General features: G+C 31.8%; 9 protein-coding genes and 1 non-coding gene across 20 annotated transcripts; 7 read left to right on the top strand and 3 right to left on the bottom strand.

Annotated features, from left to right (window-relative positions):
• Nucleotides 1-10,488: 10,488 nt before the first annotated feature.
• LOC113863193 (NF-kappa-B-activating protein-like) lies at nucleotides 10,489-15,597 on the top strand. The gene is made up of 2 exons (XM_027496671.1): nucleotides 10,489-11,984; nucleotides 15,048-15,597. The coding sequence occupies exon 1, from the start codon at nucleotides 10,544-10,546 to the stop codon at nucleotides 11,969-11,971; it is 1,428 nt and encodes a 475-aa protein (XP_027352472.1). The 5' UTR covers nucleotides 10,489-10,543; the 3' UTR covers nucleotides 11,972-11,984; nucleotides 15,048-15,597.
• Nucleotides 15,598-21,494: 5,897 nt separating this feature from the next.
• LOC113864061 lies at nucleotides 21,495-21,601 on the bottom strand. Its single transcript, XR_003504666.1, has one exon. It is a non-coding gene; the product is annotated as a small nucleolar RNA R71 (small nucleolar RNA).
• A 7,748-nt stretch (nucleotides 21,602-29,349) lies between these two features.
• On the top strand, nucleotides 29,350-30,337 carry LOC113862338. The gene is made up of 3 exons (XM_027495428.1): nucleotides 29,350-29,886; nucleotides 30,049-30,144; nucleotides 30,209-30,337. Exons 1-3 carry the CDS (start codon nucleotides 29,350-29,352, stop codon nucleotides 30,335-30,337), a joined length of 762 nt encoding a protein of 253 aa, XP_027351229.1.
• A 5,168-nt stretch (nucleotides 30,338-35,505) lies between these two features.
• LOC113862584 (WAT1-related protein At4g15540-like) lies at nucleotides 35,506-45,325 on the top strand. Its single transcript, XM_027495663.1, has 7 exons — nucleotides 35,506-35,731; nucleotides 35,852-35,917; nucleotides 36,029-36,142; nucleotides 43,938-44,181; nucleotides 44,501-44,659; nucleotides 44,739-44,890; nucleotides 45,027-45,325. Exons 1-7 carry the CDS (start codon nucleotides 35,538-35,540, stop codon nucleotides 45,172-45,174), a joined length of 1,077 nt encoding a protein of 358 aa, XP_027351464.1. The 5' UTR covers nucleotides 35,506-35,537; the 3' UTR covers nucleotides 45,175-45,325.
• Nucleotides 45,326-49,935: 4,610 nt separating this feature from the next.
• On the bottom strand, nucleotides 49,936-52,985 carry LOC113862583 (WAT1-related protein At3g28050-like). Its single transcript, XM_027495662.1, has 7 exons — nucleotides 52,573-52,985; nucleotides 52,405-52,470; nucleotides 52,128-52,241; nucleotides 51,018-51,261; nucleotides 50,775-50,933; nucleotides 50,542-50,693; nucleotides 49,936-50,202 (listed from the first exon to the last, which is right to left on the bottom strand). The coding sequence occupies exons 1-7, from the start codon at nucleotides 52,761-52,763 to the stop codon at nucleotides 50,031-50,033; spliced, it is 1,098 nt and encodes a 365-aa protein (XP_027351463.1). The 5' UTR covers nucleotides 52,764-52,985; the 3' UTR covers nucleotides 49,936-50,030.
• Nucleotides 52,986-67,185: 14,200 nt separating this feature from the next.
• On the top strand, nucleotides 67,186-87,671 carry LOC113861984 (GPI ethanolamine phosphate transferase 1). 9 transcript variants are annotated; one of them, XR_003504400.1, is made up of 19 exons: nucleotides 67,269-67,607; nucleotides 67,690-67,881; nucleotides 67,971-68,126; nucleotides 68,869-69,162; nucleotides 71,417-71,634; nucleotides 71,744-71,818; nucleotides 71,951-72,017; nucleotides 72,371-72,693; nucleotides 73,195-73,281; nucleotides 73,511-73,698; nucleotides 74,523-74,664; nucleotides 74,760-74,868; nucleotides 76,636-76,738; nucleotides 76,840-77,029; nucleotides 85,108-85,206; nucleotides 85,291-85,349; nucleotides 85,913-86,018; nucleotides 86,808-87,248; nucleotides 87,345-87,671. XR_003504400.1 is itself a non-coding variant. In XM_027495126.1 (19 exons), exons 1-19 carry the CDS (start codon nucleotides 67,394-67,396, stop codon nucleotides 86,970-86,972), a joined length of 2,856 nt encoding a protein of 951 aa, XP_027350927.1. In that variant the 5' UTR covers nucleotides 67,349-67,393; the 3' UTR covers nucleotides 86,973-87,351. The 9 variants fall into 9 exon arrangements, 6 of the variants coding, with proteins under 6 accessions (XP_027350925.1, XP_027350926.1, XP_027350927.1 ...); XR_003504399.1 differs by having other exon boundaries at nucleotides 73,195-73,428; XM_027495126.1 differs by lacking the exon at nucleotides 73,195-73,281 and adding exons at nucleotides 68,523-68,558; nucleotides 73,309-73,428 and having other exon boundaries at nucleotides 67,349-67,607; nucleotides 86,808-87,351.
• On the top strand, nucleotides 82,215-83,582 carry LOC113861986. 2 transcript variants are annotated; one of them, XM_027495130.1, is made up of 3 exons: nucleotides 82,215-82,660; nucleotides 82,749-83,348; nucleotides 83,497-83,558. In XM_027495130.1, exons 1-3 carry the CDS (start codon nucleotides 82,294-82,296, stop codon nucleotides 83,520-83,522), a joined length of 993 nt encoding a protein of 330 aa, XP_027350931.1. In that variant the 5' UTR covers nucleotides 82,215-82,293; the 3' UTR covers nucleotides 83,523-83,558. The 2 variants fall into 2 exon arrangements, with proteins under 2 accessions (XP_027350931.1, XP_027350930.1); XM_027495129.1 differs by having other exon boundaries at nucleotides 82,749-83,582.
• A 4,450-nt stretch (nucleotides 87,672-92,121) lies between the features above and the next one.
• Nucleotides 92,122-93,440, top strand: LOC113862337 (uncharacterized mitochondrial protein AtMg00810-like). The gene is made up of 2 exons (XM_027495426.1): nucleotides 92,122-92,296; nucleotides 92,530-93,440. Exons 1-2 carry the CDS (start codon nucleotides 92,122-92,124, stop codon nucleotides 93,438-93,440), a joined length of 1,086 nt encoding a protein of 361 aa, XP_027351227.1.
• A 1,096-nt stretch (nucleotides 93,441-94,536) lies between these two features.
• LOC113861404 (UPF0051 protein ABCI8, chloroplastic) lies at nucleotides 94,537-96,882 on the top strand. The gene is made up of 2 exons (XM_027494206.1): nucleotides 94,537-96,046; nucleotides 96,342-96,882. Exons 1-2 carry the CDS (start codon nucleotides 94,652-94,654, stop codon nucleotides 96,558-96,560), a joined length of 1,614 nt encoding a protein of 537 aa, XP_027350007.1. The 5' UTR covers nucleotides 94,537-94,651; the 3' UTR covers nucleotides 96,561-96,882.
• Nucleotides 96,883-103,699: 6,817 nt separating this feature from the next.
• On the bottom strand, nucleotides 103,700-113,518 carry LOC113862981 (protein CREG1). Of its 2 annotated transcripts, none has more exons than XM_027496326.1 (6): nucleotides 113,272-113,518; nucleotides 112,799-112,834; nucleotides 112,478-112,679; nucleotides 104,705-104,783; nucleotides 104,439-104,556; nucleotides 103,700-104,218 (listed from the first exon to the last, which is right to left on the bottom strand). In XM_027496326.1, the coding sequence occupies exons 1-6, from the start codon at nucleotides 113,433-113,435 to the stop codon at nucleotides 104,194-104,196; spliced, it is 624 nt and encodes a 207-aa protein (XP_027352127.1). In that variant the 5' UTR covers nucleotides 113,436-113,518; the 3' UTR covers nucleotides 103,700-104,193. The 2 variants fall into 2 exon arrangements, with proteins under 2 accessions (XP_027352127.1, XP_027352128.1); XM_027496327.1 differs by having other exon boundaries at nucleotides 113,305-113,518.
• Between the last annotated feature and the right edge of the window lie 9,615 nt (nucleotides 113,519-123,133).

Genomic DNA, 123,133 nt, shown 5'->3' with positions numbered 1-123,133 from the left:
TATCTCGTTTAAACGAGACATCATGAAGTTTTCATAATATCAAAATTTTTTATATAAAAGAATAATAACAAATAAAACAAATACACAGTAATAAAAATGAGGATGTTAAACCATCACTTTCTATTCCACATCCATCATCTACCAAGTGGTAGACTACGAAGCATTGAGTAAGGCATCATGAAGAAATTTTGCAACTCTTTTTCTAATTTTTCTTTTAAGAACATGTTCTGATTTCTTTTTGTTAATATTAATGAATCCAATTTTGATATTGTAAATTGATTATGGATCTGGATTTTAAGATTTTGAATGTGTTAAACATTTAATTCTATCATTAATGCAATTCTTGAATTAGTTATTTAATTGAATTGAACCTAGAGGATTTTCATCAATGAAAGTTGAGTTAATTCATGATCTTGTGATCTCTTAATTTCTAATGCCTAATGCAATGTTTGATTGATTTACACCTAAGGAATTAGTGTAGTTAATTAAATATTAGGATCAATGAGTCAAGGAATTGAACTTTGATTAATCTAATGAAATTGATCATTAATCAATTAAGGAACTTAGAGTTTATATCTTATTCAGTTTTGCAAATTGATAAAGAGGTGAAATCAGTCCTAACTTTATTCACATATCATCTTATTTATGAACTTTACACTCTATTTTGCTATTACTTTCTAATTTTACTGCATTTTATTGCTTTAATTCTTCAAATGCATTAGAAACTACAAATTTTGTTTAGCTTAAATAGTTATTAATTTGTAATGTGGTAATTGAAAGAACTAATCCCTAAGGATGATACTTAGGACTCAAACGAATTCTGAATTTTATAACTTACAAGTACACTAGTACACTTACTAATTAGTGCTCTTTGAGCATGTGACATTTCCATCCCTATCATTCACCACCCCTCCTTAAATGCCTCCAATGGCAAAATTTGGTCTCCAAACACCACAAGATGTACCATGTAACAACCATAAATATTTGAAGGACACATTAAGTATAATAGATTCTTAGTAATTTTTTAATGAGTAAAATATACATACTTAAGGCAATTTGCAAGTTTATAAGTTATTTTTCATTATTCATTGTGGTTCAATGTAATTATATTAATTTTGATATCTTTTGTACTGTTATGTTGTTATTATTTTGAAATATTTAATCATTTCTAATTTAATTGATTGAAAAATGTTAATCGTGATATGTATTATAGTGATCTAATTTGAAATTGTGGAATATCAATTGTATTTTGGATGCTGAAATGTTCCTAATTATTTCTGAGTTATTGATTATAGTTTATCAGGGGTAAGGAATTTTGTAATAATGTAAAATTATTAAAAAATCTTATAACGATTTTTGAAACTTTAAAGAGTAGTCAAAACGAAGACATTGTAAACTGGTCTAGGGGCATCATGATAAGTCATGTAACATCTTTGCTATAATTCAAATAAATCTCTTTAATAATATATAATATTTTGAAACAAATTTGATAAAATTCGTAAAGAGTTTGAATAGCTTAAAAAATGGTACAAATATATGAATATATTTGATAAAGATCAATAAATTTTAAAACTTTTCCTATATAAAAGTTTTATTTATTGTGAAGTAAAGATTCATTTTAAAAATAAAAATGTGTTTCCTTAACTTAAATTTATAAATAGAATGAAGACAAAAATTTTGCATTATATCTATTTCAAGTTCATGATAAAACAATCTATTTTTTTAATGATATAAATTTCTAACTAAAATTGGGTATGAATTAAAATTCAAACGGTTAATTATTAAAAATTATACATAAACATTGAATCATCATTTTCAATAGAATTCATCAAAATATCATAAGTTCTAAATAAAAACTCAACTAATATAATTACATTCCTCAAAATAACAAATCCTAACAGAGCAGTTCTTTTCCATACAATCCATTACGAGTATGAACCTAAACTAGATCAACCTTATTTATCTCTTCATTTTCATTACTTGAAAAATATTATTAAGGGTGAGTATCTTTCGCTCCACTAACTTTCATTTAATTAAAACAGTTCAATTAATATATTAAAAAAATTATTACCTCATATAACATGCATCACAATGGAGATGATATAAAAAAATATTCTATTTCAACAAAGAACATTTACACACACAATTTATCACTTAATTGAATTCATTTGTTTCTCCTTTATTCAACATAATTAGTTTCTTACTTAATCAACACAATTATTCAATATCTAAGCTCATGCCACTTTATTCATTTCAATTTTGTATCATTCACCGAATAAGAACACTCTAGATACTCATAGGCCCCTAAATCGCTGCCAACATACTTTCTTAGTTACGATAGACTTACGCTGCTATGGATAGTCGCCATCAGCCACAAAAAACAAATACAACGTGTGTTTTATTTGGCATTCATAGCAAAGGTATAGTCAGAAGATCAAACAAGAAATGAGTGTGAGGCCTATGAATACTTTCGCTATCAATCGTGTACACATAAGCTATTAGCATTCATTACCCTTATTTCCCCAGCTTTCCAAATCACCTCCAAACTGTATACCCTCAGTGTATCTTTGAACTATTCATATGGAAACTCAACAATGGCACACCAACATCATATTGCTCAATGTAGTATAACATATGTGTTATAATATCACTCGTCGATCGATGTATTACAACACACCTGTCATAATCACACTAATCGATATTTTTATGACACATATATCAGTTACTCCATTCTCTTTTTGTTACACTTTCTCGGCATTTTTCTCATGATTCATATTTATTTGCATTTCAGCATTTCATATTATACACAATTTATCATCATTTCTCTTTCCATTTTTACCACATAAACAACTTAAATTTACATGTACATCAATTCACATCAGTCCTTTATTCATTAATTCTCACTAATAAAACTCTTTTTATCATTCGAGGACGATCAAGTACTTTTTAATAACATGAATTCATCAATCAATATACATCAATTTATCTGACAAAGTCTCCATTCATTGTCATATATCATTATGAATCAATTAATCATATATCCTTAACCGTTCATGACAGTTCAAATCTCATTCAAGCACATATTGGTAAAACAAGAAACATATCATCACACAATCCAATATAATGCGTCGAAGGTTGGACACTTCCAAACTCAAATCAGTCGTATATTTCATAAATATTTTGCTAAAGATCACACTCTCTCGATCCTAATAAAATTATCTAACCTAAGCTTTAGCATCTTGTAACATATATTATTCAAAGTCATAATCCAACATTAACTATACATACATATTAATATAAAAAATCATAAACTTTCTTATCTAGGTATTTCTAAAAATGGATCATGGAGTTTTCATATTCAAAATCCCCTTTTAACAACGAGATCTTAATAAACATTAGGGTTATACTATTTAAAGCAAGAATATTAAGGTTTTATAAGCCAAGACACAAAGTAGGAGTTAGGGTTTGGGATCAACTTTCCTTACTTAGAAATGGATCTTTCACAACCAAAAGGATGAGAGCTAATGTCTCTAAGACTAAGATTTCCTTATGATTAAGAAGGAAGTGCAACGTTTTGAAGGAGATGTTGTCCAAAGACCAAGTTTCTCTTATATATTACGAAGTAGAATACTTTAAAGAAAGGAGAAAAAAGAGAAATAAAAGTGAGATTCAAAGATTGAGCTCTAAAAAACTTACTCAAGATCAAGAGGAAAGGAAATTTGGGCTTGGATTCGGGAGTAGTTTGGAGTTTGAGAGGGGTTTTCTCTGAGGAAAGAAAGTAGGGAAACAGGGAAAGAAGCGGTTGAGAGGTTCCTTGGCTCACAATACAAGTTTTAGAGTAAAAATCTCTTAAATACCATTTAAAACTCACGAATTCTCGCTTAAGCGATGCCATTCTCACTTGAGTGAGAAAACTAGACAAAAATTACTACTTTTCTGCTGATATTTTTGCTCGAGCAAGGGTATTTTCACTTGAGCCAAAACACGGTAAAGTGCTACCCATTTTTGTCGCAAATTTTCACCTGAGCAAGAGATTTTCCACTTAAGCGAGAATACAGTTGAAAAAACCTGATCTATTCTAGCTTGAGCAAAAAAAAATTCATTTAAGCTAAAAGAAATATTCTCCTGAGCCAAAAGGAATATTCTTATTTTTAAAGGAATTTTTTTTAGAATTTTTTTTTTAAAAAACCTTCCATTTTGAAAATAAGAAAAATGCAAATGAAAATTAGGGTGTTGCAAGTCCTCTTCCTATTACAAGTGCTACAACAACCTTTATCAAGTCTGAACAATTATCGACCACCAAATTCACTAGTATGCAATATTCATCCATTCTCAATGTGGAATATAATCCTCAAGTACTCTAAATACTCAAATATAGGAAATAAAAAATGTGGTAATAACCCTTGCAAGTTCCCCAACAACATAAAAAGAGAATAAGAGAGATAGAACCTCTTCTTGTGTTGTTATGTGGGTTTTTCTTTACATATTTGCATAAGCAAATTTTTACAAATTTTCTTTGTTATTTTGTAAGATTTATTTAAGTGAATTTAAATTTGCAAATTTCACCAGGATTGTCATGTTTGTATTAAAATCAAAGAGGATTTAAATCCTTCTTCCACACAACCTAAGACTTATTTTTTGTAAAAATAAGATGGTGTAAAAATTATACATGACAATAAGTCAACATGTGTGATGTACAACTTTATTTTAAAAAGTTATGATAAATTGAATTTAAAAAATTAATTTTTTTATTTAAATAAAAATTAACTAAGATAAAGTATCTTACGTATGAATAATATTTTAAGAGATGTGAATGGTATTCTATCTATTTTTAAGTAAAAATTATTTTGATTATCCAACAAAGGATCAATTTGCTTTTCTAAATACTTTAGTTCTTTAAATGCTTTAATTCATAAAATTTAAAGTAAATAAGAGCTAAATTCATGCGTACCTACTATTAAAAACTTTTATTATAATTTTATTAAAATTTTATGATTTACATTATTTGAACTTAATAAAAAATGTGAAACATTATATTAATTTATATACTAAGAGCTTTTATATTTATGAATATATTATTTGTATCATAATCTTTTATTTTAATAAATTTATATATTTTAGATTTTTTATAAAAAAATAAGATTTAATTAAGTTTTTTATTTTTACAAAATTTATTTCTTTTAAATTTAATCTCTTAAATTTTTTATTAAAAATATAGTTCTTAGCTTTTAACCTATTAAAAATTAATTTATATGATTAAATAAATTTTATTAAATAATAAATTGAATAACATAAGTCTAACATTTTTGTTAAAAATTAGAAAATATTATACAAACTGAGCACTCATGAAAGGGAGTCGTCGTTAAAGTTTAACAGATAAAACATTAAAAAATAGCTTAAAAATAAACATTTCCAAACCAAATTTTAGTTTTTGTTATTGTGTAAGGAATAAATTATTTATAAAAAGTACTATTTTATTTTTAAAAAATCATTTTGATATTTTATTTTTCTAATGAAACATAAAAAAAGTAATTATTACAATTTTTTAAATAAAAAAATTTAAAATTATTTTTTTAATTCTTTTCAAGTTTAAAATTGGATAAAGAAAGTATCTAAAAAAGTTTGGGGTTTTAGAAATTAAAAAAAATTAAAAAAAATTGAACTTGATGGGTGAGGATCCTTTTCCTAATTATCTCTTTGGATGCATTGAAACAATTAAAGTCACATAATTCTTTTTAAAGTTGGGTTTTGGTAAGTTTAAAAAATATTTGTTTATACTTGCTTTCAGAAAAATAATTTTATTTTTTAAAATGTTTAGTTCTTAAAAATTTATGTACTTTTGAGAAAGGTAATTTTTTACTAATGAAAGATTTTTTATTTTAAAAATATTAATTTTATTTCAATTGGGATGAAATTATTATTTAAAAATAAATTTACTCTTATATAGAATTTAAGATAAAACATCACTACTCAATAAACATTTATAATTCAAATGACATTAAAGATAGATCATCACTCTGTTAATGTTAGTTGACCGATCCATGAATTTAAAATTTTTTTTAATGTATATTTTTTAATTTTTTAAAAAAATTATTTTATTATTTTATTTATACATTATAAAAATATTATTTACAAATAAACCCACATAACAATAACAATAATAATAATATCAACACACAACTTCATTACTCATATCCAGATTTTAGTTTATTTTATTTTCATTGATTGACAAGGATAAAAAATAAAAATATGATAAAAAAAACTAAAATAATTATTATTCTTTATTTTTTATTGATAAAAAAGGAAAGAATAAAAAAGAGATAAAAAGTAACTAAAAAATTATTATTCTTTAATTTTTTATGATTTATCTGAAGATTAGATTATTGATTTGTATAAAAAAAATGAAAAGTAACTAAATAATTATTCTTTTTAAAAAAAAGTAATTAAAATTTATTATTTTTTATTCTTTAGAGTTTATCACAAGATTAGATTTTTAGTTTGTAAAGAGGGAAAAAAAAGAATAAAAAGTAACTATTTTTTAAAAAAAATTTAAGGTTTGTCACAAAATTAGAGTTTTGATTTGTAAAAAAAGAAAGAATAAAAAGGAATAAAAGTAACTAAAAAGTTATTATTCTTTGATTTTTTTAGGCTTTATCATAAGATTATATTTTTGGTTTGTAAAAAAAAAAATTAAAAGTAATTAAAATATTATTATTATTATTTATTATTTAAACTTTATCAAAATATCATATTTTTGTTTTGTAAAAAAAGAAAGAATAAAAGAAGGAACAGAAGGTAATGATCAATATCATAGTTGTTTAATAATAAGTAATTTAAATGCAATAAACTAGAAGACAAACTTAGATCATTATCTTAAGAATTTCAGTTACAAACGATAAAAATGAATGTAATAAATAAATTAAAATACACACACACACACACACATATATATATATATATATATAATAAATCAAAAGCAATAAGCATATGATTTCTACTACACAAAACATGTTTAGTTTTTAAATAAATCTCAATTCAGTTCATGAGTTCAAATTAAAGAACACGTGTTTAATCCAAATTTCTTGAATGATTGTTGAACACACGTCTTTGATCAATTCGATACAACTCTTCTTAATTCGATCTCATAAGTCTAAATTATACGAATGAACATTTCAAGATCGCACGAGTAATGAATTCAAAATATGTGAATTATCTAAAATTGTATCAATATGATCTGAGATCAAATTAAAATAAGTTTGAATTAAAAATATTTTTTGAGGATATCTATTTTACTGGAAAGATGGACAAGATATCTTGATCATAGTGTCATCTTGATACCATTCGGAACAGTAAAGAAAATTTAAAAGAAGCAAAAAAATAATAATAAATTAGATCTATGTCCAATAGACCATAATTACCAAAAAAAAAAACATATTTTGTTTGGTTAAACCCGTAATTCTATATGAAATAGTAAACAGTATCAATTTAGTAAAACTTTTTCTCTAAGATAGGTTCCAAGAAAGAAAGAAATGATCTAGAACTTAAAGTTATTAATTATATTCTTTCTAGAAATGGAAAATCAATTCCAGGAATTTCTAATACAAGGATTCAATTAGTTTGAACTTGTTTAGTCTTGAATTGGGATCAAGACAAAACAAGTTCTTCTATTGAAAATGACCTTAGCGAGAATCCCTTGACAGCCTGAGCGAGTCCTGTGGCTTGGCGAGAAATAGATTCTCGCTTGAACAAGAATTCACTTATTGCACCCTTAAGAAAGAAGATTCAGCTCGAGAAAAAAGGAGTCCCAAAATTAATGACCTGATTGAAGAAGTGCAAAAAAGTGGAGGTTTGGGAAGCGATGAAGATCATTGGGAACCATTTTCAAACATTTTTCCTGTCTTTTCTTTATTGTAATGTACACTATGGGTGGTTAAACACTATTAGCATTAGTATAAAAAACACTTTCTACAACATGATTCTACATCGGTTCTTTCTGAAACAATGTAAAAAAAGATGCGATAGTAATTTTGAAGTTTATGTTAACTTTTATACATCGGTTATCAATCGTATCTAAATCTAACCGATGTAGAAAAAAATGTGGTGGTATTTTTTAACTTTATGCAAACATTTTTATATTGGTTGTCAAAAACAACCAATGTAGAAAGTCTTGCAGTTTTGCAATTTTTCGCATTTATAGTTGTAAACTTTGAATGGGCATAACTTTTAACACAAGACTTAAATTTATTCAAATTATATGTCTATTTCATATCACTATTTTTTCAAAATTTCAATGTTTTCCCCTTTTTTTTTATTTTTTACTGTTTTTTCAATTTCTTAAAATTCTAAAACTTTTTACATCGTTAAATAAATAACTGATGTTAAAGGTATTTTCTACATCGATTTCAAAAATGACCAAAAAGTATTTTCTACATTGGTTATTTTTTATAACTAATGTAAAATCAATTCAAATTTATTCAAATATGCGCCAGTGAAAGCGCTAGTGAAATAAATTATGAAGCTTCTATTAGCTAAAAACATACATGGACAATGAACACAACAATGATTTTTCAGGTACATCAATGGTTTTATTTTCTTCATTTTCTGTATTTTCTTCATCATTAAACAATTTGATGAACACTACATATTCTTTATGTATAAATTCAAACAAAGATGAACACGACAAAAACGCAATGAACACGAAGAAAACGATGAACACAATGAACATTGACATTTATGGATTTTAATTTAATTTAAACAGTGTTTTAAATCTTTAGAAAAATATTGATAACATGACAAACGCGAACATTAAAATTGTTAGAGAAGAGAAACATTGACACCATTGACGAAGATGAACATAAACTAGAACAACATTTTCTACATTAGTTATTATGAACAATCAACGTAGAAAGCGCACTTTTACATCAGTTATTATGAACAACCAATATAGAAAGTAACACTTTTTACTTCGGTTATTATGAACAAACGAAGATGTGAACTTTCTACATCGCCTGTATCTACATTGGTTGTAAAACTGATGTAAAAAGCTTTTTTTAACTAATGTAAAAAAGCTTTTTTTTTCACTAGTGTAAGATTATATGTAATCTTCATACTTTGAATACCTTGGTATTTTTAATATATTTGTTCATTTCCATAAGTTATGATAATTTCATTATATTAGTAATGTTTGATTCTACCTTAAGAGGAATAATTCATAATTTGGAAATTTAGGGTGAGTTAGAAAACTATCTTGAAACCCTATTTGAATGAAACTCAAGCAATGTGTTGGAACCCTAGGAATATATTTCAATGTGTTGTATGTTAAATAGCTCTTGATTGTAATATTGGAGTTTTTGTTGAATAGATAAGGAATTGTTATTCATAGAAATACTCTTAGAAACATGGGTGCGAGAAATTAACACAAGAGAATATAAAGAGAGTGCATCTATACCTATAAAACATGTTTAATGTATGTAATTGCCAAAGTATGAGGAGAATAATTTAATGAAATCTAATCCCTAATCTAATCATATTAGTTTAATTCACTTTTCATTTGTGTCTTGTATTTACTTTTCATGAACTCAAATAACCAAAAATCAACTAAAAATTACTTGTACATTAGTGAATACTTATAAATTTGTTTTAATTAGGATAATAGAAATTGCATAAGTATCTGACAATCTCTGTGGATGCAACAAGTCGACAACCTTTTATTCATCCATTATATCAAAATTAAGCTTGGTACGCTTGTCAAAATTTTAACATAAAATTATTCATATTTTAAATATACATTCTGCAAAAAAACATGATAAAAGATTTTATTTTTTTTTAACTTTGTTGAAAATGACTTGATGGTTAACATTTGTTCTTGTTAAATAATGAAAAAAAATACATAACAAAGATATATAAGCAATAAAAAATTAATGAATCATGAATGTTATACATCGTACAAAAAAATAAATTAATGTCATATATAATCACTTATAAAGAAAAATATGCTTATATAATTTTATATAAATAGTATAATAATACAAAAATTTAATACATAGTTGTAAAATAAAGTTTAATCATAAATAAAAATTCACATAGATAGCATAATTAATCAAAATTTACATAGAGTCAAGTGAGTGCTTAAGTACCCATTTTTGCACTTATTCTCGTTAAAATTTATAGATATTTTTTTATATTCATATCCATACTCGTTTAGCACGTATATAAATTTTATGAGTACCTATCAAATACTTTACTTTTGTCATTCCTAAGTCAGAGTCTTTCCTTCATCCCTAATTCTCTTATGTGGCTAGTGAATTATTCTTAACTTTGTTCAATTGCAATATTTGAAGTCACTTATTAGGAGCATTCTATATTAACTGTATCATTCGAGTAAAATGCATTATAAATATAATTTTATACTAATAAAATAAAAAAATCAGTTTTATGATGATAATATATAAAATTTGTACGCACTGTGTTTAAATTAAATTCAAATTCTATATATCTAATAATTAACCGTGCGACCCCCCCGCCGAAATTGTTCCATTTCGCGATGGGAAGACCATCATCCACCATCGAAGTCCCTCGTGATCACCCGACTCCTGACTCCGATGACTATCGCCGCCGTCGAAGCCCTAGCTACGACTCATACGACCACCATACCGACCGCCTCCGCCGCCGCCATTCGGAATCGCCGGAACACAGAAACCCTAGACACGCTAACGGAACTCCGAAAGACAACGCTCTGCCAAAGAAATTCGGTCGCCGAAACGGTGCGTATCTGGACTGCGACCGCGGGGTTTGGCGGCGCTCCGATTCCGAGTCCGACGAGGAGTTGAAAGGTTTGAGCTACGAGGAATATAGAAGGCTCAAGAGGCAGAGGATGAGGAAATCGCTGAAGCACTGTATTTGGAACGTTACGCCTAGTCCTCCTAGGCACGAGAACGATGATCTGGAAGATGATAACAAAGCTGATGAAATTTTTTTGGGAGACAATGGCGCTGGGAAGAGCGATAAGGAGGTTAAAGCAAGAGGAAAGTCGGAATCTGAATCTGATTCTGGTTCAGAATCCGAGAAATCTGTTAGTAGTGAATCAGATGATTCGCGTTCAAGGAAGAAGAGAAGAAAGAGTTCTGGTGGTTCTTCGAGGAAATCGTACAGCGATAGCGAATCGGAAGATGAAGAAGATCGTAGTCCAAGAAAGGGTAGGAGTAGTAATAGAAGGAAAAAGAAACGGAACAAGACGAAGAGAAGGTATAGCGATTCAGATGAGAGTGAAGAGAGGGAGAGCGATGGTGACTCTGGTAGTAGTGGAAGAAAGGGGAAGAAACGCTCTTCTTCTTCAAGGTCTCAATCAAAACGTAGCAGAAGGAGCAGAAGAACGAAGAGAAGATCGGAGACGGAAAGTGAGAGTTCGTATTCGGAGGAGGATAATGGTTCTGGTTCAGGTGATGCTATGAGTACAGCAATAGTTGATGAGGTGAAGAAGACGGAGATCAATGCGGAGGCTCTGAAGTTAAAGGAGTTGTTTGAGTCACAGAAAAAACCCGCTTTGGATAATGAACCCTCGGTTGGGCCAATGCCCTTGCCCAGAGCTGAGGGGCACATTAGCTATGGTGGAGCGCTTAGACCCGGTGAAGGTGATGCTATTGCACAGTACGTTCAACAAGGGAAGCGTATTCCGCGTAGAGGTGAAGTGGGTCTTTCTGCGGAGGAGATTCAGAAGTTTGAGAGCCTTGGTTATGTGATGAGTGGTAGTAGGCATCAGAGGATGAATGCCATTCGTATTAGGAAAGAAAACCAGGTTTATAGTGCTGAGGATAAGCGTGCTTTGGCTATGTTTAACTATGAAGAGAAGGCCAAAAGGGAGCATAAGGTTATGGCTGATCTGCAGCGCCTCGTGCAGCGCCACATTGGCCAGGATGTTGGTCCAACTCATGATCCTTTTGCTGCAAAAGCCTCTGACGGTGCTGATGCATGATCCTAATATTGATGTATGTTTAGCTTGTTTTCTTACCTTTTATTTATAGTTGCACTCTGCATTTTTGTTCTGCTGGCTATATTTTTGCTTTTCTATGGGATTTGTTCTGCTGATGCTATATTGTTATTGCTTCCTTGTGTCTTCTTTGTCAATCTCAATCTATGTATCAGGATGAAGCCTTGCATGGCATAAGCCTACATGACCCTGCGGTCTCAAAGTTTGTTCATAAGGCCTAGGTTTAAGGAAGTAAGATAGGATCCTAAGGTTGGTATGATTGACATTCAGAAAATAATTAAGTGGGATTTTAGATATTAGTTATTGAAATTCTTAAGAAGCTATAAATATCAAGGCCATAGATATCACAAAAATAAATCAAGTTTTTGATGTTAGAAGGATGAGTATTAGATAATGCTGGAAGAGTTCAAAAGACATAGCATTTTAGTCTGTGCCTGTGAACTGCAATACTTGTGAAGAGCTACTCAAAATGAGAGAATGGGGAAAAACTGTGAATGTAGGAGAAGACTTGCTTGAAAACTTTAAAAAACTCAAAATACCCATTAATTCAGTTTGAATTCCTATGTTTAGCATGGTCACAACCAATTTCATCATAAAATCTCTTGAGACTGGCCTCATTTTTGTTCACTCTTTCCTTCCAATCTTTGGCTTTCTTCCTTTATGCACAAAGATTATCCATTAAAGATGTCAATACACTTGAATTGATATACTTCTTTACTAGTTTTAATACAAGACTTAGCTTTCATGCCCTATGGACAAATATATGTATTTTTCTACCACTTTTCACTTGACTAAGGTAATTTTAGTAAAGAAAAAGTTAGATGGGAATGCTTCTAAAGAGTCCACCAAATGTGGACTCATTAGTACTATGGTTTCATACTTCCTATAACTTGTCACAGTGAGACAAAGAGGACTATGGTTGGATGATTCTTCATGATTTTGTTTTCCTTATTGTGGTAGAAGAGATATGTGATAGGAGACTAACTGAATATTTTAATGTAATTTGTTTCTAAAGATAATATCCTATAAGTTTTAGAGTAAACCCACAAATAAGTGCCTCAAATAGTAGTAGTCATGCATATTGGTCCCTTGCTTATTTCAATTGTATTGTTAGTCCCTCAAATAGTAAACCGTCATACAGTTAGAGCCCTCGTGTTAACTAATTGATTTTGCATTATTGGCGCTGCTCTCATCTCCGATGCTCCCTCCTCCTCCCAATCATGGTGTTCCTAGCTGCCCTTACCACCTTGTGCTCCCCCTGCTCTACCTCCTATACCACTGTCCTGCTCCAAAGTTCCCACCACCTTTCCCTCCCCTCCTCCTCTCTCCCTGTCTCTCTTTCTCTCTCTCTCTCTCTGAATCAAGACATTGGGATCACTATTGTAACTCTCTTCCCTTCTTCAATGGCAGTTCATGACTGGTTCATGGGTTCATGTCTAAGGAAGGAGACCCCTATGGTTCATAATTGGTTTGTGTTTTGTTTGTTGTGGGGGTGACTGACATTCAATTCGTGGTGGAGGGGTTGAGGAAGATGACGAGAATGAGTTTGGCATGCGATTTGCGAGTTCTTAGCAATTGCGGGTTGAGGAGGATGATGGGATTGTCTTTGGCCTGCAATTTGTGAGCTCTTAGGAGGATGAGGTTCCTATGTTTTGGGTCTTGATGATGGTTTTGGAGGATGGCGGAAAGTGAGAGGAAGTTCTCGGACAAAACTGTGGGTCACCGTAAGTGCTGAGTTACAATGGCATGATTCCAAGAAGAGGGGTAAAGAGAGAGAGTGGTGGTGGGGGATTTGGGAGTGTCAACTGCTGTGAGCAGTGTGGTTTTGAGTAAACGGGTAAAGAGAGAGATAGTTGGTGGGGGCTTTGGGGGTGCCAACTACTGTGAAGGCTGTGGCTTTAAGGAGAGGGGAAGAAAGAGGGAGTGGAGGAGGTTTGAAACAACATCATATTAGCATCTACATGTTACTTACGACAAAAGTTAAGGTTTTTTTGGTGTCTGTTAACATCAAGGATTTAATTGCCTGACAACTTATCATATGAGAAACTAACGGAACAATTTAAATAAGGGACTAACATGCATGACTATCTGAGAGACTAATTTGTGAATTTAGAGACTAATTTGTGAGTTTACTCTAAGTTTTAAGTTACACTTTCCATAAGCAAATCTCTTAGTTGTTTACAGAAATAAAAAAAAAAAAAAAAAAAAAAAGTGACTTTGAACTTTTGATTGCCTTCCATTTGAACTTATAAGCATGCCCAAGCATCCATTTACTCCTTTTTCAAATGTACTGATTGCTGACGTGGCTATACTTATTATTTTATGGGTGTGAACCATCTGTAATGATATGAAGGTTTTTTATGTACTTGTTATCAGATTGTCTTTGTTATCACACTGTTTTGATGTTTTAAAGCTATAAGCCAGTGTCTCCAATGATTATCTCTTCTTAAAGATCCTTTGATGCATCATGTTACTCTGAAAAATTATAAGGCACCAGAGAATGTTTAAATTAAATAATGAACCCAGTCAGATGAATGTATAAGATGAATGTATAGAAATGAAAGATGTTTTTGGGAGAAGTAATGGGAGTATTTAGGAAAGGGTTGATATAATCTTAATTTTTTCATCAATGGTTGTTCCTCACCTTTCTTCCTTATAAGGAATTGGAAAATCAACGAGACACGCTCTAGTGTCTCCTATGTTTTAGGCCAGGTTGGTTTCTATCATGGATAGCCACATTATATTGTTCAGGGAACTCTTGTTGTTCTGCTGCATTAAGTTTAATTGGTTGCTTATAAAAACATCCTCCATTATATTCAGAGGAAGTTGCCATTTTAAGCTTGTAATAAAAATATTTACATAAAAGATTCTTAATATGCTTGATAAGATGATCAAACTATAATATTGTGTTTTACATGCAAGACACTTAGTTTCCTTCTTTTACTGAATTCAGACTATTTGACAAAATTGAACTGCTTTTGCCTTCTTTTCTGTACTAATACTAGTATTGGTTATTGCTGGCACATTTTCTTGGGACACTTGTTCCTTGTGTTGATTATAGAGCTCTGATTTTCATCCCTCATGGTTTTAGTCTCCCAAGTCATACCCATGCGACTGACTGCATGCGAATAATATTTATAGAGAATGACTGTGGTCCTGCAAGAAAAATACGTTTGTCTCTTGACTCTGAGTTTTGATAAGACCTACTATTCAACTTAAAATACGATCATTGATTTTTCATTTTGTAAGATTTTGAAGCTTTTAAGTCCAGCCAGACATGACTTAATTGAGGTTGATCCAGCCCCTTCATAGTTAATGAATACTGCTTTTGGAAGAGCTAGTCATTATTCTGATTGGTCATCGGTGGCTTCTCTTTATTCTTATGGACATTCACTTTTATGATATTTTGTGCTGATGTGTATATAGTATAGATGAATACAAATTGTTAGTCCTTGCTGCTGATTTAAAGAGGTGAACTCCTGCATATAGATGTTGGTATTTTGTATACTTTTGTAGTTGTAAACTTGTAAGGCGTTATTAAGATTATTCAATATACTTGTTGGATTGTCCTGCTGAAATTAAGTTGTCCATTGTCTATGAAAGAGATATATAGTTCAAATAACATGGTGTTATGTTACGCCTTTAATGATCATCTGCCTCATAAGTTTGTCCTCTTTTTCTTGGTGCCTCAAATTATAAATAATACTTAAAAAAGGATGTGTATTAATTTTAAAATTGTAATATATTAATAAAAATGGGTTTAAACAAGAAACGAAACCAGTTTAAGTCTCGAGTTTAAACAAGTTCAAGTTTAGACAAAGCAATTGTGTTAAATACTTGAAGGAAGAGTTTTATTATCTATGATAGTCATACCTGGCTCATTGACTTCAATGGAAGATACATGTGATGCAGACCAAAAACAAGAAAAGAAAACAAAGACCTCATTAGAGATTTGAATTAAGAGTGGTCGGCTTGGTTTGCTGAATTGGTTGTGCTTCACGACGTGCATGTATTATGTTCTCCAATTGACAAATGATGAGCGGGATCCTATGTGTGCCAAGATATAGTGTCCTATGATATGATTGTAACTGAACATTTGTTTGCTTTTCCATTATTAAGATAAATCGTTGAGACACGAGAATTTCTTCTGGCTCAAGAAATGCCATTATTTTTTATTTGTATTTTGTAGTGAACTATATATTATACGGTATATAAGTGGTGTTGAGAGATTTAAAGCAGGGATGTCTACATACGTAAATATAAATGTAGGACAGGATTAGAGGTGTACCACATTTGCCAGGTTATGAAGAAAATGAAGGGGATAAAAATGCACGTTCAAAAGATTTCGACTAAAGAGAAGGAAATAAAACATGAAAACAGTAGGGCCAGTGAACAACTTCAAATCAAACGGTTACAAACAGTGTAGGATGAAAGGCAATGATGGCTTAATAAGGAGTGTTTCAAATCTGAAAAAGAGAAAGAAACAGAAAGAAACTCAAATGACAATCCAAAGAAGATGCTTCGGCCGAAGAACTATCAAGGATGCAACCTTTGGCTGCCTCGTTAAACTATCTATCAACCATTTTATCATCTAATTTCAAATTATTAATAATTCGCTGGAAAACATTACTGTAAACACCCAAAAAGGTCATTAAGTTTCTTACTAGGTAGTGATTAGGCTATATTTGGATGTTTCAATTTAGAGGGGAGGAAAAGGGAGAGAATATTGGGGTTTAACTCTTGTCTGAAAAGTTATTTAATTAGGAGAGAAAGTGTCAAGGAAATTTTTTTAAAATTTTTTGAATGTTAGTTTTTTTTTTAATTTATTTGTTTTGAGGATTTTTTTTTTCTTTCGTTCTTTTGTATTCTTTTACGATTAAGATCTTTTTTTTAAATATTATTTTTTAAAGTGAAATTTTTTTAAAAAATTATAAAAAGTAAAAATATTAATTTTTAGAAATAAAAAAATATTTATTTTTTTATTTTTTTTAAAAATATGAATAAAAGATATAAAAAATAATCATATCATTTATATGATTAAATTTCTGTCATTTTTACTTTTTAATATTAAACATCTATATAGAGTTTAATTTCTTTTTCCGCCCATTTCTAACCCTTTTTTTTATCTTCAAATTTTTTTCTTCTTCTTTACTTTCAAATATCTAAAATAAAATCTTATAGAATTAGTAATGAGATGTGTATATATTTTATGAAAATAAAACATTAGGCATGATATTATTGTATTAATATGTGACTTGCTTTAATGAATTTGAAGGAATTTAAAATTTTAAAAAATGAAGTAATGTTTGTTAATAATTGAAAAAAAAATAGAAATTGTGAAAATGATGAGAAACAAACTAAATATATTTTGTTACTCATTATATCTAACTTTTATTTATTTTGATAAATAACTGAATGGTTGCCTTTTACAACTACTTGGCAAATTGACGATAAAGGATAGTCTTAAGTTCTACAAGTCAATTATAAAAAGAAATAATAATTACATTAGTTGGAACAGTTCCTTTATAACCAATGATTTAAAAGAAGTTGTTAACATTAATTATAAAGGTTATAGATTATTAAATATATTTTATTAAATAGTTTTAATTAATTTAAAAGATAAAGATTAAATATTTTTTACATTTTTAATACAATAAATATTTTTTTTATAATATTTTCAAGAGTGGTGTTGATAAAATCTACCGTTTGTTAACAAAGTACATTTTAATAAGTTCATAATTGTTGTATACACACATTTATTTTAAAGAAAAAATTTAAGGGATCGGGATAAGTGGCAGCCTCCCTCAATTTTTTTTAAATTTACATCGAATTTTCTATATTCTTAAATAATAAATTTGAATATTTATTCTTGAAAGAATTTTTTCAGTTTTCTCTCGAAGTTTCTTACTTTGATAAATGATTTAACATTTAAATTACATATGCTTTAATATTATGTTAAAAATCTCAGCCCCATAAATACAAAAAAAAATTATTATGTTAAAAAAGGCTTAATCTAAATATTTTGAAAAATAAATTATGGAAAGAGAATTGTTGAAGAATATAAAACATTAGTATTAATAATAAAAACTTTTTATATTTGTAAAGTTAAAGTTTTTTGTTTTAATTTATTTTGGTGAATGATTCCTATACTGCTTAAAAGAAGGGGGAAAAAAAAAAAAAGTGCATTTTTGTTTAGAAACATGACCAACAACTTAAAACGCAAACTCAAAATTGAGGAAATTGATTGCTTAAGTGACAAAATTTGTTTAAACTAAAAGACATTCGCTTAAGCACGTCTAAATAAATTTAATTAAACTAAAGCGAAAACGAAACAAAGAGCTCTAAATGAAAAATCTATGTTTCACTTAAGCAAAATCTTATATGCTTAAGCGAAATAAATTTCTCTTAAACTAACTCAGAAAAAATGAAGCAAATATATTTCACTTAAGCAAATAACACAGAAGATGTGATTATTATATAGAAATAAATAGAATGGAAGATAACATATTGAATTCTTTGAAATATAAAGAAATATTTTAGATAAATTGACCTTTCTATTAATCAAAGTACCATCTTATAGGCATAGTTTAAGTGTTCAAAATCATAAAGTACAAGTGTAATCAATTATGTTTGAAATAGAAAACAACAAATGTGATTAATAAAACATAAAAAATAAATAATGTATATAGCATGGTCCAATAGAAAATTTAGGCGCCTGGAGTGATCATATCTAGCATATATTTATAACAAGTCCAATTTATTTAAATAACTAGAAAATGATAAAAATTATAAAAATAAAGCATATGAAAAGTGTTTAGAAATTCAAATAAAACTATAAATGTAAGTATAAAATATGTTATATCAAATTCTCCCACACTTAAGACTTTGTCCTTCATGGATAATTACAAAATCAACCATAGGGAATAAAAAACAAACTAAGCTATGTATAAAGCTAATCATGTTCAAAGTTTAGATGGAAGAATGTGGCCCGAATAACTTGGATATCACGCTTGAATTTGGAAGAGGTTCAGACTCCAAGAGAATTTTCTTTGAGAGGGGAAAGTGATTTGGTGATAAGTGAATGTTTTTTGCGTTGAGGTTCCTTAAATACTCCTCCAAATCTGTGCGCTCTCGCTTGAGCGAGCTCTACTCTCACCTGAGCGAAAGGCATTCTCGCCTATGCTAGCGCCATCTTGCCTGAGCGAGAGGGATTCTCACTTGGGTGAGAATGGGTCTTGAGAGTTTCCTATTTTTCTTGTCACTCCTTGCCTGAGTGAGGTCACTTCTCGCTTGAGCGAGTGATAGATGATGTTGAGTCGCTATCAAAATAATTAAGTTTCTCTAAAAGTTTTGCGTTCTAGAGTTCAAACTAGGTCGATTCATAGAAACACATATTTAGTTAAATTCTACTTTAGGTTCTTTATTAATGCGAATAAAGTTTAGGGGTTTAAAAACTTTAAATCAATTAAATTAAATTACGAACACAATTAACTTCAATAAAAACAGATTAAGAATTATCAATCCACAGAACCTCAAATGCATGTAATTCCAATTATCACAGTATCTAAAGATTTTAATCTGAATTTGAACGATTACCCAATCCAATTATTAATTCAATCAAATAACCTAATTAAACCAGATCACGAATTAAAGCAAATCATCATTTAACTTAATCCAAATTAAATATTAAATCAAAGTATCAATCGAATTCTAATTTGAATTCTAACCATAGAAAAGTTAATTATAATCGCAATATACAAATGTGAGATTAGAGAAAAAAAAGAAGAAGAAACTCAGAGCAATTGGCCCAAAACTCAAATTGAATTTACATCATTTGAATTCTGCAGATTGAATGAGATATTTAGCCTTCTATCGAAGCACTTAACCCAACGAGAATGAGAGGAAGATGAGAGAATTCGAGAAAAGGTAAAAACAAGAATTCTTATTAAAGGCCAAATCTCAAAAACTCAAAATGTCTAATTTGCACACACACCCTAGTTTAAAGCCTCACTAGTTTATTTATAAGTTCTGATTAGTGTAAACTAAATTGCCAAAATTAGGCCCTCTTTTGGAGCTTCGAGCGACCGTACTTGAAGACTGAGAACTCATCTTATTCTAGTTTGGTTTTCTTTATGACTTCGTTTATGATTGTTTTAGTTGTTTCCTTTAGCATAAGTAACTAAGTCTAAAGCTAAGGCTATGAGAACTCTTGTTCATGAAATTATGAAATTTTGATGTTCGAATCTAAATTTGATTTCCGTTCGTGATTAACTTTTATCCTATTGCGCATAATTATACAATCCTAATTAATTATATCGTTAGGCGACCGTACCTTGATTAGTTAATGGATATATAGGATAAAACGAGACAAAGGATTAGGTGGACCAAACCAATCTTTCCCTTCCAATCGTTATTAAATTAACAAGTTCATAGGTGCTTTAAGCTTTCTTAAATTAATATCTTGCATGACTATTGAAAATGTTAGTTTAGATAAAAGAATATTAATATTACATGACCATTGGGTATTAATAATAATTGTATGAATATTTGGTAATCACAATAAAATTAAATTTAGAGTTAAGCAAAAAAATAACATAAAGGATTGAATGAGAAAACTCAAATGCCCTAGGTTCCTCTCCGATAACTTCAACCAAAATGTGCATTGTATTCTAAGTTTATAATTGATTTGATAATTAAATTCTTATTTTTAATTCATCTCATATCCTTTCTCCTTAAACAATTAAATTAGAAAATTCTTAGTAATTGGAAAACAATCCTTGTGGGACAATATTTCAAAAACTTTTTCTAGGACCCTTTATTACTTCTCAACGGGTACACTTATCCTCCGAACAAGTTTTTTGCGTCGTTGCCAGGGATTTCTTTATCAATTTTAAGAAAATCTTGAATTTAATTGATTTGAACAATTTGTGTTTTACTTTATTTTAATTTTGTTTTATTTATTTTCAAAAAAATTATCTTTGTTTATTTTATTTATTTTTGTTTTTATTTTATTTTATTTTTATTTTATTTAGTGTATGCTCACTCATTCTAAGTGCTCTATAGTTTGTTTATTTGATCCAGAGATTGAGAGAACAATGCGTAGACAAAGGAAAGAAGTGAGAGAGCAAAGAATAGCAGAGATAAGAAGATCAATTCAAGATTATATGACACCTACTGCTAAAGGCACTCTTGGAAGCATCGCGGCTCCTAATGTAGAGGCCAACAATTTTGAATTGAAAACAGCACCCATACTATGGTCCATAACTCTATACAGTTTGAGGCATGCCTAACGAAGATCCCAATCTTCATCTGGCAAAGTTTCTCTGATTGATTGATACCATCAAATACAACAGAATCTCTAACGATGTCATTCGACTCTGTCTTTTCCCCTTTTCATATTTGAAAAGGTGAACGCATGGTTTGTCTTACTCCCAACAATTCGATTACAACTTCAGAGGATCTCACTCAACAATTATTGGGAAAATACTTTGCCCCATCAAGGTCCTCTAAGCTTATGGCAAAGATATGTTGTTTCCAATAATATGAAGTACAATTCTTGTTTGAGGCATGGGAGTGATTTCGAGAGCTTTTGAAGAGGTGTCTTCATCATGATTTTTTAACATAGAGACAAGTGCAAATATTTTATAGTGGCCTATCAATCACCACCAGGGCTACAATCGATGCTGCAGCAGGAGGGTATCTCATAAGAAAAGATCCAAATCTTATATATAAGCTAATAGATGAGATGACATCTACTAGCTTTTAGTGGCACACCGTTAACTCTTATGACATTAAGAGAAAAGAGACCGCCCCAATCTATCAAGTAGAGAGCAGCAGCCCACTAATAAACCAAATGACAGCCCTTGCAAAGCAATTAGAATCTTTAATGAAGGCTCAAGACCAACTTGTAAGAGCTCCTACAAGCCTAGAATTTAAGCAAAAAGAGACAAATTTCATAGGTAGTCACAGCTTAGGGTGGTAAGGTAACACTTCTAACTCCTGGGGGAATGGCTTTGGAAGCCAAAATTCAAGTGTTTATTGCTTTCCCTATATGCAAAATCAGGGAGCCCAGTCCATCTTTCAAGAAGAAATGATACAGTATGTGCATTATTCTGATAAGAGGATGACAGAGCTTTAATCCAAGTTGAACCAACATAATGAAAGAACTGATAAGAGGTTTGCAAAAATCAAATCTGAGATACGAGCACAAACTTCTAAGATGAGTGCACCATTGGAGCAAATTACAAATCTTCTGAGTCAAAGAGTGATGGGGACACTACCATCTCAACTCAAACCTAATCCAAGGGAGCAATGCAATGCCATCACCCATAAAAGTAGGAAGAAGGTGCAAGAATTGTAGAACAAAGGCTCATGCAAACATGTGTTTACTGATGAACATGCCCTTGCTGCAATAGAAGCACAATCATGCTTAGACAAGCATGCCTATGTCATTGATAAAAGTACGGCCATGCATTGTAATGCCCAAAATTTTGTAATAGCATTTTGAATATTAATGTAAATTGTGGAGTTCTATATAGATGTAAAATTTATGTATATAATGATGTGAATATATGTGTATATGTGTGGTAACGTGAATATGTAGTAAATATGTATAAATGTGTGTATATATTTGTATATTATGGTCAAAATGTGAGTGTGGACTTGTGACTTGACCGAAATTGATCAAGAAATAGGCTAAATGTGTGTTGTAGGGGCATTCTCACTGTAGAGAGAAGACCCTGGGCAAGAAGCATGATTATGTTGCGTTTTCAGTATAGCAAGAGGCTTCTCACTACAGCGAGAGGGCAACAGAGAGGGGGTGTCTCAAGACCAACCTGTAAGAGCTCTTGTAAGCCCAGAATTTAAGCAAAAAGAGACAAATTTCATAGGTAGTCACAACTTAGGGTGGTAAGGTAACAGTTCTAACTCTTGGGAGAATGGCTTTGGAAGCCAAAATTCAAGTGTTTATCATCTTCCCTATATGCAAAATCAGGGAGCTCAGTCCAACTTTCAAGAACAAATGATACAGTATGTGCATTATTCTAATAAGAGAATGACAGAGCTTGAATCCAAGTTGGACCAACATAATGAAAGAACTGATAAGAGATTTGCTGAAATTAAATATAAGATACGAGCACAAACTTCTAAGATGAGTGCACAGTTGGAGCAAATTACAAACCTTTTGAGTTAAAGAGTGATGGGGACACCACCATTTCAACTCGAACTTAATCCAAGGGAGCAATGCAATGCCATCATAAATAAAAGTAGGAAGAAGGTGCAAGAATTGTATAACAAAGGCTCATGCAAACCTATGCTTACTGATGAACACGTCCTAGCTGCAATAGAAGCACAATTGTGCTTAGACAAGCACGCCTATGTCATTGATAAAAAAGCACATCCATGCATTGTAACGCTCCAAATTTTGTAATAGCATTTTGAATATTAATGTAAATTGTAGAGTTCTATATGGATGTGCAATTTATGTATATAATGATGTGAATATATGTGTATATGTGTGGTGACGTAAATATGTGAGTAAATACGTATAAATGTGTGTATATATTTGTATATTATGGTCAAAATGTGAGTATGGACTTGTGACTTAACCGAAATTGATCGAGAAATAGACTAAATGTGTGTTGTAGGGGCATTCTCACTGTAATGAGAAGGCCCTGGGCAAGAAGTATGATTATGTTGTGTCTCGCTGCTGCGAGAGGGCAACAGAGAGGGGGTATTTTCTGGGTTCAATCTTGCTATAGCGAGATTCTATAGAAAACGAGTTGCAGAATTCTCTGATATTTTCGCTGTAGTAAGAAGGAGCCTCATTGTAGCGAGAGTGTCGCGAATCCTAAGGTATTTGAGAGGTTTAGGGTTTAGGAAACTCATTTTCCACTTCTCCTTTTGAACATTCTTTCGATTCTCTCAATTTTCAACCTTATTTCACCAATTAAATTGCCTCTAAGGCCGTTTGCGTACAAGATTGAAGGTTGGGATCACGTTTGGAGCAGTTGAAAGTAAGTTCTAAGAGCTAGGATTTTGGTTTTTCATCTCTTTCTTCGTTTTCTCAGATTCTCATGGAGATTATTCATGTTTTTAGGATGAAGCACTGTGTGGGGAAGGTTTTCTACTGTTAATTTGTGTTGGGCCTTCAATCCGAGGTAAGGGAGGAATCTATCCTATCTCGTTATACTTAGAATTCGTTTATTGTATTATCTATTGCAATGTGATTAGGATAAATCATAGGATGATGTGAATTTGCTGAGAATGATTTAGTTGTGATTGGATGTTGATGGAAATTTGGTGTGTAACATAACGTGATTGATATCGAGAAATGTGTATGATGGACAGTGGATGTTGGGTGTAATAAGACTTGTTTGCAATAGGATGGTAATGGTATTTGTGTGCTTGAGTATAATATGGTTGATATGTGGGAATATGCTATTGGGTGAGAATGAATGCCATGATACGATTAAAAATATGGGTGAATATGCGTGAATGACATATGATTTTGATTCTGGTTGTGTTTGAATGTTGAAAACTATGAATGGTTACAACGATACACTGAGGGTATGAAATATAGGGCGGTAGAAATACCTTAGGGAAGAGAGGATGGTGGTGATATGAACAGTGAGTGTGGGTGTGCCACAGGTCACACATTCTCCTCCTGACTCGGCCTTTGACTAATACCTTTGCTAAGGGACCCCGTGACCGCACATGTTGCATCTGTGAGGCAAGGGTAACTGGCGACCATCCATAGTGTGAAACTGAGTAAGTCCCTAAGGTTGAAGGCATTAGGAATCTGTGATCACAGTGTCACAGTGAGCATGACTAATGTGCAGTGAGCGCACGTAGGTGTCGTATATGAATTGTTTGATGGTGCAGTGAACACACTTGCATGTGAATTGGAGTGGAATGTTGAAATGTACTATTTTATGCCTATTTGATGCGTGATTTGAATAAAGTTAGAAAGGTGTAATGTGTGAGGTGAGTCTATGTGCTTGTGTGCGATAGTGTAGAGTACTCATTCTTACATTTATTTTTCAGGTGACCAAGACGATCAGCACTAGACTAAGTGAATGGAAAGGATGAAACTACTAAAGGAATTGGGAAATTATTTTTGAAAATTGTGGTGTATTTAAATTAGTCCTGTAGCGTTTATTTTGATGCAAATTTGTAACCCTTCCTTATTTTGAAATACTTTATTGAAAACATGCATTGGGAACCATTTGAATGAAATTTTTGTTATTTCAATTTTATTTCAAAATTATTTATTTGAAAAATTAAATTAAGGTGTTACATGCATCCCCATGAGCAAGATTGTGCTTCAAGTGTAGAATCTAAAAATAGAAGAAAAGAGGATGGAATAGTTGCGTCGAGGCATATATAGCAAAGAGAGAAGAAAGAGAAAATGAGAAGGGAAGGTTGTCTGGTGAAAAATGAATATTTTTTTTGCGCTGAGGTCTCTTAAATACCCCTCCAGGTTCGCGCTCTCTCGCTTAAGCTAGCCCTGCTCTCGCCTGGGCAAGCTCATCCTTGCTTGGGCAAGAACATCAAAGAGCTTCCCATTTTTCCTATGATTTCTCGCCAGAGCGAGGTAGTTCTCACTTGAGTGAGAGGACTGTTGGGTGATGTAACATATTTTATGTTTACATTTATAGTTTTATTTTGATTTCTAAATAATTTTCAAATGCCTTATTTTTAAAGTTTTTATCATTTTCTAGTTATTTGAATAAATTGAGCTTGTTACAAATAAATACTATAATTTCATATTTTCGGTTATTCTGACCTCTAACTACTCTTTTAGCCATAACATTTTCTATGGATATTATTTTTATCTGATTCTAGTTGCATTAGATTCTACACATCCAGAGCTTTAAAATGCATATATGGATCGTTGTTTTTGGAGTTGTTTTCGATTTTCTATGCTTTTTTGAAGTTGAGATAAATTTGCTGAATATTGTTACAGGATTGCATTTGGGCCCTTTGTTATTAGACAATTGTATTTGAGCTTATAGTTATAATTGAGGACTGAATTTTGGCCATTTTGTTTACCCTAATCAGAACTTATAAATAAACTAATAAGGTTTTGAATTAGTGGTGCGATTAAGCACCTTGAGTTTTTGAGATTTGGTCGTTACTAAGAATCATTGTTTTTACCTTTTCTCGAATTCTCTCATTCTCATCTCATTCTTGCTTTGGATAAGTGCTTCAATGGAAGGCTAAACCTCTCATTCAATCTCATAATCTAGATTGTGTAAATTTGATTTGAGTTTTGGGCCAATTGCTCCGAATTTGTTCTCCTTTCTCTAATCTCATATTTGTGTATTATGATTATGATTAACTTTTCTGTAGTTAGAATTCTAATTAGGACTCAATTGATATTCTAATTTGATAATTAATTCAGATTAGGTTAAATGATAATTTGATTTAATTCATGATCTAGTTTAATTAGGTTATTCGATTGAATTAATAATTGGATTGGATAATCGTTCAAATTTGGATTAAAATTTTTAGATACTATGATAATCAAAATTACACGCATTTAAGATTATGTGGATTGATAATTCTTAATCTATTTTTATTCAAGTTAATTGTGTTAGTAATTTAATTTAATTGATTTGAAGTTTTCAAACTCCTAAACTTTACTCACATTTTTTTTAAAAGAACCAAAAATTGAATTTAACTGAATATGTGTTTCTATAAATCAACCTAGGTTGAGTTCTATACCTCAAAATTCTTAGAGAGACTTAATTATTTTGATAACAACTTGGTATCGTCTATCAAATTAGCGTCGTTGCTAGGTACACATCAGTTTTGATTCATTTTAGGATTTATTATTGCTTTTTCACTTATTGCCAATTTTGCATAATTATATTTTTCGCTGATTTGATTCGTAGACTTTTATTTCTGTTTCTGTTTGCGATTTAGTATCCTTTTCATTATGCATTAGTTAATTTGCTTAAATGTGTTCAATTTTAATTTTTGTCATTAATAAGGTTAAATAAAAAACTAATACGTTCTAATTGTTATTAAATTCTGCAAATTATTTCTTTCATCTATTTTGTGTTTGTGTGTTTTTGTCATTCTAAAATTTTGCTATTTTAGTGCATTTAATTTTGAATTTTATATTTTAAATTTTAAAATTTTGGATAATTCGATTAATAGGATTACTGCAAAATTGTGTGATTGGCAGGAATTTCGCATATATTTTGTAGAGATTTGAGGAGTAACAAAATAAGGATTCACGAGATTTGAACTGCAAATTTAAGGGGAGCACTCTTGGAGGCACAAGAGAGGCTGGTGCCACTTTTGGAGCACATTGGAGCCTCTTGAGTGGAGAATTCCACACTTTGCCCATCCCAAAAATCCTCCCTACTACTACTTGAGGGTATTTTTGTCAATTTTCTATGACTAACACTGATTGCTCCCAAATTTTGTCAGCAAATCCAGAAAAATAAGGATCAAGACACACTAATGTGTGGTCTTGCTTAAAATCCAAAATTCCATCATTTAGACTACTTTTCTATTTTTTTTTCAATTTTAATATTTTAAAAATCACCAAAAATTTCTCGAAAATAATAAATAATCATATTAGAGGAACCGTGATAGTCTGGATTTTTTAAAAATTTATTTGATGTGTTTTTGCAATTCCTATCATAGATAGTATTTGGGTTGACTTTGACACTTTGACCGTTTTGCCTTTTGGTGCATCGCTAGAACTAATTCTGGACAATTGTTTGCATTTGATCTTGAAATTGAACATACTTGGAATAGATTGAATAGACTTAACAGATTGGAAGGTAATATGCAAAGTCATAGTGGTCATAGTAGTGATAGACTTGATAATGTTATTGAGCATTCTGATTGTAATGATTCTGAAAGTATATTTATGCATTGTGATATCATGGCTAATAATCAACATAAAAGAACTCTTGAAGAATTGGTTGCACCGGATATCATAATACCAACCATTAGACATCCAATATCCTGATGTAGATGCTCCATTTAAGTTAAAATTTGGTCTAATCTATTTGTTGCCTAAGTTTAATGGTAGTGCAGGTGAAGACCCTCATACGTATTTGAAGGAGTTCCATATAGTCTGCTCGACAATGAAGTCTCAAGGAGTTCCCAAATATCATATCAAGCTGAAGACCTTTCCATTCTCCTTGGATGGTGCAGCAAAAGACTGGCTATACTATATGCAGTCAGGTTTAGTCACTTGCTGGATAGACTTCAAGAAGATTTTCCTTGAAAAATTCTTCCTAGCATCCAGAGCAGCGACAATCAGGAAGGAGATCAACATCATAAAGCAATTCATCCAAGGAGAGCCTATATAAGTATTAAAAGAGATTCAAGAAGATGTGTGCAACTTGTCCATACCACTAGATCAGCGACAAGTTGCTCATCCAATATTTCTATAAAGGCCTTGCTCCAATGGATAGTAGTATGCTTGATGCAACAAGCGGTGGAGCCCTCATGGATAAGACACCCTCTGCAGCAAAAATGCCACTGATTGATAACATGGCAGAGAACTCCCAGGAATTTAACACAAGGGCTATGGCACTAGTAAGAGAAGTGCACAATGTGCATCCACCCAACCAATTGACAGGGGATTCTAGCAGACTTGAGAGCAGAATTGAGGAACTCACTACATTTGTGAGGCAGCTAGCTGTTGCAGAACAAACTGCTCCATAAAGAGGGGTGACTAGAGACTGCTAGATTTGTTCTTCTATAGAGCAAACTTCAAATTGTTGCCCTTTGCTGTAGGATGGTAGTCAACAAGCTTCTGCCCATAGAGTTTTTAGTGCAAGACAAGAGTAAAAAAAGCTTCAAATTTTCAACAACCTCAGAGACAATGGCAGTCATACCAGTTCCAGTATCAGTCTCATAATCCTACTTTCAATGATCATCCAAATATGAGATATGACACTTCTGAGCAATAGATTGGCCAAGCAAGTAACAACCACAAACTACCCCCAATGAGGCAGCAGCAACAACAACAAAATTCTAAACCTTCCTTGGAGGATTTGGTCAAACAAATGGCTAAGAGCAATTTGTAGTTCCAAAAGAATGTTAATGCTTCCATCCAAGATCTACAGACACAAATTGGTCAATTAGTCACCACTGTGAACCAGTTCAAGTCTCAAGGGTGTGGACAACTTCCTTCTCAACCAGAGATTAACCTAAAAAATGTGAGTGTTATCACATTGAGGAGCGGGAAAAAGTTGCGAAATAGTTAGAAAAATAAAAAGGTGCAAACTGAAGTGGAGCCAAAGGCTAAGAAGTAGCAAAACATAAAGACACAAGCTACTCCTAGCAGTTCTAAAATTGTGCAGAAATCACCTCTCTCTTTTCTAAACAAAATGGCCAAGCCAAAAACACTAACAGACTTTGATAAAGAGCTTTTTCAGACGTTCAGAAGAGTAGAAGTGAACAATCTGCTACTGGATGCTATAAAACATATTCTAAAATATGCAAAGTTTCTTAGAAAGTTATGCACCAACAAGAGGAGGCTGAAAGATGACGAGAGGATTAACATGGGGAGAAATGTGTCAGCCCTCATACAACCCAATATGCTACAGAAGTGCAAAGATCTTGACACGTTTACTATCCTTTGTACCATTGGGAACTCCACCTTTAGCAATGCATTTCTTGATCTTGGTGCTTCCATAAATGCCATGCCTACATCAATCTACAAGTCTTTCAACCTCGTTCTCCTAAAGCAAATTGGTGTAGTCATTCAATTGAAAAATAGAAGCACTGCAGTTCCTGCTGGAGTAGTAAAAGATGTGTTAGTCATAGTAGACAGGCTGATATTCCTTGCAGAATTTTACATTCTGGACATGGCAGAAGATTCTAGCATGCCTACATTGATCCTCGGTAGACCTTTTCTGAAAACAGTAAGGACAAAGATTGATGTGCACTCAGGAATTCTATCCATGGAGTTTGGAGACGATGTTGTGCAGCTCAACATCTTTAAGGCTATGAAACATCCCACAGAGCTGTAGAGTGGATGTCAGATAGATGTTATGATTAAGAAATTTTGTAATGATTTTTCTTAGGTTTCTAGTTGTACATGCACTATAACGGATTTGTGTAAGGTTTGTATTGAGATAGATGCGTATTTAACAATTAATGATGTTTCATATGCAGAAGCAGTAAGTTTGGAAAGCTCTAGCTTGATTATTGCAAATACACATACCCCTTAATTTGCCCGCCCAGATACATGCTGCAGAATTGGACTCCTCTACCAGGACATTTCCCTCGATTGTGCAGCCACCTATACTTGAACTAAATCCTTTTCCCAAACACATGAAGTATGTGATTTTAGAGTCTGGTAACAACTGCTAGTAATCATTTCAGCATAATTGGAGACTGGATAAGAGGAGAAGTTATTGCAGACTTCAAAATGCATATATGGATTGTTGGATTAGGAGTCGTTTTCAATTTTTTATGATTTTTTTAAGTTGAGGCAGATTTACTTAATCTTATATGTGGGATTACATTTAGACTCTTGTTATTTAATAATTGTGTTTGGGCTTTTAAATATAATTGAGGTCTGAATTTTGGCCATTAAGTTTACCCGAATCAGAACATATAAATAGACTAATCAGACTCTGAATTAGGGTGTCCGTGCAAATTAGACACTTTGAGTTTTGAGATTTGGCCTTTAATAAGAATATTTGTTTTTACCTTCTCTCGAATTCTCTCATCTTCATCTCATTATCGCTTGGGTTAAGTGCTTTGATGGAAGGCTAAACATTACATTCAATCTGCAAAAAATAATGTAAATTTGATTTGAGTTTTGGGCCAATTGCTCCCAGTTTCTTCTGTTTTTCTCTAATCTCATATTTGTGTATTGCGATTGTAATTAACTTTTCTGCGGTTAAAATTCAAATTAAGATTCGATTGATATTCTAATTTGATATTTAATTCATATTAGGTTAAATGACTATTTAATTTAATTCGTGATCTGGTTCAATTAGGTTATTCGATTGAATTAATAATTGAATTGAGTAATCGTTCAAATTCGGATTAAAATCTTTAGATACTGTGATAATCAGAATTATACGCATTTGAGATTCTGTGGATTGATAATTCTTAATCTATTTTTATTCAAGTTAATTATGTTCATAATTTAATTTAATTGATTTGAAGTTTTCAAACCCCTAAATTTTACTCGCATTATTAAAGAACCTAAAATTGAATTTAATTAAATATGTGTCTCTATAAATTGACTTAGGTTGAGCTTTATACCGTAAAATTTTTAGACAAACTTAGTTATTTTGACAGCGACTTAGTATCATCTATCACTCGCTCAAGCAAAAAGTGACCTCATTCAGGTAAGGCGTCGCAAGAAAAATGGGGAACTCTCTGGACTCATTCTCACCCAGGTGAGAATGCCTCTTGCTCAGGCAATAATGTCTCTCGCTCAGGCGAGATGCCGATCGCTTAGGCGAAAATAGCAAAAATTTGGGTAGATGTCACTGTTTGGTTTTCTTGCGGGTTGATTCACTCAAGCGAGAATGCGTAGATCTAGAGGAGTATTTAAGAAACCTCAGCATAGAAAACATTCATTTCTCACTAAATCACTTTCCCCTCTCAGAGAAAATTTCCTCGAAGTCTGAACCTCTTCCAAATCCAAGCGTGAACGTTCATTTCGTTTTAATTCAATATTAAGGAGATCGAAGTCATTCAGGCCACATTCTTCCATCTAAATGTTGTGTTTCTCTTTTGAGACTCAATAGTAGAATAGTTTAAAACATCTATCTTAGGTAAAAGGAGCTTATTCTAAGTTATCATTATTGCCCACTAAGATAACAAAAGCACTTGTACGTAGAGGTGTGCATCGATTAGATTTATAAATCCAATCTAAATCTATTTTAAATCCAAATTGATGGATTAGATTTTAAACCACTTTATTTTATATTTTTTAAAACCAGTTTAAAATTGGTTTTGAAATTTGAATTTGGTTTAAAATTGGTTTTAAATCCAGATTTGGTTAAAACTGGTTTTAAATTCAGTTTTAGTTAAAAACTGGTTTTATTCTTATACAATATTAATATTTTTGGGAGAAAAAAGATCACTTTGATTATTATCCATCAAATCTTCATTTACCACTACAATTAAAGGTTTTCTCAAACGCAATGTCTCAAATATACTACCTGACCGTGCATAAAATTCAAAATATCTTCATTTATGACTACAAGCACCTTTTGATATACAAAAGCAAATACAAGTTCTGCATTATAAAACTAAATTATAATAATTTGGCAATATAACAAATTCACACCGTAAAGACTTAATATGCACAAAAGGCAACAAATACTCAAAAGCATAAATTCCTCGACATTACACAAAATAATTACAATTATCGCCCTATTTTTTTAAAAAATAAACAGCATCCATAACAAAGAAAATATTTTTTATATAGGACTATATTTTTTATTTATTAATTTACTTTAACAAATAAAAGAAAAAATATAGGGAAATCGTGCTCAGCCTTGAAGCACCAGTGAGCGAAAAAAAATCCACAAGTGCTACAACTATTGTAAGAAAAGGTGGAATAGGAATTAGAAAAGAATAAAGATATTGAGTCATTAGAAGGATCCATGTTACCATGTAGTGGAGGAGTAGAAAATGATATGATATCACCATGGTAGACTTTCATAGCAGCACCATTATTTTTCAACTTCTCCAGTTAAGGTAAGTTCCATTTGTGCTTAACAAAGCTTTACAAAAATCAGAATATTAAGAAAAGAAAAAGGGAAAATAATTGTTTACTTCTACTTAAGTAGGATGAGGGATGGGGAGACTCGGGCTCAAAAAAAAAAAAATCCACAACATAAGAATCATAAGGACCTGGCTATTCATACACGTAAAAGAAAGAGAACATTAGAAACATAAAAATCAATAAGGGAAATAAGTGAATGTTCAGAACTAATAGTTGCATCCAATGGCTCACTATACCTATAACCTGTAAGGCAATCTCCAATTACACAAACAAATAATGCAATTACAAATAATACAATACATGTAATCGAAAACTACAGTTTTTGAAGTAGAGCACACAATTCGGATAGTGTCACATTGTTTCATTTTGAGACCATAAAAGGAGGTGTCTTCAAAGAAACTACTACAACACTACCATTTTAACAACTAAAGAACTAACATTAAGAAAAAAAATCTTTAATCATCATCGAGCGCCATAGAGGCTATAAAAGCAATATCTTGTAGAGAAGCCATTTCTGCCAAAAAAAAAAGTTATATCTAATTAGTAATTATTTATCAACTCGTAATATATTAATAGTAACATGATGAGTGTTTTTACCTTACTGAAATTTCTCAAGCTCTTCAAACTTCTCATTTGAAAATAATGGTAAAGAATATCCCTTAAGCGAGTCTTAGGTTCAAATAAGTGTTTCCACCATTCTAGATTCAGAGGCTATAGTGGACACAAGTATTGCCAACACCTATCTTGCAATGCTTGCAAAGATTGGAAATCAACTTGAGTTTAACTTCCACCATTTCAAGATATCAAAATTTTTTGGGCTCTCTAAAGTTTCTTCCAAGTACTAACTTAACTCAGATTTCTTACTTCTACTTGATCAAAAAAATTGAGTATAGCCACAGCAATCATTACTACTATCCTGAAAAATTCACTATAACCATAACGATCATCATTCAATATTGTTTTCTGCAAATCACCTTGAGATGTTGCTTCCCTACCTTTGAATTCCTCAAAAAAAAAAGACTTCAAACAAGTTTCTAATTTTTCATTCAATATTATTGCCTCACTAACACCAAAATCTTGAGAAATCAACCATTTTATAAACTTTAATTTGTATCTAGGGTCTAACACAATAACAATAAACGACAACATATTTAGATTGTTAGGATTTTCCAGTATTTATCATATTTTTTCTTCATTTTTATAGCCATTTCTTTCATTCTTACATCTTTGAACTAATGACACATTTGGTTGATCTTCTTTCCAATTCCAATTCCAAGAACCTCTAACATATACATGTTACCCACATAAGATGAACTAGAAATATTCAAAGTAGCTTCATAAAAAATCTTCAAATATGGTAATATTGAATGTACATAGTCTCAATTTTCACTTGTAGGAACACCTTTCCCCTTGTTTAACTCTTCAATATAGTTCCTATCTTGCATTTCAAGCTTTTTAAATGTCTTTTAATATTTCAAAGCGCCTTCTAACATAAAAAAAAAAAAAAAGTTGAATTCCACTTAGTTTCAACATCTAAGCAAACAATACCTTTGTATTCAATTTCTCGTTCAATACATGCCTTAAATTAGGTGGCCTCTAAGATATCTAGTTCACAAGAAAACTATGAGTTGGTGGATGAGAGTATTAATATTTTAATTTGTCAAATCACACATATACAAACACAAACTAATGACTAGAAGAAGGATGATGCCCTTGTTGTGGTCATTAACAATGGTACACAACTCAAGAGATTCAAATAACGATAAAGCATAAAGAGAAATAGGTATAAAAAATTGAAAAGTTGGGTTAAGCTACTAGTAAATCAAACAAAAAAAATCAATTTAAGATTAATCAACATCTTAGGTACTTTTAAAAATGACTTTTAATAGCAATAAATAAATTATTTCACTTTCTTATTATAACCATATATATATTTTTGTGTGAATATGTTAAGAATATCAATCAATACATTTTGATCAATTTGAAATGCATTATTTTGCACCTTCATGTTATGATCCCTTCACACATTAGTAAATCAATTTAATTTCACAAAATTGTTAACAGTAAAACTATTCAACTTAACATTACATCATTTTAATTTCTTTGTTTTTCTTTCTATTCAATTTCACTAGTTTATGTTATTATCCTGTAGGAACACCTTGATGATAGACATGATTCAATCTTTGATCAAAATTGATTGCATAAATGTTAAAGCTTGTTTTGTTTCTTTATTAAATTTATATTTATCAAATCATTTTACATGTAAAATATATATTCAAACATTGTGTGGTCAAATGTATTTGATCCAATGTTACATATCTTTTAATGTATAATAATCACAATTTTTGCATTATTTATTTATGTGAATCTTTATTTGCTTTATTTTCCTTGAGTTAGCTTAAACAAAAATTATTTTAAGAGAGATAAATTTGTTTTAACGAAACACAAGTTTTCCATCTATAATTCTTTATTTCATTTTTGCTTAAACTTAATAAAATGTGCTTAGACATGCTTAAATAAATATTTTTTTAGCTTAACCGATATATAATTTTATTATAATATTTTTTAATAAAATATTTATTTATTACGTATAAAAATAAATGTATTAATTATTATAAACATTTTTAAATTATTTTTATGATATATAATATTTTAAATAGAACATACAGCGAAATCATAAAAAATAGGAATAATATCATTTCGATGTATGGCCTATAAAAATTATAATGGAACATACGTCGATCAATATAAATAAAGACAAAAGTCAATAGGAGAGGGAGAGGGAGAGAGAGAGAGAGGAGAGAGGCAGACAGAGAGATGGCAGGGAGTTATTGGTACAATGAAGTGGTTCCATTCACAGCTATGATTGCAATAGAGTGCACAAACGTTGGTGTTAACGTTTTATTCAAAGCAGCAACTGAAAAGGGGCTCAGTTACTATGCCTTCATCTTTTACTCCTTTGCAATCTCAACCCTCTTTCTCCTCCTGCCTCTGCCCTTCGTCTTCCGATGGTTCTCTATTGCATATTAAATATACACATCCATCGTTACCTCGTACAATTCGAAGCAATTCTTCTGTGAGAATCAACGTTGTCCCTTTTTTAATCATACGTTTGTTGTGTATTTGTGCAGGTCAAGAGGGCTTCCTCCGTGGAATATGTCTCTGATCATCAGATTTTTCCTCCTTGGAGTTATTGGGTAAGACAAAACAGTGCATAACTCTAATTTTGAACATTTCAATGTTTATTCTCAAGAAAAAAGGACACTGATCTTAGTTTTTGTTATTGCATCATCGTTGGAGTGAGGCAGACTTGCAGCTCAGCTTTGTGGATACAGAGGACTCAAATACACTTCGCCTACTCTTGCTTCTGCTCTTAGCAACCTTATCCCGGCTTTTACCTTCATCTTAGCGATCCTTTTCAGGTTCATATCTCTCGTCCTTCAACATTTAATACTAAAATATTTTGCTTCAACCAAACAGTATTTTAATTTATTACTTTCTTACTATTCTTATTATTAGATGAAAAGTTGAAATTGAATTTAAGAGTTTTTAAATGTAAAAAATTCTTCCCTTTATATATATATATAGCACCACCGCAGGTCAAATTCAACACAATTAACGTAAAATTTAATAGGATAACAATTTTTAATAAAATTATGAATTCAATTAAAAGTAGTAATAGTGTAATTTTATTCTTTTATATTATTATTTAATTATAAATTATTATACGATGGATAATTATTGAGTTTTGTAATAGTTATTTTTAAATTATATGCATGATATTTTTAATTAATCGATAATTTATATTGATAATATATTAAAATTAAAGTCTAACATTATTTTTATTGTTTATTAATTATATCTAATAAAAATAAACTCATATAAGAATTATTCAATCAAGTATGATTTATATTTTCTGATACAGGAAAGCATACAAAATAAGCAGCAGTGTAGATTCAAAACAAAAAGTAGTGATTAAACTTATAATTATATATATCTATATCTATATATATATGAAGAATGATTTTTTTTAAAAAAATTTTATACTCAATTTGAGTCTTTTATTTAACGATTAATAAAATAATAAATTATAATTTATTAAATATAAATTAAATAAAAAATTTAGATTAAATATGAAAATTTTTAAACTTTCTCTAGTGTGAAAAAATCTTGTTTACTGAGAAGAATAAAAAACTTTAAATCACATCTAAGCTTCTAACCCGAATAATCGATACTAATATAATAATCGAATATCAGATAGAGTAAAAAAAACTTGAACATATAAAAAAGCTCCTAATCTTACCTAATACATTAAATGGCAAAGAAAGTGGATAAATAATACAGATTAGTTTGGGAAGCGAGACTAAACAAAAGAAGCATTATTGATCGCAATCACCTTAAGCCCCACTAACAAAGATGATACAATATATAAAGGCCGATTCACCAATATCGAAACAAAGGTCCACCTAATACTGTCAGTGGGAATACGGTATATTATTCTTTGAAGTATTATAAATTTAAGATGAAATTAAATGTTATTTTTTTAGAATTATTTCGTTTGACAATTTTCAAAAAATAAAATTATTAATTTAATTGTTGAATAGTGTGATTCAATATATTGTTAAGTATATTAAGTCATGTGACGTTCTTAAATTTATTTTTTTTTACTTCAATATATTTAATAGCTTAGTTAAAAATAATGAAAAGAAATAAAATTTTTCTTTATATTCTATATTTGTAATACATAAATGGAAAAAAAATTAATTTTTTTTTTATAAATAACTCTGTTCATAAATTAATTGAAGTAGTAAAATAAGAAAAATAAATCATAACTGAATAATTATATTATATTAACATCAATTATGTACAGACAGTATAATAATTTACAAACATTTGATCAAAAGTTCATAACTCATATCTAACATACTGAGGGCTTAACACTAATTATTATCATGTCATCTCTCTATCTTAACTAGCTCTTTGGAGTCTAAATCATCATTTTTTTCAAGATAGAGATCGTCAAAGTCAGTCGCAACCTCAACACATGTAATCTGCTTAAAAGTGATTGAAGCTGGTCTTCTAAGATGATCATAGTTAAAATAGGAGCACAGATAGCTCACAGCAGCTAGAGTTCTAATTGTTCCTCTATAAATATACATATAAAGAGAGTATGATAGATCCTATCATTTATAAAAAAAATCTAAAGGAATACTATAATATAGGTCCATCTTTAAGGTACATATATGGCTAGGTACATTGTCACAATCTATGGCAAACTTAAAGTGACAAAGCCTATGATACTCATTAAATATATAATTTATTCTACAGTTTTCTTTACTATCTATCAATCTAATTTGCCTTGGGGGTGCCGTCATCTTTATTCCCTAAAAAGTTTAGTAAGGATGAGCATCTATCTTTCTATTTAAACATAACATTATTTCAAAAACTACATCACAACATAATCATAGTAATGGAATAAAAGAAAACATAATAATATCAATTCCAATTACAATATATCAATACCTATAAGCTAATTTCATAGTGTATCAATTACTATCGCATAATCACATATGCATATATTTCGTCATAAATTATTACATTTCTCTCTTTCAAATATGCACTCCCAGTGCACTGTGATCATAAATATACATTCCTTAAGCATTTCTTGAGGTCTTACACAGTTAGGTAAATAGTTATCAGTTAGCCCATGTATATAGATACAACATATATAATAACAGGTTTCTTAGCAAAAGTATAATCATGAATCAGGAAACGGGTGTGAGGTTATGTGACGCATTCGCTCTTAGAAAGAGAGTGCACACATATGTAAATGTCGCTCATCACCCTATATTTTTCTCAGATTTTTCATTGTTTTAAGACTCTATACCATCAGTGTATCTTTAAACTATTCACACTATCTATATCCATCAACACTTATTACTCATATTATATTCTCTTTTTCATGTCAAAATCATTACTCAGTTAAAAGATCGTGCTTAGTAAAGCACTTTCAAACTAAGTTCAAAATACGTATACAATCAGAATATAGCACTAACACCCAAGATCAGTCAAACATGCTTCATTAACCTTTCAACACAATTCAATATCATTCAATCATGTATTTACATAAAATAACACATACAAAAGTACTCTCATGAGTACAAAATATTTACTATGCTTAAAATGACAAAATAGAGCTCTCCTTACCTTGAAAGAAGAGTTATGAAGAAAACATAATAATATTTATTTGAAAGAAGAGTTATGAAGAGTTATGAAGTCGATTGGTTGAACTTCTAAATTCAGATTCGAAGGAAGATTGAAGTTTAGGAAAATTTTCTAAGGAATGAGTGTGAGAGATCAGAGAGAATAAAGGAGAGGTTATGACTTAGATTATAATCAATGTTTTCTAATTTGAAAATCCTTAAATACCCCTCAACTCACGATATTTTCGCTACAGCGAGCCCTTCTCTCGCTACAGTAAAAAAATTAGACATTTTTTTATGTCTATCATTCTAGCTACAGCGAGAGCTCATCGCTTTAGCGAGAATCCCTCGCTACAGTAAAAATCCTGGCTACAGCGAAAATGCTAATTAGTCATCCTTATCTACTTCTCGCTACAATGAGAGAACTCTAGAAAGCATAATTCTTGACGCTCTTTCTCGATACAACAAGAGATATTTCACTGTATTGAGATATTCTGCAGTTTACACCATTTGAACTCTTTTAAGTTAAAACAATTTCACTCATATAACAAACATACAATACCATAACAATAAATATAAAAATAAGGATTTATAAATATAAAATTTTATTGTTAATATTTATTTATATTTTAACAATATATATTAAACATTAAAATAAAGTTATCAATTAAATTATTATTTAATTTTTCATTTGTTTTTTTATACTTACTTTATTCAAAAATATTTTTTATTTTAATAATTTATTGAAAAAATTTAACATTTATAAAGCTTTAATAAGTAGAATATGGTTTATTTGTGATCCATTGATAGAGATCTCTATAGTGTTTTAAGCTCTGAAGTATTGCTTAACAATAGTATTAGAGTTTAGGGTTTGTTCAAATGATCATATCATAACAAAATTTTAGTCAAAAATGAGAAGAAACAAAAGAAAATGAACAAAGTAATTCCTATTAATTAAAAGGAAATAATATAATAAATTTAAGAAAACTAAAATGGAAGTTGTTAGTAAAGTGAAGAAACATGAGACTTTAAATAAAAAGAAGATATGATGGACTAAAGTAAGTTATTCATTAAAGTTTCACATAAAAAAACTTGAAGAAGGAAGATGTAGAAATATATTATAAATAAGAGAAGTTTTTTACTCGACACAATAATATGTAGTTTGGGTGTATTGGAGTCTTAGGTTATTGTGTGTAAGATAAGGGTTTGCAATTTTGTCTATTTAAAAATTAAAAAAGTGAACAAGTTTGTAATTTTAATTAGTTAAAAAATTGATAAAAATATGCTAAAAGTTTATGGGTGTGTGCAAGAATACCACATGTCAAGCTGACCATAATATATGAAAGGTCACCTGAAACCTTCGTCAACCTCCAAAGACTAGTCCACCCACCAATTGTTTAAGGCACCTTCAATACTTCCATATTGACCAGTATTCCTCTCCAAAATTTTATTACCAAACATAATTTATTAGTCGGATGTGATATTCAAATCTTCTCATAGAGTCGTGTTCCATAGATGGATATGATTCCGATAATTGAACTTTCTTTATATGTTTCATCAGACAAGTCATCGACTCAGACCTTGCAAGTTGGATTTGATGGGTGGTTTAGGAACGATCATGGGGTTGTTGTTTTGCTGTCGTGAGCGGTGCTTAGGTCATGTGGGACAATGGCCTAATGGTGAGAGAAAGAAAGAAATTTCAAAACTTACATATTTGACGGCACGTATTAATTAGACCATTAAGAATAAGTTATGCACTTTTATCATGTCATCAGTCATGTGTAATATATATTATAAATAAATAAATAATTTTAACTCAAAATTATTTTTTTAATAATTAATGTGAAGGTTTTTTTATTTATTTTACAATTTTAAATATATATATCTATGATATTTCTTTTTATATAAATAAAAAGTGTTGAAATAAACATAAAAAGAAAAAAGAAAAAAAAAAGGATACATAGTTATAAATTGATGAATAAATTATCGAAGGATTACAAAACATTCAAGACGAATTGCATTACCCACACAAACAATATCATGACAGACTACATTTGATCGTAAATAGAGCTAGCAAACCGAGCTACCTGACCCATTTGGGTCAGTCTGTTGCGGGTAGCAAGTTTTTGTGTGTCGGATAAAAAAATTTTAAATTTAATATAATTTCGCACAAATTATTTCAAGACAAGTAAAACTTAATTTTTTTGTGAATTTCTATAAGCTTAGTTTGTATTGGACTTGATTGGACATGTTAAAACTATCTAAATTTAAAGCATATATCTTATATTTTATCAAACCTTTTTAAATTGTTTCAATAGGCCTATTTTGTTGACTCTAATCATGAATGGAATATAGATTTATCATTCATTTCCATACATTTTTTCGGGCTAAAGTAGGTATTATATATTATTTATTTTTATGTGTGCTTTAAAAAAATATGAATATTTGGCAGACTTATATTTACATATTGTGTACAATGAATTTTTTCAAAAAATAAATAAATTCAGAAGTAGTCCAAGATTGAATTATAGATCACTTTAATGGTTCTTACTAGTATATTTTTAATAAAATTAATAATAGTTAACAGTGACATTTAAATGAAATAATATAGTAGAAGGATAATATCAACCGTAAACAAGTATAAAAGCAAATAAAGAAAGAAATATTAAAAAAAATTCTAATGAAATAAATTTCAATAAAAAGACAGTACAACTTCAATTGAGACAGAATGCTTGTTAATTAATTTCATCAAGTCTAACTTGTGCGTCAAACGTTTAACAATTTTCAAGATACAAAGTGGTTGAAGGCGCTTGACAGTCTCTCTAGTATTTCAACGCTCAAGTTAGAAGAGTTATTCCAAGTTATAGTTGAATTAGATAGAGAAAATATCAATCTCAAGAGAATCACTTCTTTATATATGAGTTTGAGTCCTTCGTTACTTAGTGCACCTATCATGGATTGTTAGACGTGGGTGTGTGTTAGTGTTATTATGTGATGACACACAAAGTGTTTCATAAAGTTGCTACGTGTCAAAAATGTTAGAACATGTTTGTGGGGTCGTACTATGTAATAGTTCTTTTGTCTTAGATCTAACAAGGGAGATGAGTTAGGTGATTGTGATTGGAGACGGTGTTGTACCATTCATAGAGGTTGTCATTCCATGTGGAGGATACCAAAGCCTTAGTCGTTAAAATAAAATTCAAATTTAACCTGGTTGCTTGGTGAGTGAGTTTATTATTGACAATTTTTTGCATATATAAAAATTCAAACTCAAAACTTTGCTTAAGTGATATTAAGTTGCTTGCTACTCGGACCAACCTACATTAGTCTTAAAGGACATATTTTTGCCATATCTTAATGTATATTCGCTAATTACCACTTTTAACATATTAAACTTTTATTAATATTTAAATTTTTTTATCATCTCTAAAGTCTTTACAATTAGGTTTTCTGCTATCAGGAATAACTTGAATGAATTCCTTAATAAAAAATTCTTCAGCGTATTCTTGATTACAATTGTTAATAATGGTAATGTATTTTGGAGAAACCTCAAAAAAAAAACTTTTTTAATAAATTTAATAATCTATTTCAATACTTTTCAACTTGAGAGAGCTATCTATACTAATTTGCACAAAATCTTGTTAAAATATCACATTCTTTTCAACTAAAAAAACTCATGTTTTCTTGTCATAATTATTAAAAAAAAAATTGTCAAAATGTTACTTTTTTTATTGAAATCTTATTATGACCATGTTATGCAAAATTATGGTGACATATAGCCACAAAATTCATTAGTTCCATATAAGATATTTTGAGAAGAAATAAACTTTCAACTCATATAAACTATTTTTTAATTAAAAATTAGTCCAAAATAAACCTTAACCAATGTGTAAAAAGATTATTTCAAGCAATTTATATTTCTTTTCCTTTTCTTTGTCCTCTTTTCGAGCAACATAAAGCCTTTATAATCAACTTAAAAAATTTTATTTTTCTCAAACAAATATATATTAATTTTAAATATTTTTATCAATTAGAAATTTATATATTTGTATATGAATTTATTATTCGTAATTTAGTTAACTTATATTTAATTTTTATTATGAACTTATTTGATAAATTAATAAAATATAAATATTATAATATTATAGTAAGAAATTAATGAGAAAAATATTGATTACAAGTAAAGTATGTAATTTAAATAAAATATTAAAAATGATATTTTTTTTAATCATAAAAATATTGCAAATAGTTTTTAAATTTAATTTAAATAGTATTTAAAATTTAATTTATAAATATAATATATTATACGGATTAGTATCCACATAATATAATATATAATTATCTATTATTGAACTTAAATTTAATTAATGAAAAGAATATCATACTCTTTATAATTAATTTTTATAAGTATTTGTTGGGTTTGAATCTGATTATTTTCCTAAGTAGACTACTACTAATATGATATCCGTAGTGAAGAATAAGTAATGCGTACTACTACTATGTGGAAATAAAATTAACTGTTAACATATGAAAATTATTCTTTAAAGTTTTGTGTATTTTTCAATAAACTAAGAACTGATTAATTAAAAAAATTCAGCATGATTCAACTCATATATTAATACAATTTCTTAGTATTTTTCTTACAATTCTTTTTGTCTGTTGCAAGATGTCAACTCCAGTAACATAAAATTTTACATTAACCAAGCAATTTGCGTCAAAGTCAATAAATATTTACAGAAGACTAACGTGTACCCCACACAGATACAAAACCCTATCTTACTCCACTTAACCAACATTTTGAAGTTTTCCTATCTAATCTAATTCTTTGATATTTTATAAAAGGAGTGCAAAAGAAATTACGTAAGATAAATAATTTTGCTAAAAATTTCCTTATTATATTCTTCTTTGTTCCCTTGATTTATTTAAATTTATAAAAAGTATCATCTTATTTTCATCTTTATTACTATTTTGTTTGTTCATTATGCTGAACTATTTTCTTGGCTTTTGCATGAAGGATGGAGAAGGTAGCTTTGAGAAGCTCAAGCACTCGTGCCAAAATCTTGGGTTCTATGGTATCGATATCAGGTGCACTGGTAGTTGTTCTCTATAAGGGCCCCACAATCTTATCCAATTCATCTCCACAACCATCACCTACCGTTGATTTTCCAATGGGCTCAACATCACAATCAAATTGGGTTCTTGGTGGGTCCCTACTCCTCATTGAGTATCTTTTGCTTCCAATCTGGTACATTGTTCAGGTATTAAACTCGCTTTAAAACTCTTCCAACAAGCACCTAATAACCTGTTTGGTTTAGAAAATCATTCTATTTTTAACTTTGAAATAATTATAAAAATGTTATTCTATTTTCATTTTTTTCAAAAAAATTAAAAACAGTGAAAATAATTTAAATCTTTTCTACTTAGATTTTTAAAATAAAAATAAATTAATATTTATATAAGAGTTTTGTTACTCCGAATCTTAAACAATATTGATTACTTTGCATTTCTTCTTTTGTAATTATTTAGTCACACAACGTTTCGGAAAACTAAAATACAATATTTGGTGCTTGGAAACAGACCAGTGTGATGAAAAAATACCCAGCAGAGTTTATCGCGGTGTTCATGTACAACCTGAGCGGGACTCTCATATCTGCACCAGTTTGCTTACTATTAGAATCAAATTTGAGCACTTGGAAGATAAATCCTGATATAACCTTGATCACTGTTATATACTCGGTGAGAATCTAACAATGCAAATTGATAAACGAGTCATAGAAAGGAAATATAAGCTGAAATTTACCACTACTTGATGCAGGGTTTCTTTTGCACAGGTCTAAGTTGTTTGGTTCACACTTGGGGCCTCCATCTTAAAGGCCCAGTATATGTATCAATCTTTAAGCCTCTGTCAATAGTCATTGCTGCCGCTATGAGTTTTATATTTCTTGGCGAAGCACTGCATTTTGGAACGTATGGAGTTCATTCCCTTTCTTCGTTGTTGAGTTTTAATTCAAGAAAATTGCAATTATTTAAGAACACTTGAATATTTGATTCATTTTTGTCATGCGTTTTGACATTTACATATATTTTGTTTCAAATGTTGCAGTGTTGTTGGAGCACTCATACTATCATGTGGGTTTTATGCTGTTATCTGGGGAAAGGCAAAAGAAGAAGAATTGAGTGAGGAGTTAGACATACGTCCCAGGACCAGCGGTGATAGTCCTTTGTTGAAGAACTTCAGCGAGAACGCGTAAAAATGATTCTTCATAAATACTCAAATTATGATAAAAAATAAGGTTAACTAGTTGACCTTATTTTTTTTCATCATGTACTTGTGATCCGTAGCATTGCTCTGCTTTGTGGAATCCAATAAAATCTCATTGTGAATTAATATATTGTTAAGGGTCTCGATATCTTCGTAGTTGCTGTAGTATTTAATACCCGTTTGACTCACCTCAGATGTTAGGCGAGGTAGCCAATTTTATTTGTCCAGTCAGAAAATACGTAAATTAACAAAATGGAGAAAAAAGAAATATGTACATTTTCAAGGATCATCCGCATGGATACAGGTACGATACCGTTACCGGATATAGATGCGGGACATGGTATTTTTTTAAAAAAAAATAGAATACAAATACATCGATTAAAAAAATAAATATATATATAAATAAAGTATACAAATTTTAATATAACAGAAATATATATTTATCTATGTAGATAATAAATATTTTACGATACGATATTGTAATACTTAAATTGTTCAATATAATATAACAATAATAAAACATAATTAAGAAAATTTTATTATTTTTTTTCTTATCATTAATAAAAATAACTGTCTTTAAATTTAACCCATCGAAAGAAAGATTAACAACTTCAAGAATTTCAACACCTTCAAGTGAATCTCATTCATCTTCATCAATATCACATATAATTCTTACTTTTTCTTAAGAAAAGACAAAGATTTGTGTGTACAAATACTAAATTTTTAACTCTTTTAATATTTAACCTTATTTCTTTTCAAAAAGTGGATAAAAAAATATGTGCTCCAATTTCTTCCACAACAACAAGAAGAACATGGTTGTGAAAGAAACTTGAAGACAATATACTAAAGTTTGAAAATTGTAGTTCCCTACATAATTCATCATTTCTTTGATTTCAAGTTTCACTTATCTTGCAAAGAATAAAATTAACCAAACTCTTCAAAAGCACTTGAAAATTTAACAAACTCAGTGGTTGCCTCTAATCTTTCCTTTGAATCCGGAAAGTAACTTCTTAAGCACTTATTTCTCCCTTTGCAAACATCATTATCCTTATGCGGTGGAACTCGATTTGGATTTTCCTTAAGCCATTGTCTATAATAATACCTATTACGCAAATTATACAGCATATAAATAAGACAATTGAAACTTGAAAGAAAAAGTAAATAAAATAAAAGGAGTAATTTATTAAATTTTACTTAGGATTGAGTGAATGAGTCAAACAATGAAGAGGTGTGTAGCTTTTAGTCCATTTATCAATTAAGATATTATAAACCACATCATAGGAGGATGAATGTTGATTCAACTCTTTGTCCTCTTGTTGATATATTGCTAATTTCACTTGCTTAATCATAGAATCTCATTTCTCATAAACTAAGTGAAGACTTAGCTTATCAGTATCACAAAAATGAAGCATGTCATAAATTTTCTTGGTATCCTTTTTTTTTGTTTGAAAAATTTTCTTAGTATGTACCCGGGTGTACCATACCCAATATTGGTACTCCAACAATTTAGGCGTACCCATACTTCAGAGATCATCCGCTACATATGTGTAGCGTTTTCTACTAGTCATCACCCTTGACAATCAGTTGAAACTCCCACCCAAGCCTCACTATAACCATGATCCAATCTACTTTGAGATCTCAATTGTCTCTCTTTTTATTACAACCATCATTTATGATTATTCACTCACTAGAACCATAATTGATTTCTAGATTCACTCCAAAGAAAATATATAAAATAATTATACACAAAGAAAAAATCACTTAAAAAGGTTAAATTCTTGTTGAACCATTGTTTCAGGACTAATAGTCATATGCGGCATAAGTTTGTAAACTTACAAAGTACATGAGAAATGGAAACTCTGACTCTTGATTTATAAGGGTGAACCAGGTGAATGTAACTAATGCTTTTACAAGGGAATGAGTCAAATTGTGTCCCCTTACAATTCCTTCTTTTTTTCCTTTATAAACCCCATCTTCTTTTATTGTACGATGAAAATTAATTGTGACAAGAATTCACGCCACTTCTTTTTCTTAATCATTAACCATTTATGGGCACTATTCCTCCTTGTGGGTCAACTTTCGCATGTCCATTTTTGGGTCTCCAACTACCAAGTGATAGGTCAAAGCAACATGTATCAACTAACAAAGGAGGATTTTCACTAATCTTACTTCTTTGTGGACTTTGCTCCGGTGTCTATTAACAAGACAAAGCATCATATCTTAACTTATGCATGCAAGTTAAAGACTTGCCTTGCTATGTTATCCAATTTCTAGAATCTTCCAACGTTCATGATGTTTTATCCAAAGTTACGTGAAGCTATTTTCTTAACATAGGTTGGACACCCTTTTATTGTACCGAACTCCTAGATTTAGTGGGAGTGATGAATCATGAAAAGTAAAAATTAAAGAAACACTTATGGAAACTCCTACACCTAGTGTCTCTTCTCAAAATGTTATCTTTCTTGTTGTATCACAATTACACAACATGGTAAGATAATAAATTATGTTCTAAACAAACAAGAACAACATATAGATGATGAGTCAATTAACAATGTATAAGTTGCAAATGAGTCAATGATAGATGAATCACGAGAAATGACATTAAGGAGGTTTGTAATGTAGAAAAGACTTGCTATTTCAGATGATTATGTGTTTCACTCACTTGAGTATGAATGTGACTTGAGATGAGAATCCAATTTTATTTAAGCAAGTCATTGAATGTAACAATTTAAACAAGTTGTTAAATGTCATGAAAGAAGAGTTAAAATCATTGAATTACAACAAAGTGTGGGAGCTAGTCGAGTTACCTAAAGATTCAAAATGAGTCAATTGTAAATGAATTTTTAAGACCAAATGAGACCTAAAAGGCAATGTTGAAAAGTATAAAGCTAAACTTGTTAAATGGTACGCTAAAAAAAATGGCATTGATTATAAAGAAATATTCTCTCCAGTTTTAAAAATGACTCTTTAAGAATTGTTATAATTTGATGACTCATTATGAATTGACCTATTTTTACATAAAACACTCTTATAGTTGCTCATTTCAATAAAAGGGATCATATTCTAATAGGACCTAGGTATAGTGCCATATGTTTTTGCTGCATTTTCTCTATTTAATTGTTCAACAATTTTATGGTAAATTAGAAAATAAAATATTATTAACTAATATTGATGATTTACTTTTAGTTAAAATTATTTGGTGTGTTTTAGTATTACCTAAGATAGGTATATAGTCAAAGGTAGAGAGTTGTTAGATTTATGGTTTCTTACTAGATATGATTAGGTATTTGAATGTGTAAAATTCTTGCCAACGATGTTAACCGAAAGAAAAAGACTTATTGGTAAATGTGTAAAGGCGCAACATAAGTATCCATAGGAAGCTAGCTATTAACACCCTTTCCTCCTCTTAAAGTTTACTTCCTTTGATTTTAAATGAAAAATGACCTGAATTAGAATCTTAGATTATAAATATAATAGAAGAAAATTTTAAGAGTGGAAATGCATGTTGATAAAAAAAATAAAAAAAAAAGGATATAATGCGATGCTCTAACCTCTAAGCTAAGCAGGCTCACATAAAAAAAATTGCACATAGAAATTTAATAAACTGTTGAAATCTTAATTATAAATTATTAGTTATTCATAACATAATTAAATTAGTACAAACAGAGAAAAAAATATGGAATATCCAATTTTTTTATTTATTTGATATTTTAGTACATACCCAAAAAAAATAACAATTAGAAGATAAGGATGAATAGTTAATATTCATATTCATAATATATATATATATATATATATATATATATATATTTAGATAATATATTTTTATCAATAAAAAAATATCTTTATCCTTAATTTTTATAAATTTTTTTATTCTAAAATTATATACTATATTCGAATTAGAAAGAAAAGATTCTAATTTTTAAAAATTTATAATAATAAATAATTAAATTATAGTAAATAGTTTTCTATTACTTTCAATATTCTTATACATTAAGATTAAATATGTATAATATATAGATTTATATATTACAATTCTAAAATATTAGATTATTTAAAAAAATTAAGATTATCAAAGTCAATTTGATTAAGTAATTCCAAAGTGATGACTCAAAATTATTAAACGTATCTAGATGATCCATTTTAAAAAATACTATTTGATTTAGTTACTATCTATTCATACCTACAGAATGTGTTAAATCACCGAGATTACCCACCACTGATTTCTCATATGATTTGATTGTATTTGCACCTATTGAATATGTTATTGTTTTCTATATTTGCTTAAATTTCCCTGTTACTGTAGGAAATAGATTGTTTCATGCTAATCTTGCTTGCTTATTTATGGTTGATTGGTTATGAGAGAAAAGATGTCATATTGAATTGTATGATAAAACATGTCATACTGGGGATGTTACAGAATTTTCCCAAATGCTTTTGAAAAGCTTAATATGAATGAGTTGCTACAAGAGACAGAGAAGTTGCTTTGACTATAGTTGCTGTGTCTTGTAGTCACATCTGTGCATGTTCGTGCACCAACTTGCAGATACGTTGCTCCCTAAAGTCTTTTTTGGGGAGAAAGGAGACTATTCTCGTTTGAGTTTCATTATTTGAACATAAAGAAATTGAGACTGTTGTGCAAATATAAATAGCGTACTAACCAGGCATATCGCAAACCTAAGGTGTACTGCAGAGCATACAAAAAGGAATTGCGGAGTGTTAGGGAAACAACAAAACCATGCTTTTGATCCTTAAACTCGTATTTACTTTGCTATTCTTTGTTTACAAATTGGTTTTCTGCGGTTTTGTATAATGTTACGAATTATGAACAGTTTTGTTTGTCTTTTATACACTTCCATACATTTTCTTTTCAGCTTTATAGCTTTGTAAGAGAGGAACATGAACATTCTCTGTAGTTGGTGATTCCTGGCCGGTAACATCTTCATCCACCTCTTCTTTTGCTTTACCCCACATTACAGTGTAAAATCCAATCGATATTATTGTGGCTCCTACTAGACTGCAAAATGATCAATGCAACAAACTAAATGATTAAATTGCAGAGTTTCTTCTGTGTTCCAATGATGTATCAATCTACGGATGAACTGATAATAAAGATCAGCAAAAATGATTTGAAGAGCAAAGATGATAAATCATTAAAAGGATATGATGATTTATGATTATTATTATTTCCATTTGGAATGTAAAGATTTTAGGAAAATCAAAGATGATAAAGCAATTGGGAACACCGACAAATATGAATAACTATTTGTTTGGTCAGCTGCATTTGTTCATGAACATGTCTAGTCCAGTTTAAAGGAAAAGACAATCTGAGAATTGAGTATGATCATAACCATACCTTCCTAGGTGGAGAGTATCACCGAGGAACATGACTCCCAGGGCAACTGCTATTGCAATTGAGAGTGGCTTGAACATTGCTACATAGACTGGCCCCTTAATGCGTAGTACCCATGTGTGAACTGCATTGTTCACGAATGACCCAAAAATTCCCTAAAAAAATCAATTGCGTATCACAAGGTTACTTTAGAATAATAAGCATGTAGTCTAGAGTAGTTCTTGTGTGCATCTTACAGAGCAAACTATGGAAGCCAATGCTGCATCTGGTCTTATTTTCCAAGCATTTGCATTTGTCTCAGTAAATATACCTACAATTGCAGCCATCATGCTTACACATAAGTTGTAAAAGAAGACCACAGTTAGTTCATCGGGGTACACCTTCATGATTTGCACCTGTAGAATTAACAAGTTTGGAATTAAAAAATGTTTTGAGAATTAGCTTGTTGAAACTTTCTATAGCATCCAAAAACTTTGTACCTGTACAATGTACCATAATGGAACCAGTATATACTCTGCTGTTAGTAGAAGGCCACCAATGGCCCAATTTCGATCCACCGAATTGAGAGTGTGCGTTGGTTGATGAACAGACAAGGAAGGTGTATGAGCAATGATTATTGGTGGCCCCATGTACAACGTCACTACAAATGCTCCTGTTATTGATATTATGGTACCCAAGACCTTGGCTTGGCTACTTACATTTCTTACAACCACCTTTTCCATCCTAAAATGGATCTAAAAAAAATAAGACTAGATAATAGAATAATACAGTGAAGAGAAAACTTATAACTAGTCTAAACTCAATTTCATTTCAGGTGTGTTATTTTCACAACAAAAAATTGACAGTATATAACATGGTATTTGATTATTTTTATGTTTTCATTATATACACATTCAAAAATGCATCTCAAATATAAACATGACACTCAAAAGGTATATCTACAAATCGTACAAAAAAGCATTTCATTGCAATTGTATATGTAAAATTATCGACAAAGAATGTTGTAAAAATTCTGTAGTGCTTGTTAATCCTGATAGAAAAAGTAAAATCATGAAAAGGAAAAAGCGAGACACAAAATAACCAAGTGAAAGTTAGGGAAGCTAATAGGTCATGTTTATTTGAAAAGATTTACGAGTGGGTAAAATTGAAACAAGATGTTATGAATTTGGTTCTTTAGAAAAGTACAATTCAACCGGTAAATTAAATTGGCTATTTTATGAGCAAAATCAAAGGAAAAATCAACCTGAAATAGTACTTACAAAGATAAAATAAACGCAATTGTTCACTTTTTCTCTTTTATGAAATAATTGTCCACTTTAAGCCATATACCCACGAAAATAAATTCATTTGGGTCATACTCAACAGTTGTATGTAAGAGTTTTGATATATCCTCCTACTCTAATAACTTTCTTTACATATTTTTTAAAATAGTTATTAATATATATATATATATATATATAAAAACTTAAAACAGAATATATTTAACACTTTCTTCGAAGATTAATAGCAGAAGGAAGAAAAATTAAAATTAAAGATATATAGATATCACTTTTGATTCGTTGCGTCGAAATGCATGAAAGGGGAGGAACCTGAAAATGATGGCAAGCAAAAAAGTAAAAGCTGGCACCAGGTTGCTTATCGCCGAGGAGAGAGTGGGGGAACTGAAATTGATGCCCGTGTACCCCATAATCTGAGATGAGCATCTACAGTTCAGACCAAACAAAGTCATTAACAATAAAAGAAATAAAAAAAAAATTATTTACAACGCAGAAAATGCAATTATAAAACCCATATCTTGTTTTTCCTTGGATTAAAAGTACAACAAAAATGGGGTCTAAATCAATCCCTGAAATTCAAACCAAGTACCCAATTAGCCCAAGAAGACCAATTTTTCGTAGTATGGGGAAACTGAGTGGAGGAAGCACCCTTGATCTGCACATGGACACAGAAAAGAAAAACATTTAAAAGCCAATCAATTGTCAATTTTAGCAGCCTCAATGAGATATTCTTTCTTATTTTTTTTGTTAACTCAACCTTTTGGAGATAAAAGGTGCAGGAAGGAGAACAATAGCAGCAACAGCATAAGCATAAACAACAAAGACATGGTAGCTCATGCCTCTCAAGGTGGCTGCTTTGAACAGAGTATTCAAAGCAACGTTGACACATTCCATGGTCACCATGGCCCCAAAAGGAAGCAAATCCTTGCAGCAAACCCTTTTTGCCATCCCTCTCTATTTCTCACAGACCACATGCACCTCAGGCAAGAGTGAAGTTCACTGAGGTTTAGGCAACTGAACCTGATCACTACGCGCACTAAGGACCAAACAGCGTCTGAGTCGGAACTTTGTGCCAGTGGAGTGTGGCATGATAATGCACATTTTGTCGCATCTCTTAAAGATTATGGAAATTGAGATCGTTTTGTTTTGTTATTGGTGCTAGAATTATGCGTGACGTAGAACGCAAGGAGAGTAATATAATAGAATAATTGTTGCTACTACCATGCGCTTAACAATTATTATTCGAAAGGGAAATATAATATTATAGGAGAATAGGGAAATTTGATGTGAAACGAATCTTTGGTGCAATAATTAAGTTCTTACGATTTGCGGGTGGTTTTCACTTGACGTGAGATGAGTTATTGAATGTGTGACTCTGGTCGTCATAGGATTTTCCTTTTATCTTCTCAGTCAGATTCGGATGCGTATTTGGCGCATTTAATAATTATGAGCCGTTGGATGAACATCAGACAGCCATATTATACTGAATGTAATGAAATAAATGTCAATTTAAAAAAATAATATATTCATGATCAAAGTTTGAAATTATGAGACGTAGTTTTAGAAAAATAAATATTTCTTACCTAGTTTGAATTATGCACTAACAACATTTCAACTAAAATAAGAAGTCTGTTGCTTCAAATTAGGAAACTCTAAATAACAATTCGTGCGACATATGGAAAACTGATAAATAATCACAGGCAACAAGAATTCTATGTAACAGTTTCGTATGAAATTTGGAGAACTGATGCTGCAATTGTTCCTACAAATTTAGAAATTAGAAAACAAATGTTTTTTTGCATGCGAATTTTTCTGCAAATTCAAATTAACAGAAAAAACTCATTATTTCCTACCACTTTTCAGGTAAAAGAATTTGCAGGAAAAAGTGGCAGAAAAACCTGTAAGAATGTTTTCAAGTTTTTTGCGGGATTTCTTGTTTAAAAATAGGTAAAAGAAGTCATAGAAAAATATGCAGGAAACGATAATTTATTATTTTTTGTGAATATTTTTTCAAAAAAATTGTAAAAAATTTCTTGCAGATTTTGTTGTTGTTGGAAAACACACACAGGAAGTTGTAGAAAAATCTGCAGAAGCGTATAGATTTTCCTGCATACTTTCTTGTAGAGAAATTGCTAAGAAAAGAAAGTCTTAAAAAATCTACAGGAAACGAGAACTTATTAATAACATTTCATTTAGTATTTTTAAATTTTTTTCAACTAAAATTTTATCACTTTTATTTAAATTTTTTCCGTACATCATGTAACCCTCCCAATTTTGTTTATTTAAATACTTTTATCTTTCTGAAAAATTTTATGCATGTATATGACTAATATTTAAGTGAAATTAGATTTTTAATTTAAAATTTGAATTAAATTAACTTAAATTGACATATATGTGTGTGTGTGTATTATTTACTCTAAATTTCGGTTTTATAGTCTTAAATAAGTGAAATTAAAAATTAAAAAAAATTATTAGAAAATTTCCATGAAATTATGATAAAGTTAACTTAAAAAATTCAATGGTTAAGTAAATGACCCATAAAATCGTTGTTGTTTCTCTTGCAGTTCATTTATAGTCCAATTTAAATGTGGAAGAAGGATCAATTATTTTGAAAAGCATGTGATATGCCTCGTTGCATCCTATTATATACATAATTATTAATATGCAATTTTACTGCTTAGATTTTGAAGTATCAAATTTTGGTAAAATTATTATATTTTAATTTCTCTTAATTTTTTTAAAATTTTATTTTTTAAGAATATGTTTAAAATTACCCAAAAATAATAAAAATTGATTTATCAAAATTTTCTCTGTCAATCATAAATTCTGTTATTTACTAAAATTCAAAAAGTGGGAAGGTCTTATTTAAGTTAATTATAATTATTTATTTAAAATTTTAGTATTATATTTATTAAATTATTTTTATTCGTTTTTATATGAATTCTCCATTTTACTTTATCTTTTAAATGTTTTACTCTCTGCTAAAATTTTACGGTTATATTGTTTATTTTTTTATTTTTTTTTACTAATTAAATACATATACATACATATATATATATATATATATATATATATATGATTGTTGTGAAAAATTTTATACACTTTTAACATTTAAAAAAATAATACTTAACAAAATTTTTAGAAAAAGATATACTTAAAAAATAAAAAGATATCTTTATAATTTTAGCAAAATCCAGAGATCAAACTATAAATTTCAAAATTACGAAAAACTGAATTATAATAAATTTAAAAGAAATATTATTTAGTTCAAATATTATTTTATTAGTAATATAGATTTATTTCATGATTTTTAAAATTTTATTTAACAAATTGTGAATTTTTAAAGATTGAAATACAGAGAAAAGCTTTAAAGATTCTATCATGATGATCATGATTTGTGATAATCGAAAAAGTATAAAATATAAAAATGATTCTAATAAAAGATCAAGTTTAACTAACTTATCTCATAGGCCATAAGTAAAATGCTCAACTATCTTAACATACACTAGTGTATAATAGAATTGGTTGTAAAGTGTGTATTGTTAGAAATGATCACACAGATTGATAATATGATCGTGCATTGTGAATATGTGATCGTGAAAGGATCAATATATCAAATAACACTGTCTAAATTTTAGATATGAAACTCTCAATCATTCAACCATAAAACAGTAAAGTACTTTTGAACAATTAATCACTTCATGAAAAAAAAATACATAAAAATTATTATGTTATTATGATTAAATTAGAAGTAATTATTGTTATTACATATGAATTGAATATACTCGCCATTTTTTATTTTTAATGATTTTATGGTATAAATTTATAAGAACATATAATTAATGGACTAAACTAAACTTTGAAAAAAACCTTGAGGAAGACATTAAGTGGATGGGAGCCACTTGTCATGGATGATAAATTGTATAGCATATGAATTTTTAGGTATGTATCTTTTATTTCTTTTCTTACTTTTGTTAGAAAAAGGAAAAACTTTTGAATTGTAACATTACTATTTAGTATCTTCTTAAAAAAAATTGAAGCTCCTTTTTGAATTAAAGTCTTCATAAATTTAATTGATCAAATTATTTTAATCTTTATTCCCCTCAAAACACACTTATCAAAAGATGAAGTTTTATTTAAAATAAATAATTTTAGTTTCATATTACATGTTTTTTATGCATTTTTTTATGCCTATACTTTTAATTATTTATATGGCTTAATTATATTTTTTTTTATCCCTATAAATATAATACATTTATGAAGAATTCTTGTAAAATTATTTGTTAGGATTTAGTCCCTAAAATGTTAAGAAGTTAGAATTTAGTTTTTGTTATCAACTCCTTTCTGTTAAATGTTGAGCTAATTGACAAAGAATCAGCTTAACACTCTCACATGACATGTCACGTATAACATCCAAAATTTCACTATTTCTAAATTAATTACTAATTATATGAATTTAAATAAATTATAATGATATTATATATGAAAAGTTAGAAACTAAAATATATTTAGCAAAATTTACTCAAAAAAGAAGTAAATTAAAAAAAAAATAGGTAATGTAATTATAGAGTAACTCAATTTTAATTTTAATAGAGATTAATTATTCAAAAAATTTCTAAATAATTTTAGACCATTTAAAATACGGATTACAAAAATTATAATCAATTAGGAGGAAACAAAAATAGAAAATTAAATATAAGTTGTAAAATTGGCCAAAAAAAATAAAATACCCCTAGAATGATGACCCAAATTGGACAAGAAAATGAAATGAAAAATTATAAAAATTTTATGGCAAATTATTGGGTCAAATGATGTTATAGTTGTTCACGAATCATGTTCAAAACTTAAAATAGAAAATTTAAACCAAATTTTCCAAATTTAAAACTCAAAGTGGTGTGAAAGAATTAGGCAAATGGGGCAAAACTTTCAATTTTATGATCCTATCTTAACCAATCCAATTGGCACAGTTTTGACATGAAAAGGGGACCCAATTTGTCAATAATTGGGCAAGAGATCAGCTGAAGTGAAGCAAATCAATAAGAAAGAAAGCTTGATTTACTAAAACTCATTGAAAATAACCTTGAGTCAATCATTCAATCCCTAACTAACTAAATGCTAATCAAACCAAATCAAACTCAGCCAAAGAATAGTGTTATGTGAGGAAAAAAATCTGAAGTGAGTAACCTAGAATTAAAGACAAATCAAATAAGTACACTTAGGCAAACTAGGTGACATCATAAAGGTCCAATTTTTCACTTTAAGCATGATTATTGGAAACCATTTTCCACCATGATAAAATCTGAATTTGGAGAAGGCTTCAACAAAAAAATTACTCTAATTGGACCCCTCTATCAGATTGTAAACTCCTACCCTATAAAATCAAACAAAAAAAATTAAAATACACCCATAGAAAATAGAACAAAACTTGAAGACTTAGCCAAAATTTCTAAATACAGTCAAATCAAACTCTTTTAAACACTTAACCACATCCAACACATACCAAAATTAAACTCTGCCACTCATTCATGTCACTCTCCAAGCTAACAAATACTCTGAAAACATCAAATAACCCCACCATCAAATTAAGCAAAAGAACTCCAACATCTGAGAATCTTTTTAGGCACACTTAAAGCTGACTTGGAAAGGCAGTATAGAGGCTCAAAAGAGACCAAGAAAAGGAGGAAGAAGAGGATATCAACACCTAAGACAAAATCAAGTAAGGGAGGGGTGTAATACCTTAAATTTTCCTTTAAAAAGTAAACAATTTTTTTATGGCTGATAAAAATAAATTCATTTCTATTCCTAGAGTTAATAATAGAATAGAGACAAAATTTTATATTTCCTTCTTGGAAAAATTTCATAAGACTTCAAAAGAAGTCAAGCTTCCAAAGGTAAAATTTTGAAACTTGAAAATAGTCAATTAAAACTCAGCTTTACTTCTAATAAATCATTCAGTTCATTTTGAATACATATAAATTTTGAATTTCCACCAAGGAAATTTCCAAAATATTCTTTACAACCGAAAATCTGCTCGAGGATTTACATTCCGAGATATAACATTAAAGTCATTTACAAATTTTGATCGATCCAAAATATAATTTGATAAAACAATACAATTTCTCGAACTATTTTAATCCTTTCAGAGCAGTCTTCCTTCCAACACCCTCGGATTATGATCCTAGGACGGGTCAAACATCTTTATCTCTTCACATCCATTACCTGAAAAATATTAGTAAGGGTGAATATTTCTCGCCCCACTAAGCTCTAAGTTAACATAAGTAAATATTCACATGCATATACAATACTAAAATACCACTCAACATGGATTAAATCAACAATAACACTCAAATCATCTAAGTTGTCATTACCAGAAAGCACACATAGAACAAGCAAATCAATCATACTCATCACTTCAGATCATATATTTTTCTACTGATCTGCATGTCATACTATATGTATTATACCACGTCAATCAATATGTCATAACATGTGTTCTAATCGCACCCGTCGATGTATTACAACACATATATCATAACAACACCAATCAACATGTTACAATGCATATATTATTACTACACGATTTCTATAACAATTCATACACATCACACTTTCACATTTATTTTACTTTCACATTCAATGCCCCTGGGATCCCTTGAAGACTTCACAGTTTAGATACCCGCCGATTAGCCGCAGCAACACGGATACACGTGTGCTGACCTAGCCCCTTCTAACAAAGGTATAGTCAGGAGTCTCGTTAGAAAATGAGTGTGTGGCCTGTGAATGCTTTTATTTTCAGCAAGTCGTTGTGCGCTATCCACACTAGCATCCACCACCCTCATCTCCCCAAGATTTCCCAAATCTTCTCTGGACTCTATACCCCCAGTTGTATCACTGTAGCTATCTAAATCCACCGTCACATTTCTCATTCTTTTCCACACTCTTTTATAGAGCAATGTGTCATAATACGCAAATCTTGATCAAATAACTTGGCATATTATAATACATTTACTATGAATACACTCTCTTGAGTCGTACCACAATATCTGTATTGCAATCACATCCATTCATCTATTCTGGCTCCCGTATTATAATCACTTTTATCCAACATTTCATTTAATTCCTTCACACGTGTGTTCACCGCACTTAGTCACGCTCACTATGGCACCGTAATCACATCACACAGAAAACTTTTTTTTTATTTAAAAAAATTCAAACGATCATATCAATAATATAGTTTCACTTGTTTGGCATACCTAATTATCAAACAACAGAATATATCATGCTTCAAACATCACAACATTCGGCAATTCACAGAACCACCAACCCACTTGTTCGTTCACAAATGCCCTAGCACTTTCCATTATAACCTAGTTTGACCAAAGTCAACATATCTCAATCATCATGAAATATTCATCCAACACATGAAATCATCGTACATCACACAATCAATACAAAGTGTCGAAGGTCAGACACCTCCAGACTCAGTCCAATCGTACAATCTGTCACCCACATTTCCCAACAATAACAATATAATCATCTACCCTAGGGTTTAGCATCATTCCAACTACCCTCAAACCATGTTTACCTACGGGAAACGTAGTGTTCTTTCAAAAACAGTTTTATTTATAGCCTTTATTACCAATTTTGTTTGGAAGGTTATCAAAATAACTACTGTTTTCCCATTTTAACTACCCAAGAGAGGTTAGGGTTTGGGATTTACTTCCCCTTACCTTAGAATGGACACCCACCATGAAATCAATGATAGAATAGCTCCCCACACAAATTTTTGTCCCTAAAACATGGAAATCCCATGAGAAACCGAGAATACAAGAAAGAGGAACGAGAAACCAGAAACCCTATCTCACAAACTTACCTCCAAGCATCCCAAACTTGATTTCAACCTTCAATCTAGCTTTCAAACAATTTTGGAGGCAATTTAACTGGTAAGAGCAGGTTGGGAGTGGAGAGAACTGAGAAGATTTCAAAGGGAGGAATAGGAAATGAATTTTTCGAATTCTAAACCCTTCAAATACTCCTTAGATTGTGACACGCTCGCTACAACGACACACTCTTGCTGCAGCAAGGCATCTCTCATTGCCTTATCGCTACAGCAAAAAACTCAGGGAAAATTGCACCCTGATTTCTGTAGAATCTTGCTACAGCGACATCCTCTCACTACAGCGAGATTACATCCAAAAATGCACCCTAAATTGTCGCTACAATAAGAAGGCGACAGTTTCACGCTCTCCTCCCAGGGCCCTCTCGCTACAGCGAGACATCTCTCCCTGCAGCAAGAACACCCTATACCAGACACTAAGCCAATTTTTCAATCCAGTCCAAAATATATTCAAACACATTTATACGCATTCATATTCATCTCACGCATTTACACCATCATCTAATACACATCATCATCAATAATCAATCATACAAACACATGAAAATTTCAATATATATATATATATATACATATACATATATATACATATATAATAATTTAAAATATTATTACAAAATTTGAGGTGTTACAAGGAGAGTATAGTTCATAAATTAGAGAAATACTTTTGTTAATTTTTTAGTCAAGAAAAACCCTTAACCTGTTATATTGAATGAAAATTTCATGGGTCTAATTGATACTGGAAAATAAAATTGATTGAAATAAGAAAATTCAAGGAAATCATTAAAAAATAGAAAAAAGCAGGAAATTTTGTAGAAAAATCTTAACAAACTGTAAATGGGTATTTTGAGGAGATTTTATTGATGACTTTGTTTTTTATGTGTTATTATCATTATATTAGGATGATTATATGTGAATCCATGTGTTGGAATTTTTTGAACGTTCTTTTAAAATTTTTTGCAAAAATCATACATTTTTTGTCATAAACTATCTACTATTTTTGTAAATATCCTTTTTATGCATGATTTGAGTTATAATTTTTTACCTTTACGTGGCATAAATACACCAACTTTAGTTAAAAAAAATTCATGATTGGGCTTTGGTAGAGCATAAAAAGAAATTTTCATAAATTTTTAAGAGAATTTATAATTTTGAGATAAAACTACTTTTATGTTTTTTTCTATTTTAGAAAATTCTAAAAATCACAAAAAAATTTCATAAGATCAGCACAAATGATTTTATCATTTTGGAGGTTTTGGATTTATTTTGAATGTAAATGATATTTTCAATGCATTTTTGAAGATTTTGGATAAAAGAGTTACAAGAAAATAATCTAAAAGTAGAAAATAACTAAGAAATGAATTTTTGGACTCACGGACACTTTTTGAAACCACTAGAATATGAGAACTATATGAAGTTGACTAAGTTATTGAATTAAATTTGAAAGAGTTGACCTTTAAATAAGAAATACCATGAATTGACCATAAATAGAGTTCAAAAAATTCAAAATAATTAATCACATGAGTGTAGGACTAAATGAATGTTTTTGATCATATTAAGAGTTGGACAATGACTTAGAGGCAAGAGAAAACGTGCTTGACAACATGAAATCATCAAGTTTTGGTCAAAAGACCTTTTTGTAAATAAACTAAAGTTTAGAGACAAAAGACCTTTTATAAATTACATTATTGTTTTGTAAAATTTTACAAAACTATTTTATTGAGTTAGTGGACTGTATTAGGAGTAATTTTTCACTGGTTTCACTAAAATTTTAAATAAATTGAATTAATTATGATTTTAAAACTAAGCTGATAGATAAAAGAAACTATATGACTTGTAGAGAAAACTTTTGTCATAGGTCAAGCTATGTAAGTGTTTAAATTTTTATTATATTTTTATTTAAAGATAGATATACAAAGGAAAATATCCTCACTAGTTTAATCATTTTTGGACTTAAAATGAGTGAGATATGAACTTTCTAAGCCATTATTAGAAGAAAAATAAAGTCTTGTGACCTACAAACGAAATTTGTTCTTAGTAGATTGACCTGAGAGCCTCAAGTGTAATCAGGTATTTTTTTTCTTAAAAATAGACGTGGGTATGAAAATCGCCCCATTGATTACATCACATTTGGATTTAAAATGAATAAGTAATGAAGTTTTTAAGAATCTGTTACTAAAATAAAGTAACTTGTGAACTATATATAGAAAATAGATTTCAAATTAAAATTTGTATGGATTAGTCCTAAGAATATATTTTTTTATGGTAGTAGATAGTTATAGAAACAAAACCTTGTTTGTTTCATTATTTTTGGAGGTGTTATGAATTAGTTATGAATTTTGAAGTTTACTGGGTTCTAAAAATGGCATTATGTGAAAAGTAGAGAGAAAATAGGTTAAGTGTTACTTTATGTGGAAGACTGATTATGTGTATATTTTTATTGAAAATTGGATACTTAAAGAAAGACAACATTATTTATTTCATGATTTTTGAAGTATAATGATTTAGTTACAAATTTTTCATTATTCTAATGATCGGAATGTTATTTTGGGAACATTAGAGGAAAATTAAGTTTTGAAGGGCTCTCTATAACTAAATGAGTTATGATATTTTTACATGAAAATAGACATGTAAATAAAGAAAACTCAAGTAATTTCATGATTTTTGGATTTTTATTGATTTAGTTATGAATTTTACAAGTTGGTGCATGAAATCTGGAAAAATCTAAAAATAGTCATTATATAAAATGAATGATTATCTTTTGAGGGATGAATGATTATGATGAATACATATACAGGTGAGGGACAAATAGTAGGTTTTACCATAGATGATAACAAATTACTCAAGTCCTAGTAAGAGACCAAATCTAGCTAATTTTTGTCGCAGGCAATGGAAAATATGTTAAACTATCATAGCAGGCACTATAGCATACCAAGATTGGTTAGAGTGTGAACCGCTAAGAGTGACCATAATAGATTTTGTGTGTTGTTACTCAATTCCTTGTTTGAGATATTGTACCTATGACACTATTTTGATTGTAGGCACAGAACTCCCAATCTTCAACTCAAAAATTAAATGGATAATTAGTTACTTCATAGAAAAAAGAATAATAGAAATAAAAGACTCTAAAATGCTTGTTTATGAATTTATTAGTCATTAGTATTGCCTTATGATATAATTTATGAATGATTTACTTACTCTTTCTTTGTTTTGTGTCTATTAACTATGTTATGGATGCCGAATAAGTGTTAGGAATATCCCCATTTCTAAGCAAAACATGACTTTTAATATGGAATCAGGAACATAGAGTTATAATAATGTTAATCAAACTATTATCTTTACTGGTTGTGTGATATTAGCTATTACTATTATTAACAACTTCTATATTGTTTCTATAATTATGTAGAGCCCTGTTAAGGTTAAGATCCCCTATCTTATGTATTGTGCAACTTACCTAAGCCTTCATGCTGATCCTCCTCCAGATGGACTGGAGGACCAAATGAGAGTGACCTACTCAAAATTTTAAAAAGGGATATATGTAAATTATAAGTGTTTAGGATCTTTCCACCTAACCTTCATTTTCTTTTGGTTTGTAATATACCTAAATAATTTAGGAAAGATAAGAGGTTTGTATTATATTTTCTACTACTTAACAATAACCCTATATATGCATATATACATTATGTGTGGGATATATGCCTTTATCCATATATTTAGCAAATTAAATTTATTTTAATCTCTTAGTTTGACATAATAACATAATAATTGGGATGAAACTATTAATAATAATGAAGACGTCTCATCATGTTATTTATTTTTATAATATTTTATATTTAAAATACATATTTATAAATAAGTTCTTAAATACATTTTAGTATTTGCAAAAAATTCATTTTCCCTTTTCGCACCTTTACCCCAACCTTATACTTGCACCCCTTTCCCCACCTTCAACCCTTCCCTTTATCTCACTTCCAATCCAAACTCCACACCCCACACCCCTTTCCCTTCACCCTAACCCCATCCAACACTCCTTCCTTTTACTCTACTCCCATTCCCAACTCCACACCCCCTCCTCTTCACCCAAATCTCATCCCCCTACCATTCCCTTTCACCCCACCTTTAACCCCCTCCCATTTACCCCACACTTCTTCCCTTTTATCCTTATCCTGCATCATGCATCCCTCCCTTTTATCTCACTCATAACCCCAACCCCGCACTCCCTCTCCTCCTCTCCAACGCCATCTTGCATCCATTTCTTTACCTCACCCCTAACCCTAACTCTACCCTGCACCCTCTCCCCTTCACTTAACTCCACCTCAAACCCCTCCTATTTACTTGACTTTTAACTCCACACCCACTCTCATTCATTCCAACTTCATCCCCTACTCCCTTCCCTTTGCTCTACCCTTACCCGCATCCTCCTCCTCGTAGTGGGTTTCTTATCTCAGGTTAGAGATTGAAGTAGTTGTAAACATGATTTTGCTCAATCTCTAAGCTTTTGATGTGTTTTTTGCTTTATAAATATACAATATCTTCTTCTTAATTTTGCTTAATTCTTTGAATTTGTAAAATTTTGTGTTTTGGAGTGACTTTTGAAGTTTCAATTTGACAATGGTAGTTGAGTTTTGATAAATCCATATTTTATTAGTATTTTACCTTAGTTTTTAATACATTTGATATAGAAAAAATGATGAAGAAAGCTGAAAAAGTCATAAAAATAATAGAATGTTCAAGTCTTTTCTAAATAATTAGTTGTTTAGATTTTGTGAATTTTTTGTGTAAAAATTACTGATTAGAACATAATTTGTAGGAAATTTTGAGTTGAGTTCATAAGGCTAGAAGATCAAGAGAAAGGTAGAAGAAAAGTAGCAATTTTAGAAGGCAAGGAACAAGGATTGATGAAGCAAGATGTTGGGCATGATCACTATTTTAAAGAAAAGTGATCATTCCAAAGCCTAATCTCAAGAGTTGACTTGTGCGTTATCACTTTTTCTTACAATAGTAACCATGCCCATGAAGAGAAATACTGTGTTATCACTATTTATGATAATAATGATTGTTCCAGAGCTTGGGTGAGAAGAACAACTTGAGCGTGATAACTATTTTGTACAAAAGTGAACATGTGCAAGTCTGATTTGAAGCAGTAGGCTACGCGTGATCACTATTTCTGAGTAAAGTGATCACGCGCATGATTCAGAGGTAGAACTAGTTGTGCGTTACCACTTTTTCATAAAGTAGTGATTGTTCCAGAGAGCACTTTAATAGAATAGGATGCACGTGACCCCTATTTTGTACAAAAGTGAGCATGCACATGCCACTAGGAGCAATTAACCTCTGCGTTGCTACTTTTATAAAAAAATAGTGATTGTTTTAATCATGAAAGTTACCAGAAAGGCTTCTACATGGTTACTTTATTAAAAAATAGTGATCACGCCAGAAAGGCGGGAATTCTATAAATATGAGTTAGCTCAGATTTTTTTGTATCTTTGATTCATTTTTCGTTTTTATTTCATTTTCTTGTCTTGAGAGAGTCTGTGAGAGAGATCGGGGACGAACACCAAACTTCACATCTTGAGAAATCAGATTGAAGATGTTTCTTTGCTCATCTCCTGCTTCTCTTTCTTTTTCTTTTCATTTTGTAATGACTGTCTGAACTCTTTGTAGTTAGGGATTTATGAATCTGAAATGGAAGTGTTGAATTGATTTTAGGTCTAAACTTTGAGTATTTGATTAAATTGAGTAGTTGACTCTGTTAATCAAGTAGTTATTAGATGGAAATTCAATTACTAAACATAGAGAAGCTTTTATCAATAGAAGTTGAAATTGTTTCTCAGATCTGAATTAACTACCAAGATTATTGATTTCTTAGGGATAAGTCATCTTAATCTTGCAATTTTGTGGTTTCTGATACTTAATGCAACATTTAATTGAATCAAATCTAAGGAATTAGGATGATTGAATTGAATGTTAGAGTCATTGAGTTAAGGAATTAACCTCTAAATAATAAATTGTGAAACTGATTGTCAACCAATTCAAATGGTTGAAAGTTCACAACTTGATTGAATTAACATTGAAGTTTTGGTGAAGTAAACCTCTAACTATGTTTTATTCAACTATTTCAATATAAAATTTCGTAGCTTGTGCTTTGTTACATTTTCTAAACTCTGTACTTGTTAATTTGCTTTCAAATATTATAAACTCTAATTAAATTATGTTAGGCTCAATTAATTGTTAAATTGTGAAGTAATACTTGCGAAAACTATTTCCTAAGAACGATATTTGGAACTCAAACTTGATTCCAAGATTTTATAACTTGCTACAACTATATTAGTACACTTATTAGTTAATCTTACTTTTAGTGCAACTGTTGAGAAAGTAACAAGTTTCCATTTGAGGGATTCCAAGAGCACTCTCTTCACTTTCTCTTCTTTTATTACTTTGTTACTTTTCTAAAGATTTTGATTTATATTAGGAAGTGAGATATTTTGGTCAATCATAAAGTGGATAATAGAGAAGGGGAGGAGGGGAAGAAACTTTTCTACAAGTACTTAAGATGTATTTAGGAATTTATTTGTAAATGTCTATTTTAAATAATAAAATATTATAAAATTAAATAACATGGCATGTCACATGAAAATGTTAAGCTGGCTCTTTATGAGACAGATCAAGCAAATGAAGTTGACCATAAGGACTAAATCTTAACTTCTTAATATTTCAGAGATTAAATTCCAATAATTTTTTTTTATTTTGATATTTCAACAGAAAATTTTATAAAAATTTATCGCAAAATGTATTATATTTATAAGGACAAAAAACGTAATTAAAATTATTTATACTTAGTTATTATAGTTTTTAATCGCTTAAATTAAATTTTTATCTAATAATTATTAAAAGTATAATAATAAATGCATATTATTAGTTTTTATAAATTAGTAAATACTAAATACATATAATATTAAAATAAAAGATAATGAAAGATGTTCTCCGATTAAATATTTTATATTTTTTATATATTCAAATGAATTAAAAATATCACATATTTATTATATTTTAATTAGTTATTAAATATAATTTTAAATTGAAAAATAATTTAAATAATTAAAATTTATAAAAACTAAAGTCAAACAATTATAAAAATTAAAATTGCACCTCATAAATTAAAGTTCAGAAATTAAAAGTATCAGGTTATTTAAAGTTTGTATATATGTTTAATCTCTAAAGTTATATACAAAATTGATTTTAGTTTTAAAAAAAGGTTATTTATAATGTTATTATTTTAGTTTTTTTTTATATTCACCGCTGTAGATCTATTTCACCGACGCAACTAATAAAAATACATGATACAAAAAATTTTCATTTAAAAATATAAAAATTAACCGTATCATTACTAAAGGAGAAGATATATTAAAATTTTAAAAACTAAAATAAAGAAACTAAAAATATATTTACGGCTGGTTTCAATTTTCAGCTGGCATGGACTCGTGTTTGGGAAAATGGATCGGGCCGTGATTTGTCAGATCAGTGTATGAATGGTGGGGTGAGTTGTTTACAGGTCCAAAACGAAGAGCAGCAAGGGAGAAGAAGCCGCAAGCAAATCCCAGAGGCAGAAGCAGAAGCACAAGGGTCTCTGCTGTTGAGTAGTCAGTAACGTCTCTGAGTGGCACGAAGGAGAAAAAGAAGAATGGGCAGCGATGGGATCTTAGGAAACAGAGAAGGCGATGGAAGAAAGTGGTTGAGGAGAAGGGAGAGATGGCTTGTGGTGCTGGGCGTGCTCCTTCACGCCGTTTACATGCTCAGCATTTTCGACATATATTTCAAGACACCCATTGTTCACGGCGTCGATCCTGTCACTCCTCGTTTCGCTGCCCCTGCCAAACGCCTCGTCCTTCTGGTTGGTATGAAAAACGCACGCCGTCCTTTCCATCATTCCTCTCTTCCAACCAAACATTTTATTTATTTATTTAAATTAAAACGCAGCTGATGGTTTGCGCGCTGACAAGTTTTTCGAGCCCGATTCGGAAGGGAATTACCGAGCGCCGTTTTTAAGGAGCATCATCGAAACGCAGGGTCGTTGGGGGGTGTCTCATGCTAGGCCTCCCACAGAGTCGAGGCCTGGACACGTTGCAATCATTGCTGGCTTCTATGAAGATCCCAGTGCAGTTACAAAAGGTTGCTTTGCTTTGGCTTGGCTTGGCTTGGCTTCTTTTGTTCCTTTTGATGTTTGTGTCGGCTAAAATAGTGGTTTTGGTTCGTTGCAGGGTGGAAGGCCAATCCCGTTGAGTTTGATTCCTTGTTTAACAGAAGCCGGCATACGATTTCCTTTGGAAGTCCTGATATAGTTCCCATTTTCTGTGGTGCCTTGCAGCATACCACCTGGGATACCTATCCCCATGATTTTGAAGACTTTGCAACTGGTTTGACCCCTAATTTTCAATATCCACTGTTTTAGTTTATAATGTAAATGACTCAAGCTTTTTGTATAATTGGTTTTTCGCAATCTTTTTCTTTTGTATGAGTAAGCCAAACAATAAATTCAGCAAAATTAAAAAGCGTATGGTCTATGTTTAATTTCTTGGAAAAAAAATAAATTAAAACATAAAGTATTTCTACCTTTTGTTCATCCATTCACTGGCACTGTTTTCTATTGTTCATTAGAATTCTCCCTTTCCTTTCCCTGGTATGAAACCTAATCGTGCATGCTTGGAGTTGGATTTTACTGACATCTTTTTCATTTAAGAGTTTCACTGTCAACGTTTTTTATTGCCTTTCTATGATTTTTTTTATCTTTGTTGTTGCTCCATCTCCCGAAGCCTCTGGCTCTCTCTCTACATTACATGTTCATGAAGGTACTTAGAAATAAAAAAAGGTCTTACCTTTGGCCTTGTGCAGTTCTAATAGTGCATATATTAAGAAGTATTTCCTACCTACATTGAAAATTGGAGCTTATTAAGATTTCTTTATTTGTACAATGTGCAATGATGTGGTCAAAATGCTGTATTGAAAATTTCCCTTGGTCCTACTAATTAGAAATTTTAGAGATCATACTTGATAGTATACTATTTGGAAAAGTAAAATATTTACTATGCTACTTATTAAATTCTCTAATTCTTAATTTCATTCATTCATCAATTCAGTACTGTTGAATCCGTAATGCAGATGCATCATTCCTGGATATGTGGTCTCTTGATAAATTTCAAAGCCTTCTAAATAGGTCCAGCAAAGACCCAAAATTAAAGGAGTTACTGCATCAGGATAATCTTGTTGTATTCCTGCACCTGCTTGGATGTGACTCTAATGGCCATGCACATAGGCCCTTCTCATCCATCTATCTCAACAATGTTAAGGTTGTTGACCATGTAGCGCAAAGTGTTTATAATCTTGTTCAAGATTATTTCAAGGATAATCGTACAGCATATATTTTTACAGCTGATCATGGGATGAGTGACAAAGGTTGCAATACTTTTTCTTAAATATATATATGTCTGGATATCTTTTACTTCATTTCATAAACAAAATATGTTGATTTGAGTATAGGTGCTGAAACATGCTGAAGCAAGGATTTGTCAAAAGAATGTCTCAATATCTACCATTTACTAGCTTCTTAAGTGTTTTACTTTGCTTGTTATAATTGAAAGACTGATTGTGAAAAAAATGTCTCCCTTATGCAGAAACATTAGATTGATGGGTTTTAAATGGCCACTAAATAAACAAATAATAACAAAGCTTAGTATGAATCAAGAATCAAAATTGCTATTCCAGTGAAAAGCTAAGGGCACTTGTAGGTGAATAGCTTAATTAAGAACTTATTCAATAAGCTCATCTCAAATGAGAGGCCATTCTTAAGCTTGATTGTGATGCATACTAAAATATCATTAAAAGAGCTCAGAGGAAGGTCATAAGCCACTTTCGTTAGCCCCAAATATGTTCTTCCAAATGATCCCTAATCATGAGTAATTATCTTTTCTCCTTGCTGTTAGATTGAAAAGATAATGCCATAAAACTCAACTTTCATAGGGAAGTCATTGGTTTAGTGAAAGAGCATATGATGTTCCAAATTCCAATGCTTGGATTATTTTTAGCTTTTTTTTTTATGATCTTTATCCCTCATAGCTATCACTTCTCTAAATTCTTATAGTAACAAGTAACAACAAAAGCCCTTTCGTAGTATGTGGGCTTTCCTACATGGATTGAGCAATGTTATTGTGTTATGGGGCAGGATCTTCTTACACCAGTATAAGCCTAAAAACTTTTACACTTAATCTGAACCTTTCATTTAACTCAAATCTAACGGGGTATAATTTATTACTTTATTGGCCGTTAGATTTAAGTTAAATGAAAAGCTCAAATTAGGTGTAAAAATTTTTAGACTTAAATTAGTGTAAGAAGATCCTTCCCATATATATATATATATATATATATATAATATCTATAAAAATATATAAAAAGATATTGCAGAATGTGGTGATATAAAACTACAAAACTTACTACATATGAAAGATACTGGTTGTAAAACAGAGAACAACAGCCGAAATTGAGACAGAAAAACAGAGAACTAAAAAGAAAAAGTAAAGAAAGAAACTTGAAACTGAAAACAGAAAAAAATAGAATCAAGAAAAACAAAATAATAAGGAAAAAACGAAAAAATGGGGGAGTGAAAGAGAATGGGAGAGGGAAAAGCATAATGGAAAAAAAAAAGAATAAGAGAGGGAAAAACAGAAAAAAAGGGAAACTGAAAAGCTGTCATTGAGAAGAGAAAGCAAAAAAACAAAAGAAAAAAAGAAAAAAGAAAACAAGAGAAACGAAATGGGGGATGGGAATAATAAAGAAAAAAAACCAAAAAAGATCACTCACAGGAAAAATAGACTTGCTGGAGCAGTGACACAGTGGCAGTCGCAAGAGACAAGGCTGTGGTGGTTGTCGGAGTTTAAAAACATAAGAGAGGGAGAAGAGAGACGTTGAGAGAAGAAGAGAGTAGTTGTTTTAGGGTTCTTTATTGTGGGTCAATCTATAGACTGAGTTGGGTAAGAGGCACAATTTTAATTTTGTTTTGCAAAATCTTCACATTTTCTGCCATGACTGCTAGGCGTTTAACCACCTCCATCGTCTGCCATCCCTAAACTGCCATATATGTATGGTGGTTGGTTAAAAAGCCACCACCGTTTCCACCATGGCTGCCATTTGATAACGCTATGTGAAAGACCAAGTTTTCAGAAAATCCAGTTACATCTAGGTCATATTTACTGGTTTCCCTACTTTTCCTTGGTCTAGCTTTACCTATATTTGTTAGGCTATCCTCCATTTGATCAAGTCATCTTTCTAGGGCTTTGTTGATCTTATCCTCACATGACCATCTTATGTGAGGTTTTGTCATCTTTTCCATACGTGCTACCCGTATTTTCTCTCTAATACACACATTCATCTTTCTATGGCTTTTACTAAATTGGAAACCATGCAATTCCAGTGCTTCCCTCCACAGCACTTGTTTACTATTTGTTCCTTTTTATGGAGATGAGATGAAAAAATGCATCGAGTTCATGCTCCTAGAGTTAGCCTTTGCCTTCGACATGAAAGAATTTCAATTTCTTACTTCTTGAGTTGATCGTTGGCCTATATCACATTTTCTTCTTGTTTTGAAATATAGAAAAAGGTGTTAATGGTTTTGTGTATTTTTGTTTTTGTTTATCTATGTAATTTCTAATCATAGGAAGCCATGGAGATGGACATCCTTCAAACACTGATACTCCTCTTGTTGCTTGGGGAGCTGGTGTTAAGCATCCAAGGCCAATATCTAGCAGCAACCATTCTGATTGTGGTTTTAAGTTTGTTGATGACCATGTGCATGATACTCCAACACCAATTGAATGGGGCTTGCATGAGATAGAAAGGGTGGATGTCAATCAAGCTGATATTGCACCACTGATGGTTATAAAATTTATTTTTCCATTAGGCTTTCTGTTCAAAGTTTGGTGAATATTTCTCCAACTATCCTTATATTTCATTTATCTGATATACTTAATAACTTACCTGACAGTCTACGCTACTTGGGCTGCCATGTCCTGTTAATTCAGTTGGGAGTTTACCACTAGATTATATTAACATGAACAAGGTATCTTCCTTTAGTTCTGATTGATAAAAAACTTATTGCTAACTTTTTCTATTTCAGGTTAATGTGCCTTTGTTCATTAATGGGTGGATGAACTGACTAAGATTTAATTTATAATTTTATATTATGTTCCAGGCTGATGAAGTTGAAGCTGTTCTGTCCAATACAAAAGAAATTCTGAATCAGTTTCTTCGCAAATCATGTATCCTTTGCTTACATTCATTATTATCTATTAATTGTATGGATTTTTTCCTTGATTTCAGCATGGCATTGTCTGCTTTGGTTTTGTGTCACTGCAATGATTATCAAGCCTTCCAAACTTTCACTGATATAATTTTCTTTTTCCTGAAAACAAGAATATGTCAAAGGGTTTAACGATCAATAAAAAAAACAAAGATTTTCACCAAATCAATTCATGAGTAAAATGTTATATATGAAAGTGATAACATAAAATAAAAAATAAAAAATAATGATGTTTCTTTCTCGTGACAACTATGATGAAGTGAAATGGATGCAAGAATTGGTTGCTGCTGTTGGTTTCATTGACAACATCAGATATTAAGCAGTCGAATTGTTTATACTTTAAACCTTTCAAACCACTGTCTCATTATTCATTAATGTTGGACAAAATTGAGGATCTGATATCAGCTAGAGATTATGATGCTGCAATGAATCTATCTCAAAACCTCAGAAATTTAGCATTGCAAGGGCTTCACTATTTTCAGACTTATGACTGGCTGATGCTCATGTCTGTAATTACCCTTGGGTATGTTGGTTGGATGATTTATCTTGTTCTTCATGTGCTGCAGTCTTATACCTCCCTGCCAGGAAATACTTTTGGAATGGAGCAAGCAGCTCAGAAAAATAATCGTGGAAAAGTAATGTTTGTGTAAGCTTAATGTTATTCTTAACTTGTGTGCTGTGTATTACTTCAAGCGGAAGAAGATAAACAGATTTCATGGAGAAGCATGTGCTTATTAAGTTATTATATAACTTAATATTTATGAACTGTATGGCTAGTCAATTGATTAAAATTCTTAGCTAAAGATAATTTGATTTTTAGTGTTCGGTAAACCCCGTTAATAGTTGGTTAAAATAGAATAGTTAGTTACCCATTAGTTTGTTAGGTGAGATAGTTTGAATAAGGTATGTTGCCTACTTGCCTATAAATAAAGGGGAGGTTAAGAGAGGAATGGCTGGTGATTGGAGAGGAAAAACAGATTGTTGTGGGAGAGTTCAGGCATCTTGAAAGTCCTGGGAATCATTTGTATTCTTTTCTGTTAATTGAGACTTCTCTTCTATCCTATCTGTTTCGTATGACCATCAATTTTCTTTTACTTTAATGGCATTGATTTAATAAATGATATCTTCTTTTGCAGATATATCTATATGGATCTATGGTGACAGGAATGCTTTGTTTGCTTTTGTTGCTGGAGCAATCTCCTCCTCTTTACCATGCATACATGGTAATGACATCATTTTTATGGGTCCAGATAATTAGTGAACACCAGTTTATAAAAACATTATGGAAGCACTTATCAGGAAGGAGAATGAATTATATTATTAAGCTCCTTGCCATCACGGCTGTCTCAGCTTTCATTCTTGAGTTCCTGGTATGAATGTTTGTCATAATATTCCCTAACCTAGTAGGGTTCTAAATCATCTGATGTAGAAATATTTTGGCTTGCGTTGCAGGTTAACAGCTTCACTGAAAGGAAGCTCTATACATGGTGTTTTCTAATTGCTGGGGTCACAGCTTCATTTTATCTTTTTAAGTCAATTCCCTGGAGATCTGGTATACCAATATATGCTTGCATAGCATGTTGGTTTTTGTCTCTTTTCACATTAATGCCAGCAGAAATTCCCGACAACAACCATTTAGTGTAAGTCACTTCCACTGAACATATATTTACCATAATGCGAGCAAAATCCAGAGGATACTACATGTGCATGAAAATGGTAGACTGACAGAACCTGCTGAACCTAACTCACAAACCAGCCTTTAAAAATATTAAGCATGACAATTTTTCCTATTGCATTTTCAATGTTCAAGTTATAACTGATTGTATGCTTTTCCTATGGATATTATGTTGTAAACAAAACTTTTGTTTCTGTTCTGACGATTGAATAATTTTAGGATGCATATGGATAGATACTAGAGGGATATAATTTGTAGAGTTCTTTTTATAATCTCCCTTTGTACATAGGAACCAGTCACATTAACATGTTTTAATTCCTTTATCATCTCTATTACTTCACTGAAACTCATACATATCTCTTAAATAACTTGTTTTTCCAGTTGTAGTCACACTTTTAAAGACTATTTTTTTTTCATGATTTTTATATAGAAACAAATATTCAAATTTGACTATGCTTTAAATCACGAAAGCACTCCTTAATAACGTTTTGCCAAATTTAAAATATTTCCTTTCCATAGTAATTTTTTTTTTTTTTAGTGGCATGAAAAGCATATGAATACACTTGGACATGCATCAAAATGTTACTTTCTACTCCTTAATTACACACACAAATATTCCTTTAATCTATCATGTAAGAATGATCTTGCATAATTTTTTACTTTCACTTTTCTCCTGTGGAGGTTCTTTCTTCTGCTTTGTTTCTTGCCTTGTGTTTTCTGTCTCCTCATTTCTAACACAATCTGAATCCGAACAACACTGTTAAGCATATTAAGTTTTCATGTTTGCAGTGTTAGTAGTGGAGTTATTATTATCATTATAGGAATAGCTGCACGATGGCTCGATTTACATGCTGGGGGAAGGAAGTATTGGCTAAATATATGCAATTGTGAATTGAAAAGTCCCAAATTTTCATCTCTATTTTATTTACAGGTGCATATCATGACTTCTCTACCATTTATTTTGGAAGCTTAGTTATGTATGATATATGACAAATACACTCATATACATTTCTTGTCCTTCACCAGGCTCTTTTGGTTGCTTTATCTTCAATCATGGTGTATTTATCAACTGTTCACAGAACAGAAAAGCAAGAGTTGCTTGCATCGCACCAATTGATAAATTGGTCTATTGCTGGTATAGTATTGACTTTTGATTCTTCTTAGTTTGCTTCAATTTCTCAGTCATATGCAGACATTTTTGTATAGGTGGTTCCTTCCTACTTTCTTTTCCTTGTTCCATCTCAATATACATGACTTTTTACATTTCAATAAATTTTTCATCTTTCCATGTATATTTGGTATGGATGGCAGCTTTTTAATTTTCTTTCTAGATGGTCCTTCAACTAAAACTAAACAAATTTTCAGCTACTTAAGTGTTCATGCAATTTATATTTCTACTATCATTTTTAAAGACTCTTGTACTTAAATGATTTTTGGGTATTAATAAGTCAGTGTTTTCATTTAAATTTTCTACTTGATGAAATAAACTATCATGTTTATATGTAACTTTGAATATTTAATTACTCTTATTTGTCATATTCAAGTATTGTGGATAATGAATATATGCATTCATATATAAACACGTATCAGTGTACACCATCCTTGGTGCTGTCAGCCATTGTATGCCTAGCCTTCATTGCAAGCCTTTTTATTGATTGGTCAGCCTTCATTGCTGATGAATTGTGCGTGGTCAGCCTTCATTGTAGGTTCGTTTGTTGAATACTCTCAACTACTGAATTACCCACAAATGAGGAAAAATTGAAAGAATACAACATATGTTCCCAGGAGTTCCAGAGCTTGGTCTCTCCCAACCCAAATCCTAGTGTCTATCCAAATGCCCCTTCTCTTTTTTTCTCTATTTATTATCGGTTGTTTTACAACTGCCCAACTAATTGGGCTTCTCTAAATCTTAGGCATTGGTTGTTTTCCCTCTTCTTGCATAAACTTGTCTATTTCAGGGTTTGGGCCTAGTACTAACACCTTCATTGTTGACATGTTAATGCCCAGTCTTCATTGTGAGCCTATTGATTTACTTTGTTCTCTTGCTAACATGCAAATGTTGAACTTCCATTGCTGACCTTTTTTGTTAATTGAGCCTTCATTGTTGACATGTGAGTTCCTGATCTTTTTTACATGTTTTTTTTGTTAATTATCTAACCTTGATTGCAGACACATATAACTAGTCAAGTGTGTGGAACCCAATTCACTCAGCCAATATCTCATCATAAGTTGACTATTTGTTACCTCAAACACGTTTGTAGAGCCTATATCACATTTTAGAAGGGTTTATCTGTAGCAAGCTTAAAGGTTAGCTTTAGCTTGAGGGGCAGTGTTGTAATATCTCATAATATCAATATTATATCCAAAAAGAATATTGAATAATATCTTGATTGTATTCTAGAACATTTTTGAATATCTCAGAGATTATCTTTTAGGACTAGTTTTCTTTTCTTTTTCATAGTTTTCATATTTCCTAATATCTCGTGGTTGGTTGCTTATTTAGCTATTATTCATATAAATGTGGTGGATGCTTTTTGTTTTATTAACCCATCCATCTTGTTGTAATACATATCAATTAATATCAATTCTCTGTTATCCCTCTTCCTCTAAAACTCAATACTTTCAACAGATATAAACTCTATATTTGGTCAGCATAATTAATTTAGATTCTGTATTAGTTTATCAGTTATTATTATTTGTATATGCTATGATATACAATACAGTTTCATTTGATTGTTCAAGGTATCAAGCTATTCATTTGATTTCAGGACTTTAGATACTTGCAAGAGTGGGTACTTACAATCTTATATATTCTTACATTGTTGCTTACTTCTAAATTACTTGTGCATGAGCCATTTAAATTTGCTGATTCACTGTTGATTGATTTTGATGACTTCTTTAGGTTTTTCAATGGTGCTCCCACTGTTTTCAGAAAATAGCCTCTTATCCCGACTTATTTCCATATTTCTTGGCTTTGCACCTCCGTTTCTTCTTCTCTCCATTGGGTATTATCTCATTCACCAATCTACTTTTTTAATTGATGTTTTAATCTTCTGGATGTAATGATGCATTTGATTTTACCCTTTACTTCTTGAAACTTGTGCAGATATGAAGCTATATTCTATGCTGCTCTTGCACTTGTACTTATGGCTTGGATACTATTTGAAAATACACTTCTCAACTTAAATATTGTGAATAATTCACCAGATTCCAATAAAAGTGTTACAAAGCATCTCATCCTTGGAAATGATTATAGATCTTTGCAATTATCTGATGTGAGAATACCGTTGGTCTTTGTAAGTTTTATTCTTTTCTTTCTCTTTTTCAGGATTCTTATTTTCCAATATTTAAAAGTAGATACCATGTCAATTTTTATGTATATCAATGAGCTATTAAAAAATTTTAGATTAAACTCTGATTATGGGTCTCATAGGCAACATAAAACTTGTCGAACATGGATCAATCACAATGGCATTGCGCTAAGGCTAGGTTGTTACTTGGAAGTAATGCACGAAATGGCTTGAGTACAATGTCAAATTAGTTAAAGTTGTTGCATTGATGCCTGGATGCAATATTAAACGAGCAATGGTCCTCATATATTTGCTTTAAGAAGCAGGAAAAACATATAATCACTTATAAGGGTTGATTTTCAAGGTCGTAAATTGATTTCTTTTTGGTAAGAAGCTTGGATAAAAGAATTTATAAAGATTGCAGTGTGATTCCTAGAGAGAACCTTATATAATATAGGGTCTTGATCCTTGATGTTTGTTTTAAGGGTGCAAACAGAACTCAACAAGCTATTGTTCAATGAATCAAGTGGTGGCAACTCAAAGGTGATAAACGATTAGATTTTACAGTTATTGGAACAAGCTAAATGACATGCTGTTAGGTAACTCCCATTTGTACTTAGTAATGATATGTTAGTTAGGGACTCATTAATAGTTAGTTACAATATATTACTTAATGATGAGGTTTACCATAAGCCTCTTGAATTTCGGACCTACTAAGACTAGGACGTAACCTGAGCTATAGAGCTTAGAATTAAGTGTTTCAAAAATAAGAAGAAAATTCACATCGTGAACCGCAATTTTGACTCAAGAATCACTAAAAAAAGAGTTTTAGATCATGATATATGAGCACAAGATATTCTGGAAACAATTTGGAGTTTGTTTGGAAGAAAAGGCTATGAACCCTAAAATTCTGAATTGGGGAAAATGAAATTGTTACCTTGATAACAAAATAAGAGGAAGGAATTATGGTAGGGATGGCGCCATAGATAAGGATGCTTGATAAGCCAAAGAGATTGCCACAAGAATGGGTGAATTCTTGATAAGATTAATGGTTGCAAGGAAAAACCCTGGTAGAGAAAAATACTCATTGTAATCTGATTTCAATAATCTATTCCTCAAATGATTTCCAAGTGTCTTAGTACAATTCAGTGTTGTTAAATGGCGGCCATGGCGGCGCCATGGCAGAATTCGGTGGCGGTTTTTGACCCCGCCGTTACAGCGTTACCGTTTTCTGGCCTTTTTCAATGGCGGCGCCATGGCGGCCGTTACGCGCATGGCGGTAACGGCAGCCATGGCGGAAAATGTAAAAAAATGGCGTTTTTGTGGGAAAAATTGAGTTGGGCCATTGATTGGACCTGCTCCGAAAAGATAATCCATGAGCCCAAACCCTAAATCACATATTTTCTTCCTTTCTTCATTGCTGTTGTGCCGCAATGGAGCGTCGGTTGGCTGTTGTGCCGCTATGGAGTGGCGGTCCGCCACCTGCTGCTGCTGTGAAGTATTTCTTCGCAGGGGTTAAGCCCTAGTTGTAGTGTCTTGGTGTGCGTGTTGAAGTGTAATAGAGAAAGAGAGCGAAATTCCAATCTTGCCCTTGTTTTATGTATTTTAGGGTTTTTTAAGGGCAAAATAGATAGCGAAATTCCAATCTTGTCCTTGTTTTATGTATTTTAGGGTTTTTAAGGGCAAAATAGACTCTTTCCACTTAAAATTTTTAGGGTTTACCTTCTCTTCTCAAGCGGTCAATTTTCTGAAGGGTAAAATATTTAGGGTTCTCTACACTTTTTTTCTTCCTTCTTCTCTAAAGCCATTTTCTCCTTCACCATTTTCGCCGGAGAAGACATCCTTTCCGGCTGTTTTCCGGCAACTGTGAATGGAAGGCCCTATTTTCCGAAGTCCATTTTCTATTTTGTGTCTCTGGACTCTGCCCCTCTTTCTTAGTTTTTTCCTCCTGTTTTTTTTTTCAGTTCTGTTTTTCCCTCTCCCACTCTGTTTTACTCTCCCATTTTTTTTGTTTTTCCTTATTATTTTGTTTTCTTGATTCTATTTTTCTGTTTTCACTTCCAAGTTTCCTTCTCCATATTTATTTTAATTCTCTACTTTTCTGTTATAACTTCAGCTTATTATTCCTTCTTTCTTAGTTTTTCCCTCTCCTATTTTTTTTTTTTTTCAGTTCTGTTTTTCCTTCTCCCATTTTTTTCGTTTTTCCTTATTATTTTGTTTTCTTGATTTTATTTTTCTGTTTTCACTTCCAAGTTTCCTTCTCCATATTTATTTTAATTCTCTACTTTCCTTTTATAACTTCAGTTTTTTTTTCACTATTGTACAACCATTTTATTCTTTTTTTCTCAAAACCTTCTTTTTATATGTAGTTAGTTTTCTAATTTTATATCACATTTTGCAATATATATGACCGCCATTATTCCGCCATAACCCGCCATGGCATCCGCCATAATTTTATGGCAGTTTTTTTGTTTTCCGCCATGACCCGCCATCTACCATTGATAACATTGGTACAATTCAGATTAGGAGTTTGTCCATATGGACTTAACATATTAAAAAAAATAAAAAAACTAGTTCCTTCAGTACAAACATGAGGGATATGTTCTAGTGGTTAAGTGGACATATATTAACCTCAAGTGCCTAGGTTCAGGTCCTATTGTAAGCAATAATATATATTTCTACACACAATACCAAAATAAATAATAATAAAAAAAAAAAAGTCTTTCAAATTCAGATTAAAGCTTTGGGCTCTTCTCCTCTTGACTATGTATATCTCTACTTCAAAGATTTTGCTTATTTTACTTAATCAAAGAAGTACATGAACAAATACGTGGGTGTGTACTTGCCCGTGTAGATCTTTGCTCTCTCATTCATTTTACTTAATCAGAGAAGTATATGCGCAGATACGTGAGTGTGTATTTGCCCGTGTAGAGCTCTATTCTCTCATTTCAAGTGGGCTATGCATGTGTACACTTTAGAATTTAAGTGTTGGACTTCATCTGAGTGTTGGGCCTCATATTGGGGTTGGGTTTCTAACAATGTGCTAAAACTGGGGAAATTTTATTTGATGTGAGATTGGGGTTTGAACAGGGGAAATTTTGAGACTGTTGTTTTTATGTGAAATTTAATATTTTAGTTGGTTAGTTTTGAATAGAACTGTAGAAGACAAATTAATCAATTTAATTTATAAAGATTTTGTGTTAAAAAATGAGAACTTAGGATTTCTAAATAGAAGAAAATCTATAGGGACTAAAATAGGATAGAATAGCTTATACTATTCTATCTTCCTCATCTTGACCCACAAATGGACTATTATGGTTTTGAATAAGTAACAAACGTTGAATCTTTTAAAACCTGGGTGTAAAGACAGGACAGGATATGTACTTAGGTTTTTTCAACAGTCTGTTGAAAACTCATCCTCAATCTTGGATAGATATATGAAAAAATTATTAGAGAATAACACTTAAGAGAAGCAGAGGCTATTCCATTCTGAGGACAGAATCTGTTACATGCAGGAGTGAGGCATGCTGTGCCTGTGGTACTTAAAGATTCCCTCCAAACTATTGCTAAGCAGGGGGAGCTGCAAAAGTTGAAACCCTTTCCAAATGATGTGGTTTAATCCTTACCAGCTAAGCCTACCCTCATTGGTTGGACCACATTTTGTTTGATACTAGACTTGTCACTTCTGTGAAAAGATTTGTTACTAAAGAGTGAATGATATAAGTTTTAACACGAGATTCAATTATAAACAGTTGAGCACAGATGATCTCAAGTTAGTGTCGTTCAGTTTTCTAACATGCTTTGGTATTGCAAGATATATATATATATATACCCAAATAAATAATTGCTCTTTATTTTTATGCAGGGCAGAGTGTATTAAATCCTAAAGATAAATATTTTTTTTTTCTTAACATAATAATCATAGTAGTCAATAGCGGAAATAGCGGCCGCAATCGTGGCGGAGCGGGGCGGAGCGGCCCTTTCCCGCGACGGCGACGCTGTCGCGTCGCGTTTCGCAGTAGCGGCTGTCGCGCCGCGATTCGCGGCGGAAAACACCGAAAATAGCGGCTGGAGCGGCCGCTATCTCATTCTCGCGCGTTTCCCCTTTTTGCCCCTCATCTTTTACCGTTAGGGCCCTTTAAGGGGGGGCAATTTTGGAATTTCGACCCCCCCTTATTTTTCTGAATCATCTTCTTCAACCCTAGCCTCCATCAATCTGCTCTCCTCTCTTCTCCCGTCGGTTCTCTCTCCTTTGTTCTCGGTTCTCTCTCCTCTGTTCTCGTTCTCTCTCCTCTGTTCTCGATTTTCTGGTCATCCTCTGTTCACTGTGCTCTGTTTTTCCAGCGAGACTTCCACTTGATTTTCCGGTCATCTTCTTCGTCTCCGGCAAGCTTCTAAGGTGACCCAAATTATTTTGAGTCATTTTCTTCATCTCTTCTCATCTTCTTCAAGGTCAGCACAACTTTCCGGTCATCTTCTCCAACTCCGGCAGACTTCCGGCGAACTTCCGGCGAACTTTCCGGTACTGAACATTTTTTTTTTCTATATTTTTCTCTGTTTTTTTTTTCTCTTCTCTGTTTTGATTCTTCTATTATTTTCTGTTCGAAATTTCAAAGCTTAAAGAAGTAATGGCTACTTCTCCCAATCTGTCACAAGGAACCGGCTCTGTTTCAATTTCATCCTGTGCATTAGTGAAGCCTTCAGGAAATAATTTGGATATAGGTTGGCAATGGAATAGTTTGAAAGACATAAATAATAAAAAGTCTGTTACTTGTGACTTTTGTGGAAAAACGACTACAGGCGGTATTACCCGAGCAAAGAGGCACCAAATGGGAGTGAAGGGAGATGTTGATAAGTGTCCAAGGATTTCCAAAGAAATAAAAGAAACACTAATAGCAGCTCATGAGAAGAAGAGAATTGAAAAAGAGGTATATTTACTTCAGCATGATGAAGATGATGATGATGAAGAAGAGGTGCAAGAAATTCAAAATATTCGTAGTGGAAAACGACCTGCAACCTCAAGTGTTGCATCAGTTTATGTTAGTGGTTGTAATGCCACCAAAAAAGGAAAAAATGTCAAGGGCCCATTGGATTTATTATGGTTAAAGAGTCCAGAAACAAGCATCAAATTAGCAAAATCAAAAAGACAAACAAGTATAAATGATGCTTATGTCAAAGAGGCAAGAGCAAGAACAGTTCAATACATAGAGCGATTCCTTTGTAGGAATGGAATTGCTTTCAACGTTGTGCGCTCAAAAAGTTTCAAATTAATGGTTGAAGCTATTGGAAACTATGGTCCACATCTAAAGCCTCCTAGTTATCATGAGTGTAGAGTTCCTCTTCTTAAAAAGGAGTTAGAGTATATAAAGGAAATGTTGAAAAGTCGTGAAGAAGAAAGAGAAAAATGTGGATGTTCAATTATGTCAGATGCGTGGACGGATAAAAAAAATAGAACATTGATCAATTTCTTAGTAAATTGTCCAACTGGTTCTATGTTTGTAAAGAGCATTGATGCATCTGCTTATATGAAAACTGGAGAAAAGTTGTTTGAGCTCTTGGATAGCTTTGTTGAAGAGATTGGAGAGAAAAATGTTGTGCAAGTAGTTACTGATAATGGAAGTAATTATGTATTAGCCGGTAAGAATTATTCTTAACTCCCTATATTAATTTCAGTTACTAATTATTTTATTAGTTTCTAATTTTAGACTATGCAATTTAATTTTAGGTAAGTTGTTGCAAGCTAAAAGACCACATTTGTTTTGGACTCCATGCGCTGCACACTGTATTGACTTGATATTAGAAGACATTGGAAAAATACCTAGAGTCAAGAGAACAATCCAAAGGGGAGTTACTCTTGTGGGTTTTATTTATAATCATTCATTGACTTTGAATATTATGAGGAAGTTCACCAATAAAGCTGAATTGGTTAGATATGGAGTGACAAGGTTTGCCACAACATTCCTCACATTACAAAGGTTGCATAATAAAAAAAACAACCTTAGAAAAATGTTCACTTCCGATGAGTGGTTAAAGTCCAAAACAGCCAAAGAAGCTAAAGGAAAAAGGGCAACAGACACTGTACTTATGCCTTCTTTTTGGAATGATGTGGTTTTCTGTCTTAAGGCTATGGGGCCACTTGTGCAAGTTTTGAGACTTGTTGATAATGAAAGAAAGCCTGCAATGGGTTATATATATGAGGCAATTGATAGAGCTAAAGAAAGCATTCAAAATGCATTCAAAGGAAATGTAGACAAATATAAGGAGATTTTTGCTATAATTGATAGAAGATGGGAGTGTCAACTTCATCATCCATTACATGCTGCAGGTTATTATCTGAATCCTCAATTTTTTTATAGCAATAAACAAATTGAGAATGATCCTGAAGTTGTGGAAGGCTTGTATAAATGTATTGAGAGGCTATGTACAAGTGAAGATGATGTAGACAATGCTACAGTTCAATTGTCAACATATAGAAGAGCTGAAGGTCTCTTTGGTTTAAGTGGAGCAAAAAGACAAAGGGCTACAATGGCTCCTGGTAAGAGATTTGTTTAATTTTTTTATTGTAATGTAATTATGTAGATATAACACAAAAGGTTAATAAGTTGATGCATAACTTGCAGCTGAATGGTGGAAGAATTATGGAGTACGTACACCACATTTACAAAATATTGCTATTAGAGTGTTGAGTTTGACTTGTAGTTCATCTGGATGTGAACGAAATTGGAGTACTTTTGAGCACGTAAGTAAATATCTGAATCCTCAATTTAAAGTTCTTTTATGAAAAGTGAAAATCTAATATTTTTTTTTTTATGGTAAAATAGATTCATTCTAAAAAGAGAAGCAGACTTGAGCATCAAAGGTTACAAGACTTGGTTTTTATTAAATATAACCAAGCTCTTAATGAACGTTTTGAGTGTTCTGACGTGGTGGATCCTATTATCTTAAAGGATGTTGATGATAGTAATAATTGGTTGCTAGAAGGAATAGCTGGAGATGATGAAGATGCTGTAGATGAATTAGTGTTTGATGATGATAACTTGACTTGGGGAGCTGTTGCTAATGCAATTGGGGCTAGTGAGCCTATAACCTATACTAGGCAACAAGCTAAATCAAAATCCAAGACAACTACAATTGCTTCTTCATCTAAATCTAAGGGAAAAGGGAAAGAAATTGTACAACAAGAAGAAGAAGAAGAAGAAGAATGTGATGACGAAGACTCTGAAGAAGAGGATGAGGAGGAGGAGGAGGAGGTTCTTTACAAAAGTAGTGATGAAAGTGAAAATGAAGAGGACATTGCAAATCTTGGAGATGAAGATGATGATAATTATTAAAATATTTGTATTTGAATTGAACACTTAGTATTTTTAAACATCTGAGCATTAGAGACTTAAATTTAGTTAGTTAAATTTATTTTTATATTTTGTTGTTACTTGTTATTGACATCTAAGCATATATATATATGTGTGTAATTTAATTTATGAGTTTATGAGTATATTTATAATACCTAAAATAGCGGCCATCCCGCTATCCGCTATGCCGCTATAGCATTTTTGAGGTCGGCCGCTCCGCGCCGCTATCCGGGATTGACTACTATGATAATAATTATCTACTACTATTTTACATATTTGGAATTGCATTACTAAGAAATAATCACTGTGTTGCTGATTTTCTGAAAGATAAAATAACAATTATTTTCCAAAATCAAGCAGTTGCCAAACATGGGGAAGTACTGTTGCAATGTTTTTCTCAACTTTATTATTGTGTATATATGCTGCTATCTAGAAACAGTTTCTGGTGTAGCTACTAGCTCTAATAGCAGTGCATAATGACCCAACTAGAAGAAAATATATCTACAGTAACTCAATTGGCACTGACTCAAATCTTTAAGACTTGCAAGCTACCTATTCTCCTCATGCTGGTTTTTATGCTGCCAATATACCCAAAAGATAGTTCTCACTTGACTGACACCCAAATAGTGTTTATTATGATTCAGAGCAACTCAAAGCATCTAGGATTATGCTCAGCTTTCTTTATTATTAATATAATTGATAATTGATACTTGTAAACGAACTACTATCATGCAGATGGTTTTATTCAACGTTGCATTTTTTGGAACGGGAAATTTTGCAAGTATTGCTAGTTTTGAGATTTCATCTGTCTATCGGTTCATTACCATCTTTAGTGTAAGTGAAATTTGAACTTCTTTTAATGTCTAACTTGTGTATCTTTAATAAGATTTTGCACTGATATTTTACTGTCAATCGCAGCCCTTCCTGATGGCAGCGCTACTCATCTTCAAGTTATTAATACCCTTCATATTAGTAGTGTAAGTGCACTTGCATAATTTCTGATAATAGCTGTTCCACAGTATTACTTATTTGGGACTTGATTTTCCTAAAATTGATATAGTCGTTTTCTTTCCAATGATACAGTTCATCACAACTAAATGATAGGTGGTCATAGAGTTCTAAATCTGTAGATTTTCATACAATTGCTTATCACAATTACTAGTTTAAAAATAAAGTGGGAACAATTCTGCCCAGGGTACATTTATTTATCCACTCAAGGACTGATTATTAGTTGTCAGATGTGTCACCAACTGTTGCATTTAATCATGTAGAATAAAACTTGATAAATCTTATAATAACATTTTCTGTTTTGTGAAACTGAGTAGAAGTACAAAAATTTATTTCGTTGGTATAGTCTGTAGATTCCAAATTCTATATTTCATCATTTTTTTACTTTATTCATTTCAACTTTATAATTTTAACATTTTATTCAGCTTCTGTTTTTCTGGGACATATTATTAGCAATAACAGTTGTAGTGGTTCTAATTCCTTTATGCCAATCTCCAACTTATATTGTTGCTTGCAACAAACTGAACTGCAGATGCGTATTCAGTGCAATAACCAAACTAAACCAAGTTCCGAGGTTGGGATGCTATTTTCTTGTTATATTGTTCTCTGATGTGATGACCGCTCACTTCTTCTTCCTGGTATACTCACCCTATTCTTTATAATTTCTTGTAGTTTCCATTGTCTTGTGTAAATTCCCTTTTGTATGATTTTTCTTGCCGTAAATGTGTCTTCATTTCATCATGGTCAAAGAAAGGGTCAAACATACCTACCTTAACTGTTAGGAAATCCGGCAGATGCTGCAAATGCCTTTCTTCCATTGCCATTAACTTCTGTCTTTTGTTTTTTTATCTTTTTGGTTGGTTATTTTTTCTTGGATTTCTAGCAGCACAGTTGTTGACAACTGTGAATATCTAATTATGATTCAAGGTATGACTCATGAAATCAGCTGGCTTTTGCTCTCGTAATTTTCTTATAATTAATATTAACGATCTATTTTGTTAACTATCTGCTAATGTTTAGTGATATGAAATGTTAATCATTATTGAAAATTAGATATGAAAAAAAGGATTGAAAGAGAGAGAGATGAAAATATATTACTTCTAGTCCATTTAGAGGGAAGAATATACAATGGCATAGTTGTAAACCAATGATCCCATACTTAAGAACATATTACCCTTAATTTCTGGTCAATACTTCTTGGATTTACTTCTTGAAATAGTATTTTTATGTTATAGAAAACCTTGGGATTGGTCTCCAAAGATGAAAGTGTTACCCTTTAGGTGCTCTAATGATTTGAGCCACCAGATTAATCCTTCAAGGATTTTAAATCGTTACTACATTAGTCCTCCAAAGTTTTTGTCGTGTGTGTGTGTGTGGGGGGGGGGGGGGGGGCAGGTATCCTGATACTAAGTTTTGATGGTTGGCAGGTTCGGAATACGGGAAGTTGGATGGAAATTGGAAATAGTATTAGTCATTTTGGTATCATGAGTGCCCAGGTTGTTTTTGTCCTGTTACTATTTGCCCTCACAAATACATACACAAAGGACATCCACTGTAATTCAGCAGTATCATCGGCACGTAAAGCAAATTAGATTTCATCAATTGCCTCTGAATGAGCTGACCTTATCAGTATGGAAATGACTACTCATTCTTGGTGGTGCTCTGATGGTTTATGACCAACCTGGTATTGTGTTTCTACCCTGGCTAACTTACATTTTTGTGTGAGCTCCAGAAAAGCACTTCCCTGTGCTCGCTGACCATACAACTGGTGCTGAAATTTCGGCATGTCAACTTATAATCAATAGCTGTATTCATTTCCATCCATAGTGTTCAGGATTGAGATTGAGGGGCAGTGATGAGGAACACAGGTAAATTCAAGCAAACATTGTGCCTCACCAACATATGAGCAAAAAACTTTCATATAATAATCTTTTCTTTTTATATATTGCCTCTTGGTATTTCAGCTGTTCAGAGCTGAGCAATGAGGACAGTCCAGGTCCGGGTGATTTCGTTACACTTGTTTCGCCTGTGTCAATGTAACTTTTGCCTTGCCTCCCCCATCCCCAAAAAAAATTGTTAGTGTTTTTAAACAATTTTCAAAGCTTTAAAACTTTTAAATTATTTTTTAATTGGGTCCTTGGCGCCACCTTCTCTTTAAAGTTCACTCAAGTACATTAGCCTAGATGTATTCAAATTTGAACCATTTTTTATATTCACTTCAGTTTGATTATTGGTTTCCACCGTTAACATTGAATTAAACTGCATTTATAAAAAATTATATTTACTTTTTTTATTATATTTTAGGCTCATTTTTCTCAATTGAGTATCTTTCTTTTTTCTATAAATAAATTATTATCTTTTCATTGTTTTTCCTTTTAATCATCATTTATTTTTTGTATTTTATATCTTTAAACAAATTTGTTCAATTTTGAGTTACTATTTATTCTAAATTTAAAATTAGATTAAAAGTCATAATAATAAATAAAATTTTGAAACACAAAAATAATTAATAATAAATAGAAACCAAAAAATTCAAATCGAATTGGTATTTTGTAGTTAAATTTTGTTCGATTTTTAAATTATATTCATATTGAATCATATCAAATTGCATTTTATTTTTGTTTGTTTTGAATAATTGTTTTGAATAAAAATTTAACTAAATTCAACTTCTAACCCCCTTGCATAAGCCTAATTGTTATTTTCTTTTTAAATTTAGGCGGCCTAAATCTTGAACTATTTTTTTTAATGAGGCTTTTATACTTACAGAATCTAATGATTTAAGAGCCTAATTATAAACTTCTAAAGTATGGGCAGTTAAATAATTAGGTTTGGAGATTAATTTAACAGTAAAAGTACCACAGGAAAATTGAATGAATTGTACTTTAAAATATTTTACATGTAAAAATGCAATATTTTTATTATCTTTGAAAGAATTAGTTTTCTTGGATTAAGCATCCAATAAAGAGTTTTTATCAACTTATGTTCATGCAAAACGTGGATGATAATTCTGTTAGGAAAATGTTTGATTAAAATGCAGGATATGTTTTGAGAAGAAACACTTCAGAGAATAGATAAATTAAGACAAAGCCCAAAAGTTTTGAAAGGTGTATCTAAGATTTGAAGACCCATGATCAGCATACAAGAAGTTAAAGACCTATGTTATCTAAAGGTTGAAGAGCTTTTGGGTTTCTTTCAAAATTCATAAGTTAGAACTCAATAAAACCTTTCAACTGAATAAAGGATATATCATTGCCATCAAATCGAACTAGCAAGTCGACGAACTTGCAATATGACTTTTTTTTTAATAAAAACGATTACAAGATATATAGAGAATAATATCTTATCTCCAGACACATCAAAAAGTCTTCAAAGAGAGCAATAGAAGAGTAAGAAATATTCAAAAGAAAGTTTCTCACTAAAATTTAGTCTATTATGAATGTAAGAAATTTGGCTGAATCAAAGCAAATTGTGGAACCTTAAAAAATGGCAAGAGGTTTTCAAGGAAGAAAAAGAAGGGATGTCTTCTCTCAACTTAGGAATATATGGACAACTCATTAGGAAGTGATAATGGTATGTCTAAACAAACTTATATTTGTTTGATGGCCAATACAAATAATGAATCAAAAAAGGAAGATGAAATCGGTGAACTATCTAAGTTACAAGTGCTTATGAACTTCTTTAAGATTTAAATACTTTTATGTCAGAGATAAACCAAGACCAAACGTTACTTCATTACAAAGCAATAAAATCTTAGGTGCTACAAAGCTGCACTATTGCACATAATCCTATAAAGCTGTACCTAAAAAAATTAGAAACTGAAGTTGTTTTGCAATATTAATTACAGTCTACAATTGTAAACAAATTGCTGCATGAAATACTAGGCCACTTTCCCTTCCTTCGATAGTGGGTTTCATATATATATATATATATATATATATATATATTCTATTATTTTGCAAAGCCTATAAAAGGCCAATATTCCTACTGAGAATTTATATCAAAACATTGAAGATTGAAATATATGACGTAGAAATTCTCTCTTCTTCTCTCATTTCTTGTATACGTGTGTTGGGTGTGTTTTTCATATGTCCCATTGATATCAAATTGGTATTAGAGCTGGTTAAATCTAGCATTAATTTTGTGAGCTTGTGAGAGAGTTAGTGTCAAAAAATTTGTGTAAAAAACAAGAGAGTTCTCATTTTATCAAAATTTGTAGAGTCTATTTGAGAGAGAGATGGCCACAAATTACAATATTGTTTGGTCTGGTCCCAAATTAGATGAGAAACTAGATTACAATTATTGGGCATTGTTGATGTCCACCCATTTGAAAGCTCGCAATATTTGGAGCTTTATTGAACCAAACTTACAACAAGGAGCTGATGATGATGCTCACAGAAAGGACCAACTGGCACTATCATAAATTCACCAAGGTGTAGATTACTCAATTTTTGGCAAAATAGCAAATGCCAAAACAACCAAAGAAGCATGGGACATTTTGAAGCTGTCATAAAAAGGAGTAGAGAAAGCTCAGAAATCCAAACTGCAATCCATGCATTAAGAATATCAAAGATATGAGATGTCCAGTTCAAAAATCGTGGAACAATATTTTTCACGGGTAACAAAACTTGTCAATAAGATTAGGGTGTATGGAGAAGACATTACCATGCCAATAAAGTTCGATCATGTGATGACTATAATAATTGAGTCCCATGACATAGACATTATGACAGTTGCAGAGTTGCAAGGTAGCATTGAAAGCCATGTGAGCAGAATTTTGGAGAAAATTGAAAAAGTAAATGAAAAAGCCTTGAAGAGGCAGGTGAATTTTACCAACGTAGCAGAATTCAGCTGACATGAAGATAGTGGAGGTCGTGAAGGTAGAAATGTAAATTTCAGAAGTAGAAGTCGTGGCAGCTTCAGAGGAAGAGGTTGTTATAATTTCAATCAACAATGGAAAGACAACAATACTAGGCCAGCTAATCAAGGAAGAGGTGGACACAATTTCAGATCTGCGAACTGTGGTAGAGGAAGAGGAGGCTTCAACTACCAGGAAAGGACAAACTTTAACTGCTTCCACTGTGGAAAGTTTGGACACAAAGTTGCAGATTGTAGATACAAACAACAGGAAAATATGGCAGAAAATCAATATTAATATGTTGGTAAGAGTTCTGATAATCCTTAAACTTTACTTCTAAAGGCAAATAATTTTTCTGGCGATGAAAATATCTGGTACTTAGATACTGGCTGCAACAATCACATGTGTGGGAAAAAGGAGTTATTTTTCTCACTAGATGAAACGGTAAAATCTACTGTGACATTTGGAAATAATTCAAATATTCCTATTTGGAGAAAAGGCCGAATTGCTATTAGATTGAAGGATGGTTATCAAAATTTCATCTTTGATGTTTTCTATGCCCCTAGTCTTCATCACAATTTGTTGAGCATGGGACAATTATTAGAGAAAGGCTACAACATGCATATTTATGATGGCTACTGTATATTGATTGACAAAAAAAGGAGATTCATTATTAAAGTAAAAAATGACTCATAATTGCCTATTTCTTTTAAAGGTTCCACATGATAAAATTCCTTGCTTGACTTCCATTATACAAATGATGATTGGTTATGGCACATGCGCTTCGGGCATTATCACTTTTCTGGACTGAATTATTAAGAGTATGTATCTGGTTTTTCTGTTATAAATATTTCCAATAGTGTATGTGAGACTTGTGAAATTGGAAAGAAGCATAGAGGATCTTTTCCAACTGAAAAATCTTAGAAAGCAAGAAAGCCATTGGAGATTATCCATTCAGATTTATGCATGGTTGAAATACCAACACATGATGGCAGCATGTATTTTATTACTTTTATTGATGATTTTAGTAGAAAAGATTGGGTGTATTTTTTGAAACAGAAATCAAAAGCTTGTGATGTCTTTAAGTCATTTAAAGCATTTGTGGAGAAACAAAATGGTTGCAAGATTAAAGCACTGAGGATAGACAAAGGCTAAGAATACCTTGCTTGTACAGATTTTTTTGATCACCATAAAATTCAGCATCAAATGACAACCAAATACATTCCTTAAAAAAATGGAGTAGTAGAAAGGAAGAATAGAACAATTATGGATATGGTAAGATGTATGTTGAAGGTTAAACAATTGCCTAAAAAATTATGGGTAGAAGCAGTTGCTATTGCTGTGTATATTTTAAATAGGTGTCTAACAAAGAGTATTTGTGATAAAACACCAGAAGAAGCTTGGAGTGGATGAAGGCCCTCTATTCGCCACCTCAGAGTTTTTTGGGTGTATAGCATATGCTCATGTACTAGATCAACTTAGAAAGAAACTTGATGATAAAGGAGAAAAGTGCATCTTCATCGGTTATAGCACCAACTCAAAGGCACACAAACTTACAATCCAATGACAAAGAAAGTAATTATCAGCAGAAATGTGACCTTTGATGAAGAAGGAATGTGAGATTAGTCTTCCAAAGCCCAAAAGGAGACTACGATAATTTTAAAAAATTATGACGAGAAGAATGGACATGTAAATCCAACACATGATGAGCCAGAAACATTAAAGAAACCACAGAGGCAACGGAGACTACCAACAAGATTGGAGGACTATGCTGTGGGAAATGACAATGACCCATCTAATGAGGAAATTATCAACTTTGCTTTATTTACAGATTTTAAACCAGTTACATTTGAAGAAGCTATAAGTGATCAAAACTGGAGAAAGCCATGGATGCTGAAATTCATGCAATTGAGAAGAATCAAACGTGGGAGTTAACAGACTTACCAGTAGATAAAAGGTCAATTGGAGTGAAGTGGGTGTACAAAACTAAGTACAAGCCCAGTGGAGAAATTGATCATTTCAAAGTAAGGTTGGTAGCAAAAGGATACAAGCAAAAGCTAGGTATTGATTATTTTGAGGTATTTGCTCCTGTAGCGAGATTAGATGCAATTCAAATGCTTATCTCTTTAGCAGCTCAAAATAATTAGAAAATTCATCAAATTGATGTTAAGTCTACTTTTTTAAATGGTACTTTGAAAGAAGAAGTGTATGTTGATTAGCTTGTAGGATATGAAGTTGGAGAAAAAGAAGATAAAGTCTACAAATTGAAAAGGGCATTATATGGCTTGAAGCAGGCACCAATGCGTGGTATAAGAAAATTGATTCTTATTTTGTGCAAAACAGTTTTCAGAGATGCTCTTTTGAACATACTCTGTATATCAAATCTGTTGAGCCTAATGATATTCTTATTGTATGCCTTTATATTGATGATCTAATCTTTACTAATAGCAATCCAAAGATAATTGCAAAATTCAGGGAGGTCATGATTAAATGTTTTGAGATGACAAATTTGGGCCTAATGTCATATTTTCTTGGCATTGAGGTCGTTCAGCAGGATGATGAAATTTTCATTTTTCAAAAGAAATATGCTGTAGACATTTTGAAGAAATTCAAAATGGAGAATTCAAAGCCAATCTCAACACCCGTTGAAGAAAAATTGAAGCTGAAAAAGGATAGTGATGAAAGAAGAATTGATTCAACATACTACAAGAACTTAATTAGAAGTCTCAGGTATCTGACTGCTACTAGACTAGATATTGTGTTTGGAGTAGGACTACTTAGCAGATTCATGGAGGAGCCACGTGCATGTCATTTACAAGGAGCAAAGAGAATCCTTAGATATATCAAAGATACTTTGACTGAAGGAACTTTTTGTGCTAACAATTTTAATATAAAGTTGGTTGGATACACAGACAGTGACTGGGCAGGAGATATTGTAACAAGAAAAAGCACGTCAGGATACACATTTCATCTAGGCACTGGAGCGGTATCATGGTCCTCGAAGAAGCAACCAAGAATTGCACTATCAATAGCCGATGCCGAGTATATAGCTGTAACAAGTTGTGCTACACAAGCAATCTGGATAAAAAGGATGCTTAAAGCAATGTATCAAAAGCAAGACCCTCACATAGTGATTTTTTGTGATAACAAGTCTGCAATTGCACTTTCCAAAAATCTAGCTTTTCATGGTGGTCTAAGCACATAAATATTCGGTTTCACAAAATCCGAGAATTAATAACTAAGAAACAAGTAGTAATTGAATATTGTCCAACTAAAGAACAAGTTGCAGATATTTTTATAAAGTCATTGAAAGCTGAATTATTTTATAAGCTGAAGAAAATGCTCGGAATGATTAATGTGCATACTTGATTTAAGGGAGGCAATGTCAGAGATAAATCAAGTGCACCGCAAGCTTTATTAGACCAAACATTACTTCGTTACAAAGCAATGAAATCTTAGGTGCTACAAAGCCGCACTATTACACATAATCCTATAAAGTTGCACTTGAAAAAAATAGAAATTGAAGTTGTTTTGTAGTATTAATTACAGTCTACAATTGTAGGCAAATTGCTGCACGAAATACCAAGCCACTTCCTTCGCTGGTGGGTTTCCTATATATATAATATTCTATTATTTTGCAAAGCCTATAAAAGGCTAATATTCCTACTGAAAATTGTATAAAAACATTAGAGATTGAAATATATGAAATAGAAATTCTCTCTTCTTCTCTCGTTTCTAGTATACGTGTGTTAGGTGTGTTTTTTATATGTCCCATTAATATCATTTTATCTCCAAATACTCTAAACTCAAAAAAGAAAATGAAAAGTTGAGTTCAAATTTCAAAATTGAAGAAAGAGAGATGGAAGAGTTAAGAATAAAAAATTGTGAAGTTTAATAGATAGAACAACATATTATTTGATTCTTTTGAGGAAATAAAGATCCTTTCTAAGGATTAATTTATTTTTTAAATCAAATAACATTAAAAAAATATTAATATACTTAAAATAAGTCTTTTACTCAAAAAATTTATTTGATAATTAATAAAAATGTAACAAAAGATGTGATATTATATTAATTTATATAAATAAATAAAGAAAAATATAAAATAAAATATATTAAATATAATAAAAATAATTTTAATTTCACTATTTAAAAAACTAAAAAAATTAAAAGGCCTAAAATTATGGGGTAAAAATTGCAATTAAGGCAAAATTGTTAATACCTCGGAGGGATGGCCTGCGTAAAGGGGCACGTGTTGAACACAAGAGGAAATAAATAGGAGGATCGGTTATGACCACAGGATTCCCAAATTTCAGAAACTGAAATCGCATTTCACACTACACGACACGGCACATACAAAGTGAAAAAACAAAATCCTCATTTCGTTGGTAGCGGACCTCAGCTCAAACCTCATCCATGGCTTCTCTTGTGTGCAACGGCGTCTCGCCCTTGGCACCTCAACCCAGTCGTGAACCCAAACAGAAACCCCTCCTTCCCCCGACCCTGCCGACGATGAGACAGAAACCGTCACGCTCCGTGGCGGTTCGCGCCGACGTGAGTTACGAGCGAGGCACTTCGACTTCGTCGGACGAGAAGATCCGGGAAATCCTCCGGAACCGCGACTACGACAAGAAATTCGGTTTCAGTTTGGAGATCGATTCCTTCGCCATCCCGAAAGGGCTCTCCCAGGAGACCATCAGACTGATATCGACTCTGAAAGAGGAACCCGATTGGATGCTCCATTTCAGGTTAAAGGCCTTCGAGAAGTTTCTATCCATGAAAGAGCCTAATTGGTCTGATAACACTTATTCCCCTATCGATTTTCAAGACATTTGCTATTACTCTGCTCCCAAAAAGAAACCTTCCCTCAAAAGCCTCGACGATGCCGACCCCGAACTCCTTCGCTACTTCGACAAACTCGGTGTCCCCTTGAACGAGCAGAACCGTCTCGCCAACGTCGCCGTCGATGCCGTTTTGGACAGCGTCTCCATCGCAACCACTCACCGGAAGACTCTGGAGAAGGCCGGTGTCATTTTCTGTTCCATCTCGGAGGCTATTCGGGAGTACCCTGATTTGGTACGAAAGTATTTAGGAAGGGTTGTGCCCAGTGAGGATAATTATTATGCGGCTCTGAACTCCGCCGTTTTCAGCGACGGTTCCTTTTGCTACATTCCCAAGGACACCAAATGCCCTATGCAGATTTCCACCTACTTCAGAATCAACGCGTTGGAAACGGGGCAGTTCGAGAGGACTTTGATTGTTGCCGATGATAGGAGTTTTGTTGAGTATTTGGAAGGGTGCACGGCGCCTTCTTATGATAGGAACCAGCTTCATGCTGCTGTGGTTGAGTTGTATTGCGGCGAGGGTGCCGAGATCAAGTACTCCACTGTGCAGAATTGGTATGCTGGGGATGAGCGAGGTAACGGTGGTATTTACAATTTTGTGACTAAGAGAGGGCTCTGTGACGGGGCGCGGTCTAAGATATCGTGGACACAGGTTGAGACGGGATCAGCCATCACGTGGAAGTATCCGAGTGTGGTTTTGGAGGGAGATGATACCGTTGGCGAGTTTTACTCTGTTGCTCTCACTAATAATTATCAACAAGCAGATACTGGCACCAAAATGATACACAAAGGGAAGAATACCAAAAGTAGGATTATCTCTAAGGGTATATCCGCTGGACATTCCAGGAACTGTTATAGAGGCCTTGTTCAGGTTCAGTCCAAGGCTGAGAATGCTCGAAACTCCTCCCAGTGTGACTCCATGCTTATTGGTGATAATGCTGCTGCCAATACCTATCCTTATATCCAGGTAACGTTTTTCCCTTCTACAATTTTTCATTATGATGGATCGTGATTGTTGGAAGGAAGAGTTACTAGGACTTGTTAGTATTCTGGAGGTAGCTTTAATGGATTTTGGTCTGCTGTTGTTGGTTGTAACATCAAGGGGTTCGTCAATACCATAGTTATTTATTCTCTGCCTTTCATAAGCATAATTATGCAGTTTCCCTACCTTAGATAACCCTCACCGCTTCTCTGTTTTTTCTTTTTCTTTATTTTCTCCCTGTAGTGTCTGTTTTGCTCATGAAATCACTACTGCTTAGCAGGTGAAAAATCCAACAGCAAGAATTGAACATGAAGCTAGTACATCCAAAATTGGAGAAGATCAATTATTTTATTTTCAACAAAGGGGAATAGACTATGAAAAGGCAATGGCTGCTATGATCTCTGGATTTTGCCGTGATGTCTTTAATGAGCTTCCTGATGAATTTGGTTCTGAAGTGAATCAACTGATGAGCTTGAAGCTTGAAGGGTCAGTAGGTTAAACTGCTTGTTAAGCATTGCAATTTGGAATTTGCTCGGGCCATTGGTTCTTGAAATTGTCGAAGTTCTTAGAGGTAGTGTAATAGGAATAATGTGTACATGTTGTATATAGATGTTGTCATGAATTGTGTTGCAAGTGCCCGAAACATAATGAGTTTTGAACCTAAATATACGATCACTGTCATCCTATAGTTTTGTTTGTTGTCGTTTCGCTCTGGATTTCTATTATCCATATTTTAGTGCTATGATCACTGCCATGATCTCTACTCACTCTCCTTCCTCCTCTCTTTTTTATTTATAATGCCTATTTCAACCATTATTTGTGTTAAGCTTGATTCTGCCAGTAACTTAAGTGCTCTAATTTGTCAGGCGCAACTTGTAATAACTTGATGGCCAAAATGACAAATCCAGTAACAGCTTGTAGTTATGACCTTATAACAAGTCAGTCTAATTGTAGATTAAATACTAACAAAAATTATAGTTCTAATTTTCAGTCTTCTTGCGATTGATTTTGGTCTGATTTCGTCGAAAAGTATTCTGAAGTCTGATCGAAACTCCACAGGAAATCTTAGATTATACATCGTTCTTCAATCATGATTATTGAGGCATAGATTCCCTTGTGATTGGTGCATCAATCCGTCTTTCTTGCACTCGTGGTCAGTGACTTGAGTGTATTCAGCTTTATACTTGCTCATTTATACTAGATTACCATTCTAACATATATAACTAAAAAATGTAATGGGAATTGCTGCTAATTAGACTAACTGTAAAATCAGGTACTGCTTTGTTGATTTATTTGCAATAAAATTTCTCCCACAATGCACGCGTCATAACCTCTTCTAATTATCAATTTCTTGGAGGTCTTGCCATTGGGCGAGTTTCTCTTGCTCAAAAGTCAAAACCGCAGCACGGAAATCCATTACTTCCAAATCCTATTATGATAACAGTGGTGGTAGATGTTGAGTAAATGATAGAACATGACTGATTTCTTAGAGCTACCCCAATCTCACTGTCTCTGTGATTGCAGTTTTTCTGATATGTAAGTGTTTTTTTTTATATTTTGCCCAAGTTCGGTCTCAAATTCCTCATCAACCACAATGCTGCCATATTGGTTCACCACTCTTGTCATGGACTGGTTCAACTTTTCTAAACGACGATACTGGTTGAGAGAAATAAAATTTTCAAAAGTTAAAAAGAATTTTTTGCTCAAAACAAAGTTTTCAATTGTAAAGTTTATTTGCGCTATTCTTGAGTCGAAAGTCAGAGTCAGTTTTTTGTTTTGTCTTGTAATAACAGGTTATGGCTTGTGTAACTGAAGCAAAAGTTTCGGCCAAGTCTTGCATAGCATGACCCTCAGGGGTTTTTTTGACTTTTCAATAAGTTTTGTGAGGCCAAAAGCCACATGCCAAAATAAAGAGACATTTGGACAAGTTTATTTATATATTATGGCCAAGAAAACATGAACTTTTGGTGGAAATGTGATATTTTGATAAGTTTTGTATAGATTTATGAATGAATTTTCAGATAAAATTGCAAGGTACAGGGTGTTAAAAGTCTCAAAAAGGAGTGTTGTGAGGTATCTTAAGAAATATTGCAATCATAAACAAATAAAGTCAAAAATATGTCAAAGAATATTTTGTCAAGGACACTGTTTCGAGATATTCCTAGTGATGAAGTATCTAAAAGTACAAAGGCTTCTAACCATAAGGAGATTTGCATGGAAAATTTAATGCTTTAAAAGCGGTTACTAGCAGTCATAAGTAAAAACATGTGGCAAAAACTATAAAAGATATGTCATGACAATTACAAAACATGTTTTAGACAATTATTTTGTACTTTTTTTATAAATAGAGCTTTAGATGATAGAATAAGAGTTACAATTTCTTCACTTAGACACTTTGCATTTCATATCTAGAAAATCGTCAAATGTTTTATGCCTATGTTAGACCCTAACAAGAAGAGATTCATAATTATGTTGATAGTCTCAATTAAAGTTGTAATGTACGTTAATTTCAATTTATGTTATTAATTTTACTTTCAAAATTTCTTTATCCATTTTTGTTATTTCATTGCAATTGTTCTTTTTCTTTTTTATTTTATTTTAATTTTGCACGTTCAAGTTAGAAGTTTTATTTAAAAACATACTTTAGATAACCCATTAAGAGATCTAAAATTCAATCCTAAATTATTCTTGAATTATTTGTTTGATTGAAAATATCCTTCATAAATAGGTACACAACTGTTCCCAAAATTGGCCTCTTAAATATCAATTCACAGAAATGGAAAATTAGGTACTAAATAGTAAGAATAAGTCTTGTGAATGAATACAAGCATAGTTATGATTTTCACTAACTCATTTAGTTTTAAAGTGTTTACGTTAAACACATTCGTATAGCTTTCACTTAACTTATTTTCATTTTATTTAGTATTATTATTTATTGATTTGTATTTGTAAAGCATTTCTCCAATAATATATAGATAATACCAATACCAAAGAATAATAGCAGTTTCAATGGTCTCAGAAAACATTAGATAATCTATGTAATTTGAGAGTTCTTGTTTCTCTCTCAAGCCTTTTAGATTTGTGTTTGCTATCTGGTTATGTGTCTCTACCTCTTGCCTACTCTTACTATTCTAGCTGGACTTTCCCTCCCTCCTCCTCTTTACGTCCATTTTGTTGTCAGAGTGATTGTTAATTCTGAATGCACACACCTTATTTCTCTGTATCTCTCCTTTTCTTCTTTTGGGTAAATGGAATTTGTTGATTTTGTTAAAATTGGAAAAATTTAGAGATATGAATTATTGAATTGTGGAGCACTCTTGTTGAATTGAAAAGCAAATTGAGCTATTTAAAATAACTTTACAAACAATCAAAAAGATAAAATAACAACCCATCCTAAAATCATGGTATATTGGACTAAACTGAAAACAGAATAATACTACGAATATTATCACGTCCCTAAAACATTGAAATCTTAACAACTACAGGATCTCCACAATTTCAACATCCTCCCTTAAACTGAAAACATTGATGAAGTTTATTCAAGGATATTTGCAGACACCCATTAACTTTGCAGCTTCAAGAACACTTCAAGTTTCAATGGCTTTGCCATAATGTCCGCAATATGCTCATGAGTAAAGCACTGCAACAACTCCACTACTCCATCCTTGACAAGATCTCGAAGGAAATGAAAATGTATATCTACGTGTTTGCTACACCCATGCATTACTGGATTCTTTGAAAGTTTAATGGCTGAAACATTATCACAATAAACAATTGTTGGATCATTTTGCCTCAAATTTAAACTTCTCAAAATTCTTCTTAACCACACAGCTTGGCATGCACTTGAAGCTGCAACAATGAACTCTGCTTTAGTAGTTAAAAGAGACACCATGGTTGCTTTTCTGAGGACCATGAAACTACTCCTGAATTTATCACAAAGATGTAGCCTGAAGTATCTTTCTGTCATCTAAGTCACCAGCATAGTCACTATCAGGGCAGCCAATGAGTTCTTCATTTCCTCCCTTCTTGTAGAATATCACAAAATCAATTGTGCCCTTTACATACCTTAAAATCTTTTTAGCTGTCAACAGATGAGACTCAGTAGGATGCTCCATGTACCTACTAATCAGGCTTACAGCAAACATAAGATCAGGACGTGTAGTTGTTAAGTACAATAAACTCCCAACCATTTGCTTATAGAAAGTTTTGTCAACACCCACTCCTTTTTCATAAAGAGAAAGCTTAAATCCAGGCACTACAGGATTATGTACTGAATTGCATTGAGCCATGTTAAATCACTCCAACACTTCTTATGCATACTTCTTTTGGCTAATAAAAGTTCCATCACCCGTACTTCAATAATGCCAAGGAAGAATCTCATTTTTCTAAGATTAGTCATATCAAACTCAGTCATCATAGACCTTTTAAATTGCTCAAACAACACTTCATCATTCCCAGTGAATATAAGATCATCAACATGAAGACATACAATCAAAATTTTACCTCCACTAGTTATCTTGATAAACAATGTATGCTCGTGAGGACATTTATTGAAACTTTCTTTGATGAAGTATGACTCTTTTTTACTGTACCATGCCCGAAGAGCTTGCTTGAGCCCATGTAGTTCCCTTTTGAGGTGATACACCTTGGATTCACTCCTTTTTTGTTCATAGCCAGGTGGCTAGTTAACAAAAACCTCCTCTTTAATATCTCCATGCAAAAAGGCTGATTTGACATCAAGTTAGTAGATCTTCCAGCCCTTTTGTGCAGTAAGGAAAATAATCACCTGTATTGTATCCAATTGAGCACTGGTGCAAATACTTAAGAAAAATCCACTCCATATTGTTGACTATACCCCTTAGCAACAAGTTGAGCTTTGTATTTGTCCGCCTCCCCTTTGTCATTTAGTTTTGTCTTGAAAATCCACTTTACTCCAATGGTTTTTCCTCCTGGTGGCAAATCAGTTAGTTCCCACGTATCATTCGTTTTTATAGCTTCTATCTCTCGATCCATTGCTTGTTTCCATTTCTCACTCTTCACAACTTCATCATAAGTAATGGGATCACCATTGCAAGTCAGAATTTGATAAGCCAAGTTTATTCCTTCGTCATCCAAGAGACCTTCTCCAAATACATAGTCTATCATCCAAGTTGGTGCCCTTAGAGTTCGACCCTCTTGAATAACACTCACTACTTTCATTTGTTGTGTCTCTTGCTTCTAACGAGTTATTATCACCATACACATTATGTACTATATCTTCATTGGGAGTAGGTTCTTCATCTCTTTCATTTGATGTACTTTTTTCTTCATCCATTTCATATTCAAGATCAGTTAATATGGCCTTCTCATGACTATCATCCCAATTCCACTGTTGATCTTCCTCAAAAACCACATCTCGACTTATAATATTTTTTGTGAAATGGGATCAAACAATCTATAAGCTTTAGACTCTTCACTTACCCCCAAAAATATGCATTTGAGGCTCTTGTCATCAAGCTTGACTCTTTTACTGTCAGGTACATGCACATGAGCTAAGGATCCAAAGACTCTAAAGTGTTCCACCAATGGTTTGTGCCCACTCCAAGCTTCTTCAGGTGTTTTGTTTTTCATTGCAAGGGTTGGACTTCGAATCAACACATACACTGCCCAATTCATTGCTTCTTGCCAAAATCTCTTTGGAATTTGCTTCTCTAACAACATGCACCTAACTATATTCATGATAGTTCTATTCTTTCTTTCGGCAATGCCATTTTGTTAAGGAGTATAGGCAGTTGTCAACTGTCTATGAATGTCATTTTCATTGTAGAAACTTGTGAACACATGTAATGTGAACTCACCACCTCGATTTGTCCTCAAGCCTTTTATAAATGTCCTTACTTCCTTCTCCACTCTAGCTTTATACATTTTGAACATATCAAATGCTTCTGATTTTTCCACAAGAAAGTAAGCACAGATTTTTCTACCAAAATCATCAATAAATGTTAGAAGATATCTCCTTTTACTGAACTGTTTGAGATTGGGCTTATTGGGCCACATATGTCAGTATGTATCAACTATAATACGTTAGAAGCTCTCCACACACTCTCTTAGAAAAAGAGTCACGATGTTGCCTACCTACAAAAAAAACTTCACACACTTTTTCAGAAGCTTTGATCTTTGGCAGCCCTTTAACCATATTCTTTTGTTGTAGTACATATAGTTCATTCCAACTTAAGTGCCCATATTGACTATGCCAGCGATTTGCTTGATTTGTGGTTGTCATGGAGAGACAATTTTGCTCTTTGAAATACTATGAGCAACCAAGGCAAACATCCTATTGTATGTCATTTCAGTTTAAAAAATTAGGCCATTATTAGGATGGAAAATTTTGCATTTTCCATTTTGTATGAACACCCCAAATCCCTTCTCTTGTAGTTAACCAAGGCTTAACAGATTATTCTTCAGATTAACTTCTGTAATCACATGTACTAATCCATGCACCTTCAATCGCACATTGCCTTTGCCTTGTATGTTGAGACTAGAGTCATTTCCCAACTTCGCTAATTCTTTGAAACTTTCATCTATCTCAATAAATGCTTCCCTTCTACCACACATATGATTGCTTGATCCAGAATCAAGAAACCAAACATACTCCATTTTGACTTTCTCAACACCTACTTGTGTAGTCCACAACTTTCTTAGGATATTCCCATTGAAAATGTCCTAACTCATGACAGTTGTAACATTCTAGGGTAGCTTTGTCAAACCCAGATCTTCCCATTCCTCTTCCTCGTCCTCTTCCGCAGTATGAGCCACAACCACCACCTCTTCCTCCGTGTTGGACTTCAGAAGTTACTTGGAGAGCTTATTCCTCCATAACATGTCAACTGATTCGTTGTTCATGAACAAGGAGACGGCTCTAAAGTGCATCAGTGGATAGATTATCCAAGTCATTTGACTCCTCAATTGCAAACAACATAATCATATTTTGAAGTCATAGACCTCAAAATTTTCTCAATGATAACCACGTCCTCCATTTTTTTCTCCATGAAGCCTCATTTTATTTGCTATAGTGAGTGTCCTTTCAAAATAGTCATTGATGGTTTCTCCAGCCTTCATATGCAGTACCTCATACTCCTTACGCAGTGCCTGCAATCAAGCACACTTCACACGAGCTGTTCCTTGATATTTTTGTTTCAAAGAATCTCATATTTCCTTTTATGTGTTCTTCTTCAGAATTGTTTCTAAGACTGAACGATCAATGGCCTAAAACAAACAGTTCTTAGCCTTCAAGTCTTTCAACTTCAGCTCTTCTAGTGTCTTCTTCTGTAAATCGCTAAATTCTTCTCCGTCTGCTGCTGCAGGGATCCCTGTTTCCACCACATGCCAATACTCCTTGGAATGTAGGAAATTTTCCATAAGCATACTCCAGTGATCATAATGTCCATCAAGCCTGGGAATGTCAAGTTGTACAAAACTACTTTTAGAAGTCATGTTTCTTCTCTCTCACACCGATAGCCATAGTTCTAGGTTTGGATTTAGGATATGCACTATTGAATTGTGGAGCACTCTTATTGAATTGAAAAGCAAACTGAGCTATTTAAAATAGATTTACAAATAATTGAAAAGATAAAATAACAACCCACAATTATACATGTCCTAAAATCATGGTATATTGGATTAAACTGGAAATATTATCACGTCCCTAAAACATAAAAATTCTCCACAATTTCAACAGATTTAGGGTGAAGGGCATTCTGAATAATTTTTTTCAAGTCCTAAATTCCTAATGTTTCACAGAAACAATATTGATTTTCAAATGTGTCTACTATTTATAAACGTTACCAACTACTTGTAATTAATCAATGTTCTCTGTTGGCCTTTTTCTTTTCATGTCGGGTAGTGCACACCCAATGATTGCTATCTTTTCATTGTCATAGGCACAATGGGTTGCCCAAGATGAGTTTGTACCTGACACAGCATAATCATACAGATTTCATAAAGCTTATTGCATGAGGAAGTAATAACAATGACCCAAGAGTATTTAGAAGGAATACACAATTCGAAACACGGTATTCATCTATTTACAAATGCTCCAGGAACACCATATGTGCATTCACATCCCACAATAAAGGGTAGCCATTGGAGGAACATCAGAGAATGAAACCAACCTTGTTCCTGTAGATGATTAACCATAATTGGACAGAAAATGAATCAGCAAAACATAAAAATGAGAAATAGTTTTGGGTGATTAACCTGTAGATGATTAACCTTGTTCCTGTTCCACAAGATTTAATTGTTTTTCATTACTTTAGGGGTTACGAATGAGATATTTTCTTTCCTCCCTTCTCCCTCTTTTCATATAGTTTTGGGGTCGGGGTGTAATTCAAATACTTACATTTTGGGATGCAAGTATTGTTCCACTGTGAGTGGTTTTGGGCCACCAAACCAATTAATTAGAAATATATTTTCAATTTCTAATTTGAAGAGTTGAAAGTTGTGATCCCCAGGCCAGCCTGTCAAACAATATTGAAAATAAAAGGTGTGAATCAAATTTTAGCAACCAAAATTATAAAATATGGAGAAAGGTGCACAGAAATTTAGCAACCAGCTACATGACTAAAGAAAGAAAGAATGCATCTAATTCATTGAGTAGGACATTACCCTTCATCTCTGGATGCTTGGAAAACAAGGCATTTCTAGCAAATTTGGCCTCCTTGGACTTTTCATCAACCAATTTCAGCTGAAAACAGAGAGTAATCAAATTCCTAAGACCTACTAACATTAGAGGAAGCCCAAAAGGGGTCTCTATGATTTTCCAACTAGTTACAAGGATATCAGTAACAACACCTATACGGGTATGAGTACAGGTACAAGGAATGCCAAAATTTATAAAAACTAGGTTTCAAGTACAATGGGTATAGAAATATAAAAACAAACAATAAAATAATTAAATCATAAGATAAATGTATTTTCACAATGTTAGAACTCAAGTATGAAAAAATATAAAGGCGGCACAATTGAAGGGAGGGAAGTAACAGTGTTTCATTTAGTAGCAAGTCAACCCACTTAGTAACAAACTTGGTGTTTTACATGGACTAACTAATGGTACTGGATATGTACCCAATACAAGTATACCAAATATAGGAGTGAGTAACTATATTCACATATTCTTGAAGGTAAATGTTGAAAAGATAAAAAATTTCTGCAGGACCTTAACAAAACAAGTTGAAATTAAGAAATCACTAGAAAATATACTTCTAATCCCATGACATTTGAATTGCATCCCAAATTTTGAGGTAATATCTGCATCAAGTTATAAAAAGGTGGTTCAGTTTGTTAGAATATCTGATATTTATTATAGCACATCATGAATATTTGGTAGAAGCAATTAGAGGCAATCGTGGGAACTAATTAAGGAGTGTATATCATTAGAATCAGAATTAAATTATTGCAAATAACACACACGCACACACACATGTATAGACCCTCCAGACACACAATTCTTCCCTAATTAGATCATTCTTAGAGTTCTTATGTTTGTATATAAGCAGGTTTCAACCCATATCACCCAACAAAACCTGAAATGGACTGCACCTTCTGCTGCAATCCTGGTCATTCCACGGATGCTCAGATCACGGGGTCCTGTTGGAATCAATATAAATGGCATCTAGGTTCATTGTATAGGAACAATCAAATCATGTAATTGTAGGATCCTGTAATTTTTCTAATTTAAGATTCATATATATTTTGTAACAACTTTGATGATGATTGTTGTCGCATTTGGTTCCTTTTACTGAAAAATTTTACAAAATTATTTTCAATATTTCAAAATTTGTGCCAAAATTCATCCACAATTTAGGACAACTGTCAATATTTTGCATACAAATAATGGAGATGGTCTTCATATTTTTTGGAATACGATGCAAAAATGGGCACCTTCCATAAAAATAACGTGGGCTCGTAGACTGCAAAAAATGGAGCAGTTGAACACAATCCTGGATAATACTCTTGCATATGAATGTTTCTTCTTGTTTTGGGGGGATGCCAGAACAGTGTGCCATCTTCCGTGTTAAATGATAAGTTCCTCACACAATACTATCCTGTGTTTGCTTATGTTTCTTTATATTACTTGCTCTGCTCTTTCTTTTCCAAGAAAGGACAATGATATAAAAATGGTTCAATTATGCACAAACAAGTGGCTGAACAATAACAAAACAGAAATTGATATGTATATTGAAAATGAAACATAAGGAATTATAGCGGAAAAGAATCCCAACTGCTCCAGCGGAAAATTGAATCCCTTTCCTTTGGTGCTCTTTTTCTCACCTCAAGTAGACAAGGTTGCAGCCTTGCAACTTACAGCAGAGAGGACGTCAGTCAAGTCTAGTTGCAACAAAGATCGCTGGTCAGGGAGGCTCTGTTCAGTGCTGTCAACTGCTCTCCCCTTCTCCCTGCTCTGTCTTCTTTGTTTGTGGGTGTATTCTTAGTGGGAAAATAATGGCATTAGGAGGTTGTACTGCTGGTGCTGGTATTGGGGCTGGTGGGCGTGGCCTGGGGCAAGGCGATCAAGGTGATTATAGTGCTATTGTAAGTGTTGTTTCCATGAATGCAGAAAGATAAAAAAATGAAAATGCACTTGGAATGACTGGAAACACAGGGTTTCAGTTGACAAGGATTAAAAAATTATATGAAATATTGTGAGAAAGAGATCATAGGTGGCGTTTATCAATTTAAACACCACTTAGCATCAATAAAGAAGGATGTCGGACCCTGCATTGCTGTCCCTGATGATATCAAGAAGCAGATGTAGGACATTGTCTCTTCAATGCAAAAACTTATTCAGAAGGAAAACTCGAGATAATTAAAAGGAGATGATGTATAGTAAGAAGAGGCTGGAAAGAGGAAAAGGCTTTTAGCACCAACATGCAAGGCTTATTCAGTTATGCGTGTCTCTTGTGTAAGTTAGAACAAAAACAGGACTGAGCACTGAACTTGCCAACCACCAACAGAAGAGAAGAAATGTGTGACTTTACAACACCTAGAAAGCACCAAGTGATTTTGCAAGAAAGATCAGCAACAACCTGCCACCACCACTACACAAGAAATGTACCACTTTTGCAAGACCCAAAAGCGCTGCTATGTGCAAAAGTTTTGACTGAGCAAAGGTGTTCAGTTTTGCAAGACCTACAAGAACTGTGAGCACTAATTGTGGAAGACGACACACATGTTGTCCAAAAGCCCTAGCCATATGCTAGAAATGTGGTAGAGGAACATATGATTGATGTCAATAGGAGACTAAAGTGTGGAAGGACCTTAATAGTGGTAGTAGAGTAGCTAATGGAAAGGACCTTAATAGTAAAATGATACGGTAAGGAAATCATTGTACTACTAGTGGTGGGAATCTTATGTTAGTGGAGTACTAGAGTAGAGTAGCTAAACTTGGTCTAACAAATAAAACTCCAATATAGTGGACGGAATCTTATGCTTATGAACAGCCAGAGTTGCAAACGTTCAAAGTTTGTGTATTGTTGAGCATGACCTGTAGTTCATTTGGTTGTGGGCGCAATTGGAGTGCCTTTGAGGTTGCAAGATTCAATTTCAAGTACATGCAATAAATTATATTTCATTTTTAAAACTAATACCTATTAATATGCTTTAATTGATATGTAACTGTGTAGGTCCACACCAAGAAAAGAAATTGTTTTAAGCATACGAAAATGAATGATGTAGTGCTTGTGATGGCTAAATCAAGATTGGCCAAGAAGAAACCTAGGAAAGAAGAAAACTTTAACATTGAGGATATTCCTTCTAATGATGATTGGATAGTATAAAATGATCAAAACTCAAATTTGGAGATGAATGCTCTAGCTAAAGAGAATTTGATTCAAGTTGTAGAAGATGTTAATGCTAGTAGTGGTGGAGGTGGTGTACCTTTTGGATGATTTAGAAGTTCTTGACGTTACTGATTATGAAATTTGTGATGGAAGAAATGCCACTAATGAAGATGAATATATAATGGAGGATGATTATGAAAATTGGCGCATTAGTGATTTCTTGCTTGACTAAATATCTAGAATTCTGCTTTAGATTCTATAATTCTGTACTTTGGACTATTTTCTTCTGTTTTAGTTGTTTTGATATGAAAAACTTATGTGACTAATTAGTTGTAACTGGATGTTATGGTTATGATTTTTTCATTATCTATGTTATTTTCTTTGCATTTGTGTAAATTGCATATGATTTTGCATTTTAGTAGGATCTTATAATCCATTTTACGACGCTATGGTTAACAATTTTTTACCCTCTCTCGTCATACATAGAATATCAATTTTCAGAACATTGGCTGATGGTACATTCTTACTGGTAGCTGGTACTAGTAACTTGAATTTGTCAGGTTTAAACTTAAATTTTGTCTTTCGTGTACCAGAATTGAAGTATAAACTCATATCTGCCAGTAAATTAACTAAAGATGTTAACTGTTAATCATTACTTACCCCACTTATAGTGTATATCAAATTTTACTTTGGGGATGATGGTGGAAGTACTATGGAACGCAATGGTCTCCACAATGTTTTTAGTAACCCCTCAAAACTTGGTCCTTGATCGCAATAATGTAAATAGACTTATAATAAAAAAATCTGAATTCTCTCCCGTTGTTGCAGGAACTGAACATCCAATTAAGTAAAAATAGACTCGCTTAAGCGAATTTTAGGAAAACAATGAAAAAAATTAAGAAAAATTCGCTTAAGTGAATTTTTCCCAAGTCACTCACCTTCTCCACTCACTCACACTCAGCATTCCCTTTCAGTTCTCCCCCTTTTAGCCCCTCACACCCCCCAGCCCCACCCTCCTCCATTCTTTTGCTGTTTCTAGGAGTTAGTTGCTTAAGCAAAGAAGACAGCTACCAGAGAAGGTGAGTGAGTGACTGTTGGAGATCCAATAGAGTCAATGGGCCTAAGTGCTAATTTGGTGCAGCAACAATCGAATAGGCCAACCGTTTGGTGGGTATATGTGAGAAAGAATAAGAAGAATAGGGATTGATCATGTGAGAGGGAGTGTAGTGTGTTTGGTGTGGTGGGGCTAGGGTGGTTTTGAGTGATTTTCTGTTATATTAGGATGGAGTGAGGAGAGAGTTTCTTGGAAAAGATTATGGAATTCGTTAGAGATAGAGAGCTTTAGCTCTCTGTTAGGAGCCTTACTCTGTGGACAGGAAGACCATTCCTGTATTCTTTTTTTATCATTCAATAATACAAGTAGCATTTCTGTTTCAAAACTTTTTTGCAATTGTTCCTTTATTCCTCAACGATTCTGCATCAGTGACTAGGGTGTAGACCTGCAGGAACTCCTATGGATGGAAACGAGAACAAGAAGATTGTTAAATATATGTAAGTATGCTACTTAGGAAAATAGTATCTGTATAATAATAATAATTAGAAAACTATATATTTGTTCATGATTATGTAGCTATGATTGTGATTACCCTTGTTAATATAAATACACAGCTTATGGTATAGTTCAAACACACGGAATTCATCACATACTTTCTCATTATCACCCATCTTAACATTGTATCAAGAGCCTAATGAGAAGGTAACCCTAATCCGTGCTTTCCTTGTGGACCACTGCTTATAAGTGTCAATATTTTTTAAGAAATCATGTGTCTCTGATTTCTAGTTTTTTTTTTTTCCAGCAGCCAACTCCATTGGCCACCACTATTCACCGCTGGCAAGTTTTCCGGCATGTTTTCTGACATGCTGCCACTGGACTCGCCCCACTGTGCGCAACAAAACCTAGTCACTGCATCACGAATGAAGGTCCCACGCACCCACACGCGCCACCTCCTTTTCCAACGCCTTTCTCTCTCTGTTGTCAACTCTGCTGCACATGATGATGCGTCCGGCAACTTTCCAACCACCATTTTTCGCTGACTAGGCTTGCCTTGTCAAGACGATTCTGGATCTGTGGTCCTTTTTTTGAGTTTCGAACACTACTGCTTGACCCATGGCGACTCTGGCTCCTCCCAAACTTGAAACTTCTATTTTCACCAACTTTATCACTGTTCTACTGTCTACTGACAAGTTTGATGGCAATAACTAAGATTCTTGGGCCTTTGATATCAAACTTTGTATCAATGGTCAAGGTTATCTTGACCATCTCACTACCAAAGAAGCAACTGTGCTGAGACTAAACATGCTAAATGGAGTAAGATTGATGCCAAACTTTCAGTGTTATTGAGTCCACTATTCAGCCTTCTATGAAGCAAACCTTCCGCTCCCATGATACGTGTGAGTTCGTTTGGTTACAAGTCAAATCACTTTACACTAATGACATGCAAAGTTTATATAGAGTATGAATCTCAAGGATGTTGTTGTAACTCAGAAACTTGATGGAACTATGTTGACCTATTTGGGTCGTATGAGTAGTATTCTTCATGACTTCAATGAACCTTTGCCTTTCACTACGACTACTGCCATGGAATTGGAGAACCATCAAACAATTTTTATGTTGCCACTATGACTACTGCTTGGTCCTCTTTGCTACGCATTCCTACCAAGGCCACCATTGCCTCAGACATCATTCCTACTCCTATGTCAGCTACCTCAATTGATTCTTCTGCCTTGATCTCACAAGGACTAATGACACTCATTTATGATAACCAAGTAGCCTTACACGTTGTCTCCAATCCAGTCTTTCATGAACGCATGAAGCATATTGAGATTGATTATCACTTCTTTCGTGAAAAGATCTTATCTAAAGTCATTGCCACAAGCTTTGTCAATTCAAATGATCAATTGGCAGATGTATTCACAAAGTCTGTAAGAGGTTCTCGTATTAAGTACATATGTGACAAGTTCAATGCATATGATTTATATGCTCCAGCTTGAGAGAGAGTGTTAAATGTATGTAAATATGCTATTTAAGAAAATAGTATCCATATAATTATAGTAATTAGTTAACTGTATATTTGTTCCTGATTATATAGCTATGATTGTGATTAATCTTGTTAATATAAATACACAGCTTGCAGTGTAGTTGAAACACATGGAATTCATCACATGTTTTTTCGTTTTCTCTCATCTTAACAAAGATCAATGAGGATGATCGTCTAGTTAAAAAGGACAGGTACCAACACCTTGTAGGTAAACTGATTTATTGACCTCTTCCTAGACTGAACATTGCCTAACAATGTTAGTGTAGTTAAGTCAGTTCATGCATTTTTCAAGAAAGTGACACCTTGATGCTGTAAATCAAATTCCCCACTACCTAAAAGGCACACCTGGAAAAGGCCTACTATTTAGAAAGAATGAACACCAAGGTGTTGAGTGCTATGCAAACACTGATTTGGGTGGGTTCAGTTGCAGATAAAAAATGCACCACAGAGTATTGTAGGAAGGTGTGGGGAAATTTAGTGAATTGGAGAAGCAAGAAACAGATTGTTGTTGCTAGGAGCAATGTGGAGGCAGAATATAGACCAATTGCTCAGGCTGTTAGTGAACTAATCTGGAGAAATAGGTAACTTTAAGATTTATCTATTCCAACTCAAGAACCTATGACACTTTTCAATGACAGCAAGTCAGCCATTAGCATTGTTCACAATCCAATTCAGCATGATAGGATGAAGCATGTACGGAGACAGAAGCTTCATCAAATCAGAGATTGAAAATGGGGCATTTACTCACAAAGGCCTTATTGAAATCTGACTTTGAATCTAATGTTGGCATGATGGGAATGACTAATATCTATTGCTCAAATATATGGGGGGGTGTTTGAAATCAATTCCTAAATTTTAGGAGAATCACATCAATTCAGTAATTGGAGGATTGATTCAGCTATTCTATTTGATTTCATTCCTATAATTTTGGGATTCCTAGTTAATTCTGGGAAAGTCCTATTTATTATTTTCTTTTTCATTGTCTTCCTCTTTTCTACATAATGTATCTCATTTTTCCGGAATAATAATAGAGATGAAACAATTTTCTTTATACTCTGCTTATAAAACTAATATATATATTTTGTGTGGTCTATCCAAACACATTTCATCCGTATCAATTTTTTTTTTCTCATATTATCATTTTAACGATAATTTGCTACATGATATAAATTGGAATTGATGTAAGAATGTGAGATCGGGAAAATATTATACATCTGAAAAAGGGTAGCATGCAAATTGTGATGGCATTCATCTACAAGCAAGAATTCAAGAACAATTTGAAACAGTAGGATTAAGATCCAACTTGAGTATATCCAGTAATTAAGTCAGCGGAAGTTGTTATTATTTGAAATATCATGTCCATAACTGGTATGTACATGGAAAATGGAAAAGGAGCAAAATTTAGAACATAGAAACAGAGTGAATAATAAAACATAAGGGAATACAATTGTAATCACACATCCTACATGATCATATTCAATATAATTCAAATTTTCACACACCTTTCCAGTTAGAGAAATTTTTGAACAAGTGGGGTTCTGTGGGTCTCTCCTGCCACAGGTCCCCAGAGGATATTCACTGACTGTGAATGAAGCCTTTTCATCTTTCAATGCATTTCTTGCTGTTGGGTCTAGAGTTGTCAAGTAAAAGTATGGGATGCCACTGCCTTCATTAGGTAGTCCATCACTAAATGATACTACATTCCTGCATTTAGACAATATAACAATAACTTTGTAGAAAGCAATTGCATTTAGATTCGGCTTGAACACACATAATATAGAAAAGGCTAAAAATATCAAATAACGAAAGTAATAAATGCTAACCCAAAGGGTGCTCCACCGAGATCAGTTGAGAGAGTACTGCAAAGAAACAAAAAAAAAAAAGGTGAAGTTAGAGATAAACAGTTTTGAGTTTCAGAAGATAAATAAATGGAAGAGAACTGAGTATAGATGATGATAATAGGATTTGGTAATGTCAAAACTCCCAATGAATTGATTATGATTTCCCTATTCACCATTGCGTTTACAAATAACCAATCTGTAAATTAATAGAAGTTATTAACTTGAAAGTAAATTAAGTGTGGCACACGCAATGAATGGCCCGTCAATTCAAACAATCAGTGAATCAAGCACAAACTGGTTAACATTTTGAAAACTTGTTGGGACGAACAAACATTAACTAACAAATTAACCATCAAATCAATCAGAATTGAACTCGTGAAAATAAAAGCAGTTCGTGAATTCAGAAAGAGAGAGAGAGAGAGAGAGAGAGAGAGAGAGAAAGATTGTGTGTGTACTTCAAGACTCCCCAGAAATTGAGAGAGACCAACCAACGAGCTGAGGCAGCAGCATCATCGGGGTCAGGTTTTGCTGGGATCGACAGCAATTGCCCTTGTACTTGGCAACACCACGATAACAACGACATCAAACATAAGAACTTCATGCCCACTATGTTGTACATTTTCTGTTTGTTTATCACTCTGCCTCTTTTGCTCCAGTCTCCCAGCACATCACATTAGATAAAATAAAAATAAAAGAATTTGTAGGAACACACTGCAGGAGTGGCCATAAATTACCTGTGTAGTCGTGTACATCATAATTTAAATTAAAAATTTTGTGAATCTTTCTATTCTTACCACAACCAATCAATTTCCGGGGCTTTTTTCATTTTTCATTAATTAAAACAAATTATTAAAATATAAAATTTTTCAAAACAAATTTTATGTATATTTTTTTCATGCATAATAGGTCTAGTCATTGTTATTGGTAAAACTTTAATTTAAAAAAAAAAGGTTTTATTTCTAAAAGTACAAAATTTAGTAAAAATGTGATGCCCGATAATATTATAAATTTTAATTTTTTTTGCTGATATTTAAAAATAAATTAAAATTTAGCCATCGGAATAAAAACCAAATTTATGCCATAATTTTAACAAATTTTACTAGTGTATCGCATAATATAATTGTAACACGTATTAATAGTAATATGATCATAATTTTTAGTTTTTCTTTTTCATTTACCTTCATTATTTATATTACTACTTAATTTAGATGTAAAATTTCATTTAAAAAAATTTGAAAGACAAAGCAATTGTAAATATTTTCAGTGCCTTGTGTTTAAGATTTCTAAGAGCTAAGCAAGAGAATTTATTCTAAATTCACGTTACAATCAATGAAGTAAGCTCCTAGATAATGACTTAATAAATGTTAGTGGACATAACAACTCTCGAATTGTATTAACAAATAATTAAATTTACAAATAATATTTTAGAATTAATTAAATATACATAGTCTAAATACAAATTATTAATAATTAATAAAATTATAAACATACATACTCTCAATACCAATAATTATTCATTACAAATAATTAAATAGCCACATTGTAAATACAAATAATTAATATTTTAGAAAAGTGTTAAATATAAATATTCTACATACAACTAATTAACAATTAACAAATTTTTAAATTTACATACTCTATACAAATAATTCTTAATCAACAAATAACTAAATATACATATTGTAAATCTAAATATTTAATATTTTATAATTAATTAAATCTACAATAAAAGAAAAATATGTTTTACAATCTTAACAAATTTTGCTACTTGAGTGGCGATACTTTTTAGAATTGTGACATATATCTAATGGTCATAACCACGATTTTCTTTTTTTTTTTTATTTACATCATAATATTTTAAAACATTTTTTATATTCTTTATAACGTCAAATAACAACATGGCATACAATGGCATCTTCTTAAACTTATATATTTAGCTTTTTTTAAAAAAAATTGTCATTCTTCCTTAGAAATATTTCCAATTAATATATTTATAGTGTGAACTTACACTCAGAAAATACTTTTTACCTCCCTTATGTTACAACAAAATTAGTGTTGTCATTGCTAATTACATAATGAATTAAATATACATTCATTAACAAGTGTTTATTGTTATAGTATATTTAAGTTAGAATAAAAATCATCCTCTACATAAATTATCTAAACCATCATCATCTTGGTCTTATATTTATCTTCATCTCTAATTCCATTATTACAATAAATTCCTAAATTTTAATTATACTAACACACAAATTTAATACCAATATATATATATATATATATATATATATATATATATATATATTAACTCTACCTTGATGGTTATCAAAATCAATAATAGTTGTATCATTTGTTTATGAAAGTAATAAATTTATTTCCAACATATATGAGAGGACCAAAGAACTTTCACCAACAGCAAGATTGAGATATAACTCAACAATAGTTCTACTAGCTTGTTGTTGATATGCACTTATCATGCAATCAATGTTTTCATTATCACTTGTTTTTAAAAGCAATCTACTATCTAACATTTATATAAATAAAAGCACATAAATTAATCTTGTCATGAACTTTTTTTATAAAGGATCAAATAATATCCTACATTAAGATATAATTTTCAAAAGTTAAATTTCAACATCTCAACTAAATAATAGGGCCTCAAAGGCATTCTCATACAACCCAAAAATTTATATGAGTATATGTATTTATAACAGTGGCATTCTCATACAACCCAAAAATTTATATAAGTATATGTATTTATAACAGTTGCTCTACTTGGAGCTCAAAATACAAATTTTATAAGCAACAATTATATTTTTTGAAGACTGTAGCTAAATAGTCTAGATCTATCGCTAAGACTTAGACTAACAAAATGAATAAAGCTACAATTTTTTCAAAAAGCAAGATGACTCCAAAAATTCCATAGCCAGACCTTCTAGCGTGAGAAATAGATGTATTACCTGTCTTATCTACTCACGCACCACAGTATAATTATTATAGCACACACACCAGCACAAACAAATGCAAGGGTAAACTTATATAACTAACAGTCATAATCATAGAGTATGAAAAGATATCCAATATATTTATTCAAATTTTATAATTCTCAGCAAGCAATACAACAATCTCAGCCAATTAATACAGCATGTTTAACCCATTTCTAGCTCATCTAATGCAAATGCAACAATTCAGTTTCAACTAGTTTCACAACTCAAGTATTCCAGAGAAAACTATTTTTGGTCTAAGAGCGACCCATCCCTGTATCTGGATCCAAACACAGCACAGCTTAGCATTTCTATCGTTACAAGTCTAACCACCTAAACATGCAACTTGACTCTAGAATGATGAAAATCAGCATAATGCAACACAGCTATTATCTTTGTTTAGCTAGTCATAACACTTCAAACTTTGATCACAGCTATATCCAACATTTATCAACTAATTTCGGCTTATATGTTACAACATTTCAAGCATAAATAATTTCACAAAACAACAGGGAACCCCATCACACACATCAGACTCATTACATCCACCAACAACAGTCAATCCACTCAGACATACTTACTTTTAGTTCTACACTAAGGTTTGTTCATACACTTACTTATTATCAGCTAAAACGAAATTTTACATATAAATATCTTAGCATCTAGTAAATGAATAAGGTCAGCTCAGGTAATCTCTCTGTACCTGGAATGATTTTTCTTATATGGAAATTTTCATGAGTTCCAAAGAGAGAGAGACAAAGCTCAAGGTTCTCAAATCTCCCTATTATCATGAAATAGAGACCCTTGAGAAGAGAAATCAAGGAAGAAAGAGTAGAATAGGGGAACCAAATCCTAGGAACTCACTTAGATCCGCACTAAGTAGGTGTTCTCACTTGGATCAGGAAGAACTTTGGCTTCGAAAAGATTTTCTCTAAGGGAGGAAGGTAAGAGAATAGAGAAAAAATAAGAGGAAAAAGTTGTCTGGTGAAAAATAAATGTTTTTTTGCGCTAAGATCCCTTAAATACCCCTCTAGCTTCACATGCTCTCGCTTGAGCGAGCCCTGCTCTTGCTTAGGCGAGCTCATCCTAGCTTAGGCGAGAAAATCAGATAGTGAAACTACCTAATTTTCTTTTTTTATTGCTTGAGCAAGAGACATCTCGCTTGAGCGAACTGCATCTTTCTTGAGCGAGCAGCATTCTCGGCTAAGCAAGAATGGATCCAAAGAGCTCCCCATTTTTCTTGTGATTCTTCGCCTGAATGAGATCGCTTCTCGCCTAAGCAAGAGGACAGTTGGGTGATGTAACATATTTTATGTTTTACATTTATAGTTTTATTTTGATTTCTAAACACTTTTCATATAATTTATTTTTAGAGTTTTTATCATTATTTAGTTATTTCTAAATACTTTAATTTCCTATTTTTAGTTATTCTGACCTCTGACTACTCTTTTAGCTATAAATTTTTCTACAAATATCATTTTTAGCTAATTCCGGTTACATTGGATTCTACACATCCAGGGCTTTAAAATGCATAGATTTGGAGTTGTTTTCGATTTTCTATGATTTTTTTAAGTTGAGGCAAATTTGCTAACTATTGTTGCGGGATTGCCTTTGAACCTTGGTTATTAGATAATTAAATTTGGGCTTATAGTTATAATTGAGGCCCAAATTTTGGCTGTTTAGTTTAACCTAATCAGAACTTATAAATAAACTAATAAGGTTTTGAATTAGTGGTACGATAAGGCACCTTGAGTTTTTGAGATTTGGCCGTTAATAAGAATCTTTATTTTTTCCTTCTCTCAAATTCTCTCATTACCGTTTGGGTGAAGTGCTTCGATAAAAGACTAAACCTTTCATTCAATCTGCAGAATCCAGATGGTGTAAATCCAATTTGAGTTTTCGGCCAAATTGTTCCAAGTTCATTCTCTTTTTCTCTAATTTTAGATTTGTGTATTGCAATTGTGATTAACTTTTCTGTGGTTAGAATTCAAATTAGAACTCAATCGATGTTCTAATTTGATAATTAATTCGGATTAGATCAAATGATTATTTGATTTAATTCATGATCTAGTTGAATTAGGTTATTCGATTGAATTAAAAATTAGATTGGACAATTGTTCCAATTCGGATAAAAACCTTTAGATGTTGTGATAATCAAAATTATACGCATTTGGGATTCTATGGATTGTATTTAGTTCGTAGCTTTAATTCAATTGATTTGAAGTTTTCAAACCCCCTAATTCTACTTGCATTATTAAATAACCTAAAATTGAATTTAACTGAATATGTCTCTGTCACGACCCCTTTTTGTAAGTAACCGAGAACATTGTTTCTACATCACAAACTTATTTAAGATAAATAAAAAAAATAGAGAATATAAGTATGGAATTCTCTTCTCATTCAAAATAAAACAAAGTTTCTTACAACAAATATCCAATAGAACAACATGATATTACACTTAGTTCATAATGTTCAAAATACCAAAAATTATACTATATAGCTCCTTCTACATGATGTCTCAAAATATAAGGGAAAAAGGAATTTGATGCAATATTACTCGACCTTAGCTTCTAACATTTCTTCACTGGCCCCTCAGCCTGTGAAGTAGATGCAACACCTGCTACATCTGTTCACGTACCACCGTACGATCATCGCAGTACACACGCACACAACAACATAGAAAGAAATGCAAGGGTGAGCTTACAAAAATAAAATAAAATCATATATATAGAGCAAAATATTTCTCACAGCAATAGCCTCATGCATTTCCAGCCCATCTAATACACAACATGAAAACAGTTTTCAACTGGTTTCACTGCCTAAGTAATACAGAAGGAACCGAGCCGGTCCGGGAGCGACCCACTCCGGTATCTGGATCCAGACAGCACAGCACAACAGCTCAGCATGAACTTACCATTACACGTCTACCCACCTAAACATGTAACTCGGCTCTATAATGATGCAAAACATATTTTTCAGCATGATGCACACCGCCAAAATTATTGTAACAGCTCAGTTAAGGCAAGTTTATAATAGATCAACCAAAATCTCATCATTTTAAATCATTTAACAGCAGTTACAGCTTAGAAAATAGCTTTTATTCAAAAGATCTAACAAAATTCATATCAAAACATCTTGAAATAACATATTAAACCGTTTAAAACGTAGTTCTTAGGTTAAAGTAAACTCTCATTACCTCAGAACGATGATTCACACTAGATCTACCGAACATTACTTGTTTTATAGCAAGATTCACCGAAGATTTGGCTTTAGAACGGAGTTTCTCCTAAGAACACCATGAACTTCTATGAGAAAGAGAAGAAAAAAAGAAACGAACAGTAAATCTGGCTTCAAACTTAAAGAAACTTACTTCAAATCCTTCAGAATAGACGTAGAATCTCAGATCTGATGAGAAATTTAAGTTTATGAGGGTTTAGTATTAGAGAAAATGGTGGTATTTGGCCTTAGAACCTTTGAGAACCTTGGATAGGGGTGAAGAAATGAAAATTTCGTGTGAAGCCCCATTTTTATAGAAAATTTTCAAAAATTACTGTTCAACGCCAGAATTTACTGTTCATCGCCGAAACACTGTTCATTATTTTACTGTTCACGCCGAAAACACTGTTCAGGGCACTATTCAAACCGAAAAATGCTATGCACGCATACTGTACACGCACTGTACGCGTATGTGACGTCAGCCATGACGTCATAATGATGTCACTGATGACATCAGCAGTCACTGTATATACGCAGTTTTTAATGTTCATACACGGTTTGTACTATTCATACGCGGTTTGTATGCGTTTTACTGTTCACAGGCAGTTTTACTGTTCATTCGGCACTGTTCATACGGTACTGTTCACTTTTTTTTTTTTTAATAATTTCAAACTCTATCTAAATCTATTCCAGTACCAAATAATCTTTCAATTAACATTGAACAAGTATAAAATATTATAGATTACTTAATAATAAATCACTAGCCTGACAGTCTCTATGAATCAACCTAGGTCAAGCTCTATAATGCAAAATTCTTAGAAAAATTTAGTTGTTTTGATAGCAACTTGGAATCGTCTATCATTAGGGTGGTCTTATCTTATCTCACTTGACCGACACTAATCTCGCTTGAGCCAGATCGCTCCAAAGTGTCCAGTTCTACAGGACCAAGTCTTGCGTGAGCTAGACACTCTGCACCCAAGGCTCCCTGTGTTCCCATGAATGAAGATTTTTCAAATCCTCTGCTATATCCCTATGTTTTCACACATAAAATGCTTAATTATTGATCACAAACTCTCACTGCTAATTATATCTAACACAACAACCACTCAACACTACAAACACACAGCTCTTATTTAGCAACTACATAGCTCACACACATATAAATCCAAGTTATTTCATACCATTATCAACATACAACATTGCATTCAAAATACAAAGGCATCATAGTTAAATGATTGCAACATCATCTTTAAAAGAAAAATATGTAATATATATAATACAGGCCTGACAAATCTAAAAATAACATGATTAAGATTAAGTTTCACATCAATTTTTATTTTTAATACTTCAAAACTTAATCGTTGTTTTATCTTAATCCCTTTTTTATTTTCTTCAAAAGTCACTCATTCATTTTCTTCATAAATTCTAAAATTTCAATATATAAAATAATGAAAATTCCATTCATCTTGGATATTTACAAACAACACTAATACAAATAAATTTTAAGTAAAAAAAATATTTTAACTAAAAAATAAAAAAATTGTTACATAATTTAATTTAACTAACAATACTGAGTAAATTAATAAAATTTAATTATAATAAAAAATAAAATAAATAATACTAACCAAATATTTGTAATATCTCAAAATCTTTCTTCAATATCTCGTAAATGTGAAATTTCTCTCTATATATATATAACAATTTATTTATTTTTTTGACAAAAGACTACACCAACATCAAAGAAACCAAAAGAAAATGATATGTGTCATCAATTCATATAGTCTCGCTACTAATTTGATGAAACTTAATTTTCAAGTTCTAATGAAGTTGTAAGCAGTTTGGCTTCATTGAGAACAAAGATTAACCTTATAAAGCTCATTAGACTATCATTAAGAACATTCTTAGGTACTTAAGAAGAAATAATGATTTGTTTATAATATAGATTGATGCTAGCTTCCAAACTAATAAGGAGGATTCTAGATTGCAACTAGTTTATATGTTTTTCTTGAATAGTGGCGTTGTGAGTTAGAAGAGTTAAAAGCAAGAAATCATTGTTGATTTTACCACAAATGTTGAGTATATGCTACCTTAGATGTTGAAAAGGAGGTCGTTTGAATTAAAAAGTTCATCATTGAACTTGATATAGTTTCTAGTATTGTGGGACCCAATAGTCTTTACGGTAACAGCAGAGCAGTTATACAAGTTTTGGAACCTATACCTCATCAAATGTGAAAATATGCAAGGTGCATACAAATGATAATGTAGATAATCCACTAACTAAACCTCTTACACTAGAGCCAATCAAACATATCCCCCTCAAGCTTCTATTAAAGGAAATCACATGAGTGATGAGGACATCCAAGCCCAAGCGTAGGCCCATGGAAGAACTCACGCACTAATCCATCCATGGAGTTGAAGCCCATTACTTGTCTTGTTTTTGCTGACTTTGAAAGAAATAAGCCCAATGACTCAAGTTATGTGTAACATAGGTACTTATGGTTAAGTGTAATCCTAATGACCACTAGGACATCTTAGTTTACTTGTATTAAAAGTGTTTTTATTTTTCTCTTGTTTGATTTTAATTAGGGAAACTCTTAATTTATATTGTACTAAAAATACTTGAACTTAATGGAAAAGACAGAATTTAGATTAAACAAATTCAGAATTGTGAGATTTTTGCTCAAGGCTAGGGTTTTTCCTTACTTCTAAGGTCTTATCAAGAATTAACATTCTTGTGGCGATCATCTTAGGCTTATCAACCAAATAGGTTTGTGGCGCCTGTTCTTTGTTCTTCTAATTCTTTGTTTTATATGCAATAACAATGAGAAATCTAAATCTGATCTAGGGTTTAAATATATGTCAATTTTCATCTTAATCCTCAATTTTTGTTCCAACTTAGCCCAGATCATATCTCCTGCTATGCAATGCCTTTTTGGTGATTCTTAAGCCAAAATTGCATTTCAAAACTTGATATTTCACCTTGTTTTGGAAAATATTGCAATTCCAAAATTTGTAGCGTGAGATACAACCCATTGTTATTCTACCTACAATTGCATAAGTCTTTTCTTATTCTTATTTGTTTTCTTTGCTCAAGTTAATTCTCTTTCAAATTTCAAGGGCTCAAGCTACACATTAGTTCTAGGGTTCAAGCTACACATTGTTATTCTACCTACAGATGTATAATATGCTTTAAGCATGGCGAGTAGGTATTAGTCAGTTCTTGATGAAGGTCAATAGACTGTCATGAAGAACATCCTTAAGTACTGGAAAGAAACTAAATATTTATTCATTATATATAATAGGGAAGTTAAGCTAAGTGTATAAGGTTATGCAGATGCTAGCTTCAAAATTGATAAGAATGATTCTATATCTCAATTAGGTTATTTGTTTTGTTTGAATGGTAGCATCATGAGCGGAAAGAGTTCAAAGCAAGATTCTATGACATGTAGAGGTATTAAATGGATCAACCTAAATTAGTTTAGTCCTAACCCATGTGGGTTAGGGCCAAAAGGACTACCATGTGAAAAGTTCAAAGCTCAAAAAGTATATAGGATTAAGTGGGTTACTATAAACTTATAGATAAATAAAATTTCTTAAAAAATATATAAAGAAAGATTAAAATTGTATAATATTAAATATTTAGATTGAATTATTGCTATTAAATAATATTAAATAAAAATTTAATAATTTATTATCAATTTAAGTTACATATTTATTTAATTTTTTTAGTATTATTGATAATTATTAAATCATAGTAATATTTTTAACTCATATAATCTTATAAATAATTTTTTAGTAAATTATTTTATAATTTTATTTAATTATTAACCATAAAAAATTTTATATTTTAATATCCTTATATTATTATTTTTATTTATTTATTTATTTTTATAAAATTATTTTACAACATATTCAAAATTGACAACAATCTAAACATTACAAATAATTTATTTAAATAAAATTTAATGAGTTAAAAAAATAAAAGTAACATCATCATCATGAAAATAACAGATATATAATATTTAATATTATAAAATTTATAAATGCATAAGAGTAACTTGTGAACTAAAAAAAAATTAATGAATATTTATAAATTTAAATTTTAGTCCATCTTAAT

This window comes from Abrus precatorius, unplaced genomic scaffold (genome assembly GCF_003935025.1).
Source record: "Abrus precatorius isolate BTA unplaced genomic scaffold, Abrus_2018 Scaffold3, whole genome shotgun sequence".
Taxonomy (NCBI): domain Eukaryota; kingdom Viridiplantae; phylum Streptophyta; class Magnoliopsida; order Fabales; family Fabaceae; genus Abrus; species Abrus precatorius.
The sequence above is the reverse complement of the archived record's forward strand: the minus strand, read 5'-3'. Positions and strand labels throughout refer to the sequence as shown.

Excerpts from the sequence above, each read along its gene's own strand:
- LOC113861404 (XM_027494206.1), top strand. The coding sequence starts at position 94,652 with ATGGCTTCTCTTGTGTGCAACGGCGTCTCGCCCTTGGCACCTCAACCC. Across the intron at positions 96,047-96,341 it reads ATACCTATCCTTATATCCAG|GTGAAAAATCCAACAGCAAG; the intron begins GTAACGTTTTTC and ends ACTGCTTAGCAG.
- LOC113863193 (XM_027496671.1), top strand. The coding sequence starts at position 10,544 with ATGGGAAGACCATCATCCACCATCGAAGTCCCTCGTGATCACCCGACT.
- LOC113862584 (XM_027495663.1), top strand. The coding sequence starts at position 35,538 with ATGGCAGGGAGTTATTGGTACAATGAAGTGGTTCCATTCACAGCTATG. Across the intron at positions 36,143-43,937 it reads ATCTTAGCGATCCTTTTCAG|GATGGAGAAGGTAGCTTTGA; the intron begins GTTCATATCTCT and ends TTTTGCATGAAG. Across the intron at positions 44,660-44,738 it reads TGATCACTGTTATATACTCG|GGTTTCTTTTGCACAGGTCT; the intron begins GTGAGAATCTAA and ends TACTTGATGCAG.
- LOC113862338 (XM_027495428.1), top strand. The coding sequence starts at position 29,350 with ATGGCCAAGCCAAAAACACTAACAGACTTTGATAAAGAGCTTTTTCAG. Across the intron at positions 29,887-30,048 it reads GTAGACCTTTTCTGAAAACA|GTTTCTAGTTGTACATGCAC; the intron begins GTAAGGACAAAG and ends GATTTTTCTTAG. Across the intron at positions 30,145-30,208 it reads ATGTTTCATATGCAGAAGCA|ATACATGCTGCAGAATTGGA; the intron begins GTAAGTTTGGAA and ends TTGCCCGCCCAG.
- LOC113861984 (XM_027495123.1), top strand. The coding sequence starts at position 67,394 with ATGGGCAGCGATGGGATCTTAGGAAACAGAGAAGGCGATGGAAGAAAG. Across the intron at positions 67,882-67,970 it reads TCCCAGTGCAGTTACAAAAG|GGTGGAAGGCCAATCCCGTT; the intron begins GTTGCTTTGCTT and ends GGTTCGTTGCAG. Across the intron at positions 68,127-68,522 it reads TTTTGAAGACTTTGCAACTG|CCTCTGGCTCTCTCTCTACA; the intron begins GTTTGACCCCTA and ends CATCTCCCGAAG.
- LOC113862337 (XM_027495426.1), top strand. The coding sequence starts at position 92,122 with ATGGATGCTGAAATTCATGCAATTGAGAAGAATCAAACGTGGGAGTTA. Across the intron at positions 92,297-92,529 it reads AGGATACAAGCAAAAGCTAG|GCACCAATGCGTGGTATAAG; the intron begins GTATTGATTATT and ends GGCTTGAAGCAG.
- LOC113861986 (XM_027495129.1), top strand. The coding sequence starts at position 82,294 with ATGGTTGAAGCTATTGGAAACTATGGTCCACATCTAAAGCCTCCTAGT. Across the intron at positions 82,661-82,748 it reads AAGTAATTATGTATTAGCCG|GTAAGTTGTTGCAAGCTAAA; the intron begins GTAAGAATTATT and ends ATTTAATTTTAG.
- LOC113862583 (XM_027495662.1), bottom strand. The coding sequence starts at position 52,763 with ATGGCAAAAAGGGTTTGCTGCAAGGATTTGCTTCCTTTTGGGGCCATG. Across the intron at positions 50,934-51,017 it reads CATTATGGTACATTGTACAG|GTGCAAATCATGAAGGTGTA; the intron begins GTACAAAGTTTT and ends TTAATTCTACAG. Across the intron at positions 50,694-50,774 it reads TGGCTTCCATAGTTTGCTCT|GGAATTTTTGGGTCATTCGT; the intron begins GTAAGATGCACA and ends TGATTTTTTTAG.
- LOC113862981 (XM_027496326.1), bottom strand. The coding sequence starts at position 113,435 with ATGTACAACATAGTGGGCATGAAGTTCTTATGTTTGATGTCGTTGTTA. Across the intron at positions 112,680-112,798 it reads CTCGGTGGAGCACCCTTTGG|GAATGTAGTATCATTTAGTG; the intron begins GTTAGCATTTAT and ends GTCTAAATGCAG. Across the intron at positions 104,784-112,477 it reads AAATTTCTCTAACTGGAAAG|CTGAAATTGGTTGATGAAAA; the intron begins GTGTGTGAAAAT and ends CTCTGTTTTCAG.